The 144,179-nt window shown below is 41.6% G+C and overlaps 2 pseudogenes; both read right to left on the bottom strand.

The window, feature by feature from the left end:
* Positions 1-31,699: 31,699 nt before the first annotated feature.
* Positions 31,700-39,930, bottom strand: LOC102531780 (cyclin-dependent kinase 16 pseudogene; annotated as a pseudogene).
* Positions 39,931-40,061: 131 nt separating this feature from the next.
* Positions 40,062-121,410, bottom strand: LOC102537635 (cyclic AMP-dependent transcription factor ATF-5 pseudogene; annotated as a pseudogene).
* Positions 121,411-144,179: the final 22,769 nt, after the last annotated feature.

The raw sequence follows: 144,179 nt of genomic DNA, 5'->3' as shown, positions 1-144,179 counted from the left end.
TATGCTAATTGAATAAATAAATAATAAAAAAAAGCTCCCCCCAGGAACATGTCTGTTGGATTTGAGAGAATTTGAGTAACAAATTATTTACTAAAAAATGTAAGAATTCTCCATCTATATATAAGTTGTAATTTACATAATTAGTGGTTGCCTGTATATTTCTTTCAACTCCTAGGTAGACAATTACAGCGTGCCTCATTCTTAGATCGAGTGATGATGCATCTATAAGCTTACCCACTGCTTATCTCAAGTGGGCTGTTGGACTAAGCCAGGCTAGACTGTGAAATAAGCAAAATCTAGCTCTGCCGCCCCTCCTTCCTCTGGCTGTGCACACCCTCCTAAAGTATCCCCTGTCCCCACTCTCCATCTTCTTCCTAACTAGTAGCCAACCAATTAATTTGCTGTAAAGAGCTAACGTATTACCCCTGTATAGGACTATTTGTCTTTTAGAAAAGTCATTAAGAGCTAGCTTTTAGAATCTAAGAAGAATTATCTCTAATTGTACACTTTCATATATGGAAAAGCCAGTGGGAGAGAGATTTAGGGATCAGGTTCCTTAAATCTCCCCTTCTAGGAAGAACCCCATTTTACCTGTGCATGAAGAAGCACCCATTTCTTTTTCTTTTTTTTTCTTTGGTTCTCCATTGTAAAATTTCCTTTTTTTTTTAATTGAAGTATAATCAGTTACAATGTGTCAATTTTTGTTGTACAGCACAGTGTCCCAGTCATGCATATACATACATATATTTGTTTTCGTATTATTTTTCATTAAATTTTATTACATGATATTGAATATAGTTCCCTGTTCTATGCAGAAGTTTGTTCTTTATTTTTACATATAGTGGTTAATATCTGCAATCCTCAAACTCCCAAATTTATCTCCTCCCACCTTCTTTACCCCAGTAAGCCATAAGATTGTTCACTATGTCTGCGACTCTGTTTTGTAGATGAGTTCATTAGTGTCTTCTTTACTTTCTTTCTTTTTTTTTCAGATTCCACATATGAGTGATATCACATGGCATTTTTCTTTCTCTTTCTGGCTTACTTCACTTAAAATGAAAATCTCCAGGTCCATGCATGTTGCTGCAAATGGCATTATTTTGTTTTATTTTACTTACTTAGTTTCTAATGGAGGCACTGGAGATTGAACACAGGACCTCGTGCATGTTAAGCACACACTATCACTGAGCTTTACGCTCCCCTGAGGTGTACTTCTTTTAGTGGTGGGTCCTGCTCTTCCTGGGCCCTTCTGTAAAGATACCTGTTTTACTGGGATGATCCCTGGTAGAGCAACCTGGACCGGGGAAGGGATGCTAGAGGGTCGGCAGTAAACAGGAGGCAGGCTCCGAGCCCCCTGCTGCCCAGGCCTGTGTCCGTGAGACAGTCATGCTCTGCCGGCACCTGCTGGGCCGGCACTGTGTGCCCTTTGCTCTACTAGGTGTGGATGCTGCCAGGACCCCCTGCTGACTTACCCAGAGGAGCTGGATGGGCAGGAGAGGGGGCCACAGCTAGAAAGCTTCCTGCACTCGCCTGAGGCTGTCTGTACCCGTGTGAGAAAGGTCACCACCAGGAATAACCTTGGACAGGGCTGCAAGTTAGCCTTGCCTGGGAGGGACAAACCAGCAGTGCACTGCCCCTGAGGACCACCGCCCACCATGGGCCTCGCCTCCAAGCCAGCGATGGTCCACCAGCCCCTTTCCTGGGAGCTCCAGCTGGCGTCATTGGTGGTTGATTTGGAAATGGATGCCAGGCTTGCCTGTGCTGGGGGTATGTTTGAATCAGGCAGGAGGCAGTGGCCGCCTGACAGATTTTTGGCTTGATTCACTCATCACCCCCAGTCCTAATCCCAGAGGCCATGTCAGAAAGGGGCATGGGCACTGCTGTCTCGTTTTGGAAGGAATCTTAGCAGAGATTGTGTGTTGCCTCCTTAGGCACCAGGATATAATTCACCCCTTGATATCATTGTCTCACTGTTTGCCTCGATTGTTGTGTTTATTTTCATAGGAAAGATCAAGGGTGTCTGTGGCTCAGGAGTTGTCAGGTCAGAACATCAGGCCCAAGTGGGGTGGGCTCCTTGGCACCACCTAGTGTCAGGCACAGCCGTCGGTGAGGAGAATGCTCACAAAATGGGATTCGCCCACCTCCTACTTAAATTCTTGGGTCCTGGCACAATGGGAGTAGAGAGAGCACTTTTCTTTCTTCCTAAAGATAATAGTCAAGTGGCAGTGACTGAGCTGGCATGAGTGAAATAATGCTACATGGTAGTGAGCACAAAGAGCTCATGCGGAACACACTGGATCATCCTGAGAGTTCAGAGCAGAGGCCATGGGTGTGAAGGGATGACCAAGACATGGACAGATGGAGGAGGAAATGCAGAGTGAGGGGGTGAGTGCAAGTGGGGCGATCAGTTTACAGCAGTGGCTGAAGGGGAAACCAAGATAAAACTGGAAAGGAAGATGGGAGCCTCCAATGCTGGAAGATATAGTTTGAAGCTCACCTTAAAGTTCCGGGGATACTTGAAAACTTTCAGCAGGGAAGTGACAGGTTGAAAAGGGTGGGTTGGAATATTGATATGGTCAGATCCCACCTGTGACAACCATGCAGGGCCAGCAGTGCTCTAAGGAATGCAGAACAAACCAGGAGCGGAGACATATGAAACAGGCAGACCAGGGAGCTGTTGAGCGCATTTCCAAGGCTGGATGAGTTCAACCTAAAACCCACCTCTCTGATTTTGGCAGCCAGCTCTCCTCCCTGGGGCCTGAAGGTTTCAACATCAGAGTTCTGCAGCCACACAGCCAGCCCTGTGTGGGGGTAAACTTCTTCAGAAGCTGGAGTTATTAGGCTGAGAATGGAACCAGGAGGCTGACTCCTGGATTTCTGGCTTGCCCTGGGGTGCTTTTGACCCTCCATCCCCAGAGGCAGCCTTCCAGGCCACAAGAGAGGTACCCACAGCTTCCAGCCATCTCTAGTCTGGCAGGAGCTGCCCCAGGCTCTTGGCTTTACCCTTCCTCCCACAGGGCTTAGCTGGGTGCTGAGTTTGTGGAAAATGTGCTTCCTGAATCTGGGGCTTCCCCGTGGAGCTTGACAGTAATGGGCATCCCTGGTCTCAGCCTGAGGGGTGACTGTGAGGGGGCGGCCACATGTCTCAGGAACTCATGGCAGCTGCTCCCTCCTCAGGTGGGCAGTGAGGGGGCAGCTGTGTGGCCCCTTCCACTCCTTCAAGCATCACTCAGAGGAAGATGATTCTTCTCCAGTGGAAGGCAGGATAAAGAAGGGACTGCAGAGGGGGTCATGCACGCCTCAGTACCCTCTGGGCGCTGAAGTCCTGGCCTAGCTCTGGGCATGGGCCTGCCACAGTCAGGGAGGCAGAAGGCAAAACGGAGGGCAGCATGTGGCCCCTGCCAAGGGGGATCCCAATCCCCTCACTGGAGGTCTCTGCCATATCTGCACAGGGAGCGGGTAGTGGCCCAGAGGGGAGTGTGGGGGTGTGTGTGTGTGTGTGGTTTGAGCCTACATGGAGCCTCACGCTGCAACACTGCATTTCTGCTGGCAGAGTTTCCTGCTCCAGATGACTTCCTGCCCCAGATTCACCATGGAGACTGCTTGAAATTTGGTCCCACACTTTCCAAATTCAGGACAAAATCTGGCAAAGTTTCCCTCCCTTTACCTCCCACCCTCTCACTTTGCAGGGAGGAAGCCACCTGAGCAGCCAGCCCTCCTCCCCTTCTCTCTAGGGAGACCCAGGCTGGGATCTGCATGACTGTCAGATTTGAATTAAAGCAGTTTCCCCTCTGTACCTGGGAGAGGGGGATGGGGGCAGCTGCTGCCCAGGAGGATAGGGTTGGGAAGGCGCAACCCAGAGGACTGGTGGCTGGCAGGGAAGGGTTTGGCCTGAAAATCAAGGTCTTAAAAATGGCTGGTAATTCAGGCACTTGGCTCATTCTTCCCATGGCTTGGCTGCAGGCCTCAGTTTCCCCAACTTAGAAAGTTAGAATCTTGCAATTCATGACTGACTGATGAGGTCTCCTGAGTTGGCTGTTGGAGGAAGGGTAGGAGGGAGCAGGAGATGGGCAGACTGCCTCCTCCCTCCCAGTTAATAGCCACTTGCTCCTCAGGCCTCCAGCTCCAGCCCCTCCCCCAGAGGCTCAGGTGCAAGTTTGCATGTCCACCAGCTCCCTTGTCTCCTCTAGGGAAGTTGGGTCCTGCTGGGATTTTTCCAGCCAGCTCACCTTAGAGGCCACCAACCCATCTGGTCACCAGGCTGCCTCCCTTTTAGCAGCTGTCAGGGCTCCCTTTCAGGGTCAGGGGTGGTGGTATCCCAGGGACCAAAAGACGGTGGGGGTGGGGACAGGGAAGCCTCTGGGCTGCTCCCCTGACCCCCCTACCCTCGGCTCACTTCCTCAGATCCTGAAGCCCCCCCCCCCCCAGCTTTAGGGTACCTGAGTGAGGAAGAGATTTGGGCCGAGGTGGGATTTAGATCGGGCCCAGGACACAAGGCTCTCCGCAGTTGTTGGAAAGGGTTTCCCTGTGCTGAGGTTCACTTCCCTCTCCGATCTCACCAGGTTTCTGAGAGGCTGAGTGACTTGCCTCACGGGACACAGCTGGGAGCGCAGGGACGCCAACGCCCAGGTCACCGCGGTTCCCACCACCAGCACGTGCGGCTGCGCTTCCTTCCGCGCTCCCATCTGGTCGCTGTCGCCCCCCACCCCCCGCTCGGTTTCGTTTTGGCGTCAGGAGGGCAGACCGGCTGCTGGGCCGAGGGCGGGACCTCCCCAGGCGGGGGTCCCCGCTCCTAGGCTGGGGGCGCGCAGGACAGCAGAGCGGGGCCTGTTCCTGGTCGGCACTGGGGGCCCCCCCAGCCCCCCGCCCCCCTGCGCACCGCGCCCCCGACCCCCCCAGCCCCTCCCCGACTCCGGCTCGGGGTGTCCCGGGGCCGCGCCCAGCCGCCCGCCCGCTTGCCCGGGAGCGGCGCGGCCGAGGCGGCGTGGAGGGGCCGTCCCGGGGCCACGCGGGGCCGGCGGGGCGTCTTCGCCGTGGAGCCGCTCGGCGGCCGGGGTGAGTCGCCCACCCCGGGCCCACCGGGGCCTCTGCCCCGGCGCCGACTCCCGCGCCCCGGCCCGGGTCTGCGCTCCCCGCCCCCCCCCCCGCAACAGCCCGCCCGAGGCCCCAGACCTCCCGGCGCCCCCCTCACCACCTCCCTTCGAAAGGGCCGAGGGGTCGCGCCTTGCACGTTGGGCACTCTTGGCGTTAAACCGGTCATCGCCGCTGTCCCCCTTCCTCTGGGTCCACGTCCCTCTAATCCCTAGTCTGGATGCTCCCCGCCCCGCCCGCCCCGCCCCTGCCCCTGCCCCTGCCCCAGCCTGCAGTCCCGAAAAGTTCCCCCGGCGGCGGCGGCGGCGGCGGACCCCTTGCCAAAGGAGCCGCGCAGGGCTGGGCTTCCTGGCCCACTTTCTTGCCCAGACGGGCCTGGTCTGGCACCCAGCCCTCCTCCCGCTGGCCGGCTGGGAGACGAAGGCAGCCCTCCATCCTCTCCAGGTTCAGTTTCTGCATGTTTACAATCAGGGCATCCAGATAGTAGCAGAGCCCGGCCAGGGGGCTTGTACTATTTTATTCTTTTTTATCGCAGTTTAGGAACCCCCCCCTTTTTTCCCTCCATTTCACGTAAATATAATCATGCTTTGGAGAATGGATGTGGGATAATGAAACTTACAAATCACAGGTTTATAAGTCAGAAAGTCATTAATTCACTTGTTTATGCTTTCTTGTTAGAATAGCCATGTATTCCACTTAAGACATAGATGTCAAACACCTGGTAGAAGCGCCAACAAGTTCTCCTAACATGCTCATCGCAGATGTTGCCAATCGAGCATGGCACGCCTTTCCTTCTCCACACCAGGCTCCAGGCAGCCGTCGCCATCGCCCGGTGCTGGCATGCAAGATCAAACCCTCCTGCCACTGCTGTTCTTCCTAATAACAAAATACCTATGAAGCAACAATTTGTCAGAATATTATTTGAAGTCAGAGCAAATGACCCGTTACCAAAAAATACAAGGAGGAAATAAAATAACGCAAGTGAAAATAAATTAGAAGGAAGGACTTATAAAAAGAAGTGGGAAGTCAAGGGGAGAGGATGGACAGGGTTCCATGTAGTTAATGTCAGAACTTAATTACATCAACCGCATTCAGAAGTTTAAATAAAAGAAAAAAGAAAGAAAAGAGGAGGGAAGGGAGGAAGGAATGGGAGACGTTTTTGGAGGGAGTGTCACATGAGGGAGGGATGAATGATGTTAGACAGTGTCCTTATTTCTGTGACAGATGCAGCAATGAAATTCATAAGGCTGCCCTTCAGTAAATGCCGAGGGCGTAAGCCTTAGGCATAATTCAACGAAGGCAGTTTTATAGTGGGTCAAGATAATGTGTTCTAATTTGATACCAAAAAAAGAACCTAGACGACTGAGACACATGAGTGGGTAATCCCAAAGGGAATTGAGTGGTTTTGCAGAATATTTCCTACATTTGGGATATTACTGCCAACCCATTACACAGTACATACAACTCTGCCAACTCACTACAGAATATAACTTTCTAATGACTATAATACCCCAAACTAGTATCATCCTTGGGTAAGCCCTGATAAAACATTACCCTTCCTCTCTCCCTTTTAAGTCACTTTTAGAGTGCACCAGAAACTTCTGTCACTGCCTTCCCTCACAACATTGCTATGTCCTACAATAAGGCATTTCTGAACTGGTTATATTTGAGAAGAACTGTTTCTTGCAAACATGTGAAACATATTAAACTGACAATGTCTTTCTTCGCCGTGGTGTGAAACATGCTGGTGCTGTGTCCTCCGACATGGCAGCGGTACTTCCAGTTGCTTCCCAGTCAAGAACGGTTTCTGACATAACTCAATAGATGGTGCTGCATGAATATGCCTTGAATAAATAAATATCAAAGACCTTCTTATGTTTTTTTTAAATTTATTTTTATTGAGTTATAGAGAGTTTACAATGCTGTGTCAATTTCTGGCATACAGCACAATTTTTCAGTCATACATGAATATATACATATATATTATTTTCATATTCTATTTCCCTGTGAACTACTACAAGATCTTGAATTAATTTCCCTGTGCTATACAGTATTACCTTGTTTATCTATTCTATATATACCTGTCAGTATCTACAAATCTTGAACTCATAGTCTGTCCCGTCCCACCCTTCTCCCTCCTGGCAAATGCAAGTTTGTATTCTATGTCTGTGAGTCTGTTTCTGTTTTACATTTAAGTTCATTTATCTTCTTTTGTTTTTTGTGTTTTTTTTAGATGCCACAAACGAATGATTATCATATGGCATTTTTCTTTCCCTTTCTGGCTTACGTCACTTAGAATGACATTCTCCAGGGACACCCATGTTGCTGTAAGTGGCATTGTGTTTTCATTTTTATGGCTGAGTAGTATTTCATTGTATAAGCATACCACTGCTTCTTTATACAGTCATCTGTCAATGGACATTTAGGCTGTTTCCATGTCTTGGCTATTGTAAATGCTGCTGCTGTGAACATGGGGGTGCAGGTGTCATTTTGAATTAGGGTTCCCTCTGGATATATGCTCAGGAGCGGGATTCCTGGGTTACATGGTAAGTGTATTCCTAGTCTTTTGAGGAATCGCCATACTGTTTTCCACAGTGGCTGCACCAAACTGCATTCCCACCAGCAGTGTAGGAGGGCTCCCCTTTCTCAACAGCCTCCCCAGCATGTCATTTGTGAACTTTTGAATGATGGCCATTCTGACTGGTGTGAGGATACCTCATTGTAGTTTTGATTTGCATTTCTCTGATAAATAGCATTGAGCATTTTTTCATATGCCTACTAGTCATTTGTATGTCTTCATTGGAGAATTGCTTGTTTAGGTCTTCTGCCCATTTTTGGATTTTTTTTTCATATTAACTTATGTGAGCTTTTTATATATTCTGGAGATCAAGCCTTTGTCAAGTTTCATCTTTTGCAGAACGTTTCTCCCTTTCTGTAGATTGTTTTTGTTTTGCTTGTGGTTTCCTTTGCTGTGTAAAATCTTTTAAGTTCAATTAGGTCTCATTTTTTATTTTTGGTTTTATTTCTATTTCTTGAATAGACTGCCCTAGGAGATCATTGCTGACATGTATGTGAGATAATGTTTTGCCTATGTTTTCTTCTAGGAGGTTTATTGTTTCTTATGTTTATGTCTTTAATCCATTTTGAGTTTATTTTAGTGTATGGTATGAAGAAGTGATCTAGCTTCACTGATTTATATTCTGCTGTCCAGTTTTCCCAACACCATTTTTTGAAGAGACTGTCTTTATTCCATTGTGTATGTTTTTGCCTCCTTTGTCAAATACTAATTGGCCAAATTTTGTGGGTTCATTTCTGGGCTCTCTGTCTTGATCCATTGATCCATATGTCTGTTTTTGTACCAGTCCCATGCTGTTTTGATGACTGTAGCTCTGTAGTATAGTCTGAAGTCTGGAAGGGTTATTCCTCCAGCCTCATTCTTTTTCTTCAGTAATGCTTTGGCAATTCTAGGTCTTTTGTGATTCCATATAAATTTCATTATGATTTGTTCTAGTTCTGTGAAATATGCCCTGGGTAATTTGACAGAGATTGCATTAAATCTGTAGATTGCCTTGGGCAGTATGACCATTTTATCAATATTGATTCTTCCAATCCAGGAGCAGGGGATATCTTTCCATTTTTGAAGTCTTCCTTAACTTCCTTAATCAATGTTTTGTAGTTCTCTGTGTATAAGTCTTTCGCCTTCTTGGTTAGATTTATTCTTAGGTATTTTATTACTTTGGGTGCTATTTTAAAAGGGATTGTTTCTTTACTTTCTTTTCCCATTGATTCATCATTAACATAAAGAAATGCAACTGATTTTTGTACATTAGTCTTGTATCCTGCTACCTTGCCGAATTCTTTTGTTAATTCTAGTAGTTTTTGTGTGGAATTTTTAGGGTTTTCTATATATAGTATCATGCCATCTGCATATAGACACTATTTTAATTCTTCTTTTCCAATTTGGATCCCCTTTATTTCTTTTTCTTCCCTGAATGCTGTGGCTAGGACCTCCAAGAGTAAGTTGAATAGAAGTGGTGAGAGTGGACAACCTTGTCTTATCCCAGATTTTAGTGGGAAGGTTTTCAGTTTTTCACCATTGAGTACTGTGCTGGCTGTACTTTGTCATAAATAGCTTTTATTATGTTGAGATACGTTCCCTCTATACCCACGTTGGTGAGAGTTTTTACCATGAATCGGTGTTGAATTTTATCAAATGCTTTTTCTGCATCTATTGAGATGATCACATGGTTTTTGTCCTTTCTCTTGTTGAAGTGGTGTATTACATTGATTGATTTGTGTATGTTGAGCCATCCTTGTGCTCCTAGGTTGAACCCAACTTAAATGGATAAAGCACATTTACAAGAAACCTACAATTAAAACCATTTCTTATGATCAAAGACTGAAAGCTTTCTCCCTAAGACTGGGAGCAAGGCAAGGATGTTTACTCTCATAATGCTTATTCTTTATAGTACTGGAAATTATCGATGCTGCAAAAGGCAAGGAAAAGTCACACCAGTTCTAATGGAAGAAGTAAAATAAAATTATTGCTATTACAGGTGACATGAGTATCTATGTAGATGGAGATAATCCAAAAAAAATCTACAAAAAACTTCTAGAACTGATAAGTGAGTTCAGTAACATTGCAATAATAACATTCAAAAATCAACTGCAATTGTAAATAATAAAAACAAATATTCATAACACATAGTTTAAAAATGAAACACCAGTTGTAATTACTGAACCAAATGAAGTACTTAGGTGTAAATCTAATAAAATACTTATAGAATTTGTATGCTAAAAACTATTAAGTGCTGATAAAAGAGACCAAGAGGTTCTAAAGAAATGAAAGTCACTGTTTTTATGATTTGGAAGACTCAACAGAGTAAAGATGCCTGTTTTCCTTAAACTAATCATAGATTCAAAGCAATTCTTATGGAAATCTCAGCAAGCTTTCTCATTTTGTTTTGTTTTGTTTATATGTATATTACTAATAGGATTTACTTTTTTAGAGCAGTTTCAATTTCACACCAGAATTGAGCAGAAAATACAGAGAGTTCCCACATAACCCTCCCCACCCACACGTGTATACTCCCCTACCCTCAAGATCCCTCATCAGTGTGGCATATTCGGTGCAATCAATGAACCAACATGCACACATTATTATCAACCAAAGTCCACAGTTTACATTAGGGCTCACTCTTGATGGGGTACGTTTTATGGATTTTGACAGATGCATAATGACATGTAGCCACCACTGTAGTATCACACAGAATAATTCCATTGCCCTAGAAATCCCTTGTGCTCCATCTGTTCATCCCTCCCTCCCTCTCCCCAAACCCCTGGAAACCACCATCTTTTTATTGTTTCTGTATCTGTGCCTTTTCCAGAATGTCATTTGGTTGGAATCGTACAGTTGGTAGCCTTTTCAGACTGGCTTCTTTCATTTAGTAATATGTCTTTTAAGTTTCTTCCATGTCTTCCATGGCTTGATAGCTCATTTCTTTTTTTTTTTTTCCCTGCACATATATTTCTTTAATTTACATGTATGTACTGTTCATTGTTTCTAAGAATGTGTAAAGCATTAGCTTTTTTAACTTCCATAGTTATTAGAGGAATAAAGCCAATGAGAAAATAAGAATTAATTCAGAAAGATACATACACCCTACCATTAACAGCAGCATTATTTATAGTTGCCAAGATGAGGAAGCATCTTAAGTGCACACCAATATTTGAACAGATAATGAAGATGCAGCATATATATATGTAATGGAATACAGCTCACCCATAAGGAAGAAGGATATTTTGCCATTTGTGGCCCTTCATTCCCTTTTTTTTTTTTGGTTCAAAAACCAGAATTTTATGACTGGCATAAACATTTCCATTACATCACAAACAATAAAATACCTAGAAATAAACTTAACCAAGGGGGTTACCTATACTCCAAAAACTGAAATGACACAAGGAAATGTAAAGATTTCTTGTGCTCTTGGATTGGAAGAATCAACACTATCTAAATGGCCACACTGCCCAAAGCAACCCACAGATTCAACGCAACCCCCATCAAAATACTCGTGACATTCCTCACAGAACTAGAACAAATAATTCCAAAATTTTTATGGAACCGCAAAATCCCTGAACAGACAAAGCAATCTTTTGTAGGTCAGTTTTTTTTTCTCTTTCTTTTTGTTCTCTTTTCTTATGGTTTAATGTCTAGAGAAGGTCCTTTAACATTTTTTTGTAAAGTTGGTTTAGTGATGCTGAAATGTTTTAGCTTTTACTTATCTGTGAAGCTTGTGATTTCTCCATCAATGTACACTTAAACTTTAAAAAATTAAAAAAAAGAGAGAGAAAGAATGGATTTCAGATAATAATGTGTCACTATTGGTCACCAGTTGTGACAAATGGGCCATAGTAATATAAGGTCTTAATATTAGGGGAAACTGGTTGAAGGGGATAGGGGACCTCTTTGCATTGTCTTTGCAACTTTTTCATAAATGTAAAATGATTCTAAAATAAAAATTTTATTTAAATAAAAACAAAGAAATAAAATGTACTGAAAATCATTGTATTGTCCCTTGTAGTAAGTGAACTTCATAGTATATAAATCATACCTCAATAAGCTGTTTAAAAAGTTAATAAAGTCAGAATGGGATCAGGGCTGGGCTCAGGCAGGGTCAAAGCCAGGGTCAGGGAAGGGTCAGGGCCCAGGCTCAGGGGCCAGACTCAGGGCTGGGTCAGGCCAGGGTCAGGTGGGGGTCAGCAGCCTTGGAAATGGGCACGGAAGCGTGGATCCCCAAAGGCTGAGGCCAGCTTGGGGCCCTCCTCTGGCTGCTGCTGCTGCCGCCCACGGCCGCCCTGGAGCTGTGGGGGCCCACCCCCAGGGGTCCGGGGCGCAGCCCTGCCCTCCCAAGTGGGGGTCCTAGAGCCAGGGCTGTCTTCATTAGCCCTCTCCCACTTTTAGAAATGGAGGGTCCTGAGTCAGAGAGGGGGAGTGACTTTCCTCAGGCCACACAGAAACACAGACTTCTGCCTGTGAGCCTATTTCCCTGAGATACTGGGATGACATGGAGGGGGCATGAGCCCTTAGCAGCCATGACCTTGAGCAAGAAATACTGGCAACCTATGAGGCCTGTAGTTCATTGACCTGCAGAGCAGGCCCTGAGGTGTGCTGAGTGAGGGATGCAATGGTTGTGATGGTCCAGCCCTTGGCAGGCTCCCTCAGGGATGTCTGTCACCCTGGATATGCTGCTGTCACCTGCTGTGGCTGCCCTTGGTCCCCCTGCCCTGCCCACCGGGCCACTGAGCCCTCATCCCCACAGGGCTTGCTCAGTTGTACTCTGCTGTCCAGTTCTCAGTGGCACCCTGGCATTGTGGCCAGGCCTCTGGATGCTTGGCCTTGGTTTCCCATCGATGAAGCGGACAGGGCCTCCCCTGTAGTGGTACCTGGGGCACTACCAGTGTCTCTGTCATAGGAGACAGGGGCATCCCCACAGTGTGCGGGAAGCCCAAGGTGACAGGGAGGATGCACGGCGGCCGGGTCACAGCGGTGGGCCCGAGGCCGTGGCAAGCCCACCTGCTGGGCCCAGTCTCGCGTGTCTGTGGGGCCGCCCCCATCGGCTCCCACTGGCTGGTTGCTGCCGCCCACTGCCTCCTCAAGTGTGTCCTCCTGCGGTGCTAGCGGAGGTGCTGGCAGGGGAGGGGTGTGCGGGGGAAGGGGAGGAAGGGGGTGATGGTCACCCCATAGCAGTCCTCTGGGGCAGTCTGTGGCCTTCACATGCACGTCATCCCTGCCTTTGCCCTGTGTGCCCTCCACCTGGACTATCCACGCCGCTCACTCGTCTGATCCTCCTCATGCTGTGCCCTCAGCCCTCGTGCCTGTCCCCCCACACAGATGTGCCCGAGGAGAGTGGCAGTGTCGGTCCTGGCTGCCATGTGGTGTGGACCAACCTCAGACCACAGCTTCTTCTCAGTGTCCCCACATTCCTGGCTGTCAGCCTCTAGGCGGGGGACTGGAACTGCGTGTATGGCCAGCAGCTGGGCCACTCTTCTTACTTGTGCAAAGTGACTTCCCAGGAGGAGCTGTGGTCACTGGTGTGAGTGGGGGGACCCCTGCTGCCAGGCTGCATAGGCGGGAGATGGGGCTCCCTGGAGAGTGACAGGAGTCTAACTCACTGCCCCTCCTGGGCCTGGCTCCGTGCTCAGCTTCTGAATGGATGAGGAGCGGTCTCCAGGGAGCAGGGGCATCATAGCCTAGGGCCAGGTGCTGGAGCTTTGACAACCCAGAGTCCTGTCATGCCTAGTCTGTGCCACGCTCCATACACACCTCTCTGTGGCATCAGGGGCAGCAAGACCCCACCTCACCCTGTCCCCACCCTGTCCCCACCCTGTCAGAAGGGAAAGCCCAACATGGGTGAGAAGGGCAGACCGCACGGTGGGTGGGGAGGTCAGGAAAAGCCCTGCACACCAGTGGAGAGGGAGGGGCTTGCTGGAGGGGGCACGGGCAAGGGTGTCCGGGTGGATGAGCCACGCATGCAAGCTCAGGGAGGTGGGAAGTTTCACCACCTGTGTTCAGGGAACAAGGCAAGGTTCCATTTCCTGTCCTCATTGGCTCATTTAACAAATCTTTTGTGAGTGCTTATAACTAGTGAACAAGCAGCGCTTGGGCAAGAAGATGTTTAAAGAAAGGAGGAGTCGGGAAAAGTGTGGGGCCAGAAGGTGGAATGTAGGGAGCCCTGGGAAGGGTGAAGTCAGAGCTGAGAGTGAACCAGAACTCCTCCTGCATACAAGCACAAGGCCTTCATTTGATGACCCCCCTACCCCCCATCCAGCCCTAAGATTAAATGCTCCTCCAATTCTAGGGTGTGATGGAGAAGCCATATGCTGAGGTTGTAAGTAGAGTATCAATTAGCCTCAAGAAAGAAGGGCTCCTGACCATTAAAAATGGGGAGGCAAAAGCTGCCTGGCATCATGTGGGTTAGAGGGGTCCAGAGGGATGTGGGCAGTTAGATGAGGATTCAGGGAAAGAGAACTAGCTCACACTCAGACATGACGGTGACAATGTGCCTTTCCTCCTCAAGAAAATCTCACATCCTGGAGAAATACCAGGTTTTGTTAGGAAACCCCCAGCTGTACCAGCACACCAGGTGCACCCAGAAGATATCTGTGAGCCGTATTATCATATACCCAGACTCTGATAAATGTCATCCCTCTGGGAATGAAAAAGCCATGTTGCAGCTGCTCTTTCCTGTGAACTTCACCTCCTACGTCATACTAGTACTGGAAGTCCTAGCCACAGCAATCAGACAAGAAAAGGAAAACACATAGAAATTGAAAGGGAAGAAGTAAAACTGTCCTTATTTTCAAATGACATCAAAATATATAGAGAAAGCCCTAAAGTATCTATCAAAATATCAGAACTAATAAACAAATTCAGTAAAGTTTTCAGGATACAAGATTAATATACAGAAATCTGTTGCTTTTCTATACACTAATAATGAGCTCTCAGGAAGAGAAATTAAGGAAAATGTCTGATTACAGTTGCATCAAAAATAATAAAATACATAAGAATAAACTAGAAAAGTGAAAGACCTATGCTCTCAAAACTATAAAATATTGATGAAGGAATTTGAAAATGATAACAGAGAAATGGAAAGATATCCTATGTTCTTGAAATGGATGAATTAGTATTGTTAAAATATCCATTCTACCCAAAGCAATCTACAGTTTGAATGTAATCTCTATTAAAACACCCATGATATTTTTCACATAACTAGAACAAATAATTCTAAAATGTATACAGAACCATAAAAGGTCACAAATTGCCAAAGCACTTTTGAAAAACAGAAAGTGCAAAGCTGGGGCTATCATTCTCCCTGACTTCAGACTATAATACAAAGCTACAGTAATCAAAAGAACATGGTACTGGCACAAAAACAGACACAAATCAATGAAACAGAAATAAATCCAGGCAGTGATGATCAATTAATTTACAACAAAGGAAGCAAGAATGTACAATGGAGAAAAGATAGTTTCTTCAATAAGTAGTGCTGGGCAAACGGGAAGGGGGCATATAAAGGACTGAGATTAGGCCACTGCCCCCACACCATGTACAAAAAACAAACTCAAAATGGATTAAAGTCCTAAATGTAAGAACTGAAATAATAAAATTCCTAAAAGAAAACATATGCAGCACATACTCTGTAATAAATTTGGAGCAATAATTTTTTGGATCTGTCTCCTAAGGCAAAATAAATAAAAGCAAAATAAACAAATGGGATCTAATCAAACTTAAAAGTTTTTGCACAGTAAAGAAAAATGTTAACAAAACAAAAGAGACAACCTATTGAATGAGAGAAAATATACAAACAATTTGACTGTTAAGGGGTTAATATCTAACATATATAAACAGCTCATAAAACCCAACATAAAAAAAAAAACCAACTTAAAAAAATGAGCAAAAGATTTGAATATACTTTTTCCAAGGAAGAAATGCAGATGGCCAACAGGCACATGAAAAGATTCTCAGCATCACAGAGCATCAATCATCTGTCAGAATGGCTATCATCAAAAATAAAAAATGAATGCTGGTGAAGACGTGAAGAAAAGGGAACGTATACACTCTTAGAAGAAATGTAAACTGGTGCAGCAACTGTGGAAAACAGCATGGAGTTTCCTCAAAAAACTGAAAGTAGAAGTAATACATGGTGCAGCAATTCCACTCCTGGGTATGTGTCCAAAGAAAACAAAACAGCTAATTCCAGAAGACACTTGCACCTCCATGTTTATAGCAGCATTACTTATGGGAGCCAAGACACAGAAGCTCTACAAACACCCCTCTACTCGTGACTGTGTGGAGAAGCCGTAACAGCAATGCAGTTCTGCCGTTTGCAGCAACATGAACGGACCTAGGGAGTGTTACGCTTAGGGAGGTAAGTCAGTCAGAGAAACACAAATGCCCTATGTTATCACATACGTGTGGCATCTAAAAACCAAATGAATACATATAACAAAACAGAAACGGACTCAGATACATGAAGAATACACTAGTGGTCACCACTGGGGTGAAGGAAGGCAGGTGAGGCAAGGTTGGAATATGAGATAAAGAGATACTGATTACTATGTATAAAATACATAAATAACAAGGTTATATTGATCACCACATGGAAATATATTCATTATTTTGTAATAATTCTTAATGGATATAATATGTAAAATATTGGATCACTATGCTGTACACTTTAATATAATATTGCAAATCAACTATATTTCAATTAAAAAATAAAATAAAGTTCACCTTAAAAAGGCAGGAAAACACAGGTTCTCTATTAGTTTCCTAGGGTTGCTGTAGTAAAGTACCATCAACTAGGTGACTTTCAACAACAGAAATTTATTTTTTCACATTTCTGAAGGCTAGAAATCTGAAATTAGGATGTGCACATGGCCATGTTCTTGCTTTGAGGGCTCCGGGGGAGAGTTTGTTGCATCCTTTCTCACATTCTGAGGTTCTGAGGACATGAACTGTGGCAGGATATTAAGAACAAGTTGTATCTCTCAACCGGTTCCTTGACTCAAAATCATTGAGAAAAGCAGGTACCACAAATTTAGTGGCTTAAAACAATACAATTCTACTGATCAGAAGTCAGCATGGGCTCAACAGGGTTTACTGCTTAGGGTCTCACAAGACCAAATTCAAGCTGTCATCCAGTCCGGGCTATTATCTGGAGGGTCTGCGAAAGAATCTGCTTTCAAGTCATTCATGTTGTTAGCAAATACTGCAGAGTAGTGGAAAGGAAATTCTCTCCTGGAATTAAAAAGGAAGAGTAAACTTAATTTCACTTGGGGTATTGTCAAAAGCAGAGATTGAGTAAGAACACGTATATAGGCAATTTGCTGGAAAAAAATCCCAGATAGTGGAAAGGAGGCCTCTGGGAGATCTGCTATGGAATGAATCTTTGTGTCCCCCCGAAATTCATACTCTAAAGCCAAATATCCAATGTGATACTATTTGCAGTTAGGTCCCCTGGGAGATGATTATGTCATAGGGCAGAACTCTCATGAGTGGGACCAGGGCCCTCTTTAAAGAGACCCATGTTATCTCTCTGGTCCTTTCCACCACGTGAGGGCACAAGAGAAGATGATTATCTATGAAGCAGGAAGTGGGTCCTTACCAAACATAAAATCTTTGAGTGCCTTGATTTTGGTCTTCCCAGCCTCCAGAGCTGTGAGAAATAAATGTTTGTCATATAAGCTACCCAGCCTATGGCTGTTTGTTATCCCGGCCGAATCAGACTTATGACAAGAATGATGGAAGGAGTAAAGACTGAGGGCAACAAAAACTTGATCCCACGGGAACCTTCAGAGGAACATATAGAGTGTCTCTTCCAGTTATCTGTGTGAGAGCCACCAGGAGAGGTGTTTACCCATTGGCTCTGATAGGGCTGCTGTCCAGGGGAGTAAATCTCCCCACTACTGCTTCCAGATCGTGGCAGTGCTTCTGTGCTTGACCATGGGCTGCGGTCTCTGATATCAGTCTTTCTTTGCAATCTATTTTGCATCTATCTTTGTTTCTAGCAATCTATCAATGTTTCTAGAAACATACAGTTTTATTAACCTATAAAATATTTAACCTTGGCTTTGTTATATTTTCTAATTTTATTTTTAAAATTATGAATTCATGTCTTTAGAACAGTTTTAGGTCCATACAGGGAAAATGAGGAGAATATACAGATACTGCCCATATACCCCCATAGATGCAAAACATATTCTGTTATCAGTATTCTCCACCAGGCTGGTACAATTGTTACTGTTGATGAACCTGCACTGAAACCTTAAAACCACTCAAAGTTCATAGTTCACATTACCATTTACACTTGGTGCTATATATTCTATGGCTTTGCACAAATGTATAGTTAAATATGTCATACAGAGTATTTTCAATGTCCTAAAAATCCTCTGTTCTCCACCTAGTCATCCCTTCCTTCTGCCGAGCCCTGGAGCCCACTGGCATTTTTACTGTCTCCATAGTTTTGCCTTTTCCAAAATGTCATATAGTTGGAATTGTGGGGTAAGTAGCCTTTTTAGATTGGCTTTTTTTCACTTAGTAATATGCATTTAAGGTCCTTCCATGGCTTGACATCCCCATTTGTTTAGTGTTGAATAATATTCCACTGCCTGGATATACCATGATTTATTATTTATTCACCTATTAGAAGACATCTTGGTTGCTTCCAAGTTTTGGCAGTTATGAATAAAGCTGCTTTAAATGTCTGCGTGTAAGTTTTTGTGTAGAAATAAGTTTTCAAATTCTTTGGGTAAATACAATTTCTGGATTGGATAAGAGTGTTTAGTTTTATAAGAAATTGTCAGACTATCTTTCAAAGTGGCTACAGCATTTTACACTCCCACCAGAAATGGATGAGATTTCCTGTTATTCTGCATCATCTTTGTTAGTATTTAATACTGTCAGTGTTACAGATTTTGGCCATTTTAATAGCTGTGTAGTGTCTCTAACTGATGTTTTAATTTGCATTTTCATGATGACTTATGATGTGGAGCATCTTTTCATGTGTTTATTTGTCATCTGTTCATTTTCTTTAGTGAGTTATCTGTTCAGGTCTTTGGCCCATTTTAAAAATTGTGTTGTTTGTTTTTGTATTTTAGGATTTTAAGAGTTCTTTGTATATTTTGGATAACAGTCCTTTATCAGATGTGTCTTTTACAAATATTTTCTCCCAATCTGTGGCTTGTATCCTCGTTTTCTTGACCTTGTCTATTGCAAAACAGAAGTCACTCAGCAATAGAAATTTAATACAAGTAGTTATGCAATTGAAACAAATATGCTTGTTGTTAAAATGAGGGATTTCTTCCCAATTCCTGATGCTTCTTTCTATGCAGTCTCCTGTAGTTGTAACACATTTCTTTCTTTCAACCTCATTCACTGCTCTCCCACAGAGGTGTGGGCTGGGGATGACCTATGTTATTGGTGAGTTTTGAAGGAAAAGCTGAGCAGGTATGTCCCAGTTCCTCTCTTTCCGCTTCCTCTTAGAAGCAATCTGCCCCACAGTTCTTCTCTATTTCTCCAGTGGCAGGCTCCCCCATGGGGTCATTTTTGCCCCCAAATTCAAAGCAGTGCATTATAGGGCCCATTTTTCTGCACCCTCATCAGTACTGGATACTAGTGCACATCAGGGACTTTGCCATTGTATAGGCAACATCTGGATCTTGCTCTTTTAAATGATTTAGAATGAATTGGATTTATCATGTGTATTTTTGATTGAAATTCTACTTTCGTCCTTATCTAGTCCTATCTTTGACCATATTTCTTTCAGTGTTTATATTTTACTTGTTGATGTGGATGATCTATTTGACATATTAATAATATTATTTTTTCTCTCATATACTCCCAATAGTTTTTGATATACGGAAGTTTAACATTTTACATAGTTAAATCTATTATCTCACTATTTCTTCCTCTCCTTCACTTCCTTCTTCTTCTTCTTTTTTGTATTCAAGTTATTTACCATTAAAAGATGAGTTAGTCATCATACTTTTCTGGGATTTTATTGTACATATTTAACTTTTTAATTCAAGTAGAATTTATTTTATAATCTATTGTGAGCTGAGTAGGTATTTTTGTAAACACTTTAAATAACAACACTTGTTTGTAAAGCTATATTTACTACATGTTAATTTATTACATATTTAGAGTTTATTTCAAACCTGTTTTTTCTGTTCTGTTAAATAATAATACTTTTATTTGAAAATGTTAGCCAGATGATAAAGCCCAGCATATCAGCTTTTAAAATCATAGCCTTTATTTCAAAGGTAAAGGGAACAAACATGTGCTAGGCTCCTCTGTGGTTTCAAGCCACTTCACATGAGACAGACTTCAGAGGCAAAGCCAGTGAACACAGTGACACAAATGCAAAAAGTGATAGAAAGTTGTCCTCAGTTGTCCTACTCCATACCCACTGTGTCTCTCTGCCTCTCTGTACAGACACAGGGTCTCATAAAATTCACTCCAGCTCAGTTCATTTTATCTCATCTCATCTCACTAACTTCATAGCATTTTCTCTGTCTTCCAGTTTTTCAAAGGGCCATGTTATCCTAATAGCCAGAGAAGTGGTGGAGAGAGATGGGAGATGGAGTAAGATGAATAAATGTTATATGAGAGTTGAGGAAGAAGGCCCTATAAACTCAAAAGATCCCCAATTAATCAACAACATGTACTCTAAGTCTGCAGACCAGCCTCTTGCAAAAGCCTGCTCACTAACCTAGGGCATCATTAGCACAAAGGCATATAATTCCTCGAGTGGACAGTCCCTCTGGGGCCTCCACTTCCCCAGGCACACCCTCACTCAGCCTGCAGATTTTCCTCTTAGTTATCATAATTCCCTTGGAGCCCATCTGTCTCTGACCTACTATGGGAAGTTACAAAGGCTCCTAGAATAATCTATGGCCAGAAGTGTTTCCTGAAAACTTGTTCCTGATCCTTCAAGCTCCCTAGAAGCACTCACTGAGAGACCTGCTTCCATGAGATAAAAAGCCCATAGAGACAGGTGGGTAATGGCCAAAGCCCAGGATCCCTGAGGATGTTTCCAGGGCTCGGTCTCCATCTCCAAGTTCCAGAACCTTCTTTTTGTTTTTACCACAGACTTTCTGGGAGTAATTAATACACAGGAGCAATATCAGAAAATTACTGAGCCAGAGTTCCAGGAGGTAGCCCTCCAGGGTGACTCCATTCTGGGCTGAGGAAGCACAGGCCCCTCCCCTTGACTGTCACATCTGTCTCTGCTGTTTCCCTTGCTCCTCCTGCTGAGTGCTGGGCTGTGACAAACACCAAGTGCAGAGGATGACGTGTGAGGAATCAGGGTAGTCAATCTGAAGTCCTCTTTTGGAAATCTTAGTGTTTCCACATTGCCATGTGTTTTAATATTGATAACTAATTGGCAAAATGAATTTCTTATATATTAGCTTTCATCCCCACAATGGCCTCAGGAAATACACATCATGATCAACAATTTACTAGTGTGGATGCTGTGTCTGGGACACAAATCTTTGCACATAGATTCCTATGTACTGGGCCTTACGTTCTGTAGGAAGCATCTCCCAGGTGCGATTGCTCAATCAAAGGCTATGCCTGCTTTAAATGTCACTGGGTACTGTGCCAAGGTCTACTCTACTCTTACTTAGTGCAGACAACAATAAAACAGGGAGAGGACAACATGCGTGTGATGTCTTCCCTCCAGTGAGTAATCTCAGCAACACCCCTCCTCACCTCTCAGATGCAAGAGCATTCCAAAGGTTCTGACAGTATTGTTATATAGAGTCATCCTCAGTAGATCATAGACTCCATGGCTCTGGCCTTGAGAGCCGCTAGAGTCACAGAAGGAAATACTGCTGGACAATGACAGGCCCACCGGTTTGGCTGCATCCCTTACCACTTTGCCTTTACCTCTTTCCTGTAGGAAATTCGCATCCCAATTCTGGGTTTGCACTCAGCTGTGGCAGATCTTTCCCATATATGTTTCCCACCTCAAGCATGTGTATCTCTTTCCTTCTCTACCCAAAGTCTTTCTCTGGCATTCTAGGAACTTGCTCATCCCAATGTCAGGAGAAGTCTGTGAATGATTTAACACATCACCACCCCACCACGCCCCATGTCCAGGAAGTAACCCTCAATCAAGGAGGAATTGGAGTCAATCGATAAATATCGTATATCTAAGATCTCTCTGCCTAACCCTAAGAATTTAAGAATTTCTCCTTGGTTTTCCTCTAAAAGATTTATAGCTTTGCATTTACATTTCGATCAATAATCCATTTTGACTGATTTGAATTAGGTTTAAGGTTTTTTTTTCTTTTTCATATGGATACCCAGTTGCCTCAGTTCCATTTGTGGAAAGTTTATCGTTTCTGCATTGAACTGTCTTTGCAGCTTTTCACAAAATCGATAGACCATATTTGAATGAGTCCATCTCTGGACTCACTATTCTGTTCCATTGATGTATGTCTATATCTTTACCAATACCATGATGTCTTTATTGCTCTGGTTTTTTAGTAATTCTTATAATCAAGTAGTATGTCCAATTTTATTTTCCTTTTTCAAAAGTGTTTAAAGTGTTCTAACCCTTTGCATTATAATGTTTTGCATTGTAGAATCAGTCTATATCTAGTATAAATCTTGCTGAGGTTTTTATTCAAATTGAATTAAATTTTAAGAATTGACACCTTTACAGTATTGATTCTTCCAATCCATGGACACAGTATTTATTTAGGTCTTCTTTTCTGTCTTCATCAATTTGTGATTTTCAACAAACAAACCCTGCACATTTTATGTTGTATTTATTCCTGGGTATTTGATAATTTAAAATAATGTAAATGGCATTTTAAAAAAAATCTGCTTCCAAATACATGTTGCTAGTATGTAGAAATATGAGTGATTTTTGTGTGTTGAACTTGTACCCTGTGGCTTGTTGAACTTATCAGTTCTAGGAAGCTTTCAGTAGTGTAGGTTCCTCGGGTTTTGTATGATTACATCATGTCATCTGCTCATAGGCATAGTTTTATTTTTCCCTTTACAATCTGTGTGCCTTTCATTTATCTTTCTAACATTATTAATACTGGTGGCTCCTTATAGTATGATATTGAATAAGGTTGGTGAGAGAAGACATCCTTGATTTGTTGAACTCAATGAAAATATACTCAGCCTTTCACCATTAAATATGTCAAGTGAAAGTATTTTAAAATACCCTTTTTTTCAGGTTGAGGAAGATTACTAAGAAATGTTCATCATGAATGGATGTCGAGTTCTATCATACCCTTGTTCTGCAGCAATTGGTGTTACGATGTGGCTTTTCTTTTGTCTGCTAATATTGTGCATTATCTTTACTGGTTTTCAAAATTGAACTGTCTGTGAATTTCTTAGATAAACCCTGGTTTAATAGTCTTAATATAGTCTTGGATTTAATTTGCTAATATTTTATTGAAGTTTTTGTATTTATATTCATGAAAGATACACATCTGTAGTTGTTTTAACACCTTTATTGTGGCATGATTCCTGTAGAGGAAACTACACATATTTCAGATGTACAATTTGATGAATTTTGGTAGAGGCAAACATCAATGAAACCACTACCACAGTCAAGATAGCTAACATTTCCATCACTCCCCAAGAGGGGCAAATTTTGAATTCCCAATATATCCCTTCCCGAGAGCTATATCCTCTGATAACCATAAATTTGTTCTCTATGTCTGTGAGTCTGTTTCTGTTTTGTAGATGAGTTCATTTGGGTCTTTTAATATTCCACATATAAGTGATATCATATGGCATTTTTCTTTCTGTTTCTGGCATACTTCACTTAGAGTGATGTTCTCCAGGTCCAGCCATGCTGCTACACATGGCGTTATTTTATTCTTTATTATGGCTGAGTAGTATTCCATTGTGTGTATGTATGTATGTATGTATATATGTATAAATACATACCACATCTTCTTTATCCAGTCATCTGTCAATGGGTATTTGGGTTGGCTACTGTAAATAGTGCTGCTGTGAACACTGGGGGTGCTTGCATCTTTTCAACATATGTTTTTCTCCAGATGTATGTCTGTGAGTGGGATTGCTTGATCATATGGCAAGTCTATTTATAGTTTTTGGACTACCCCCAATACTGTCCTCCATAATGGCTGCACCAATTTACATTCCCACCAACAGTATAAGAGGGCTCCTTTTTTCTCCACATCCTCTCCAGCATTTATCACTGGTGGAATTTTTAAAGGTGGTCATTCTGACTGATGTGAGGTGATATCTCATCGTAGTTTTGATTTGCATTTCTCTAACAATTAGTGATATTGAACATCTTTTCATGGGACTGTTGGCCATCTGGATGTCTTCTTTGGAGAAATGATTACTTAGGTCCTCTGTCCATTTTTTGATGGGATTGCTTATTTTTTTATATTAAGCTGTATGTGTTGGTTGTATGTTTTGGAAATTAGTCCCTTGTCAGTCACATCATTTGCAATTTATTTTCTTCCATTCTGTAGGTTGTCTTTTCATTTTATTTATGGTATCCTTAGCTGTACAAAAGATTTTAAGTCTAATTAGATCTCATTTATTTATTTTTTGCTTTTATTTCCATTACTCTAGGAGCTGGTCATAAAAAATATTGCTGTGATTTATGTCAAAGAGTATTCTGCCTATGTTTTCCTCTAGAAATGTTATAGTATATGGTGTTACATTCAGGTCTGTAATCCATTTTCAGTTTACTTTTGTACATGGTGAAGAGATGTTCTAATTTCAGTCTTTTACAGGTAGCTGCCCAGTTTTCCCAGTACCACTTTTGAAGAGACTGTCTTTTCTCCATTGTATATTGTTGCCCCCTATGTCATAGATTAATTGACTGTCGGTGCAAGGGTTTATTTCTGGACTTTATATTCTGTTTCATTGATCTAGGTGTCTGTTTTTGTGCCAGTAACATACTGTTTTGATTTCTGTAGCTTTGTATTATAGCCTGAAGCCAAGGAGGGTGATTCGTCCAGCTCCATTCTCCTCTTTTAAGACTGTTTTGGCTATTTGAGGATTTTTGTGTTTCCATACAATTTATAACAATTTTTTTCTTCAACTTTGTGAAAAATGTCATTCATAAGTTGATAGGGATTGCATTGAATCTGTATATTGCTTTGGGTATTATGGCCATTTTAACAATATTGATTTTTCCAATCCAAGAACATGCTATATCTTTCCATCACTTATGTGTCTTCAAATTCTTTCCTCAGTGTCTTATAGTTTTAAGAATACAAGTGCTTTGTCTACTTGGTTTGGTTTAGTCCTAGGTATTTTATATGTTTTGATGGAATGGTAAATGGTATTATGTCCTTAATTTCTTTTTTCCCATTTTTCAGTATTATTAGGTAGAATTTCTACAATTTGACTGCACATATACAATGTATTGCATGTAAATACATATACCCAATATACTGTACATTGTTTTAAAATTTACATATATGTATTTTTCATTGTTTCTAAGAAGTTTTAGAGCTTTAGCTATTTAAACTTACATTGTTATCAAAGGAAGAAAGCCAACAACAAAATAAAAATTAATTGAAAAAGATAAATACACCTGCTATCGACAGCAACATTATTTTTATAATTGCCAGATATAAGTACCAAGGTATGGAAGCGTTATAAATGCACATCAATAGATGAATGGATAAGGAAGATGCAGCATGTATATGTAATGGAATAAAACTCACCCATAAGAAAGAAGGGTATTTCGCCATTTGCAGCACTTCATTCACTTTTTTTCCACTTCAAAAACCAGAATTTTATAACTGGCATAAACATTTCCATTGCATCAAAAGTACCTAGAAATAAACTTAACCAAGGAGGTTGCCTATACTTTGAAAATTATAAAACATTGACAAAGGAAATTGAAGATGATACAAAGAAATGGCAAGATATCTTATGCTCCTGGATTGGAAGAATCAACATTATCAAGATGGCTGTACTACCCCAAACAATCTACAGATTCAATGCAACCCCTGTCAAAGTACTCACAATATTTTTCACAGAACTCGAGCAACAATTCCAAAATGTATATGAAACTATAAGAGACTCTAAACTGCCAAAGTAATCTTTTGAAGGTCTTTTTTCCCCCTCTTTCTTCTTTTTGTTCTTTTCTTATAGTTTGATTACTAGAGAAGTTTCTTTAACATTTGTGGTAAAGCTTGTTTGGTGGTTTGGTGGTTTGGTGGTGCTGAATTCTTTTAGCTTTTGCTTATCTGTGAAGCTTTTGTATTTGCCATCAAATCTGAATGAGAGCCTTGCTGGGCAGAGTATTCTTGGTTGTAGGTTTTTCTCTTTCATCACTTTACTATATCTTGCCACTCTCTCCTGGCCTGTAGAGTTTCGGCCAAAAAATCAGCTGATGGCCTTATGGGAGTTCCCTTGTATGTGATTTGTTGCTTTTCTCTGGTTAATTTTAATACTTTCTCCTTATCCTTAATTTTTGTCAGCTTGCTGACTATGTGCCTTGGTGTGTTCCTCTTTGGGTTTAGTATCTCTTCAAAAAATATCTCAAGTTCTTTCTCTCTCTCTTCTCTTTCTGGTACCCCTATAATGAGAATATTAGTAAGCTTCATATTGTTCCAGATTTCTCTTAAATAATTTCTTTTTCTGCTATTTGCTTATTAGTGGATAGAAATGCCACTGATTTCTGTATATTAATTTTGTATCCTGCAACATTACCAGATTCATTGATAAGCTCTAGTAGTTTTCTGGTTGCTTCTTTAGGGTTGTCCATGTATAGTACCATGTCATCCACAAACAATGACACTTTTACTTCTTCTTTACTGATTTGGATTCCCTTTTTCTGCTCTGATTGCTGTGGCTAGGGCTTCCAAAACTATATTGAATATAATGGTGAGAGTGGCATCCTTGTCCTGTTTCTGATGTTACAGGAAATGCTTTCAGATTTTCATCATTAAGTATGATGTTAGCTGTGTGTTTGTCATACATGGCCTTTATTATGTTGAGGTATGTTTCATCTGCATCCCATTTCTGGATAGTTTTTTTTTTATCATAAATGGATTTGACTTTTATCAAAAGCTTTTCCTGCATCTATTGAGATGATCATATAGCTGTTACTCTTCAGTTTGTTAATGTGGTGTATTCACATTGAAAAATCTTTGTATCCCAGGGATAAATCTCACTTGATCATGGCGTATGATCCTTTTAGTGCATTGTTGGAGTCCATTTGCTAGTTTTTTGTTGAGGATTTTTGCATCAATACTCGTCAGTTATATTGGCCTGTGATTTTCTTGTTTTTTGATATCTGTCTTGTTTTGGTATCAGGGTGAGTGTGGCCTCATAGAATGAATTTGGAATTGTTCCTTCGTCTTCAATTTTTTGAAATGGTTTCAGAAAAATAGATGTTAACTCTTCAGTAAATGTATGGTAGAATTCACCTTGTGAAGCCAACTAGTCCTGGACGTTTGCTTGTGGATACTTTAAAATTACTGACTTAATTCAGTACTGGTAATTGGTCTACTTATATTTTCTATTTCTTTCTGATTCAGCCTTGGCAAATGGTACCTTTCTAAGAAATTGTCCATTTCTTCTAGGTTGTCCTTTTTGTTGGCATATAGTTGATCATAGTAGCCTCTTATGAGCCCTTGTATTTCTGTGATATTGATTGTGATTTCTCCTTTTTTATTTTATTAATTTGGGCCCTCTCCCTTTTTTCTTGATGAGTCTAACTAAAGGTTTATCAATTTTATTTATCTTTTCAAAGAACCCACTTTTAGTTTCACTGATTTTTTTTCTGTTTGTTTTTTTTCTTTATTTCATTCATTTCTGCTCTGAATTTTATGATTTCTTTTCTTCTGCCAACTTTGGGTTTTCTTTGCTCCTTTTTCTCTAGCTGCTTTACATTTAAGTTTAGGTTGTTTAATTGAGATTTTTCTTGTTTCCTGAGATAGACTTGTATTGCTATAATCTTGCCTCTTAGAGCTGCCTTTGCTGCATCTCAAAACTTGTGGACTGTTGAGTTTTCATTTTCATTGATCTCAAAGTGTTTTCCAATTTTCTCTTTGATTTCTTCAGTGAGTCATTGATTGTGTAGTGGCATTTTGTTTAGCCTCCACGTATCTGCAGTTTTTGCAGTCTTTTTTTTCTTTTCTTGTAGTTGATTTCTGACCTTATAGCCTGTGGTAAGAAAAGATGCTTGGTATGACTTCAAGTTTCTTAAATTTACTGAGGCTGCTTTGTGATCCAATATGTGATTGATTCTGGAGTTTACTTCATGTACATTTAAGAAGAATGTGTATTCTGTTGCTTTCAGTTAGAATGCTCTTAGATATTAATTAAGTCCATCTGGTCTAATGTGTCATTTGGGGTCTGTATTTCCTTATTGGCTTTCTGTCTGGATGTCCATTGATGTAAGTAGGTGTTAAGGTTCCTCACAATTATTGTGTTATTGTTGATTTCTCCTATTATGTTTGTTAAAAATTCCCTTATATATTGAGGTGCTCATTTGTTGGGTACATATATATTTACAGTTGTTATATCTTCTTGGATTGGTACCTTGAGTATTATGTAGAATCCTTTTGTGACTCTCATAACAGTCTTTATTTTAAGATCAATACTGTTAGATAGAAGTATTGCTACTCCAGCTTTTTTTTGGTTTCTGTTTGTATGGAGTTTTTTTTCCCCATCCCCATCCCCAACTTTCAGGTTGCATGTGCCTCTAGGTCTGAAGTGGGTCTCTTGTAGACAGCATACATATGGGTCTTCTTTTTGTATCCAGTCAGTCTGTATCTTTTGTTCAGAGCAGTTAATCCCTTTATATTTAATGTAATTATCAATACATATATTCTTATTGCCATTTTGTTAATTGTGTTGGGTTAATCTAACAGATTCCACTCATATCAAAGTTTCTTAGGTCTTTTTCCCTTCAGGGATGTTTTGCATAGCTTTGAATATAATTAGATTATTTAGTCACATTCTATATTCTATTCTGGGGTACGCTGATCTCCTAGCTATTTTTAACTTTTATACATCAATATTTATTTTTTATGCTGTGAAGTTCTGTGAGTTTTGACACACATATAACATGTACCTGTTTTTAAAATATACAGATGGTTTCACCAAGCTAAAAAATCCTCTAAGCTTCACCTAGGAAACTGATCCTTTCCTCTTGTCCCCTGAACTCCTTGCAACCACTGATCTGTTTATAATATATATAGTTTTGCTTTATTCAGAATGCTATATAACTAGAATAGTACAATATGTAGCCTTTTCCGATAGGTTTCTTTAACTTAGTGATATTCATTTAAGATTTATTTGTATATTTTCGTGTCTTGATGGCTCATTCTCTTATTCAGTAATATTCCATTGTACGGATGTACCACTGTTTGCTTACCCATTCATGTACTCAGGGACATCCTGGTTGCTTTTAGTTTTTGGTAGTATTGAGTAAAGCTGTTCTAAACATTTATGTGTTGAATTTTATATGGATATAGCTTTGAAATAATTAAATCCCTATGAGTGTAGCTCCTGGATTTTATGGTAATACTATGAACTTTGCAAAATACTGCTAAATTGTCTTCCAAAGTGGCTCTACTATTTTCCATTCCCAGCAGGATTGCATGAGAGTTCCTGTTACTCTGCATCCTCACCAGCAACTGGTACTGTCAGTTTATGGTTTAACCTTTTAGAAAGCTGTGTAGAGATAACACGTTGCTCTGTTAATTTTCATTCTCCTAATAACAAATGGTGTTGAACATCTTTTTATATGCTTATTTACTGTCTGAAAATCTTCAGTAGTGGTCTCTTCAGATCTCTTGTTCATATTTAATCAGATTATGATCTTATTGTTGAATGTTAAAAGTTCTTTGTATATTCTGAATACAACATATATAATGTATATTCTTCTATTGTTCAGTAAAGCATTCTGAAATTGTAAATTTTACCTTTTTAGTTAATGGTGATGTTCAGTTCTTCCACATACCTGCTGACTTTCTTTTTCCTAGTTGAATCCAGTACTAATAGAGGGGAATTGAAGTCTCTAATCATATTTGTAGGTTTGTTTATTTCTCCTTAACTCTGCCCTCTTTGTTCTGTGCATTTTGAAACTCTTTTGTTAGGTATATGTACATTTAGGAATCTATATTTTCTTGGTAAATTGATTAAGTTTATTATGTAATGTTCTTATTCTTGGTAATTTTCATTCCTTTGAAGTATACTTCTTTGTATTAATATAGTCACTTCAGTATTATTTTGATTAGTGTTTGTATGCTATATCATTTATCATTCTTTTACTTATAACCAATGATATTATATTTGACATTGGTTTCTTATAAACCACATATAGTTTGACTATGTTTTATTTATTTGTTGGATGTTTGTTTTATTCTGACAACTACAGTATGTTTTATTGTGTTATAAATACATAAAGTTTATCCTCTTAATCATTTTAAGTGTACAGTACAAAAGTGTTAACTAAATGCACATTGTCATGTAACAGATCTCTAGAACTTTTTCATACTACAAAATTCAAATTCTATATCCATTAGGAAGGTAACTTTCATCTGCTGACAACCACCATTCTACATCCTTTTTCTAAGAGTTTGGCTGCTCTAGATAACTCTTATAAGTAGAATCTTACCATATTTATTGTGAGAGTCTGTCTTTTAAATGATGAGTTTAGGTCATTTAAAATTAATGTAATTATTGATATGTTTAGATTTAGATCTACCATTCTATTATGTGTTTTTCCTCTGTTTTTCCTTTGTTTCCCCAAGTCCTGCCTTCATTTGAGTTATCTGAATACTTTTATTATTCAACTTCATTGACTAAGTGTGTTTTTTAGTATGTCTTTGTATAAATAGTTTTTCATGGTTTCTCTGAAAATTACTGTTTACAGATTTTTTTAACAGTCACATTGAAATGAATACTTTTCTCCTTAAGTGGAATTTTGTCTTACAACCATATGAATCTCTTTAACCCCTTTATATTGTGGTTGTATTATATATTACATCTGTACACATTAAAAAACCTACAGATAGTGCTATTATTATTTTTTCTGCTTTCAACCATCAAATGTATTTTAAAGAATTTAAGAGATTAGTCTATTATATGTACCATGACAATTAACCATTTCTCTTGCTTACTATCCCTAAGATACTATTATCTTCTGATATCATTTCCCTTCTATCTGAAGAACTTCCCTTTAGCAATTCCTTTACAGCAAGTCTGCTGGCAACAAATTCTCTCAGTTTTCCTTCATCTGAGAACACTTTAATTTCACCTTGTTGCCTGAGGTCTTTTTTACTAAACATAGATTTTCAAGCTCTGTTTTTTCAGCAATTGAAAAATATCATGCACTTCCTTCTGTAGTTTCTGGTTAGTCATTCGAAGTGTTCTCCTACAGGTAATGTGCCATTTTTTCTGATTGATTTCAATATTTTTCTTTGACTTTAGTTTCAACAATTTGACTATGATTTGTCTAAGCATGGAATTTCTTTGAGTTTATCCTGTTTAGGGTTTGTTCAGCTTCCTGAATCTATAGGTTTATGTGGTTTGCCACACGAATGAATTTTAGAGATGTTATATGTTGAAATATATTTTTTCAGTACTGAACTTGTTCTGCTGTCCTTCTGGGACTCTGGTGGCAAGAATGTTATGCCTTTTGCTATTTTCTCACCGGTTCCTCTGGCTCTGTTAACTTGTCTTAAATATCTTTTTCCAGGTTAAATAATTTCTATTGATCTATTTTTCAGTTCCACTGACAATTTCATCTGTTATGCACTTTGTGCTTTTGAGCTCATTTAGTGAGTTTTATACTTCAGTTATTTTATTTTTCAGTTCAAATATTTCCTTTTGATTTTTTTTTAAGGAGCGATGAGAGCTTTGTTAGCACCCAGCAGACAGGCCAATGGGTGGGCTGAAAGGCCAATGGTCAGGTGTTCGCACAGGCAGCAGGGGACAAGTGGGAAGGTGAGCATGCGTCAGGTAGGTAGGCAGGCAGCAAGCAGGAAGGATGCAGCTGGGGGCTGCCCTGTGAGGGGTGTGGCATCCCTCCAGCTGCTGCCTGCTGGGGCCTCAGTCTGTGGCTTAGAACTCGGTGTCCACCACCTGGAAAGCTGGCCTGCCTTAGGCATTGATGAAGACCGAAGCCTGGCCTCCTTTTGTAGCTGGATCTCCTCTCGTGCAAACATGGAAGTAGTTTCAGGAGGTTTGTGGATGCGCTTCCACAGACTGAGGAAGAACAGAAGTTTCATGGCATCCTCTGCGGAGAACCAATTGGGAACTTCAAGCTGCAGCAGCTTGGTGAGGAGGTCAGCCCCGTCGCTGTCAAGTCTACAGCAAGGACAAGGGGACTGGGGATAGCAGTAAGTCTTGAACTCTTCACTGAACAGGATGCCTGGCCACCTCCCCTCAGTTGGGTTCCCAAGACGCGGAAGATGAAGTGCAGCTGTTCCTCCACCGTGGAGCCCGGGAAGAGGGGCCGGCCCGTGGCCATCTCATAGAAGTTGCAGCCCACACCCCACATGCCAATCTGAGAGGGGTAGTCCGTGGACCCAAGCAGGATGTTGGGGGCCGGTACACAGCGTTACAACCTAATTGGAGTAGGTCCTCATTGGAACTGACTCCAACTGGGCCAGGCCGAAGACGGCCAGCTTGAGCTCTCCTCTCTCGTTGATGAGCAGGTTCTGGGGCTTGACGTCTCGGTGTAACACCTACTGCCGGTGGCAGCAGACCAGGCCGCGGAGCAGCTGGAACAGGAAGAGTTTCGCATTGTGCATGTTGATGACGTTCCCACAGCCATCCGGGTGCTGCGTCAGGTCCTTGTCCAGGTACTCAAAGACAAGGGTGAGCGACTTCTCTGAGGATAATGTCGTTTAGTGGGATGATGCTGGCGTGTTTGAAGTCCTTGAGCAGGGACGCTTCCCAGATGGCGGTGCAGGGCGCCCCCTCTTCGTGTTCAGTCTGATCTCCCTGGGCGCCACAAGGTTGTCTGTGAGCTTGCTTTTGCCTTTGCAGAGGGTGGCATATGTACCCTTTCCCAGCTTGTCCAACTTGATGTAGGTCTCCAGTTTCCCAAAGTCGATCTCAGGCAGGCTGACACGGCGGGGGGGGGGGGCAGCCGAGGGGCTTGTCAAAGACGGGGATATTGGGGTCAACTTCTCAAGGGAGCCATCGGGCAGCCGGATGGGGGCTGCTAGTGATGGGCGCTTGTTGACGTCCTCCGTGGAGATCTTGCACGGGGGTGAGGGGGTGAGGGGGGTGAGGGGTGGGGGGGTTGCGCATGCGCACCCTCCCTGGTGCCTGCCCCTCCCGCGAGGGCGCGGCGGAAGCCTGCCCCCTCTCCCCGGCGACCCCACCTTCCAGTCCCCGTGTACAACCTCTGGTGCGGAGCTGGGCGGGCCGCGTCCAGAGCGGGGCTCCCCAGGGGCAGCACGTGTGGGGGTCTCTCCACGGTCACCGCCGCCGCTCTCACCCAGGCCTGTCTGTTCAGGGGCACCACTGGTCTTGTCTACACCTCGGCCCCCTCGGAGTGTCACTGACAGCCGCCTTTTGATCTTCTTCAGCCGATCCGCGGCGCCCGGCGGGGGCGCGCGAGCCACCTCAGCGCCGCGGGGCCGGCAGGGAGGGCTGAGGCCGCGCGACCTCCTTCCCCTCCTGTTCGCCGCAGGCGCCCGTCCCAGGGGTCTTAGGCGTGGCTGCCGGGCCGGGCCGCCGCCCGCTGAGGAGGAGGCGGCGGTGGCGGCGGCGTCCCGCTCAGCCGGCCCTGAGCTCGGCCGCAGGAGTCCGGGAGCTCGCTGGCGGCGCGCGCTTCAGGGCCGACCGCTGGCGGAGACGCGGCGGACCCCCTTCTGATCCTTCTTTATACCTCATTTCTCAGTCCTCCAACCTATCTATTAATTTGAGGAGTGCTTGCAATTTCTCGTTAGAATATTTTAAATAACTTTCTATTTTAAAATCTTTTTCAGGTAATTCTATTAACTTTGTCATATCAATGTTGATGTTTGTTGATCGTCTTTTCCCGTAAGAATTGAGAGTCTCCTGTTTCCTCATATGCTGAGGAATTTTGGACTGCTATATTCATGCTTTCATACACTGAGGTTTTTTTTTTTTTAATCCTTTGAATATGTTGGTATATTTGTTTTGGCAAGAAATTTACCTGGTTAAATTCAGGCCACAGGTTTCAGCCCGTCTTCTTTGGCTCTGGGTTGAATGTTAATTCAATTTCAACGCTTTTGCAGAACTATTCAGATGTCTCCCACAAGTGCACGTCCAGCGGCCGGCTGGGTCTGACCAGAAGTCTTTCTGATAATCAGGTTTTACAAGTCTTTATTATACTGATTAGTATCAGGTCCAGACATGCACACAAAGTTTGGGATTAAATTTTCTAAGATTATTTAAAAATTTACTGAGATTTCTTTCATGAGGGCTCCCCTCATCGTAACCTCCCCAGTACACTTCATGTCCCTGGAGTACCTCTTTCAGGTTCTGTATTCAGAAACACAGGGCCGTAGTTATTCTGTGCTGCTTACTTTTGTGACCAAGAGGTGACAGGACCAGAGGATAAAAAACAGGGTAACTTTACCAGAGATTTGGTGGTACTTTAAATTCTGGTCTTCTTTCCAGTTGTCCTGCTGTTACTCAGTTTGCAGAGTCTTCTAACAGCTGCTCTGTGCATTCTGTCTCAGAGCTGCACTCAGTGGTACAGACAGGGTGGAACATGTTTTCTCCAGCTTACCTGAAACTGACTCCCAGAATTATTTATTTACTTTTTATTTCTGCATATTACCTGCACCCAATCTTGGCCTTCTAGTTTCTGAATACTTCTGGTCTTGACTCATTTTCCTTCTTCCCCATTCAATGCCTAATACTCAGTCACTGTGTTATTAAATGACATTAATTCCTTTTATTTGGTAACTGCTTTGCCTAGCCTCACTCCAAGTTCAAAGGGCAGACTCACTGAGATTTGGGGGAAATGCCTGGTAACTACTGTCCTGCGTTGGTTAATTAGAACATCAACAAGATTACAAAGCAATATTTTATGATTTCCCATTGGCATGTTTCACAGAAAACATTTTCAAGTTGAAGTAAATAATGGAAAGAAGTACTCGCTAACAAATTAATTACCTGTTAGTTTATCACTAGAGGGACTGGCAAGGTAGAAAATAAATTTATTACTTTTTATCTTAAGCTTAAGTAGACAGAGAATTTCTGTGTGCAGCTCCTTACATGTGGTGTTCAAGGACGACAAGTTCCCTATGAAGAAGCCCTGGGAAATTCTCTGAAAATGTTCCATCACAGTTTCCACTAGCTAGTTCTGCTCGTGGCCCTCAGAGCCAGCTACACACAAAGTAGGGAAATGTGAATAAACTTCCTCTTTCCTCTCTCTTCTGCCTCTTCAGACTTTCTATCTCCACCTCCTACAAACGTCTCAATTCTAACAAGCCCTTCTCTTGAGCCTACTTCCTGCTAGATTTATTTAATTATATTCCACTTCATTTCTGGATGTAAAACAGCCTATTATTTCCTCAGCTTCTTTTCCCTCACTGCTAATCTTCTTGAAAGACTGACATACTCTTCCCAGAAGAGAACTGGAATGATGTCAAAGGAATGAAATATTACGTTGGTTCTCGAAGTGTGGTCCCTTTACCAGTAGCAATACAGCACCTAGTAACTTGTTATAAAGGCAAATTCTTGAGTCCCACCTATAGAATCAGAAACTCTTCAGGTGCAGTCCCACAATCTGTGTTTTAACAAGCCCCCTAGGTGATACTGATGTACACAAAATTTGGGAACCATTGTAAATAGGGAGTTAATAATGGCCTGGTACTGGTAGAATGAAGGGGAAGGGTGTGGTCCGCATGTGGGTTGCTTGTCAAATTGTGAGGACTTATTGAATTGGTTATTCCATGCTTGAAATAAGTCTTGTCACTAGCACCCTGAGTGGCTGTGCGAAGTGCAGGAAGGGAAAGCAAAGTATAAATGGTGGGTGCGAAGGGCTGACAGCACCCAAAGTGTCTTTCATCTCTTCCTTCTCCATCTGGTGGCCTGCAGACTGTTCTCCCCAGCTACTGTGAACATTTTGGCAATTATTCCAAGGGGCATTTTTGTAATAAAAACCCACTCATTGTTCCTCCAGGGTTTTTCTCCTTCAGTGGCCCTGGTAGCACTAGGCAAACACATTTTTAATGACCAGAATTCACAGATATGGTATTATCCTCCTCTCCATGTATGATGTCAGTAATCCACTGAGACATCCTGGCTGGCTTTTTACAGTCCTTAACATCACATAAATTTTGATTCAGCCAAATAGGTTTCCTTAACATAATACAGTTATTTCAGTATTATAAGATAATCATAAATCTGAATCATTATGTCTTGTGATGGACACAGAACTATATGTTGCACCATAATTTATAATTGAACAAAGTTGGTTCTTCTTAACAAAGCATTCTTTGATATCACTGAATCATCAAGAGAAATAAGGAAATGGTGATTGGCTAAACAAAACTTCTATTGTAAGAAAAAATCTTTCTTCAGAGAAATATTGAGCAAATGGAATATATGTTCATGACAGTACTGAAATTGATCCCAGTTATCCTACATTGGCGTTTCCATCTAAACATCATGAAAATACAGGATAAAAAAGTGTGTGTGTGTGTGTGTGTATATAAATATATACACACACACACACACACATACATATAAATAAATACACTACAATTCACTATCAATAGAAACACCAACCCCTGGAAAACACTCAATATTTTCTGGAAGTTTCCTCACTGTTATCAAACAAGAGATAAATTTATTTGAACATTAGTGTCAGGGAGAAATTTCTGTAGTTAGCTTGTAAGTATCTATGCACTGTGCACTCTTCTTCCCATTAGAGTAGCAGGAAGAGTTTTACAATGGGTAATTTTTTTCACAAATATATGCTCACAACTCAAAAGTTGATTATAATTGACCCTTGAATAATGCAGGAGTTAGGGGCACTAATCCTCCTTGCAGCCAAAAGTCTGTGTGTAACTCAGAGTTGGCCCTCCATATACCTGGTTCCTCCACATATGTGGTCCCCCTTTGGTAGACTCAAGCAACCTCAGGTCATTTGGTAATGTAGTATTTAATACTGAAAGAAATCCCTGAATAAGTGGACTCATGCAGTTAAAATCCACAGTGTTCAAGGACTGACTGAATAATGCTTTGTTTTAGAAGATTGTCTTTATAAATAACAAACTTTGATTTCAGTTTTTGTAAGTACTTTATATTTTGAGAAAAATTATGTATTTGCTCATAATTTATATTAACATTTTCAGCTTGTTTTATCCTTTATTTTTTCCATTTCTCTTTTTTGGGGGCTGTGATTTACCTTTACTGAAAAGACACAGTTGGTAAGTTTAAAGTTTGATGGGTTTGACAAATGTATACACCTATGTAACCACCACCTTAATTAAGATACACAGCATTTCTACAACAAAAACTGTTCGCTTCTCTCTTTTCCCAGTTACTGCCTTGCACCCAGAGAGAAAAACCACTGTTCTGGTTTTCATTATCACATATTAATCTTGTCTTTCAAATTTTATATAACTGGAATTATATAATACGTACTCTTTGTGTCTGGCTTGTTTAACTCTGCACTTTTTGAGATTCCTCTATGTTATTGTATGTGTCAGTAGTTGATTTCATTTTATTACTAAGTAGCAATTAATTTCCACGACTAATGATTTTACCCACCTTTTCATACATATTTTGACAGTCATTTATTTTCAATGTTGAAGTATTGATAGAAATATATCCCCCATCTCTGTATTGGGCTGAGTGGTTTCTTACTGAATTATCAGTGTTCTTTATATGTTTCAGATGTAAGTTCTATATCAGATATGTGTTTTGGAAATATTCTCACGAAATCTCTGGCTTATCTTTATTTTCTTAAGAAGTTTTTGCAACAGGCTTAAAATAACAAAGATTTACTACTTCTCTATCCTGTGGTTTTGAAATCTTGGTGATTTTCCTCCTGGTCTTGCCTAGGGTCACTTCTGTGGCTTAAATGGAAATGAAACACCCAAAAGAACCTACTTGTGAACCTAGAAGTTGACGCCATCACCGTGTGTGCCCCAAGGAGGCCTCTCCTCTTCTAGAAAGCTAGTGTGAATTTCTGCAAAACTTGGAGGCCTCAAGATCCTAAGAGAGTGAAAGCAGAAGGTGTGATGCTTCTGAAGTCCCAGTATCAGAAGAAATGTAATATTAGTTGTGTTGCATTCCATATTTACTCCTTTTATGATTCCTTCTTCACTCCTGGTATTTCAAGTTTCCTTCTGGTGTCACTTCCCTTCTGCCTGAAGAACTGCTTTTGGGAATTTTTATGAGCAGCTCTACTGGCAACAAAATTTCTTACTTTTCATTCATCTGAGAATGTCTTGACTTCACCTTTATTCTGGAAGGACAGCTTTGCTAAATGCAGAAATCTGGAGTAATATATTTTTTTTCTTTCATTGCTTTAAAAGTGTGCCACTTCCTTCTGGGTTCCGTGGTTTCAATTGAGATAGCTACTGTTCTTCCTTGTAACTAGTTCACCTTTTCTCTTTTACTACTTTTGAGAGTTTCCCTTTATCTGTAGTTCTCAGAAGTTTATTTCTGGTGTGTCTTGATATGTATTTCTGTTTGGGGTTCACACAGCTCCTTGTACCTATAAATTTATGTCTATTATTTCTTTGAAAACTATTTCAGTCCCACATTTTTCTCTTTTCCTTTTGGGACTCTGCTGATACAAATGTTAAATTTTTTGTTATTTTTCTACAGGTGATTCCCTGTGATTCTATTAACTTCTTTCAGTCTATTTTCTCTCTGTTGTTCAGTTTGGGTTATTTTCACTGTTCTGTCCTGTCTTCAAGTTCCATTATTATTTGCCCTGTGATAGTAATTCTGAATATTGATCATTGGCCTCTCTGGTGGATTTTTTATTTTGGTTAATGTAATTTTTAGTTCTATAATTTCTATTTGATTTTTTTATATCCTCCATTTCTTTGCTTAGATTTTCTATGATAGATTAGAAAATCAGTATTTATATTAATTGATTCAGGAAAGATCATCAGGAGATGCTAAAATTAATGGATAAATGCTTGAGGAAACAGGGTTTATACATAGTGTCAAAGTTTTGCCCCAGAAAACAATGACTAATTACTTATTAATTGATAAAGTACTTACACATATCAGTTAATAAATAAAAATACTTATTAACTAACTTTAAAGTGGAGTAACCTCACTGACATCATCTTAGCCAAGTGACAAAAGTTAACATCATCAGTCAGAGACACATGAATATCATGGGTCTTTGTTATGTTGCACTGAAAAGACCACAGGTTGACTTCTTTAATATTCTGGCCCAAAATGCATACGCTTAATCTGATCATACAAAAATATAAAACAAATCTAAATCAAAGGAAATTATATGAGATGAATGACCAGAACTCTAAAAATGTTAAGATCATAAAAGATAATCAAATATTAGGGAAATCATTCCAAATTAAAGGTAACTAAAAATATATGACAAATAGATCAATGTATGATCCTGAATTGGATCCTGGAATGGAGACAGAAGGGTGAAAAAGAAGTCCATTTTTATTTATTTGTTTTGTTTCTTTGTTTTGTTTTTGCTATAAAGAACATGGTTGGGAAATCAGAAAACCTGAATGGGTCTGTGGATTAGATGGTGGTACTGTATGAATACTAATAATGTCCTGATGTTAATGGCTGTGCTGTAATAGGGGAGTGTGTTCGTCTCCTAGTACAGTCATAATTTACTGTCAAAATATTACAGATTGAGTTCCTTAAACAATAGATTTTTTTTCCAGAGGAAATGCTTCATTTTATTTCCACTCACAATTCCCCAAAAATGATCAGTCCCTACCCCTCCCTCACCTTGATGTGGCCCTCTCCCCAACAACTTCACACAACACTGATTTTCTCCCAGAGCTAAAATGAACACCCAGTCACCAATTACGGCTGTTCTCCACCCAGCCCACCTCCCCATCTGCCTGTATATCCACCTGCTCTGCGAACTTGGCCACCTTTTGGTTCCATCCCCCAAATGTAGTTCCCCAAGGTCACCTGGCTTGTTTGGCTTACATTCTATGGGCACCATTCTTAGAACTTTTCTTGGCTTAGTCCCCAGATGGTTCCCCTGTCCTCCTATGCATCGTCATTCTGCAGAGCTTCCTGGCCTCATTTCCCTATTTGGGAGACTAAGTTTCCAAGATCTCCCCTGCTCCCCAAGTTCCCTGTGGGGCTCTGTTCCTCAGCTGTTACATATGGATGTACATGTTGACTGAGGCCAAACATGCCTTGATTCTGGGGAGAGAAGAAGGGGGCCAATTCAGAATGGACAGGAGAGGAGACAAGGATCAAAGGGGAGAGAGAAAGGGGGGGTGGGAGGAGGGAGGGAGGGGTTTGACGGGAAGCTGGATGGAGGGGGATGGCAGCGGGATGGACCCTCCCACCTCAGCCCCAGAAAGACAAGGGAGCCAGAGCGGAAGACAAGCTCCCCCTACCGCACAAAGCCCCTGCCTGGCTAGCTGTTCCGAGTCCCCTTGCTTCAAGCCTTGTACACATAGATGAGCAGCCCCTTGACATACTGGATTTCCCTCTCCGCCTACTCAGCCGTCTCCCTCAGCTCCTGGTTCCGCGCCTCCAGCCCCTGGCACCCGCCCTCCAGGGCCTCGCCCTCTGGGCGCTTTCTCTGCAGGTACTTCAGAGTCGCTGACGTGTTCTGGTCCCTCTCCTTTTGCTCATGGTCCCCGTGAGCGGTGGCAGGATTGGGGTAGGGGGCTGGGCGAGAGGGTGGACGTGGACAAAGGGGTTGCTGGGATGGGGGCCGGGTTGCCAACCCAGAGTCCCCTGGCCCAGCCTCCCTGCAACAGTAGATGGCTAGCAAGTCAAGGGTATCCAGGGCAGGGGCCTGGGGGAGGTCAAAGGTGAGAAGGGGAGGGGCGGTGGCAGCAGCGGTTTCGGACTTGGGGATGATGGTGGGAGGAGGGAGCATCAAGGAAGGAGTCTTCCATCTGCTCAAGTTCCTTTATAGGAGGGAGACCATAGCTTCCAGATCTGGAAAGATGAGGGGAGGGCACCTGAGGGCAAGGGGGCTCCAAAGGGGGAAGGGCTGTGAAGTCGACCAGCTCGGTCATCCAATCAGTGAAGCCATCATCTACCAGGGGATCTCCCCAAACCGGAAGCCCGCCCACCAGGGCTCCCCCAAGGACCTCATAGGGGCCCAGGGGGGCAGGGGCCGGGGGGGGGTTCCCATAGTCCATGAGCCAGCCCAGCCCGCTAGCTGGGACCAGGGTCCTGTCCAGGTCCAGCCTCAGGGTCGCCAGGAGTGACATGGCTGTGGTGCGGGTGCTGGGCACGGATGGCAATGAAGGAGGCTACGCCAACAGCTGGGAGGAGATTCTGGAAGTTGCTCAGCTGGGCGAAAACAGGCACCAAGGCAAAAGTGGAGGACTCCATGGCTGCAGAAAAGAGAGGCAGCGGCGGTCTCAGGTGAAGAAAGAAGGCAGGATCCGCGAGCACAGGCACGCAAGCGTGGAGACTGGCCTGGGGCGCAGAGGGGCCGCAGCCGCAGAGCCATGGCCGGGGCTGTGAGGCGGAGGTGTTGTCGTGGTAGCAGGAGGAGAGACCTTCATCTGAGGATGGGGAACGAGGCAGCCCCAGGGACTGGGAACAGATATAAACAACAGAAATTTAATTACTCACTGTTCTAGGGGCCAGAAGTCCAAGATTAAGTTGCCAGCAAGGCTGATTTCTCATTAGACTTCTCTTCCTATTTTGCATCCATCTTATTGTGGCCCCAACAAGCCCTTTCCTCAGTGAGCATGGACGCTCCTGCTCTCTCTTCCTCCTCTTATAAGGTGTCAGTCCTTTTGGATTACGGTCCCACATTTATGACCTCCTTTAATCTTAATCGCCTTCTTAATGGCTGTGTTATCAAATGCAGTCACGCTGAGGGTTAGGGATTCAACATATGGACTTGGGGGAAACACAGTTGAACCCATTACAAAGTGTCCTTGGTTTTAGGAAATAAATACACACTAAAATATTTATAAGTAAGAAGACAGCATGTTTGCTATATAACTTAGGGAAAAACTGGAGAGAATATAAAAATAAAAAGTGATAATATCTTAACAATTGGGGAACTGAGATGAACTGTATATACTTCTTTGTACAATACTTTCAACTTTACTGAAAGGTTTCAATTATTTCAACATAAAAAGGTAATGGAAAATGACACATAGATTTCTCTCCATCCATTGCTTCTACCAAAAGTGATCCAATGCATTCAGATTCTCAAGCTTTTAGCTTTATTTTCATATACAAGCCATGAGCTTATAGAAGACAAGCCAGTCTTACCAGTTTACCCCAGGTTGCTGAGCAGAGAGTATAAAGCCAAGAGGATGGACTTAGTCATTGAACTCCTCCCAGAGTTACTTTTCTATCACAAATCAAATGGCTTCCTGAAGCTGGATCCAACTAAAATGATATGTTTTTCCATTGGGCTATTTATCTGTTCTTGCACAAACTGCCTAATTGTTTACCTTTGTAAGTATTGACTCTTGTATATTCTCTAATTCTATTGTCTCTATTCTCTTTATGGTAATTTGTCAAGATTGTCTTGGCCATTCTTGGTACTTAAACTTCTGTACAAATTTTAGAGTCAGCTTATTAATTTCCATTAAAAAAATACCTGCTGGGATTTTTATTGCAACTGCATTGAAACTGTAGATCAATTTAAGAAGAACTGACATTTTTACAATACGGAATCTTTTTAATATGTGATTATAGGATGCTCTGCCACGCTAACTGAGATAGTCTTTTATTTCAATAATGTGCTGTAGTGTTCTCTGTAGAGGCTTCACGTGTCTTTTACAGATTTATCCCAAGCTATTTGTTGTATTCTGATGAGACTATGACTACTATTATTTAAAATTGTTATTCTGTAATTTTTTTGTTGCTACATATAGAAATACAATTGGTTTCTGTATGTTATGTATCAGGCAACTTTAGTAAATTCACTCTTGGATTTTCTTTATAAACAATATCATCTGTGGGGTTGAGAGTTTTATTTATTTCTGGTTTTATATATTTTTCTTTACTTGATTTATTACAGTGAGTAAGACCTTCATTATAAATTATAGAAGTGGTACTTGTCTCAGTCCTAATCTCAGGGGGAAGAATTCAGTATCTCATCATCAGATATGATGATTCCTTGAGATTGTTTTATTGTTGCTGTTACTATAGTTCAGATTAAGGAAATTCACTTTTGTCCATATTTTACTAAGTATTTCTTAAAGAAATTTTTTTTGAGTTATAGTCAGTTTACACTGTTGTGTCGATTTCCAGTGCAGAGCACAATTTTCAGTTATACATGAACATACATATAATCACTGTCACATTCTTTTTCACTGTGAGCTACCACAAGATCTTGTATATATTTCCCTGTGCTATACAGTATAATGTGGTATCTATTCTACATATGCCTGTCAGTATCTACAAATTTCAAACTACCAGTCTCTCCCTTCCCACCCCCCACCCACCGGTAACCACAAGTTTGTATTCTATGTCTATGAGTCTGTTTCTGCTTTGTATTTTATGTTCATTTGTCTTTTTCTTTCTTTTTTCTTCATCTTTTTTTTTTAGATTCCACACACAAGCGATCTCATATGGTATTTTTCTTACTTTTTCTGGCTTACTTTACTTAGAATGACATTCTCTAGGGACATCCATGTTGCTGCAAATGGTGTTATGTTGTCATTTTTATGGCTGAATAGTCTTTCATTGTAGAAATATACCACATCTTCTTTATCCAGTCATCTGCTGATAGATATTTAGTCCATTTCCATGTCTTGGCTATTCTAAACAGTGCTGCTGTGAACATTGGGGTGCAGATGTCTTTTTGAAGTAGGGTTCCTTCTGGATATATGCCCAGGAGTGGGGTTCCTGGGTCATATGGTAAGTCTATGCCTAGTCTTTTGAGGAATCTCCATACTGTTTTCCACAGTGGCTGCACCAAACTGCATTCCCACCAGCAGTGTAGGAGGTTAGGATTAGGGTTAGTTTTTTTATTAATGAAAAGGTGCTAAATTTTATGAGATTCTTCCCCCACATTTGCTATAATTATGTAGTTTTCTGCTCTTCTTTCTTAATATGGTAAATTATATTGATTGACTTTGAATCTTAAATCTACCTTTTATTCCTTGGACAAAGCTAACTTGTATTATTTGAAATATGCCTTATTTGATATGCCAATATTTTGTTTGAGGCTTTATGTTTCTATATTTACCAGGTGTATTATTCCATAATTTTCCTTTTTCTGGTAATATTCCTGTCAAGTGTGTTATTAAGACTATGATAAGACTTTTTTAAGGTCAGCATGTGATCAACTGTGGTAGATGTTCCATGTGCACTAGAAGATAAAACTACTCTATGACTGTTGGATGCAGTGTTCTATGTGTAAATGTTTAAATATATGGAATATTTATACCATAAATATTCTATAGCATTACTGATATTTTTGTTCTGTCAATTACTGAGAGAGTTTTTTAAATCTCCATTTATGATTTTAGATTTAATTTTAACTTTGAGAGCTGTTGCTCAGTATATTTTTAGGCAAATTTAGAATTTTATATCTTCCTGTTAAATAAAATCAATAAATGTATTCACTAAGGTTGCAGGATACAAAATCAATATATGGAAATCTTCTGCATTGCATTACTATAGGCTAATGACAAACTCAGATTGAGCAAAATTAAGAAAACAATCCCATTTACAATTTTATCAAAAAGAATAAAATACCTAGACTAAAATTAGCCAAGGAGGTAAAAGACACTTTAAACTTAAAACAATAAGACATTGATGAAAGAAACTGAAGAAGACACAAGTAAATGAAAATATATTTTGTGTCCATGGATTAGAAAATTATATTATTAAAATGTCCATAGTACTGAAAGCAACCTACATATTTAATGCAAACTTGATCAAAATCCCAATGGCATTTTTCACAGAAATAGAACAAACAATTCTAAACTTGGTGTGGAGATATGAAAGACCTCAAATAACCAAAGCAGTCTTGACAAAGAAGAACAAAGCTGAAGGATCATGAGACTTGATTTCAAATATACTATAAAGCTCTACTAATCAAAACAGTATGGAAAAGCAGCCTACAGAATGAGAGAAAATAATTGCAAATCATGTATCTGATAAGGCGTTATATCCAAAATATATGAAGACCTCCTACAACTCAGTAACAACAACAACAAGCCCCCCAAATAATTGAATTTAAAGTGGGCAGAGGATCTGAACAGATATTTTGCCGAAGAATATGTACAATTAAACAACATGTACATGAAAATATCCTCAACAGCACTAACCATCAGGGAAATGCAAATCATAACCACAGTGAGATGCCACTCACACCTGTCAGAGTGGCTTTTACCAAAAAGACAGGAACTAGTACTGGCAACGATGTGGAAAAAAGGGAACACTATGCGCTGTTGGTGGGGATGTACATTGATACAACTATTACAAAAAACAGAATGGGGGTTCCTTAAAAATTAAAACTAAAATCACCATATGATCCAGCAATCCTACTTGTGGGTACATTTTCCAAAGAATTAAAATCAGGATCTGGAAGAGGTATCTGCAGCCCATGCTCACAGCAGCAGAATTCATTACAGCCCAGATGTAGAAACCTCCTAAATGCCCATCCACAGAGGAAGGAATAAAGAATGGGAGATATGTAGGTATGTGTAAATATACATGTAAATATGTGTATGTGTGCATATATATATATATATACATAATGTGTATCTAATTGTGTATGTATGTGTATGTATGTATGTGTAATATATAAAGTGTATATGTGTATGTATATATATATATTTGTTATATTATATATATATATAATTATGTGTGTGTGTATATATATATATATATATATATATAATTAAGCCATGAAAAAGAATGAAATCTTGCCATTTGCAACAACATGAATGGACCTTAAGGAAATTATCCTAAGAAAAATTATTCAGATAGAGAAAAAAAATCATATGATCACACTTAAATGTATAATCTAAAATTTTAAAAAGAAAAAAAAACAAGCTTATAAATACAGAGTGGTGGTTGCCAGAAGCAGAGGGTAGGGGTGTGAGTGAAATGGCTTAAGGGAGTCAAAAGGTACAAACTTTCAATACCTCCTACACTGTTGATGGGAATGCAGTTTGGTGCAACCACTGTGGAAACCAGTATGGAGATTCCTCAAAAGACTCAAATAGACTTACCATATGACCCAGCAAGGCAAGGCAATTTAAGACAAGACAAGACAAAAGACAAACATCAACTGTAATGGCCAAGGTCAGTTCTGAGAAGTTGGACTTGCTTCCTTTGTTTGAGATTTCAATGCAAAATAATAAATCATTTCTGCCTGGTTGGAACAACTTACTTCAAAGTAAGAGTTTTGTTACAAAGTTCTGCTTCTCCTAAAGGAAGTAGGAGGGCTGACAAATGAAATGGAGGTAGAAGCTGCCACTCGCACCTTCACCAAACACCCCCTCCCCATGGTAAGTGTAACAAAAGCAGCAAAGTTGAATATTAAATAGTAAAGAAGAGCAGGGGCAGAGGTGGTCAATACGCACAGCCTCACTCGGGGAAGGTGCCTGGTTCAACACCAGCCAAGATGCAGCAGCATGCTCTTCTTGGTCCAAATTTCTCATGTCCATCCTTGCCATACAGTGCAGCTGTCACTCACACTGCAGCTCATGAATCTTGACCTAACAGCTCTGACAACCGGTCCTCGAATGCTGATCCTGCTGATGGAGAACCATCCTGTCTTCTGGTTACAATCCTACTCCACAGAGTTCCTGCTGAACTGCTGACAATAACATGATGACAGCATTCCCAAGGTCCAGGCTCCCACGGACTCCCAGGGTAGTCTCCATTCCTGAAGCATCTTCAGCCACTGTCTATGTGCACTCATCCTGCAGGTCTCCAAAGATTCAGTTTTCCCCTAACCACTGAGGTCTCCTGGAGTACCTCCAAAATAAACCCACAAGACAGCACATCTGGGCCTAGGAAAGCATCTCCAACATATCCTCCAGAATAATGGCTCCTCCTGGGCTGAAAGCTCACTGAGGAAGTACACTTGGGACCTCTGGCCCCACTGACAGGATTTCCAACTTTGTAATTTTTTGAGCCTTTACTACACTTAACTTCATGTTAATATACAAAGTAAAGCAAAGCAAAACACAGCACCCTTCATTAATTCAAATGCATTTTGCTTTGTGGGTGTGCTAACATGAACCCTCACGTCTCTGACACTTATTGACATACCAGACTGTGAAACCAATGTTTAGCGGTACACACTGTGGGAAATGCCGGTCTGACGGCAAGACGGTGGTCAAGAGGTCAAAGACCTAGGTCTGGCTCTATGTCTGTGTGTGTGACTTAGGGCAACTTTTATATGCTGTGTATCTCTTGTCTATAAAGTGGGGAAAATAACACTTGTCCTAACTGCCTCATAGAGGAATTGTAATGGATACAATTGCTTCAAAAAGCATAGAGTACATGTGTGAGATTCTATGATGGTGCCCAGGGTAGAAGGCACGCTATCTGAGAGCTGCAGGCTGCCCAAGCTTCCTAGCGTAGGCCACAGCTGTCCCCGGTACCTTGGGAAGCCCAGGTGCTCTGTGAACCATGAAACATGCCCTATTCTTCTCTGAAGGACGAAGGAGACGCAGGCTCTCCAAGCCAGGCTGGGCTACTCAGGACAAAGCAGGGCCTGCACGGGCCCCTCTCCCGACATCTCACAGCAACAGCCCACATCAGTATCTTCAAAAATACACACGGCAGAGTTACCAGGGGAGAAGGGGCCCACTCAAATTTCATTTCCAGACCTCTTCCACCTCCTAAATGCTTCTGTGAGAGGAAGGCAGGCAAGCAATGTACAGGAGGAGGGAGAGAAGGGGAGGAGAAGGTAGGAGAGTGTGGTAGGTTGATTTGCTCACAAAACAGCAGAATGAAAAAAATGACTATGATTCCTGAGACGCTGGTCAGGAAAACACTCCAGCCCTGGCCGTGACAGCACACACTGTGTCAACTGTGCTGGAAACAGAGACTGGAGGACAGGAACCTGCACTCGGGCTCTCCACATCAGCACATTGTGCAGCAGAACTAGTGCAGAACCAGACTGGGCAAAAATAGCATCGAGGACTGGACAGTTTATTTATATACCACATGTGACAATGAATGTCAATTATGATGGCCCTGAAACCTCTGGTTCATGCTATTTGTAGCTAAAATAAATAGTGACCTTTATTACCAGTTATGTGAGATCTTTATGGTCAATTATTTCTTTTACAAGACAGTCTCAATGAATATAATGATGTCTCTTGATGGTGAAGGCACTGGGGGTTTTTATTTTTATTTTCTAGCTATATGTGTCTTGTTTGCTGCTGCTAAAAGAAAGAGCGTGTATAACTTATAAAATCAGAATGAAGCTACTTCCTTGATGGGGGGAGACCTATACTTAATACTTTTTGATGCATTCATTCAAAACATTGATTTCCTCCCAAGTGTGTGTATGACACACACACATACACACATATAGATACTTACATAATCAAATAAGATGAAGTCACAAACTATATCCTAAGATTTTTGTTTTTCCAGGAAACAATAGTTCTTTTTCTTAAGCAGGAAATGGAAAAAAACAATCATTTGATGGTAGTTTTACACAAAACCAGTAGATCATAGTGGCTGAGGAACACAAGCCTGTTGTCAGACAAACCTGGATTCTAACCCACTGCTGGCACCTAGTGAACATGTGACCTTGGCTGCATCACAAACTCTCCATGCTTTAATCACCTCCTCTGCAAAATGAGGATAATCATCATCACTTCCAAGGTGTTTTATAAGGATTAAAATGAGATAAACACACAAAGCACCTATAAATATAAAATGTGAAGCCCACATCTAGCCTCTGACTCCAGGCAAGTCAAATGCCATGTGACCTCATGTTCCCACCCAGCACCAATTTGAAGAGAACCCAGTTGTGGTATGTTTTTTAGGCAAAACACATCCAGGGCACTGGGTCTTAATGTTTATCCAACCATTATTAGCAGTAGCAACAAGAGATGCTGTCACTTGAAGGTGAAAGTCATCCAGGGCACAATCAAGCAAAATAAGTTCATCCAGAAGCTCAAGGACCAGAGCAGGACTCAGCCGTCACCTACACACACACGCACGCACACACACACACACATAGGGTGCTTTAGTTAGGCAAGACAGGGGCCTTGCTGGGATATTGCCTGGGCACCAACATTTTGAAGTCCATCAGGAGAGGGTGTTGGGAAAAATAAGAAAAAGATACAAAATATAATCAAATGTTTGGGCACTTCCCTGAAGAAAGCAGAAAGGGAGCTGGGCTTTCCCAGGGTGTAGTAAGTGGCTGGAGTGGACTGAGCACCACTGAAAACCTTAGCCGGGTTTTGTGACCCCCCCTTCCTTTATCTTGGGTAAACCCAGAAGACATAATGTTTGAAGGCAAAAAGGTGAACAAATATAGAGTGCAACAGCACACTTGTTGCTGAAACACATTCCTTCACCTTTCAAAAACAATCATGAGAACTTGCGGAGGGCTGTCCTCGTATAATAGGACAAATTGTGTTTAAATTGGGAAGCCAGCTGCTCCTTGATCAGTCATCCTTTTATCATCAACAGAACTTTAATTAGCCCCCCTCTGCTTCCTATTTTATGCCACAGATCTTAACTTTCACTTGTCTGGAACCAAACTGCAATAACTACACCCATAGTAATTAAAACAATGAACTTTTCAGACAACATGCAACTAATTCTCATTAAGTTGACTCTGGGCTATTCAAAATAGTGCCTAATTCACATCAACTATTTTCCCATAAATGACAATGTTCTATAGTAAAATTTCAACAGAAACTGTCTCCCACCCACATCTTCTTGCATGTTTTCCACTAAGAAGGTTTTCAATCTGTCTGGCTTCCATTTCCTGATTTTACTCATAAGTATGGGACCATGTCAGGTCACATGGTAACAATGGACAAATTTCAAAAACATGTTGACTTAAAAAAAAAGTTGCTGAATTATACCCATTAACAGCATTTATATAAATGTAAAGGGGATGTGACTATGTAGGATTTATGGACCCACACAGTAAGCCAAGCAGAGGGCAGGCTCCTCTAAGAAAAGGAGCCCCCAACACCCCACCGCTGGATCAGTGACTCTGAGGAGGCAGGAAGGTTTCCAGCAAGATGGGGGATATTTGTTAAAACCATGTGGAGGCACGTGCTCACTAATTATATTCGCCTCTGTGATTTTCTAGATGTTGGGGCTATTTCATCAAGTTGTTAAGAGAAAACCAAATGGAGGGTGACAGCAGCCAACAGGGAAGGAGAGTAGGCGCCCTATGCTTTCTGACCCCACCCAGGCACACACCCACCTGAGAGCTGGGGTAGCAGGGCACATGCCACCCCCAAACTCATCCTTTGAGAAAGGCTGATAACCATACATGTTCCTCAAGGGCAGGGGCCCTGCTCCCTCATCTTGAATCTCCCCATGCTAAGGACCTGAAATGTGAATATTATTTGAGTCGATCAATATCTGTCAGAAGAGGATTTCTTGTGCTGCTATTTTCTAGCCCTATAACCAAGCACGTTGAGTCAAGTTCCCTTTCCTGAAGGAATCTGAAAAGATGAGTGGGTTACCGCTCCAGACTAATGACCAGCCTGTTGAAAACTAAAGCCCTAAAGCCCCTGGCACAGAGGTTGGGATCAAACAGGTAAGGAGTGGGGCCCAGACTCCCTGTATTAGGTCATAACAGTGAGAGTCACCAGGCTTGGGAACACCGGGACTAGCTCCATGCCCCACATTTCTTTCTGTTCTCAGATTCTAAGAAAATCACTCACCTGTGTTATTCCATACAGATTCTGGTTCCATACGAGGGCAAAGTCCCAGAATATTCTTAACAAGTACCTCATCTGACAGGCAAGTTTGAGAAACGCTGTGTTAGGGTGCTTTGGGGTCATTAACATCAAATAATAAAAGGCAACTTATTAGTATGATTTTATTTAATAAGTAGTTAAGAAAGGATGTTTATAAAGTTATGGATAAGAGCCAGTTTGTTCTAAGATCAAACTTTAAATCACCACTGTTTTTCAGAAAGAAAAGCAGAAGCATCATTAGTGAATGAGGACGTGTCAACCTCATCTTTCAATTTCCTGGAAATTTCCACCCCTGCTTTCCTATTTAATATGTAGTATTTCCTTTGGACACACACACAACCAACTTCACAATGCAGGCTTTACAAGATCACTGCCCCAGATACCAAAAAGCCAGCCAGGGACTCAGTGGGGGGAGCCCTGCTGCAGCCTGACTGCACCCACTTCCATGGCTCCTGCTTTGGCAGAGAAAGGGTAATCATGTCTTGTCAATCACTGATGTCACCTCAAATTCCTTTACATTTCTGACAAGCCTTCTGACACAGGGTGGAGATGGACTTCACATTTGCTTGAGGAAATTAACAGTGCAAGGTACTTTCATGGGATCCAAGGCTCTGCACACAGTGGAGCTGACAGGAGGTCAAGTGAGCCTGACTCAGGTTAATGCAGAAGGAAAGGAGCATGAAATCCCATCCGGCAACTCCCATGGGCTGAAGGCAAAATCTGTATGACAGAGGTGCCTAGGTAAGTGCGAAACTATCCTGGCTGGTCCGTCACATCAAGGTTCACACCACATCAAACATCTTTTGGAGGTGTTTAGTGCACACGTTTAATAAGTTCCATGTTTGAGATGAGGCCAATCCAAAAAGGGGCTCCTTTCAGAGTGTGCCCAAGTGATCTGTGAACCCTCCTCCCCATCCCACAGCCAAGGGCCAGTCCTCCACATATGTTGCATCTGCTTTTCCCCTAAACCCAAGGCTGCTGTGATGTGAAGTTCTTTAAAGAATAAAAGTGGGAAAGCCCTCAGGCTAAAAACTCGATTACAATCCATAAAGTAGTGAAATCAATCAATGAGGCCAGCTTTTTTTTTTTATTAATGAAATAGGAAACTTGTCTATTTTGTAAAACTGTCGCACCTTGTGTGTGCACATGTACACGGAGTCATACTGGAAAATGGATTTCTTACTAAGTATCAGACTGGGGGAAAAATGAGAAAGCCACAAAAACAGAAAGAAAAGTAGTACTTCCCAGAGGACACGCTTCCCTCTCTAGGAAAGTCCTAGTGATGAATCCTGAGACAACGGAGCATGGCTCCACCCCCAGGTTCTCTGGAGATCTCCCAGCCTGTCGGTGAGCCCCCACTCTGCAGGCAACAGAGGGGCCTTCTTCCCTGCTCCTCGCAAGGCGGAATGACTCACCGTCCAGACAGGGAAGACTACGGGCTGGGAAAGCATGGTGTAGTAGCGTGTTTTTTGACCAAGTAACTTCTGGGCGAGTTACTTTCTTATCAAGAGAACAAACATGGTATGCCAAGCCTTCGCAGAAAATCACAGTATGATTTTAAAGAAATATTACTCAAGTCTCCATCTTTCCTTTGTGTGGGTGCAGAGTCAGCACAAGGAAACTGTGGCTCAGGCAAGTGAGAAAAAATGAATTTAAATTATGTTTACAAGTCAAGGAAAGGAGAAAAGAAGACATGCTGAACAAATCCTCTACTGGAAACATTGCTAAAGTGTTTTGGAACTGAAGATTATGCCACCACTTAAGATATTTTTGTCTACTATTTTGCCCAGCAGATTACAAAACTGCATCTAGGATTGAAAGAGCAGATTGCCTCAAGAGCAAATGACAATATTTGTACCAGGAGTGTTGGCAGCCAGCGGCACAGCTGGGTTTCTGCACAGCAATCTTCAAACTGGGGGCTCCAAGAATAACCTCACCTACTGCACCAATGCTAAAGTGCTGAATCCAAAGTCAGAAGAGCTCATTAGTCCATATTTTTTCACCACCTCCTTCCCAAATGCACGTGTACCTGCCTGACCTCCTCTGCCTGCAGAAGGCTCAGAATGAAGAAGAAAAAGAGAGTGAGAGCAGGCCAGAGTGACAAGGTCCCCAGGCATCAACAGGAGTGAATGGTCCATTATCCACAGGATGCAGGAACACAAAAAAGATGGAAAACTCCAGATGAGCCAGTTACTTACATGAATGGTTTTAATCTGCCCCTGCAAATACAAATTGAAAAATATTTATCCAAATTTCATCTCCTCTCCAAGGCTGGGTACCTTCATAAAATAACATTTTTATTAAAAGAAAGACTCGAGAATGGAGGGAGGAACTTGTACTAACCATAATAATTACTAGAATGATCCCAAAGGCAGTCCTTCTGCACCTATAGCACAACTCACTAGACAAAAACCAAATCTCTTTTAAGTGCTTAAAGAAAACAGCCACCTTTAAATAAAGGAGCCAGCACTTCCTTGTCTGTACTCACTGACTGCCAATGACGATGCGCTGGTCTTCCCCGTGCCTCTGCAATTTCTACCAAATGGTCTGGAAAGGCAAATTAAACAGAAGTCTTTGCTTAAGGAGACATTAATTATGAAACCCATCCAACTAAAGTGCTGTAGCTGGCATTCATGGCATCCTTTCCCTGTCTTTGAAAATAGCCAGGGCTTTGGCAGTGGAAATGGGTCTCTTTTTTTTTTTTAATTTTTTACTGAATTATAATAATTTTACAACGTTGTGTCAAATTCCAGTGTAGAGCACAATTTTTCAGTTATACATGAACATACATATATTCATTACCACTTTTTTCTTTTGCTGTGAGCTACCACAAAATCTTGTGTATATTTCCCTGTGCTGTACAGTGTAATCTTGTTTATCTATGCTGCATACGCCTGTCAGTATCTACAGATTTTGAACTCCCAGTCTCTGTCTTTTCTACGTAGGCTGACCTCCAAGCAAATCATAGGGTCTTCCACGCCAAAGAGAACAACAAATGGACAAACTTTTTTAGATTAGGACATTGCTTTTCAAACTACATAATGCAGAGTACAGAATACTGTATCATGTTCCATATCTCCACATCTCCCACAGTGCAGAAGGTCCAGAGTCTCACAAACTAAATTCAATTAATAAAAGGCCAGGGGTTCAGGTAAACAGAAGCCTACATTTACATAAATGTTAATTTAATCCTAGAGAAACCAAAAGTGGAGGATTAAGGGAGAGCTAAAACTCCCACCCTTCCTCTCCAAACCATCAGTGTGCTCCTAAGACAGGCTCTGCTTATGACTCCCTGAACTATACTTCTCAGGAAGGTCAGGTGTGCCTGGAGAAAGGACCTCTACCTTCATTACCATGCCTTGACTCAGCTGAATCTGGGTAAGCCAAGTGATGTCAGGAGTAAAACAAAGCTCTCTGCTTTCCTTTTCATTTTTCACTGAGTTAGCTAAAATCCCAGTGAAAAATGAGCATGTTAAACCCTCCACAATCCTCACTAGCAGAAGCAAACAATGGTCACAGAATCCCAAAATCCAGGGGGTAAAATACTTTTAAGCTTTGGAATACATTTTCATCCTTATATTTGACTGAATGTACAAGATTTGGGGGGAAATTTACTCCAAGCCAGAAAGTCACACCAAGACCCTACTCAAAAACAGCTGGGATGCTCCCTGGTGGTCTAGTGGTTAGGATTTGTTGCTCTCAAAAACAGCTGGGAGGCAGTACGATTATTCCCATTAGTCATCAAATCTCCTCAACCCCCACTGGTAGAAGGCACCAGCCTAATAAGAGCGGCCTTCAGCCAAACCCTCTCTGGAGAACTCAGAATGAGCAAAGGAGCCTTCCTCAGTAAAACACAGGGCAGGTCCCTCATAGTCAATGAGACAGTGGTTTGGAAATCCTGCTGATGCAAACAGCCCATGAGTCAGTCAGGGGAGATCATCAAGAAATGACTGCAAGAGTATCTGGCACTAAAAGGAGCCTCAGACACTCCCATCCATTCTCATACAGTTCCAGACAAATCTCATTAACTCTACACAAGAGACTGGCATGAAATTTACATTTTCTTCCCAGTCAAGGCCTTTCTCACCAACAATGACGTGGAATTTTTTTTAAAAAGTTACATAAGCACGGTTAGTATTATTTTTAGAAACAACTATCATTTCCATTTTAATTTACTTAAAATTCAAAACTTTCTAATAATAGAAAGTATTTCACTATCACTTAAACCGGAAGTTGCTGCAAAATAAAATACTGTATTTCAGAGTCAAACTCAAGGATCTGCTTTGTAAAAACAGTCAAACTCAAGGGTCTGTGTTGTAAAATATTTGGTCTTCGTTATTCTCTCAGCGTTCAATTTGTAAAAAGAAACATGTTCCAGTCTGGTTAATTAACAAGTAACATAAGTCACATAATAACACTGTTGCCTCCTAAATAAATCAGAATGATTAACAGAATCCTTTGAGTTTATTCTGTTTCAGAACACATTTCAAACCCACCAAGGTGACTCTAACTCGAAGTTAAGAAAGAAGGAACGTGCTTCCCTGTGTCAGCAACAGAGGTTTGCAGGGCAGCCACTGTTCCCAGGCAAGGGGCCCGGCTGTATAAAGCAATGTGTATTGTAAGATTTAAAACAAACACAAAACTCAAGAATAGTTGAAGTGGAGTGGTGGTGTAAAAAGAGGTATCCTAACATTAGCAACTGTGTTTGGTTTTAATCATGTGGTTAACTCTTTAACACAATATAAACAATTTTTAATGGCATTTAACATCCTAATAAATACAACAGATGATGGAGAAAATTCAAGGAACAAGTTTATCATCATGTTATTTAAGAGCAAATGCCTGGAAAGAATCTAAATGTTCAACAATATGGGAGATAAAATATTAATAAAGGTATATTTATTCAATTATGCAGCAAATAAAAATTATAGGCTCAAAAAGTCTGTTAGAGCACTAAAAATTAATATGTGTAAAAATGTTCAAATAAATAACTTTTAAAAGTAAAATATATTTTTAAAATAGCATACAGAGAGTTTGGTGAGGGAGAAGCATTGCTTCTCTACAATCTGAGCACTTTTCTAGTTTTAGTAACTGAGAGTACTGAGTACATGCCAACTTTGTATCCTGCCTTTTAATGGTGACTCACCTTCCCCCTGAAGCCCATTCTACCTGAATCTATTCCCTACTTTACCTTAACTAAGCACGGCAATAACCCTGTCATATGTGGCTAACACAAGGAATTCTGCAACTTTTGAGGCAAATCCTGCAGTCTTCAGTTTTGTGGGCAGGAGAAAAACCAATGCTTATATAGTTTAGATGTTGGAAATATATGAAAGTTGGGAATATATAAATATTTTTTTAAATGACAAGACCACTTATCTTCTACTGGCCTATTAATCTTTAGGACAAGATTTAAAGAAGCCAGAAGAAAGTAGAACTAAAATCAACCAAAAGCAACATAGTCCTCTTAATGTGGGGAGTTGCACTGAGCATAAGGGTAGCCACAGCCATGATCCCAGGGTAAGAGACATTGCTCCAGAGAATGGCAGCTGCCTAGGAATCTTCCTTCTGGGTCTTGATCTCTTGCAGTGGTTAATCAGACATCCTGAGATACTCTGGAATAAGTGAATGCTCATTGAAAATGGCTTTTGAAAATCCCTTGAATCTTTATCCCTGAAACCTACAAAGAGTAAGAATTCAGATTCCTACTAGCCTCAATGTACTTACATTAAAAACAAACAAACAAACAAACAAACAAGGGAAGAGGATTAGGCAAAATGCAATAAAAATTGTTACCGAGAAAAAAAAATCTAAATACTGATGGACCAGTTTGGGAGTATCAGGCAAAGAACAGAATTACGTTGAGCAATACCTCAGAAGAGTCTGCTAATTATAAACCAAGAGGTTAAATGATTTGTCCAAAGCCACATGGCAACGGTGACTAAAAACTTCCTGAAAGTAATTTTCCTTTTATAATGGAATGAAGGAACCCATCATTATATTTTCTAGGTCAAGGTGCTTGTCGTGTACAGTTTCACAGAGCCTTCACATTTTTCTTTAATTTTATTCATGTCTTTTTCATTCAGCAGCTTAGCTGAAGAAGCATCTTGCTCCAGTTCTAAATGTCAGATCATTAGATCTAGGCTAGCTCTATCAAGATCCATGTTCAAAAGGCACCTACTCAGTAAGTACATGAAGGCAGCTGCACAAAGGGACATATTCTTCAATGGACAAAAAAAAAGTCAGCAATTATTGGTAATTTCAGGAGATATGATCATTTTGAAATTTGTTCATATTTTAGAAACCTTGAAAATGTTTTACTCAGTAAAACCTCCCTCTTTAAATATTCTAGGGAAATGTGAATTTGATAAACGCATAAATAGAGGACCGTTGCTTAAAATTTTCCTTTCTTCAGAACTTCCCTACATAAATGCTTTAGCTTTGGGGCATTTATGTGGAATTACATGTTTTGGGGGCCATTCTGTGCTAAATGAGTTTACAAAATATTTTTTCAGCTATATATAATCCTATGTTAAAATACCCTTCACTCTGTGTTCTTTATGATAGAGTAACATCAAATTTCAGTTTTAAATCAATAACTAAATAAAATAGTAAAAATGTAAAATCTACATCAGAAACAGCTATTTTTTATGTAAAATAAACACAGCTGAGTTTGTGTCAATATATAAAACTAGGACAGCTCAAATCAGCATATTCAGACTCATTTCTTTACAATAAACTTATCAGGTCTGGCTGAAGCAAGTAATTTTTAGAAAACCATTAATATAATGTCCTCTCAAAATCTTTCAGATCAGGTAGAGTTAGGACCCTCTGCTTATAATAAAATCTACACGTATTGAAGGTGATGTAGGTAAGCATTAATATAACAAAAAGGTCTGTGTTGCGATATTCTAACATATGGGATATTCTGTACTCAACACTTCAATGCAGAGAAACAGAATTAACTATCAAAAGATTTAAGCTTTGAATCCTCAACATTCGACTAGGTAACTAAATTTACAGAGCAAAATATTTTGGGAAATTAAAATGCAGTAGGCCTTGGGAGATTTCCTTGAACAAAAATATAATAAAGCCACATCAAAATACCACTACTGACCATGATTAGTAATGATTTTTTTTCATTCCAAAAATGTTAAACCCAACTTTTATATGTATGCTTTACTTTTAAGAGAATGTGTCAAAATCATAATGAAAATGAGGAATTGATTTTTTTCATAATGGGCTATATCCTATATTCAACATCCAGACAGATGTTAAAAAAATTTTTTAGTATCTTTTTATTTTTTTTCTATGTTATTAATACCAAAAGCTAGTAAAACATTTTTTCCAGTATTTTTTCATTAGAGAAAATCAATACTTACAGAGTTAAATTTCTGGTATGGTATGTTAGCTATGATAACTAAGTAGTATTTTAATAGTATAAACTGACCAGTTAAGGGAAAAAAGGTCATGAGAAAAAAACCTTACAAAATTTATTAAGAAAAAACTTCTGGAATTAAGCTCTGAATATTTAGCAAATAAGACTAACTCAACCCATAATTAGGAAATACTTCTAGATGAATGATTTTTTTTAAATATCCAAATAAAGAAGGATTTTAAAATAATGCTTCTCAATCCCAGGAACTTCAATACCTGATGATGCTGTGACTCATCCAAGGTTTTAAAGAACACAGCTAGCATTCCATGTGCTCTTGAATACATTAGAAAACTGGGCATGGCACATTTAGTAGACAAGCTCATAACACTAGAAGAAAAGAGACTAGGTTAGGGGACTGAAAATACCTAGTGCATTAGTTTTTTGTTTGCATAGTACCAAAACAAGCAAAAGGACATGCGGTGGGGTGGGGGTGGGTGGTATCAAAGCATTGCCCATACAGATCACAATAAAAGAAAAAAAAATGGGAAAACCAAAATATTAGAAATTTATTGATGCATAGTATGTGATTAGGCACATTATATTTAAAAAAAATAAACAAAACATGATCACCTTCAGTGTATTCCTTACATTATTACTACCATTAAATTAAAAGCAAAAATAATCTTAGCTACCTTTCATAATGCTTCTGATTCATAAAGATTATAAATAATATCTAATTGGACATATTCCAAATGTCTAGATAATTCAATCAAATCAAGATATTAAATCCATTATATTATGTAAAAGATGATTCAAATCAAATCAAATACTACAATTAAATTTATCATTTGTACATGTAAAATTTGGAGTAAGAAAGAGCTGAAAAGATTCTTTACATAACACTACTTTTAAGCATCTGGAAGCTGAATCCTATTCCATCCTTTTAAAAGGCTGTATCATCCAACTTCCCTTCATCCATGTAGAATCAGGTCCCTTAAAAAAAAATCAATCACATTTTAACTTATCACTGGCTATAACTTACACTTATGACAACAAAATCACAAATGTTTGGCTCTGCCCAGTTAGAATTTTTTACTGAGAAAGAGCATGCATACAATTACCAAATACAAAAATAAGATATTATCTAAGGCAACATGTGTTTAGAGGCTGAGGGCTCTTTAAGACACTTAACAAGTACTCAATGTCATCAGTGAACTCTTGATTTTTACTTAATTCACCACATCACTGAAGTGCTTCACATCCTGAACAACAGTATATAACTGCCAAGAAAACATAAGTCCACTTCTTTTGTAATTTAAATCTATGGGCTTCCTGGGCTCTATTTAAAAGTGCACAGTTTATTAGATGGCGACCAAAAGAAATGTTGTAAAACATTGGTAGTAGTAGGTAAGTTCATGGTTCAAAACTGAGGACCAGGGTTCTAATATGTGTTCAAGACATTAAAAGGCTCGATAACACACAAAATTCTATCCACATGCAGTAAAGCTGTACATGGCTGCTTACTTCCTTGTCTCCTTTTCCGCATTTCAGTGCAGCAACCATATCTTGGTAGGGCTGAGTAGGTACTGTCACAATGTTTATCACTTTGGATGGTGGTGCAGGAGCCTTAAAAATTCCATTACCTTTTTGATTTGGTTCCTTCGAAGATTGCCTCATCTATTAACAAAGATATTAAATTAGTTGTTCTAAATAAATGTATAAAAATAGCAATATCTCATCTAATTGGCAAATTTAGCTTAAGAATAATAACCCCCACTCCCCCTGCCAAAGGTAGGAGGAGGTCGCTGAAAGGTCATTAGGGATACTTTAAAAATTCCATGTACTACAAGGTAAGCCTCATGCATGTTTCATTCACAAAAGAACCACTCAGGAATTCCTTCTGGTCTTTTTAAACTTATACTTCATACAACTTGTTCTTTGTCCCCAGGACCACTAGGAGGAATAAACAACCACAATTACACACATAAATAGCACTTAGAAGCAGCTCAGGGTGGACAGGGAAACTACAACAGATGGACAAAAGAATTTTTAAATAGAGGCAGGAAAACAGCCTTCATATACACAGTGATGGTCCTATACTAGTAACAGGAGTTTAATATATCAACTTAAGAAGACAAGGAACTGTACATTGTATTTTAGAATGATTTCTACCCCTATTTTTTTGTTAAAAAGAACTCATTCTTTGACAGCTCCAGATGGCAGAGGTGTTACCATTAATGAGAAGTATTAATGTATGATCTTATCAGTCATTCTGAAGAAAATAATTTGATAAGAATCTTTTAAAATGTGTTTTGAATTGAAAGGTATTACTGGAATGCAGGGGAAAGTTCTACTTTGAAAAGTAAAATAATCACTCAAGGCCACTTTAAGTTCAATGTAATTTATAATATAGCTCTTAATGTCAACATGAAATACACAATACTGCATTTCCATAAAGTGTGGGTCAGGAGTAAATAAAGTCATTTAATATTTTTAAGGCTTTCATTTATAACATAGTAATACTAGAATTTCTGTTACTCTGTCCATAATCTTTACTTTTCCAATGAATTGAACTAAAGCCACTAAATTTTAGAGAGGAAGTCAAAAATAAACTGTTAGAAAAGCCAGAGGCTCTCAAATTATGTGTGAAGAGAGCAACTGATTAATTTATAATTCATTACACAAACATGAAAGTGTAAAGTACAGCTCACTACTGTGACACTCTGAGGTTTTATTCCCGGTGGCCCAGGTAGTTCTGAGTCTGGATGGTTCCAATGTCTGGCATTATATACAGTGTTTGCAGGAGACTGGAGAAATGAGAAGATCAACTGTTTACACCTTACTTTGCTTCCATATGAAATTACCTCATTTTAAAAACTAAAAATCATAAAGAATAGTTGAAATACAGAAATATGTATCCTAGACAGAGCACAGACAGTACCTGGCCCTGCACCAGACATGGAGTCACTGGGCTTTTCTCCCACAAAATCAACATGAGCACTTGAGTAAAGGGTCCCAGGTCCTAGCCTGTCTCCTAATGGCTTTATGTTCTCAGAATGTAGAAATGGTACAAACAAAACAGGGGGAAGGGGGAGGAGAGAACTGATATGTGATAAAGTTTTAACTTTTCAGAAGTCACAGCTACATCTATATTATATTTATCTTAGGATACTGTAGCTTTTTTTTTTTTGAGGTATACTTCGCACACAACATTAGGTTAGTTTCAAATGTGCACCATAATGATTCCATACTTGTACATACTGTGAAATAATCACCACAACAAGTCAGTTGAAGAGTCCAAGCTGGTACTGTTGCCACATAACAGGCCAATAAATCAAGAGAGGAGTTGCTGGGACAAGGAATAGTGACTTTATTCAGAAAGCCAGCAGATGGAGATAATAGCAGACTGGTGTCCCAAAAAATCTTCTTACCGAAGTTTGAATTCAGGTTTCTTTTATACTGAAAGGGGAGGGGTTGTGGTTGGTTGGGGCAAACCTCCTGGTGCCTGAATCCTTTGCTCGTTGCTGTAGATCTGATCACAATATTCCTATACATCTCCACAAGACAAATGTTATTCTCTCTTTTGCAGTTTTTTTTCTTTACATGAGAGGGAAGTTGTTCTTTAAAGGTCAGAGCCTTCAGAATAGACTCTCCTGTATATTTCAGGCTAGAGGCAACATTCTTTCAGTGATTACTTTGTAGCAAAAGCAATAGAACACAAAGGTTAAAACCAAAGGAACAGATCAATATTGAGTCAGGTTTGTTCTTTCTTATTTCAAATCTAGATGACACCTATCACCATACTTACATAAACAATGTTTTTCTCTGATGAGAATTCTGAAGGTCAACTCTCAGCAAGTTTCAAATATGCAATCTATTATTATTAAGCATGGTCACCATGCTGCTTCTTACACTTCCATGCATCATATATATTAAAACTGGAAGTTAGCACTCCTCTTCACCTTCATCCATTTCACCACACCCATCTCCTGCCTCTGGAACCACCAATCTGTCCTCTGTATCTATAAGCTTGGATCTTTTCTTAAATTCCTCATATAAGTGAGATCCCCTAGTATTTGCCTTTCTATAAGTTTTTTTTTTGTTTAGCATAATGCTCTCGAGGTCCTTCCTGTTGTCACATGGCAAGACTTCATCCTTTTATTTAGCTGAATAATATTCCATTGTACACCTATATCACCATTTCTTTATCCACTTATCTGTCATTGTACACTTGGACAGTTTCTCTATCTTAGCTGTTGTAAATAATGCTGCAGTGAGCATAGGGGTGCATCTATCTTTTCAAGTTAGTGCTTTCCTTATATGCAGACTGGGATATTGCATGGTACACCAACAATTGACACACTGTAACTGACTGTCATTCAGTTTAAAAAAATGTTAATGTTTTACTTTTCTTTCGATAAACCCCAGAAGTGGATAGCTGCTTTGTATGGTAGTACTGTTTTTAATTTTTTGAGAAAACTTCATTCTGTATTCCATAGTGACTGCATCAATTTACATTCCCATCAATAGTGCACAAGGCTTTCTTAATCTCAACATCCTCTCCAATATTTGTTTATTTTTTATATATCTAATAGCCATTGTATTTGGTGTGAGGTTATGTCTCATTGCGGTTTTCATTAGCATTTCCCTGATGATTAGTGATATGGAGCTTCTTTTCACGTACCTATTGGCTACAGATATATCTTAATAATTTTTTTTATAACACAGGGAACTAGATTCAAGATCTTGTAGTAGCTCATGGTGAAAAAGAATATGAAAATGAATATATATATATATATACACACAAGTATGACTGAAAAATTCTGTACACCAGAAATTGACACAACATTGTAAACTGACTATAACTCAATAAAAAATTATTTAGCCACTCTGCCCATTTTTCATCATAGCACTTGTTTATTTTTTGTTTCCTATTGACTTCTATGATTTCCCATATATTTTGGATATTATCTGCATGTCAGTTATGATTTTCAAGCATTTTCTCCCATTTGGAGTGAGCTTTATTTATTTATTTATTTATTTGATGATTTCCTTGACTGTGCATAAGATTTTGAGTTTTATGTAGTCCCATTTGTTTATTTTTGCTTTTGTTTCCTTTGCTCTGAAGGCAGATCCAAAAAAAATATTACCAATGCTGAGGTCAAGAAGCTGACTGCCTTTGTCTTTCCCTAGGAGCTTTATACTTTCAGATCTTATATTAAAAGCTTTAATCCATTTTCAGTAATTTTTGTGGATGGTGTAAGATGGTGGCCCTGTTTCCATTTTTTTTTTTTTTTTGCTTCTGGCTGTCTTGTTTTCCCATCAGCATTTACTGAAGAGATTGCCCTTTCCCTATTGTATATTCTTAGCCATTATTTTGTAAATTGACTTGGGTAACTGATAATACATGCATAGGTTTATTCCTGAGCTCTGTATTCAGTTCCATTCACCTGTGGGTTTGTGTTTATGCCAATGCCATACTGTTTTGATCACTATAGCTTTGTAATATAGCTTGACATGAGGGAATGTGATGCCTCCAGCTTTGTTCTTCTTTCTGAAGATTGCTTTGGCTATTGGGTGTCCTTTGTGGTTCCATACAAGTTTTAGGATGGTTTGTTCTATTTTTGTGAAGAATGCCATTGGATTTTATTAAAGATGGCATTAATTCTATAGGTTGCTTTGGGTATATGGGCATTTTTAAAATATTAACTCTTCCAATCCATGTAGATGGAATATCTTCCCATTTATTCCAATTATTTTCAATTTCTCTCATTGATGACTTACAAGTATTATGGATATTGTTCATCTGAACTCAAGTGTGGATCAGTTGAGATGAAACAAATGACTACTTGGATATTTTAATTCAATGATTCCCTGTGTCCTTGAGAGCCAGCTTTCCCAGTGAGGAAGAAAGGAGATAAAGCTGTAAGAAAAGAGATTCAGTAAAAATCTTAGAGTTCACCAATTGAATTGATTGTACCTCCATCAACTACTGAGTATTTTACCACATAGGTAATACCTGACTTTTCCCACTGAAAATATCTACAATGATCAAGCAAAAAGCAGGGGGGATTCCAATGTTCAGTAGTAAATACTCAATATCACTTCCCACTTTAAAAGAAACCAACATTTCTAGAGAAATGATTGATTCTAATCATGGACAGGAAATATACAAGATAAGCTGGAAACATCTTAGCAAACCAGATATCAAGGAAGCATTCTGACATCTAGGGTCACATTAAAAGGACTTAAGAGTGAACCTGAAGAGGCCCCACCTGGTTGAAGATGAGTCAGTTTGAACATCAACAGACATAATAACTCAATGTATTAAACTCCATCAAATGTACTTTAATCCTTGATTTCATCATGTTTTAAAAATTATTTCATCTCTTTGGAGAATCACAGGAATCATCATTATCATGATGATGGATAAATAAGTGAAAATAAAGAACCATCTGACCTGCCTTTCCTCTATGAACTGTTTCAACGGGTGACCCAACAGTAGATGAAGGGAAATGTCTTTATAAAATTAAAGATGCTGACAAATGAAAAATAACTGGTGTAATCATTTTTCAGTTCCAAATGGATTAATGAATGTAAGCATAGAATATCATCCCTGCTTACACCTCAAAAAAGGCAAACAACCAGACATTATGTGGCCCTTGATGAAGATGAAAGAGCACATCATTACCTAGAGTCTCATCAAATATCTTTATTCTGAGTCTGATCAAGCCTTGAATACAGCTGAAAATCTGCAGGAAATGGAGAGAAGAGAGGGATGTGTTGACCTGTTTCATGAGTACACAGCCTGCAAAGTCCATCCTAGACAAAAAAACTACAGAAGGAAGGGATTAGGATTTCCCATGGATACAGTTTAAGAAAGAGAAAGGAATGGAGAAGGCACATACAGACTAAAAGTGATTTAAAGACATCAACACAATGAGCAAGCCTCATCTATATGGTCTAGAGAGGCACATTTGGGTGGTAAGAGTAAAGAAACTCAAGGAGATTAATGACTGTAAAAATCAGGACAGTGAGTACTTTTGGAAATAGTGAGCTGGTTGAGATTGGGAAGGGGCAGAGGCAGGGTATTTGGGGTTGGCTGTAAAAGGAAATTTTCTTGGCCTGGATGGAGGTTAAAAGAGTGTTCTTTTTTTGTGGCATACTTGATTTAATATATTACACTGGTTTCATGTGTACAAGATACTGTTTCAAAATTTTACAGATTATACTGCATTTAATGTTATTTAAAATATGGGCCATATTCCCTGTAGTATATAATGTATCTCTGTAGTTTGCATATTTGTTAATTTATCTATCTGAAAATATTAATACTGAGTCAAAGCAGCCAGTTACAGAAATATGTCCTTCATATAAAATGCCATATTTTCTTAAGATGAACACTGTCAGGTTCCTATTGGACCATGTGTTGCAGAACAGAAATGATATGAATTCCTGGGCTAGAACCTAGGCATTGACCACATATTGTCTATCATCTTATCTGAATGCCTTTAGGCATGAAATGCATAATTTGGGGGAACTTGATTTTCTTATTTATCAAAATGAGGATATCTATCTCAGCTTATTTCAAAAAATGAGAATTTGATGAGATAACTAACATCAATGCCAGACAAAGGGTAGACAGTAAATGCTTAGGAAAAATTTTTTAGACACAATATATGGAAAAAAACTAAAAGCAACACAGAAAAATCACTAGAGCTGATAAAAGAATATGGCTAGGTTGCAGGATACAGGAGTAACATACAGATACCAGTAACATTTCTTTACACTAACAATGAATTATTGGAAAAAGAATGTAAACAAACAATGCCTTTTAAAATCACATCCCAAAACATAAAATACAAATAAATTTGACCAAGGAGGTGAAAGACTTACATGCAGAGAACTAAAAAACATTGATTAAGGAAATTAAAGATGACTTAAGAAATGGGAAAAACATCTCATGTTCTTGGATTGTAAGAAGCATTATTGTGAAAATGCCCAAAGCACCCAAAGCAATCTACAGATTTAATGCAATCCCTATCAAATTACCCATGACATTTTTCACAGAACTAGAACAAGTCATCCTAAAACTTACATGGAATCACAAAAGACCCAGAATCACCAAAGCAATACTGAAGAAACAAAACAAAGCTCAACAAATAACTCTCCCTGACTTTAGACAATACTACAGAGCTATAGTAATCAAAAGAGCTGAGTATTGGGAGAAAACACAAATGGATCAATAAACAAAATAGAGAGCCAGAAATAAACCCACAGAACTTTGGTCAATGAATCATTGGCAAAAGAGGCAAGAATACACAATGGAGGGAAGCAATCTCTTCAGCAAGTGGTGCTGGGAAAACTGAGTAGCAGAATGTAAATGAATGAAGTTAGAACACTTCCTTACACCATACACAAAAATAAACTTAAAATGGCCTAAAGACTTCAATGTAAGACAAGACACACTAAACATCTTAGAAGAAAACATAGGCAAAACATTATCTGATGTACAGAATCTCAGTAATGTTCTGCTAGGGCAGTCTACCCAATCAATAGAAATAAACACAAAAATAAACAAATGGGACCTAATTAAACTTACAAGCTTTTGCACAGCAAAGGAAACAATAAACAAAACTAAGAGACAATCTATAGAATGGGAGAAAATATTTGCAAGAGATGAGACTGACAAGGGCTTAATTTCCAGAATATATAAACAGCTCAAAAAACTTAATAATCAAAAACCAATAACCCAAACCCCAAATGGACAGAATTCTTAAACAAGCAGTTCTCCAATGAAGACGTACAAATGGCCAATAGGCACATGAAAAAATGACAATGTTGCTAATTACCAGAGAAATGCAAATCAAAACTACAGTGAGGTATCACCACACAGCAGTCAGAATGATCATCATCCAAAAGTACACAAATGATAAATGCTGGAGAGGGTGTGTAGAAAATGGAACCTTCAAACCCTGCTGGTGTAGATGTAGTTAGGTGCAGCCATTGTGGAGAACAGTATGGAGATTCCTCAAAAACTAAAAATAGACTTACCGTACGATCCAGTAATCCCACTCCTGTGCCTATATATCTGGAGGGAATTATAATTTGCAAAGATATGTACCTCAATATTCATAACAGCACTATATACAATAGCCAAGACATGGAAGCAATGTAAATGTCCATGGACACATGATTGGATAAAGAAGTTGTGGTATTTATACAATGGAATACTACTCAACCATAAAAAATAATGAAATAACGTCATTTACAGCAACATGGATAGACCTGGAAATTGTCATTCTAAGTGAAGTAAGCCACAAAGAAAGAGAAAAATACTGTAGGATATCATTTATATGTGGAATGTAAAAAAAAGACAAATGAACTTATTTACAAAATAGAAACTGACTGACAGACATAGAAAACAACAAGGTTACCAGGGAGAGAATGGGATAGGCAGGGATAAATTAGGAGATTGAGATTTACAGATACTAACTAATATATATAAAATAGATAAATAACAAGTTCATACTGTATAGCACAGAAAACTATATTCAATATCTTGGGAGTAACTTATGGTTGAAAAGAATATGAAAATGAATATATGTATGTCCATGAATGACTGAAGTACTATGCTGTACACCAGAAACTGACACAACTTTGTAAACTGACTATATTTCAATTATATATATATATATCACACACACACATACATACATACATACACACATACAAAAAATACACAAATAGGACCTAATTAAACTTAGAAGCTTTTGCACAGCAAAGGAAACCATAAACAAAACAGAACAACCACCTATGGAATGGGAGAAAATATTTCCAAATAATACAACTGACAAAGGTTTAGTTCAAGAATATATAAACCACTCATACAACTTAATAATAATAAAAAAAATAACTCACTCCAAAAATGGGCAGAAGACCTAAAGAAGCAATTCTTCAGTGAAGACATAGAAATAAACAATAGGCACATAAAAATGCTCAGTAACACTAATTATCAGAGAAATACAAATCAAGACTACAATGAGGTATCACCTCACACCAGCCAGAGTGGCCATCATTCAAAAGTCCACAAACCATTAATTCTGGAGGGGGTGGGGAGAAAAGGGTAACCTCCTACAGTGTTGGTGGGAATAGAGTTTGGGGCAGCCATTATGGAAAATAGTATGGAGATTCCTCAGAAAACTAAAAATAGACTTACCATATGGAGGGAATACTAATTCAAAAAGATGCATGCACCCCAATTCATAACAGCACTACTTACAATAGCCAAGACATGGGAGCAACCTAAATGTCCATCCACAGATGATTGGATTAAGAAACTGTGGTATATTTATGCAATGCAATATGACTCAGCCATAGAAAGAATGCAATGCCATTTGCAGCAACACGGATGGACCTGAAAACTGTCACTGTAAGTAAACTGGAAAGAGAAAGAAAAATACCATAGGATATCATGCATATGTGGAATCTAAAAAAAGAAAAAGGAAGACACCAGTGAACACAGCTGTGAAACAAAAACAGACTCACAGATGTAGTAAACAATCCAATGGTTACCAGGTGGAAACTGGGTGGGAAGGGGTAAATGGGGAGTTGGAGATATGCAAATGTTAACTACTACATATAGAAATAGATTTAAGAAAAAATCTTCTGTATGGCACAGGGAACTATACTCAATATCTTGTAGTTAAGTTTTATTGAAATGAATATGGAAACAAATAAATATATATATAACTGAAACATTATGCTTTATAACAAAAATGGATACATTGTAATTAACTATATTTGAATTAAATACATAAATAAATGAATAAAATGCCATGTTATATACAGTGGAAGAAAGCAGATTGACTGAGGACAGGAGGAGGGAGATATGGATTACAAATGGGCACAGAGAAACTTTGTAAGGAGATGGTCTGTATTTTTCTCTTAATCAGCCTGATGCTTTTATAGGTATATACATATGTCAAAACTCAGTGAAATGTACAGTTTAAGTTTGTGCTGTGTTTTGTATCTCATCTGTCTATCCATTAAGCTGTGAATAAAGAATCACAGACTGAATGATTTGAAGCAGTATTTCTCCCACCTTTGCTGGTGTTAAGCAGCCCCTGCTGCTGTGGAAAGTCCATATTCCTGGTCCTACTACTGAGCCCTCTGGAAAGCACCAGGTGAACTGTGCTTTCCACAAGGGTCCCAGGAACTCTCATGCTCAGAGAAGTCAGGAAACACCGGTGGAAACTAAGTGATAGCAGAAAAGGAGCCTTCCTTTATCTTGACCAAACTGTCATCAGGTGAAGCCAAATGAAGCTTTACCAGCAACAGCCAGGGAGAAACAGATCTTTGATTTCCTAGTGTTCCCCACAAGTACATGATCATTAACTACCATGTAACCAAGATTTGTCACCAGTCTCTCCTTGAAGGAAATTTCAAAGCCCCCAGCATCTTATATCATTGGAGTAACTGGGAGAAAGCTAAGCCAATGGGGGAAGTGGCTCCCCCTGAGAACCAGGTTACTGCAATTATCCAATCAGGATCCCGCCTCCTATAAAAGAACATAAAGAGCCGTGCTTAACTTCTCATCTTGAAGGGTATTTGCTGGTTTCTGTTGTGAAAAAAAGGTGACTTTAATGCCAAGCAAGGCATACTAGAATTTAATATTTATATAAATGTAGTGGTGTGATTGGAAGTCATTAAATATTTTTTCTTAAAACTAGGTAAATTCAGGTATTTCTTTTGATATTCATTTGATTATTACAGTTCCTCAAATGTGTTATGCCCTGTGTCAGTTTTTCTTTACATTTTAAATTAATTTGTGGTATTCTTTATATGAGATTGAGTTTAACTCCTTGTTTTATCGATGCTGAAAATGTATTCTTCTCTGTATCACTCAGTATAACTTTGTTTCTTATGTCTGTTTGCCTTTATGGCAGCTGTGCTTCCATTTTCTAAGAAAAAATATAAACAGTTTTCTTTACTTAACAAGACTGAAATTACACAAAGCATGCATTCAACATAGGAATTGAAGTCAAATTTATAAACTTTGGAAATGGAGGAGAAATTTAATACACAAAACTTAAAATTACCAATTGGAAACAAACCAATTTGCTTGATGGGTACAAATAGATGTTGGTTTCTGAAAAAGGAATATATTGTTTTTCTAACTGAAAATAGATGAACCCTGTAAAGGCAATTTTTAGAAGTTAGTTTATTATGACTAAGACAAGGAATCCTGCAACCAAAAAAAAAAAATCTAAAAAAGACACCATATAACAATTTCATAGCTAGAATTGGCCATGTTAGGCTATGAGAATAATTTTCTGGAAAACAAAAGTTACCAAAATTAAATCTAGAAAACACAAAAACTCTGTTAACATTTCCCTTTCTTGAAAGAATTGTAAAAGTTGTCACACATTCACCTCAAGGTGGCCTGAGGAGCTGATGCCTTTGAGTTGTTTGGAAGCTTGGCAACCATTTTACAAAGGTAGCTTCTCCCCACCCCAGCATCCACCAGCTTCCCCAGGATGAAACTGGGGCTTGTTTAAGTTTAAAACATACAAGCAGAAATTCCTATAGACACAGAGCTCATTTAATTTATATTTAGTAGTTTGTGTCCCTTAATACTTCACCCCTTCTTGTCCCACCCCCTTCCCTCTCACCACTAGTAACTAGTTGGTTCACTGTATCTGTGAGGCCATTTTGGTTTTACTATATATGTTCATTTGTTTTATATATCAGATTCCACATATAAGTGATAACATCCAGTATTTATCTTCTCTGTCTGATCTATTTCTCTAAGCACAATATCATCTAGGTCATTCCATATCATTTCAAGTGGAAAAATGTCATGCTTTTTTATGACTGAGTAGTACTCAATCATTCATACACACACACACACACACACACACAAATAAAATACATTATATATATGGTTTATTTATTCATCTATTGCTGGACACTTAGGTTGCTTCCATTTTGGGGCTATTGTAAATAATGCTGTTATAAATTTTGGGTTGCAACTATCTTTCTGAATTGGTGCTTTACTAGTCTTCAAATATATATCCAGGTGTGGAATTTCTGGATCAAATGATTGTTACATATTTTGTTTTGAGGAACCTCCATATTGTTTTGCATACGGGCTACAACAATTTACATTCCCATCAACGCTGTACCAGGGCTCCCTTTACTCCACATCCTCATGAACATGTGTTCCTTGTGATCTTTTTAATGATGGCCATTCTAGCCAGTGTGAAGTGATACCTCTTTGGGGTTTTGATGTGCATTTCTCAGATGATTAACAAAGTTGGGCATCTTTCCATGTGCCTGTGGGCCATCTGTATGGCATGTTTGAAAAAAATGTCTATTCAGACCTTGTGCCCATTTTTTAATGAGACTGATATGTTTGTTTGGAATTGAGTTCTGTGAGTTCTTTACACATTTTGGATATTAACCCCAATCAGATGTGAACTGCAGTTATGCTCTCCCATTTGATACCCTACCTTTTCTATTTGTGCATGGTTTCCTTTGCTGTGTAGATGCATTCCAGTTTGATGTAGTCTCAGTTGTTAATTTTTACTTTAATTTCTCCTGCTTTTTGGACTCGGAGTCAACCATTAAAAACCAAATCTGATGTTAAGGAGCTCACTACCTAGTCTTTCTTGTTGTTATATGGTTTCAGGCCTTCTGTTCAAGGCTTTAACCCATTCTGACTTCCGTTCTGTGGATGATGTAAGAGAGCAGTCAAGTGGGAGTCTTGTGCCTGTAGCCGTCCAGCTTTCCCCACGCTATTTGTTGTAGAGACTGTCCTTTCAACTACTGTGCATTTTAGGCTTCTTTATTGTAAATCTCTTGAACATACATGTGTGGGTTTACTTCTGGGCTCTGTATTCTGTTCCATTGATCTGTGCATCTGTTTCTATGCCAATATCATAACAGTTGAGTCACTACACTTTTGGTTCACTTTCTCCTTCTCTAAATTCCACCTGGAAAGCCAGCACTGGGGCAGGTCTCCTGAGCGCTTCAGGGGCCTTTTCCCATGGAGTCAACAGCAGGCTCTAGAGCCCTCTGGGCTCACCTACAAGCCAGCTGCAGGATGAGTCATGGGACTCGGGGCCTGAGGGCCTAGAGCCCCAGCTTCCTGCCACCTCCCAGGCAAGTACTGGGGCCCATGAGGCCTGATCTCCTGGGGCTATGAAAAGGACCCTGGGGGAGGAACTGAGGGCCCAGGGCTGAGCAATCTCCAGCATTTGAGGGAAAACTGAAGGAGGGGACATCCAGGTAAAGAGCTCAATTGGTTCGGAGACTATAGCTTTTGAAGGCTGGGCAGGGGTTGGTCCTTGGAAGAACAAACAGAGGCCAGTGTGGTTGACTGAGGGGCCAGGTGGGCTGCTGCCAGGAGGTGGGGTTTCAGGTCTGGCTGAGGATCAGGGCTTTTCTCCAAAGTGTCCCTGAGAGACTTCCTCTGTGTTAGCAGAGTGAGAGGAAGGGATATACTTTTTAAATACCCCTCCCTTGGATCAGAGGGTGTGACAAAGGGAAGTAAAGAGCATGAATCTGGGACAGAGTCAGTGGTGGTCTGAACAGGGAGAGGGAGGGACATACAGAGGGGTGATGCATGCAGTTGGTGTTGGGACCCAGGGAGGGGGGAGGAGCTGACTGCATGTGGGGTAAGGAAGACCGAGGGGGCAGACACAGCCCTGGGTTCTGGTTTGAGCAGGTGGGGAGATGGAGCTCCTGCATGGATGGGGGAAGAGTGGGAAGAGAGTTCCAGAAGGCAGCTTGGGGCCACTTAAACCTTGGACACATGAGATTCAATCAGTTCTGATGCACTTTATTTACTTCATGGAAGTGTATTTGATTTACAGTGTTGTAGAATAGCATAATGCTTCAGTTACACACATATATGTGCTTTCTCACATTCTTTTCCACTATAGGTTATTACAAGTTACTGGATATAGTTCCCTGTGCTCTGCAGTAGGTTCTTGTTGTTGATCAGTTTTGTATGTACTACTGTTTATCTGTAATCCCACACTCCCGATTTCTCCCTCCCCACCACCACTCCCCCCCCCCCAGTAACCACAGAGTGTTTTCTATGTCTGTGAGTCTGTTTCTGTTTCATAAATAAGGGCATTTGTATCACTTTTTTATATATTCCATATATAAGTTATATATTTGCCTTTCACTATCTGACTTACTTCCCTTAGTACGATAGCATCTACCTCTATTCCATTTAGTTGGAAATAACATTCTTCCATTCCCTGTTACGGCTGAGTAGCGTTCCATGGTGTACGTATACCACATCTTCCTCATCCATGCATCTGTCGGTAGACATTTACTTTGTTTCCACATCTTGGCTGTTGTAAATAGAGCTGCTATGAACATTGAGGTCTATGTCTGGGAAACCTAGAGATTATCATACTATGTGAAGTAAGTCAGATAAAGACAAATATTATATGATATAATTAGTATGAGTAATCTAAAAAAATGACAAAAGTGATACCATTTTATAACAAAGTCACTGGGAGAAACTGCTTCCCAGGGGGTTTCAAGGAAGCGGCGGTACACGGCTGATGAAAAATATTCTGCACCTGATGACCTGGACTCTGTTTATATTGGGTTTGGACCTGGATAAAAGCTGACAGCCAGCCTAAGTCTTGGGGAGAGTCATTTAAGGACAGGAACATAAAGGAAGCAGCAAATGACACTGACAAGCCTGTCTGGCAATGGCAGCCATCATCTGCCTGTCTGTCTCTGAGCCACTGTGCATCCAGCCAGAGAAGCCCAGGCTGCCGGGCTGTGTGCCCCATGAAGGGGACAGTCTCCCTGCCCCCAGCACTGTGGTACTGAGTGTGGGCAGTGGAGCCTGTCTTTGAGTCTGTGATTCCATCTCCAGCCCCTGATACTTGGATGGCCTTGACCTCTGAGCCAAGGGACGCAACACCTCTTATGGGGTTTGCTTTGGAAATTAAAAACTCAGACCTCAGGATGCTCTTGCCCACCCCTCCCATGTGCAGGCAGTTTTATCATGGCCACATAGAGAGTGAGCACTGGCTTAAAAGGCTGCACACACACACATGAACACTGACATTAAATATGAGCTATGAGGTGGAACAAGAGAAAAACATGCACAGGGGAGTTAGTAAAAGGAAGAAAAGGGTGTTGGAGGCATCACCCACATGAGACACCACTCCCCCATTCTTCAGGCCTTAGTCCACACACGCCTGAGGATGTCCCTGGAAGTACCTGCTAGAATCACCCCCACTGTGCAGGGGGGCAGACAGACAGGCCTGGACAGACACCATGACTTATCCAGGATGGAGAACAGGTAAGAACGAAGAGCTGAGTCTGGAAGACAGGTGATCTCCTCACAGCTGTACACAGAGCTGCCCCGAGAACCATGGAGAGGGCAGGGCTGCTGTAACTGTGGAAGACGTGGGTTTGTGTGGAGAAGGGGGTGAGCAGGCAGCAGCCCAGAGGGCTGTGTGTGGAAGTGTTGTCTGAGGAGGGGGGTCAAGGAAGTGGACCCCAGGAAGTGAAGTCACCTCTGTGACAAGAGACCCCCAAGAGAAATGGAACCTGGTTACCAGGCACCCAGATTCTAGTGATGGCCTCAGAGCCACCTCACTTGGCTGCAGATAGTTGACAGAGAAAGATGTTCTCTGTGTTCTGATTTCCTGGGGTTTCTGTTTTAGGAAAGCCTGGAGTGAGAGGTTTTTCAGATGCTGTAGACATTGGTTCAGTCCTCAACCCAGATGCCTTTGTTTTTTAACCAGGAGGTCACCTAAGGTAACACAATGTGGCCTGGAGCAGGCCAGTCCTGGCCCGGCCACCTCTGGGAGCCCTCCCTGGGCAGGCCCACTTTCCCTCGTATCCATGTCAGGGAAGTGGGACTTGAGGGGAGGTGACCCCTCTGGGCTGAAACTGGTTGTTAAAACCACTTGGAAACCTGGTGCTCCTGTCATGGCCACACCCAAGAACAGGGCTGGTGGGGGTGAAAGAGGACTCCTGAGTGGCCTGTTATGTGTGCCAATGGGAGTCCAAGGGCCTCAGTTCTCAGCTTTTTTGTCCTCGATAGAGGTCTGTGCAGAGAGTGGTGTGTGTCTGTCTGGAGTGGAGATGCCCTGTGGGTCTGAAAACCAGCCAAGAGAGCCAGACAGGGCTCTGAGGTTTCTGCCTGGCTGCTGGGCACTGTGTTTGCAGGACTCCACAGAGGAGATGGGACAGGACCTGGTGCATGGTGTCCCCTGCTCCATCTCCATGCAGGAGGGGCAGGTGCCTGAGGACACCAACAAAGCCCAAGATGGGGTCAGGGTGAGTGTGAGGGAGCAGAGCTGCCCTGCTCCTCCCCTGGGCTCCCTCTTAGATACCTTTCAGCAAAGAAATCTGATTCCTAGTCTCTCGCACCTGCCCTCCAGCCCAGGCCCTGCCTTGGCCAGATGTGATGTCAATGTCCAAACATTAGTAGCAATCTCAAGAAGACATTCTAATAGAATTTCAGTTCATGTTAAGTCAACGTTGTTGCTACATTTTTCTACAGAATTTCCTGTTTTTACTTCATCCTCTCATGCCATGTTGGGCTGACAATCCTGATCCCTCCCACCCCAGGATCTGCATCTGTGTTCTCGTCTCTACAATGGGATGTTTTCATAGTGGTCACAGGGATGATGTAGATCATGCAGGGAGGTGCTGTCACTACTGTGCTGACATAATGTGAGAAACTGATGAATTTAACCATCACCCAATGGCACTTGGCCTGTTGATGCTGAGAACCTTTATTCTGCTGAGGGCTCTCCTCTCCCACCTCTTGGTACAAGTTCCTGAGGCTTGGGAATTCAGTCTGAGCTGCAACCCTACCCCCTCTGAAGGTCCATGGAGCTGCCCTGACTCATGTCTCTCATCTTCTCCACATGAGAAGGAAGATACATCATCCAGGAGCAGGAATTTGTCCTGTACGGCATGGAGCAGCCACAGAGACAGGCTGGAAAAGCTTGTGGCAAACCTGGTGCCTGCTGTCCTGGGCGGTGACCTCTTCTACCTGCACACGTTCCTGGGCACCTATAGAGCTTTGGCCACAACCCAGGAGGTTCTGGACCTTCTGTTCCAAAGGTGAGCATTGGGAAAATTGGGTGAGCAATGACCATGGGACATTGGTGACTCAAGCACCTACTAGCAGTGAAATGGGGTAATGTCACTCTACCAATCTGAGCCTGTTTGCCCCTATGTACACTGGGGTCAAGAGAGGATCAGGCCCTAGGAGAGTAGGAATAGAGGGGCTCCTTAATGGAATGTGCTTTTGGTGGACCGGGCCCCTGGACAGGTCAGCTGGAGGGGCTGTGGTTGTGCTCATTGGTCATTTTCTGCTCCCCATGAGGACGCCTCTGCCTCCTGTGTCACTGGGTCTTTGGCTTAGGGTTGAAATGCTTTCCCATTTCAAAGATGACTTGTGATTCCATTGCTGTCCCTGTCCTAGGGGAGTGAGAGCAGGGATCCCTGGGAGGAAGAAGTGGGATCCCAGACCCACTCAGGTGTGTGTGATGTGGCTAGTTGGGGGTCGTTAATTCCTCAAATAAATAGCAAGGTCCACTAGGGACAGGAATTTTTCTAGGAACAACCATCATTTAATGGATCAAGTACATAAGAGCCCTGCCTCCAGGGCTTCCGTTCTCCCAGGAGTCACATGTCACACTAGACATCACATTTGGGTATTGTTCTCAGTACAGTCCTTGTGGTGTCTTTCTGGCCTTGTCTAGATATGGATGTGTTCTACCTTATAGTGATGAGGACGGTGGACCCCTGCACCAGCTGAAACAGTGAGTTTATCTGAATGAAGAAGGAGGGTCTCCCTTCCCGAAAACAATGTGGAGCTTTGGACGGTGTGGATGGGCAGGGCAGGCAGAACCTTGGATCCCACACATTCTCTGATTCTGACTTGAGAGCAGAAGTCTTAGGGCTTCTCCTAGCAAAGAGGAAAGGAGACCCAGAGACCTGTGGATGGGGCTGTAGTGCTATGAGGGACACCTGAGAGGTCAGAGGTCAGAGTCAGCCCCTAAGTGAACCCACAGCCATCCCTTCTCCATCCCAGCCCTGCCCCCACCCCCATCCTGGGACCAAGAACACAAGGGGTGGAGAGCATCCTGCCAACCATCTGCTGGAGCCTCAATGGTGAGGACTCAGTTGGTGTTCAGGGTACCCAGTGAGCCTCAGGGGACAGCTGAGCCCACCCTGTGGGAGGTGAGTGGCAGGGGCAGGAGGGGACCCAGGCAGAGTCCCTGGAAGATTAGGCAGCAGGCAGGTGCAGGAGCTAAAGTCTGGGGTGTGAGAAGGCCCATGGGAAGCCTGGGTGGCAGACACAGCCTGTCTGTTCCCTCCTGGGTCAGACACTCATGGAGCAGCTCCCATGTTCTCGAGACGGCAGTGCCCAGAGCAGACAGCCTGCCTGTCCTCACAGAGGTGCCATCCAGTGGGGAGGGGCTGGGAGATGGACAGAGCAGTGTGACAGGCATCCTTGAAGAGGTAGAGAGATAGTCATACCATTGAGCAAAGGCTGTTCCTTCAGAAGGATTGTAGAAGCCCCTCCTCTGTGTCCAAGCCCACCTCTGCCCAGACTGCCAAGTAAGATAGGACATGGAGAAGAACTGCCTCTGGATGGGCAGGAGCTGAAGGCAAAGAGGCCCAGGTCCCCAGAGGTCTTCCCTGGGAGTGCAGCCTGGAAGTAAAGGCCAAGCCTCTGACTCTGGTGCCCTCATGACTACCCCCAGGGCCATGTCCTCCATCCTGGGCACCTGGCTGCTTCAGTACCCAGAGGATTTCCACCAGCCTCCAGAATTTCCCTGCCTGAAGATGATACTAGCTTACCTAGAGCTCAGCATGCCTGGCTCAGATCTGGAGCACCAGGCCCACCTTCTCCTGGCACAGCTGAAGCTCCCAGAGACAGAGGGTGATGGTGAGGAGGATGCAGGGTGAGTGATGTGGTGAGTGGAGAGGGGAAGGCTTTGGACCACATAGGGCAGAGCCTCCCCAGGCTGAAACTGGCCCAGGAGCGATGTGGAGGCTCAGATCACTTTTCCCATGGATTTCAGTCTGGGAAGTCTTCCTGGGAGTGGGACCTTGGTCTGAGACTTCACTGATTGGCAGTGAGAACTTTTCTAACTTTTGGGATACAAGTGAGAAAGCAGTCCTATTGATGAGAGTTTCCCTTCTTGGAGCTACAGCAGCAGCTCAGAGCAAGCTCTGGAAACACCTGGAGACCTAAAGCCTGCTGCACCTCTCCTGCCCAGGACAGCTCCAGAGCCAGAGCAAGCTCAAGCCACAGCCCTTGCTCAGGTTCAAGGGCCAGATGAAGGGATATACCAACTCCAAAACCAGAGCCAGAGCCTGCTCCCGCCCCAGCTCTCACTTAAGTTCAACGCCAGGAAAAGCACCTGCACAGGCTCCAATTCTAGAGGAGGTTCAGGCAACAGCTGTCCTCCATCTCAGATCCTGAAACATCAGGAACAGCTGCTCTAGCACTTCCTCTACCACCTCAGCCAGCCGCCTGCCCTGCCTCACATCCAGAGCCTCAGCCAACCTCAGCCAGAGCTCCCCCACTGGCCCTGGGGCACCACTGTGCTTTGGCCCAGCTGTGACCCCACAGGGTTATCCAGTTCTAGATCAGAGACCACAACACACCCAGTTCTTCTAGTTACTCAGGTGCTAGAGCCAGGTCCTCCCCGGATACACCTAGAGCTGCTACCCGACAAGCAAGGAGCTCCAGCAAGTGCAGTGCCTTCAGGACCGGGGGCTGAGCTGCCCCGGGTGCCAGCAGCAGCACTGGAGATGTCCTTCCCCTTCCCTGTAATTCCTTCTTTTTTAAAAAATAAATTTGTTCTTATCTTATATACACTAAATTATTTTGTGATATAAAGTTACCTTAAACTTTAAATCTTTTAAATATTTTAAATTCTACTTGTACATGGCATTAAGCATATTCACAATTTTATATAACCATGTTTAATATCTATTCCAGAACATTCTTATCAAAGAAAGTGCTGTAAGTATCAGTCTCTCCTGATTTCCCTCACCTTCAGTGCTGTAACAACCAATGTTCCTGATGTGTCTGTGAATTTACAATCCCTGATTATTCTTATTGGTGATAACATATTGTTGTGGCCTGTTGTGTCTGACTGAGCAATATATGAGGAACCTGATTATCATCATTTTTTGCTTTAAATACAAATTTTAAATATTAAAAATAAGGCTGGTCACCAAATTAAAGACAAGGCCTTGGAGGGGTTCCCCCCAGTGGAATTTCCTAGCTGCAGCAGCGGCTCCCACTTGAGCTCATATGAGCAGAAAGAGTTGTAACAAAACATATCAGGTGTTCAAGGAAACTGCAGGAAGGTCAGAGTTTCAGGCTAGGCGATTGGGAGCTGAGCACAGGCCCTCTCACCCCTCAGGCTTCTCTAGCAGTGACTCTGCCCCATCCCTGGTCCAGCCCCTTCAAGGCTGCCATTCAGATTCTGCAGGGGAAGGAACTCTGCCTTTTGCCCCAAACCACAAATGGAATGGAAGGTGGGCCAACATGTCCATCAAAGTAAGTTCAGGGGATCCCATGGTCTGAGTGAGAAGACGGTCAGCGACCTCCCTCCTCTCCGCCCAGAGACAGAGCCCCCCAAGCAGAGGACATAGGTCCTCACAAAAAGGAAATTCCAAGCTCTCCCTGGAGGAGGAAAGACAGAAGCCCCTGAAAACTGGGAGCAGATGAAGTAGAGATCCAAGGGCCCAGGGGAAGGCCTCCTTAGGCTGAGGCTCTACCCTGAGGCTTAGGAGCACAGGCTCTGTGTTGGTTTGTAGGAAGTGACAATGAATCATCACATCAGAGTCTCTTTGCAAAACCAAATCTGCCTCCAGAAAACTCCTTCAGTACAGATCCCCAAACATCCCTTTTCCACTTGGAGGCTGTGGACATTTGAGATGTTGTGTACCTCATCAATAGGGAGAAGGATAGGGGATGGGGTATCCACAGAGTCAGATCAGGGCAGCTCAGGTTGTCTGACTTCGCAGGAGGGGACCAGTATAATTGGATGCCAATATTTCCATAATAGAGCAGAAAACCGAGACTACCAGGGGCAATTGGGAGTTTTTTTCCTCTCTCATGGAAAAGAACTACGAGTGTAGAGCATTCATACTGTCAATAGCACACCACTGTAGCCAGCCATTATCTGTCTTTCTGCCTCTTTCAGCATTTCTAGCTGGTGTCCATCCTTAAGGCTGTCTCTTGGTCTGAAATGGCTGCTGGAGCACGGGACTTGACCCGCCACCATGCCTTCACCTCTGAGGCAGGAAGGAGGAAAGATGAAGGGCCAAACGACCAACTCAGCTGCATCTACTCTATCTAACAGCCTCCCCAAAATCCACACAGTCCACATGATCCTCTTGCTTACTTATAATCTGCCTGACATTCGTCTGGCCACTTTCAGCTACAAGAGACCTTAGGAAGTCAATCACAGAATTGGGGAAATTCTGTCCTCATTTAGACCATTTTTCTCTTCTTAAGTAAAAAATGAAAGCCATGTGGTGATGACCTGGGCTGTTTGCCTACACTAAACAGCAAGAAGAATGGGAGGAGATGGAGTGATTTTCAGATGAGTTGGGTTTTGTTTACCCACCATACAGGCCCTCTGCTTGGTGTCTCTTCATTCCCAGGGGAATTAGAGATGCAGATTCTAACCAGGATTTTCTAGAGGCAAAGGTGCTTTCATTTCCCAGGCAGGTGGCTGGAACCACAATGGGGCTTTCATCTGCCTGTTCCCTGGAAGCAGCTCAGAGAAGATCCTCTTTTGTTCCCTGATGAGGTGGGCAGAGGTGAAGGATGGGAACTTCGGGGGAAGCAGTATGTCCAAATCGCTGGATCAAAATTGAGATCTGTCCAAAAAAATCTGTATCATCAAAAGTGGACCTATTTGACACCAACACTTTCAGCCAAGGGATCTGTGGGCCATCAGGGTGATTATTAGTAAAAGTACTTCACACCCAATAAAACTCCACATGGTCAAATGTATTATTCACTGATAATTTATGCAAGAAAAATATACTACTGAACAATTTTGATATCTGCTATTTGACTCAGGTCAGTAGCCAGGGTCCAAATAATGATCACTAAGGAAATCTTACAAAGACAGACTCTATAGTCACTAAATTATGTTTTGGACAAGAAATCTTGTCACTTATTTCCTTTACATTTGATCCCAGGTGAAATACTTTCAGTAAATGAAAAATAAACATGGCTACCCCTGCGGCATTCCTGAGGCTGGGAGCCGCCCCCAGCACCCCCAACCCAGGAGCCTGTGCGCAGGCGTGAGCAGAGGCAGGTGTGAGGGCTGCGGGGAAGGGGATCAGCCGCTGAACTGTGCGGGTTCCTGGGAGGCCCTGGGTCTTGAGAAGGGAAGATGAAGTCTGAGTGGGTCACCAACTATGTGACCCTCCCTGCGAGGGAGAAGCTCTGAGACTTGTAAGTGCAGCTCTGCCTGTTGCTTCTCCCCACCTGCCTGCGCACCAGCAAGGGGCCTGACTCTCCAGCTACCAGGCTGTGATCCTACCCGGATTCTCAGTTCCGGGGCCGCTACCAGTCACAGCCCCTCCATCATCGGCAGGGTAAGGACCCCGGGCTGGGGCCACAAAGTCAGGCATTGAGTGGAGGGCGCCCCGCGCGCTCACAGCCCTCCCTCCAGGGCGCCCCTGGGGCATCCTGGGCGGCGGGACTGTCCTTGAGTGCGCCTGCGGTGGACGTGCGGCGGGACCTGGCCCTGGTCTGCGACTGCCTGGGCCTGTATTCAGAGAGAATTTCTCAAAAGACTTAAGGAGTAAGATCAGCTCCAGAAGTCTCCAGGTTACCTTTGAGCATTTTCCCTCCTTATTGACTGAAATGATAATTAACTGACTCTCAGAGCGCCCCCTGGAGGGCAATTGGTGGTGACATACTAACATCTAACAATAATTAGAAAGACATTGCCAGCTTTTGATATTTTTGCATCTGGAGGGCCTCTTGAACTTTGTGTGTGTGTGTGTGTGTGTGCTTCCTGTTGGTGGTACTCTTTTCCAGCAACAGGCCGTTTTTTGGTGAAGCAGGGTTGCTCTAAGTTCAATCAACATTTAAAAATTCATTTTGAGTAGTTATCATAGACACTCAAATATTTGAAAATTTTATTAAAATGCTCTGTGGCTTTTTGTTTTGAGGGGTCCTGTGGTAAATTATGTATGAGGAAGGGAAGCTTACGGAAGCAGGAGAAATGCTTATTTCATGACATTCTGCTGTGCACTGTTGCAATTTTGAATAACTAATTACAGGTGAATCTCAGATTGGCTCCAGAAAATGCATATTTTCTTTTGAGAATACTTTGCTATTTGTCCTCTGGATTTGTATGTACTATTTTGTTGGTATAAATATGCCCAGTTAGCAGACTTCAAATCATAATAGCAGGTTGTTAAAACTAGGGATCTGTGTAATTTACAATGCTTTGTAAGACAGAGATTGGATGTCTTTCTCTATTAAATTTTTTTCTTGAGGTACCAAACTTTCCACACAAAACACTCAGAAATGACTTTAAAAAAGAAAAAAAAAATGCACTGTCCTTTGTCTCTGGTAGTGAGGAAGCCAGCACACCATCTCACTGTTGAAGACAATGACCTGCGATTGAAAGATGGGGATGGAGTACAGAAGAGTCTTCTGACCTAGAAGTGGCTGTGGCCTGTATTCACCAAGAGGTCACTCCCAGTCAATGAGTCTTTCCCAGGCAGCATGGGATTTTAATTACTGTCATCTGGGTTTAGTGAAGTTTCAACAGAGGCACTTGCCAGTGATTGTGTTTTAGAAAGAGCCCTGCCTGTGGGAACCTAAGAGAGGCAGAGACATGTTTATCAGGCATTGACCACAGCAAAGGTGAGGCAAGAAGAACAAAACAGAGCAAGTGAGAGAAAGAGGAGAGAGAGAAGAACAGAGAGACACTGTGACAAACACAGAGACTGACAGGGAGCAAAAGAGAGACTTACAAAGACAGGTGTAAGGAGAGACTCAGTGATCAAGACAAAAAGACCAGCAAGGAAACTGCCAGGGTTGACAGTGAGAGGAAGGTGGAGAGGGAGTGTTAGCCAGCTCAATCTGGCCTTGGGAAGGCTAGCATTGTCTCCCCAGTCCTGGGTACAGGGTAGATGCCTGCAGGAGAAATGATTCCTTTCTTTGACTGCAGATGGTGTGTTTTCAAGAATTCTGTGTCCTTACTGAGAGAGAGAAGTATTATTCTTCAGATAGTCTAGAACCACCACCAGGGGACAGCTGGAGACTACCCCAAACTGGAGCATGGTACCAGCACAGGTCTTTCTAACCTCACCTGCTTCTTTGTCTTTCTAGGTGCTTTGGTGAGTTCTCCTGATATCAAGATGTCATTGCTTTAAATAATATCCTGAATTGTACTGGAACTGTTTTTGTTGGGACTTGGAGTCCTAAGAGGGTACTTGTATATTTCCTATGCAGGGACCTAGGGGGAAATTTGGAAGTGGGTTGGCTGTCCTTTTTCAGTATTAGGCTTAAACTGGAAAGATTATGTACATTTGGTCTGAACAAACTGTTTGCTAGTGACATGAGTGATTGAGACTGCTCATCTCTGAAGAAAAGGGACATTTGCTTTTTCCAGCCACAAGGCGTTCTCAGCCAACTGAGAACCTAGTGGAATGTCTGAGGGTTCATCCACTTAACGGTTAGTGGTCCTGCAGAGGATTTTGCTATAGCAATTATGTCAAATCTGCCAGACATAAGGTAGATCACTTCGTCCTCCAAATACCCCCAGCAGTTCCTGCCAGAGGGAGACAGATGAGAGAGTCCAACAGGCCCAAGTGAAACCTTGGGGAGCGAGACTCCAAAGCAGCACACTTTGGATCCATCACTCGACCCTCAGAAGGTTGTTCAGATCATAGCTGATTTAGGATACCAAGTTAATGACAGGAAACTGTAGCTCAAAAGCTGAACAGCTCCTGGAGAGGCAGCCACTTGCTGGATCTCTGGCTGACTGCTTGTGTGATTGGAATGAAGCCAATGCTGGCTAAAACTCAACTCTGAAATGCCAGGATGAGTTGTTTTGACATCCCAAAACTGTTGAGAAAGCTGACGTGGTAAGACATCTTTTCAAAATGCTGACCCTGAGAGAAGAAAAGTATTCCTAAGGAGAAAAATTGAAGTTATAGCTCTTATTATGTCCTTGAAATTTATACACAGCCCCCATCACCTGAGATAATGGACTTGGCTTAATTAGCAGAACTTGGAAGGGGAAAGCAAAAACAAAAAACAAAAGAAAGAGGCTTTTTAATTTTTTTCTTTTTATTGAGTTATAGTCAATTTACAATGTTGTGTCAATTTCTGGTGTACAGCATAATTTTTCAGTTATAAATTAATATACATATATCCATTTTCATATTCTTTTTCACCAAGAGCTACTAGAAGATCTTGAATATATTTCCCTGTGCTACACAGTATAAGCTTGTTTATCTATTTTATATATACCTCTTAGTATCTGCACACCTCAAACTCCCAGTCTATCCCTCCCACACCCCTCCCCCATGGCAACCACAAGTTTGTATCTATGTCTGTGAGTCTTTTTCTGTTTTATATTTATTTGTCTTTTTTTTTTTTAGATTCCATTTATGAGTGATATTATATGGTATTTTTCTTTCCCTGTCTGGCTTACTTCACTTAGAATGACATTCTCCAGAGACATCCATGTTGCCACAAATGGCATTATGTCATCATTTTTTATAACTGAATAGTATTCCATTATTTAAATATACCACAGTTTCTTTATCCAGTTATCTGTAGATGGACATTTAGGTTGTTTCCATGTCTTGGCTATTGTAAATAGTGCTTCTATGGACATTGGGTTGCAGATATCTCTTTGAACTAGGATTCCTTCAGAATATATGCCCAGGAGTGGGATTGCTGGGTCATATGGTAAGTCTATTTTTAATCTTTTCAGGAATCCCCATACTTTTTTCCCACAGTGGCCGCACCAAACTGCATTCTCAACAGTGTAGGAGGGTTCCCTTTTCTCCAGACTTTCTCCAGCATTTATCATTTGTGGACTATTTAAAGATGGCCATTCTGACTGGTGTGAGGTGATATCTCATTCTAGTTTTGATTTGCATTTCTCTGATAATTATTGATATTGAGCATTTTTTCATGTGCCTATTGATCATTCATATGCCTTCATTGGAGAATTGCTTGTTTGGTTCTTCTGTCCATTTTTGAATTGGGTTGTTTGTTTTTTTTTTCTTATTAAATCATATGAGCTTTTTATATATTCTGGAGATCAAGCCTTTTTCATTTTCATCTTTTTCAAATATTTTCTCCCATTCTGGTTATCATTTTGTTTTGTTTATGGTTTCCTTTGCTGTGCAAAAGTTTGTAAGTTTAATTAGGTCCCATTTGTTTATTTTTGCTTTTATTTCTTTTGCTTGGGTAGAGTGCCCTAGGAGAACATTGCTGAGATAAATGTGAGATAATGTTTTGCCTAAGTTTTCTTCTAGGAAGTTTATTGTGTCTTGTCTTATGTTTAAGTCTTTAATCTCTTTTGAGTTTATTTTTGTGAATGGTGTTTTCCCAACACCATTTGCTGAAGAGACTGTCTTAATTCCACTAAATGTTCTTGCCTCCTTTGTCAAACATTATTTGACCAAAAGTTTGTGTGTTCATTTCTGGGCTCTCTATTCTGTTCCATTGATCCATATGTTTGTTTCTCAGGAGTGCCAAAAGGACTCTTCTCCCCTGAACAGGAATTAGACTTGTGAGAAGAGGGGCAAATCATGTGAGATTTCACACCACCTGATTAGGATGATGGGTGATCACCTATGGGAGCCTGTGCTACTGCTGGCCTGAGAAGGGAAGCCACACAGACAGTAAAGAACAGCTTTTATTCTCAGGAATGCCATAGGAATTTTTCTTCCCTGAACCAGGGACTTAGTCTTGTGAGAAAAGGTGCAAATCTTGCAAGATTTGACTCCAACTAAAGAGGATTCAGGGTGATCACCTGAGAGAAACTGGGCTACAGCTGGCCTGAGAAGTGAAGGCATACAGACAGAAAAGAAAAGCTTTTACATTCAGGAGAGCCAAAGGGCTTCCTCTTGCTTGAATAGGGTACTCAGGCTCTCGAGAAAAGGGGCAACTCTCCTGAGACAGCTGGGGCTTCTGTGAGAGGATGTGTGCTCACTGAGATGAGTCGGACTGGATTCACGATCATGTAAGAAGAAAATGCATCCTTACAAAGATAGGTGTTGTCTCCGGAGCTATGAGTAACACCATCTGGGGATGGAGCCCTTTCATCCCTTCAAAAAAAGAACCGACCTGATTTTCAATAAGGGAAATGACTTTACACCAGAGGAGAGGCCTGAATTTGGCAAGTAAAGGGGAAAATCTCACGAGACATGGTTCAACCTTAAGAAGTTTCAGGATGACCACCTGAGAGGCTGGGCTACAGCTCGCACAAGAAGGGAAGATATACAGACAGTAAAGAAAAGTTTTATTCTCTGGAGGGCCAAGCGATTACTTCCCCCTGAACAGGGGACTAGGTCTAGCAAGCAAAGGGGCAAACCTCGTGAAATTGCTGAGGCTTCTGTGAGGAGATATGTACTTACTGAGCCAAGGGAAGCTGGATTCATGCTCCTCTGAGTGCAAAGCTCATCCTTATAGAGGATAGGACTTGGTCTTGGGAGTGAAAAAGGGCACCATCTGAAGATGGAGTCCGTTCTTCCCTTCAAATAAAGGACAGGACTCATTTCCAATAAGGGACGTGACTTTCCCATATAGGAGTAGCAAGAATCTGTGTAAAAAGTGGCAACTCTCATGAGACTTGTCTCCACCTAAAGAGGATTCTTGTGATCACCTGAGAGAGGCTGGGGTACTCCTCGCCTGAGTAGGTAAGGAATACAGACAGTAAACAAAAGCTTTCATTCTAAGAGTGCCAAAGGGAGTTATCTCCCATGGTCTGGAGACTTAGTCTCATGAGAAAACTGGGGCCTCTCTCAAGATTTGGCTCCATGTGATTAGGATTATTGGGGATCACCTGTCACAGACTGGGCTACTGCTCGCCTGAGAGGGCCAGCCACACAGAATGTAAAGAAATGCTATTATTCTCAAAAGGGCAGAAGGGATTCCTCTCCCCTGATCAGGGGACATATTCTCAGAAGAAAACGGGGCAAATCTCAGGAGGTTTAGCTCCACCTGAAGAGGATTTGGGGTCATAAACTAAGAGGCTGGGCTACTGCTCTGCTGAGACTTTCCACCGCCACTGCCACCACTGAACCCTATGACTGCTCTCCACAAAAGAGGCACATCAGTGTCACCCAGGGCTCTGTGACTTTTCTTCTGTCTGCCAGATTCTGTCAACCTGCCAGGCCTTGAGAGAATGCAGTACACCAACCCTGCCCTATTTCTTAAAATGTAGAAAGCTCTTGGTTTCCTCTACATAAAACCTCTTTTTTAATGCCTTGATTTAGAAAATGCCACAAAATGTGGAGAAGACAATGACGATCGCTTTTGACACCACCTCCATGTTCTCCCCCGCCCTCCTGCAGCTAAAAGCTGCCACGTGGCCCTCTCTGCACAACTACATTGGCTGAAGCTCTGATTCTGGATGATAAAAAGGTAAAGACCCCAGGAGAAAGACTTTTCCCTTCCGCCTTCCCCATTCTTCTTTCAGACCTGGAATGTGGACAGCAGATTCAAAAGAGGCTGCCATGTGACCTTGCAAAGCCAAGCAGAGACTGACAGCCTCACCCTAGATGGCAGTGCTGCCAGATGACAGCAGTCAGCATTTTCAGCCCTGGACACATGACACATGAGACAGTTCAACCCTCTACTGGTTCAGCTCCTGCAGTAAACTTTTCAGTTATTAGTAACACAAATGCTAACTGTTAACCACCAACATGAAATGACTGTTTATCTTATGATGTTTCTCTTCCTGTCATTTTCTCTATTCAGTTGTAATTTTGACATACAAGCAGACAACAGGATCATACATGAAATTTTTTTTTCATTTTTTTATTATCTGTCTCCCCATAGAGGGATAAGACTCATGAAAAGAAAGATAGGGTTTTTCTCATTTATGATTTTACTTCCTGTATCCAGAACAATGCCTGACAAATCTCAGTGTTCAATAAATGTTAGTTAAATTAATGAATTAATTAGTAAATAAATGAACATTTTAATGTGAGCCCTTTCCTGGCTATGAATTTATTTTCTGAAATCTTTTTTTTTTTTCCTCTGATGACACTTCTCTCCTATACACATGAAATTATATATTTAACCAGTCACTGGCTGGTGGACTTTTTATGCTACTATAAAAGTACTCATATGTGCATTTTGGGTCTTATGCAATTATTTTTATGATAAAATGATTAGAAAGGTATGCATAATTTAAATATTTTAATACATATTTCCAAAATGGTCTTTGAAAGCAGTTTTTTAGAACCAATACTTCCAAGAGAAAATCATGACTGTTTCTTTCTCTGCATCTCCACCAACATTAGGCATTATTAATTTCTAAAGTTTTTCATTTTGGTAAGTGGACAATTATGTCTCAAAGTTGTTTTAATGTGTGTTTCCTGATCGCTGGAGTCACAGAGTGTTCTTTTGCCAGTCTATGGCAATTTGGCAGGGTTTTTCAGGTCCTAAGCTTCTAAAGGAGGGTGGACCTGCATCTGTCATGGTCTATTGGACATATGTGACCACAGATGGTTAAAGTGGGGTTGGCCAGTGTTCAGGGCCCTAAAGGAATTATAGGGGAGGAAGCCAAGAGCTAGACCCCTGAAGTCCCTGAGATTCCAGGACTAGAACCACTGAGCTGGGACTCCTCTTTACTGGAAGCTGGACCACGTCCCTGGTCCCTTGCTAAGGGCCATGGTGGGACAGATACTTCTTCTGGTGTGAGGTTCAGGCCATGATGGCAGGAATTTGGGTAGCCCCAGATGGGGCTAAGACTGCTGTTGGGGGCTGAAATGGGCCAGGAGAAGTTGATGTCAGGCCCTGAGCTACCTAGAAGTCTGTTAAGAACTTCTGAGAAGCCCAAGCAGGGTTAGAAGATGATGAAGGAGAAAGGGAGGGCCATTCCAGGACACAGAGGAAAAGGCACTGAGCCTCTTCAAGAATGAGGTGCGCTCATGTCCAGATCAGCCCTGTCTTCAGGACCACACAGCCAGCCACAGCCTGGAGCCACACTCTACATCAGTTGGTTACATGTCCAGAAATACAACCCCCTACTCCCAATTTCCCCATTCCCTTAACACACCCCCATACCCTAACCAAATGACATCACCTCCCAGCCCAGCCCACTCCCTAAAGAAGGCCATGGTGGAAGTTGTTAAAACATCTCCTGCCCCCACCCTACAACCCTAAGCCAAGCCCTGCAACACAGCACAGTTGTTCCCATTTTACAGATGAGGAGATTGTGCACCATGTCAAGACCATCTTCTAGTGCCTCCAGGCTGCACAAAGGGCAGAGAAAGAGCTACAGGAGTCCCGCAGGGTTGGGAGCCTCCTGAAGGAGGATGCCAGGAGCTGTACTGGCAGAGACAACAGCCACCCATGCCCAGCATGCCAGGCCAGAGGTGATCCTGCCAGGGACACAGACCTAGACTTCTCAGGCTGGACCTACTGCTCTGAGTAGGGACAGCATGGTGCAATGCTGGCCTATGCTGGCAGCCTGGGATCAGGCCCTGTTATGACGGCCATAAGAACCCCAGGAGACAGGACCTGGCTGGGAGATACAGGCACCTTGACCTGGATGGGGATTGCTGTGGGAAGCTGGGCAGTAGTTAGATCAGAAGCTGGGTAGGTCCTGATCTCAGTGAAAATGACAATACTGGCCATAATTTTCTATGAACTAGGCATGGCTCTAATGCTTTCCATACATTATTAACTCATTTACTCTTAATTCTTAATAGGGGAAACATGCTAATTATTCTCATTTGACAGAGGAGGAAACTGAGGTAATAGAAGGTTATGTAAGTTGCCCACCTAGGAAGTGACCAAGTAGGATTTGAACTCAGGCAGTGTGACTCTACAACACTTTGAGCTATCTGCTTGTCAAAAACAGGAATAGGAGAGTCTGCTTTTATGTGTCCCAACATGGTGTCACTTTCTGTGATTTCAAGAGCCTACCTCACCCCCCGGCCACTGCTGCAGAAGAGCAGACATCCTATCGCCCTGATTATAAACCATTCTCTGCCTGGGTCACTTGGAAGGACCAAAACCCTGGATTTCATATGGGCCTGGGACTACTTTGAGACTTCCATTGAAGTTAACAAGGCGAGGATCTTGGCAGAGCCCAGACTTTAAGGGAATGACCTAGATCTTCCTTGTCCAAGGCGACCCAAGATCCAGAGAAGGAGAACCAGGTGGGCCTTTGTGTAGAACACCTGGATGTGCAGTGTGCATCTTCTCAGCTGCAGACAGGTCTGCTCCTCCTCTATTCTTGCCCTGGTTACTACAAAAGTTTCAAGCTCAGTCCACTCCAAACCATAGGTCAAATGAGAACATCCAGCTTAAAGTCTTTACTGCAACTCAACAACACAAAAAATAAGTGAATTAAAAATGGATGAAGAATATGATCCAGCAATCCCACTCCTGGGCATATATCCAGAGAAAACTCTAACACAAAAAGACACATGCACACCAGTGTTCACAGTAGCACTATTTACAATAACCAAGACATGAAAGCAACTCAAATTCCCATCAAAAGATGAATGGATAAAGGTGTGGTACGTATATACAATGGATACTACTCAGCCATAAAATATGAATGAAATGTTGAAATTTGCAGCAACATGGATGGATCTAGCGGTAATCACACTAAGTGCAGTAAGTCAAGCAGAGAAAGATAAATATACAATTTCACTTACATGTGGGATCTTTAAAATTAAAACAAGAAAGAAAGAGACTCAGACATGGAAAACCAATGTAGAGTTACAAAGGGGAAGGGGAAGAAGGATAATTTAGGAGTTTGGAATTCATAGATACAAACAACTATATATAAAATAAACAACAAGTTTCTACTGTAGAGCACAGGAAACTGCATTCAGTATCTTGAAATAACAAAAAATAATCAAAAATAATATACATTTATATGTATGTATAATTGAATCACCATGCTGTACACCAGGACACAACATTGTAAATTAACTAAACTTCAATTAAAACAAATGGGTGAAGGATTTTAAAAGATATTTCTCCAAAAAAGATACAAAAATACCCAAAAAACATAAATAAAAGCTCAGCATCTTTAGTTATAAGGGAAATGCAAATTAAAGCCATCATGTGAGATAACACCTCACACCTATTAGGATCTAAAAAAAATTTTTTAACACAAGTGTTGGCAAATATGTGTAAAAATTGGAACTTTTGTGTACTGTTGGTAGGCATATACAACGGTGAAGATGCTATGGAAAACAACATATCAATTCCTCAAAAAACTAAAAATAGTATTACCAAAAAAATAAATTGGGTCACTACCTATGGTGGTGAATGTTAACTACACTTATTACTGTGATCATCTCACAATGTATACAGATACTGAATCATGATGATGTACACCTGAAACTAATATAATGCTATTTGTGAATTCTATCACAATAAAAAAAAAACTAGTAATATACAGACTAAAAATTACATATGCTCTAGCAATTCCACCTCTGGGTATATACCCAATATAACTGAAAGCAGGATCTCAAAGAAATATTAGTACACCCATATTCAGAACATTCACAATAACCAAAAGGCAGAAGCTACCCAAACGTCCAACAAAAAGATGACTAGACAAACAAAATGTGGTATATATGTACAATCTGACCTCATAATGGAAGGAAATTCTGACCTGCTACAACATGGATGAATCTTAAGGACATAAGTCTTTGAGGATTAATAGGTCAAAAAAGATAAACACTCTATGATTCCATGCATATGCGGTCCCTAGAGTAGTCAGATTCATAGGGATGGAAAGTAGAATGGAGGCTGTAAAGAGCTAGGGTTGGGAGGGAAGGGAAAATGGGGTGTGGTGGTTTAATGCATACAGAGATTCAGTTAAGGAAGTTTATAAAAGTTCTGGGTCAATGTATAATTCTATGTCTTAAGTTTTATTCAAAAGTTATTCAAAAATTAATTTTGTTTAACCTTTTTATATTTAATTATATAAAATGCTGTTTAATGTACATAAATACGAAACAACTAACAGAATCATCTAAATAGTATTTCAGTAGCTAGTATGTTTAGGTAACACAGATGTTTTGAATTAAAACTCATGCTGACGGCCTCCTGGAATACCAGTTAGAATACAGATATAAGGACTGCACTTACTTTGCTTTATCTCTTCACAGGAACACACTATGTATTATTAGATTAAGTAATTGTACAACTAAGGTTGAAAGTGACAGCAACATTATTCACTGAAGCAGTGTGTATTTTATCACTAATTAATCAAACTATGAAAATTATACATGCCAGATAAATATCAATTTTACCAGTTTCGTACCTTTCAGGGCATAGGTGGCCTTCCAAAAATTTTCCATGAGTAGTTCCCTCCATATTCATATGCAACACAGCAAGTTCTTAGTCTAGTCCATCGTTATATATTCCCTGGGAATCCCCTCAGAGATTGACAAAAATGATAAATTAGCAGTTGATTCAAGATCTGTTCTTTTTCTTTTATGTAATTTCATAAGAAATTTCAAAGACAAAATTCTGCCATATAACTTGTAATAGAAAATATCCAAATGTGCTCACAAACTGGTGCAGAGGGTGTGTAACTAAATAAGTGGAAGAATTGATAAAGAATAAAAAAAATCATGCTGAGTAACATATCATTTACCACAAATAAGTCAAATAGAAACTTGCTTTTACAGCTCTGGAGATGGATGGTTGAACATCTGTGTGACTATACTTAAGGGCCGTTGAGTCGTTCACTTAAAAAATGGTTAAAATGACAAATTTTATGTTATGTGTATTTTATCACAATTAAAAATTTAATTAAAATTAATTAAATTAAATCAATCCTATACTGGCTCCTCTGACTGCCAAAGGTCAGACTGCTCAAGCTGCAATGAACACCTTCCAGACTGGCACCCAGTAACACCTCCTCCCCTGGGAACTACACTAACACTCAGGGCTGCAGCAGTAACGGAGGTCTTGTAAGAGCCTGTCCCAGGCTACACACGATTGGTCTAGAGATGGCCACTCATCCAAACTAAGCCAATCAGCACCCTTCCGAAAGGCTTCCCCTCTCCCATCTAAACAATTCAGTACCACTAAAGAGCCATGCTCTTTCCTACCTTTCAGCCCTGGCTCATGCACTTCTCCTACAAATGGCTTCTCTCCTGAGTTGTCCAGTGAAAATTTACTCAACCTCTAAGATAAATTCAAGCCCCACCAACCAGAAAGTCTTTGTGACCCACACCCCGGACAGCTCATAGAACCCACCATCCTGTACTGCCTTTGGCTGTAATGCTCCCCTCTGCACATGTCTGTTAACAAGTCTACCGGAACTCAACTTGCTGGAAGAGTCTCACAAACAGAGGCTCATCTTTGTGTTCATACTCCCCAGGTTAGTATCTGGCACCTAGTGGACACTCCGAGTTTACAGAATAAACACATAAATTCCAAGTAAATATCACCAAACCTCTTTCACAGAACCAACATCTGAGGCTCAAAGATGTGGAAATCCCAGTTTAAATTTCTACAAATTCTATGCATCTCTGTGCCTCATCCAATCCCCCAGGCCTCTGCAACTGCAAAAACCCATCACTAAGCACTTGGAACTTCTGGTCAATCACATAGTCAATGAAAAGCCCACATATTGATATAGTAGAGAAACAATAGAAAACTAAGACAGAGAAAATTCTTTAAAGAAGACGGAGAAGATAACAGACTCCTTAGACTGACAGTTGACTTCAGTGTGATGCATGTGTGCGTACACACACACACACACAGGGCAGGAAATAGTGGTATGAAACTTTGATGTACTAAAGAACATTTCTGACCCAGAATTCCAGACTGGGGGAAAAATATCTTTTGAGAAAGACGGTGAAATATTGATTTTCAGGCAATCAAAACTCAAAGAATTTATTGAGAAGCAGGTTTGCACTAAAGGAAATGCTAAAGGAGGTATTTCATGCAAAAGGAAAGTGATCCCAGGAGGAAGGACTGAGACACAAGAAGGAATGGAAAGGAAAGGGCATTTAATAGGTTGGTAGATATAAATCAGCACTGTCCACAACAGTGATGCCTGTGAAGTAAAGTAAAAGTAAAAGAATGAAAATACAAGGCAGCGTATGTGTTGTCCAGGAACATAGTAAAAATATCGGTTAATTGTAGAATTGGTAAATTAAGAATGCAGATTGTAATTTAGGTGAAAACAACTGACAGACACAAAGAGGGGCAGTGAGGAAAATTCAGGGAGGAAAATGTAGAGATAGATATAAACAAACCCAAGGGAGCAGGAAAGGAAAGGAAAGTAAAGAAAAAGAAAGATGAAAGAGGATGATGAATAGAAAGAACAAAATAAGATGTTACTTTTAACATGAACACATTAATAACTATATCAAATGTAAAATAATTAAATGCTTTAGTTATATGGCAAATAGTAGTAAATTGGACTTTTAAAAAATTCAACTGTTTCTTTACAAAGGTAACATCTAAAACATAAAGATACAGAAAGACTGTAAGTAAAAGGAATAAAAGTAATATGCTGTGTGAACACTAACCCAAAAAGAGCTAGTGTGGCTATGTTAATATCAGACAAAATATATTTTAAAGTAAAAAACTATTACTAGAGATTAAGAGGGTTATTACAAGATAATACAAAGTTCAACTTACCAAGGAGATGTAACAATTTAAGGTTGATATGTACTAAAGAAAGTAATCTCAAAATATATAAAACTCAAAACTACAGATATGCAAAAACCAAAATATCAATGGAAGGATTTAACACAAGTCTCTCAGGAATAGATAGAAAAAGCAGTCAAAAGCAGTTAAATTCAGTGAAGAAATAGATAATTTGATCAATATAGCTATTAACACATTTGACCTAATGACACACCTACAACTTGCACCCAATGAGTACAGAATACACATTCTTTTCAGGCCTATTTGAAACATTTACAAAAAGACCATGCTTAATTGAAATAGTAGTAAACATGATTTACAACAATGCAAATCAATAATGGCAAGACATGATGAAAAGATAATGAGAAAATCCCTATATATTTGAAAATGGAGAAATACATTCTTAAACAACCCAGTGGACAAAAAGGAAATACCAAATGGAAATTAGTAACTCTTTAGAACATAATAATAACAAAATTCCATAAATAAAATTGGTGCAACCACTATGAAGAACAGTATGGAGCTTCTTTTAAAAACTAAAAATAGCGTTACCATATGATTGAGGAATCCCACTCCTGGGCACATATCTAGAGTAAACTCTCACTCAAAAAGACACATATAGCAGCATTATTTACAACAGCCAAGACATGGAAGCAACCTAAATGTCCATTGACAGATGAATGTATAAAGAAGATGTGGTAAGTAGGTGTGGAATACTGTATGAATTAATGCCATTTGAAGCTACACGGATGGGCCTAGAGATGACTATCCTACGTGAAGTAAGCCAGACAGAGAAAAAGTAATATCACGTGATACCACTTACATGCGGAATCTAAAAAAGTGACACAAGTGAATGTATTTATAAAACAGAAATAGACCCACAGACATAGAAAACAAAATTAAAGTCACCAAAGAGGAAAGCGGAGTGAGGAGGGATGAATCTGGTATTTGGGATTAACAGATACACACTACTATATATAAAATAGATAAATAATAGGAACCTACTGTATGGCACGAGGAACTACATTCAATAACTTGTAATAACCTATAATGAAAAACAATCTAAAATATATGTTTATATATGTATAACGGTGTCACTTTGCTACATACCTGAACCATTATAAATCAACTATCTGTCAATAAAGAAAATTTCAATGTTACATGTCAAAGTTTGTGCTTCAAAGTAGACTAATAGTCTTGAAGTAAGAAATGCAGCAAACTAATGAGAAAGCATCCATTTTAGACATTAGAAAAACAAAAGTAAAATAACCCAAAAACATAGAATAAAGAAAATAATATGAGTGGAAATTAATAACATATGAAATAATGTAATACACACAATGGAGAGATCAAAAGAAAAGAAAAAACAAGGTTCTTTGACATGACTAATAAAGTTGTAAATCCCTGGGTGGCAAGACTGATCAAAAAACTGAGAAAGAGAGAAAGAAAACAAAAAAAAAAACCCAAGATTTTAAAAAAGAGAAATTAATTAAGAATCCTATAGATATGGAAAATAATGAGAAAATACTATGAACAGTATTTAAAAATTCAGATGACATTTCTCTCAAAATTACAATTACAAAAATTTATATGAAAAGAAATGTAGAATCTAAATAGTCCTATAATCATTAAAGAAATACACATCTTCCAGGTCCAATGGCTTCACTGATGAAGTTTACCAAACATTTAAGGAAGAAATAATATCAACAGTACAGGAACTCCTGCAGAGCAGAAAAAGAGGAAGCAAACCCCAGCTTGGTCACAAAGCCAGCGTAGCCTTAATACTAAAACTTCACAAAGACAGAGAAATAAAAATTACAAGCCAATAGTCTTCAAGGAAGTAAATGCCAAAACTGTAAACCTAACAGCGGCCAACCAAATCCAATAATATGTAAAGAGAATAATACACTATGAGCAAATCAGTCTATTCTAGGCACAAAAGTAGTTTAACACTGGAAAATCAATCAGTGATATTCCTCACATTGTAATGGGTTGAAAGAGAAAAAGAAATAGCATTTACACTGGTGTCAAAAACTATGAACAATGTATGGACTGTATGGATTGAAAGTGTGCAGGAAGAAAATCTTACATTAGCCTTTATTGGCAAGTATCAAAGAACACCTAAGTAGATGGAAAGATATGTGATGAATAATCACTGGAAAAGTAAGTATAGTATAGATATCAATCCCAGTCAAAATCCAAACAGAGATTTTGGTAGAAGGTATCAAAAGATTCTAAAATTTGTAGGGAGAGTAGTGCCAAGATGGCCAAGACACTCTTAAAGAATGAGATGGGAAAACCTAATCTACTAGATAGTAACACCTATTATAATGCAATGGACATTCAGACAGCATGCTGTTGATCTAAGGATAGAAAGACAGAATCGAACAGAACAGAGAGATCAGAAAGGACAGTTACATACACCAACATTTGTTATCTGACAGAAATGCCACAGCAGGACAGTAGGGAAACAGCATTCTTCTTAATAAATAGTACTTAAATATTCACACAGGAAAAAGACTACTTCTTCACACCACACACCAAAGTAAATTCCAGGCAGATTAAAGACCTAAATAGGAAAGAAGCTAGAAAGCTTTCAGAATTAAAAAAACAAAACAATACTAGAGAATTTTTTATATGGATAATTTTTATTCCAGTCATCACTATTAAGAGTAGGAAGCTCAATTCAGTTTAAATTTTAATATTGGAATCTACATTTTTCTACACAATTATCTTGGCAAAGGAAGTAGTCAAATGACACTTCAAAAGAAAGAAAACTCTTGCTTATTGACACCTGAACACTGCTAAATGTTGGGATTTTTTTTTTGGTTGGTTTTTGCCCCTTTATTTTTAAAAATTGGTTTTTCCTGAAGGCTATTTGAAGTGACTATTCTAGCCTGTAGGAGAATCTCAGGCCCAGAGCCCCACAAGGCCTCTAGTTACAGGCTGCACTAATCTTCCTGGTGCAGTTTTTTATTTCCCCTTCAAGGACTTCAGACTTAAATAGTCTCAGCATTCCTTTAATCCTATAGAACTGTCCTTCCCAAGTTTTTCAAGTTACTATTATTGCAATTACATTAGTGCCTTGTATGTGGCCTTCAAAAAAGACAAGGTCAAAGTAATGAATACTGTGTGCAAATTAATCAAATTTTGTGAAAGGAGATTCTCAAACCTTAAAGGCACTTTTGTTTTTAATCCAGAGATTTTTGTGGGTTTAAATGTAAAAGTAAAATAAATGCTGCAGCTGCCTTAGTTCAGATCAGGAAAAAAAGCCTCCAAAGTAGAAGTTTGAAGAAGTTTGCATCACTGATTCAGCAGATAACCAAGCAGCAACATTATGTAAATAACACTTCAAGCTGCGACTAATATTTCTTAGGATGAAGACAAGTTAACATCAGTGATACTGGAAGGTACTGAATGTACACCAAATGGCAATAATGAAATGGCTTCCCAGGTTCCAGACAAAATACTTTATAACTCAGCTATCTGAAAAACATCAGCCCAGGCTTTATCAAAGGACAGCCATCACTTTAAGTTGCTGTCTAGTTTGAGCCATGGCTATTCATGACACAAAGCTCTCATTTCACCAGAACCACTCCTGGATTTCCTTTTGCAGACCTCTGCATACCAGCAGGCCCGCCTCTCTTCATTCACTGCTCACAAACTGGGGGCGGGGTGGGGGAGGCCACAGATGTCTGGAAGATACAAAGGAGGAGGCAATGCTCCCTCCCAGAGGGAACAGGAAACAAAGGACACCACTACACCCGACAGCCAAAGCTTTCAAGCTTTGCCAATTCAGAAGCTGGCTGTGAGCACTTGACTTTGAAAGTCTGTTCCCAGTCTCCCCAGACAAAACACAGACCGAAGTTGCAACACCGGAATCTCATTTGGGCAATTTCACAGCGAAGGGGTAGGAATCACCCTGCTGAAAAATGCTCTAAAATCAAGTTTAGCCGCCACTAAACTATCTGAATAATCCCTATGAATAGCATTCTCAAAGTAGTCAGAGCCCAAGGGTCACTTGATAAGGAACACTAAGCCAGTCGCCCTCGCCCTTATTTTTACTAGGATCTAACACCCACCATCAGAAATCCAAAAGAACTCTCACAGGACTTTGCACGCCGCTTTCACTCACCTGCAAGGTGCAAAAAAATACAGGGGCAAGATACGGCTTTTATATGTGCAAACCTCCCTGGCACATCGCACTGTCTGTACTAATAGTTTGGATCCCTTAAGATTTAAAGTTGCTTGGATTTAGACAAGCGCCAGTGCCTAAATCACAGGCATGACATTAAAAAAGACAGTAACAATTCTCCTAAAAATTCATCCTTAAGAAGGAAGGAGGGGAGCTGGAGGAAAAGTCCACTGGCCCCATCCCCAAGGCGGACAGGACCTAGGGTGGCATCCCGTCCCAAGCCCAGCGCCCGTTTCCCAACGGCCCGCGGAGGCTGGGAAGGCAGAGTCCCGCATTCCCACCCGGCCCACACCCTGGCCTGGGCGCATCCCGAGGCACAGGGTCCCTCCTCCCTCAGACTCGGCCGCGCCGGAGCCCCGGATGGAAACCACAGGGCCCGGAACCCCAACATCCTGCCGGCCAGCCAGCTCCCCGACGAACCCTCACAGTGCCCCCTCCCCAAAAGTGGAGCCCCAGGGCCCCCAAGGAGCGGAGCCTCCGGAACCCGGGCCTGGCCACCGCCCTCCGTTCCCCGGGCACGGCCAGCCCCTGCTGCCTCCTCGGAGCCCCCAGCCCGCATCCCGAGGTCCCCACCCCAGGCCTCCGGGCTGCACCAGGCAGGCTACCCGCCGCCAGGGCCAGGCGCCCGCGATGAAGTTTGGGTCCGAAGAGGGAGCGGGAGGAGCTCCGAAAGGGTAAGGAAAGGAGCGCCCCACTACGTCGGGGGATCGAGCTCCTCCCGCCGCGGGAGTCTGACCGCCCTCGGCCTGCAGCGGCGGCTCGGCGGGGGCGCAGCTGCCCCTCGGACCCTCCTCCGTCTCTGCTTCCTCTCGCTCTCCACTCCCCGAGCTGGGCTAACGCGGCTGCCACAGACCCAGAGGCTTAAAAAACTAGAAAGTTTTTAAGAGAATATTTTCATGACCTTGAGGGAGAGAAAACCTTCTTCAACAAGACTCAAAAAGCACTAGTCACTAAGGGGGAAAAGACATGAAGAGAGAGAAAGCCACGATGGGCGATGTCATTCCAAACCATGGAACTGAGATTAGATTAACACAGATTATACAAATTCTGTAAATCAATAAGGATAAAGTGGACAAGCGCAGGAGATGAAAAATGACTACAAATTGCTTGCTGGTCCTCTCACTGGAGGGTGGACTCTAATTTCCCTTCCCTTAAATCTCGGTTGGCCTCACAGACTTGCTTGATGAATAGACAAGGCTGGAACATGCATGATTAGATCAGAAGAAGCCTTGCAGCTCCCCTGCCCCACACACAAAGATAACTGGCAGTGCTCCCTGGGGGGGGCACCGGCTGCTATGTAAGAAGTCCGACCATCCTGAGACCACCATGCTGTAGGCAGCCATGCTCCAGCTAGTTCAGATCCCAACCCTGAAGCATCCCAGCTGAGGCCAAGTCCTGCTCCAACTGAAGACTCATGAGCAAAGGACATCTTTGTTGCTGTTTAAGCCACTAAGTCTTGGGGTGGACTTTATGCAACGATAATGAATTGCAATAACAACCCATAAAAAAAAAGTGAACAGGAGACTTGAACAGTGGGTTCCAGGGGCATAGGGAGAGATTGGTAAAAGAGTACAAGCCTTCAGTTATAAGGTGAATAAGGTCCCAGAATCTAATGAATAACATGATGACTACAGTTGATTACACAGTAGAAGCAGATCTCAATTTATTTTAATTTCCTGTACTGTTCTTTGAAGATACTGTGTTGTTTTACAAATTAAACGTTTGTGACAACCATGTCAAACAAGTCTGTGAACACCATTTTTTCCAACAGTATTTGCTCCCTTTACGTCTCTGTTTCACATTTGTGTGATTCTCACAATATTTCAAACTCTTACAACATTATTGTAATTGTCATGGTGATCTGTGATCAGTGAACTTTGATGTTACTATGGTAATTGTTTTGGCATTTTAAGCAATAAAGTATTTTTTAATTAGGGTAAGTATATTGATTCTTTAAGACATAATGTTATTCTAGTTTGAGCAGGTGGGGAGACGGCGCTGTTGCATGGACAGGGGAATGGGTGGGAAAAGAGTTCCAGAAGGCAGCTTAGGGCCGACGGAACTTTGGACACTTATGAGATTAGATCAAATCTGATACACTTTCCTCATGAAATCACTGGGAGAAACTGATTACCAGGGAATTTCCACTGAGACTGAGGGTCTTCTTACTCCAGCGGATAAAAAACCTGTTGTTCCTGGGGAAAGTGACTGTTTATACTGGGGTTGGAACTTGGGGAGAGGCATGTGAGGACAGGAACCTAGAGGCAGCAACAAATGAGACTGTCAGATCTCTCTGGTGACAGCAACCCTTCAACTGCCCGTCTGTCCCTGGACCACTGTGTGTCCAGCCAGAGATGACCCTGCCAGGCTGTGTGCCCATGAAGAGGACAGTCTCCCTGCCCCCAGCACTGTGGTGCTGAGTGTGGACAGTGGAACCAGACTGTGTGAGTCTGTGATCCCAGCTCCAGCCCCTGCTGCCTTAATGGCCTGGGGTCACGGTGCTCTGACCTGCTGGCCAAGGCTTGAACGCCTTTCACAAGGTTTGCTTTGGAAATTAGAAACCCTCAGACCTCAGGAAGCTCTTGCTCAACCCTCCCATGTGAGGGCAGTTTTCTGCTGGCCACACAGAGAGTGAGCTATGGCTTACACGTGTGCACAGGCGCACACACACACACACACACACACACACACACAGACACACATGCACAGTGACATTAAATAAGGACTATGGGGTGGGATCAGGAGAAGAACAGATGTGCAGGTGGTAATAAGACAAAAAATCATGGGGTCAGAGGCATCACCTACAAGTGACACCACTCCCACACTTCTCAGGTCTTATCCCACATGCGCCTGAGGACATCCTTATAAGTATGAGCTAGAATCAGCCCCACTGTGCAGGTGGGGAGACTGTCCTGGAGAAACACCAGGATAAATACAAGATGGACAACAGGTAAGAATGAGGAGTTGAGCCTGGAAGCCAGGTCATCTCCTCGCAGCTGCACACAGAGCCTCCCCGGGAGCCGTGGAGAGGGCACGGCTGCTGTAACTGTGGAAGAGGTGGGTCTGAGTGGAGAAGGGGGTGAGCAGGCAGCAGCCCAGAGGTCTGTGTGTGGATGTGTTGTCTGAGGAGAGGGTTCAAGGAAGCGGACCCCAGGAAGTGATGTCACTTCCTTGACAACAGACCCCAACAGAAATGGAACCTGGTTACCAGGCACCCACATTCTAGTGACGGCCCCTGAGCCAACTCACTTCACTGGAGACAGTTCATAGAGAAACATGTTCTCTTTCTGTTTCACAAACTCCCAGGGCTTCTCCTCCAGGAAACCCTAGAGTGAGAGGTTTCTGAGAGGCCGTAGGCATTGTTTGAACCCTCAACCCCAACACTTCAGGTCTATTATGAGGAGGACACCTAAGGTAACACAGGGCGGCCTGGAGCAGGCTGGTCCTAGCCCAGCCTCCTCTGGGATCCCTCCCTGGGCAGGCCCACATCCCTTCATCTCCATGTGGGGAAAGGAGGACTTGAGGGGAGATGTCCCCTCTGGGAAGGAATGGGTCATTGAACATGTAGTAACCTGGTGGTCCTGTCATGGCCACATCTGAGGACAGGGCTGGCAGAGGGGAAAGAGGAATCCTGATGGGCCTCTAATCTGTGCCAATGGGAATCCAAGACCCTCAGGTTGTCAGCTTTTTGTCCCTGATGGAGGTCTGTGCGGAGAGTGGTGTGTGCGTGTCGAGTCTGGAGATGTCTTATGGGTCTGAGAACCAGTCAGGACAACCAGACAGGGCTCTGAGGTTTCTGCCTGGCTGCTGGTCACTGTGTTTGCAGGACTCCACACAGGAGATGGGACAGGACCTGGTCCATGAAGGCCCCCACTCCATCTCCTTGCAGGAAGGGCAGGTGCCCCACAACACCAACAGAGCCCAGAACAGGCTCAGGGTGAGTGCCAGCGAGGAGACTCCACATCCAGGAAGCCCAGGGTCCCAGAGCTGCCCTGCTCCTCCCCTGGGCTCCCTCTAACAGACCTGATGGCAAAGGAATCTGATTCCCCATCTCTCCCACCTGCCCTCACAGCCCAGGCCCTGCCTTGTCCAGATGCAAAGTCAATGCCCACATATAAGTCAGAATCTCAAAAAGAGACTTGGACAGAATTTCAGTTCATGTTAAGTCAAGGGTGTTTCTGCATTTTTCTACAGACTGTCCTGTTTCTCCTCCATCCCCACATGTCCAGTTGGCCTGACGATCCTGATTCCTCACACCCCTGGATCAGCCTCTGTCTTCTCATCTCTAGAATGGGATATGTGACAGCAGTCTCAGAGGTGAGGTAGTTCATGCAGAGAGGTGCTGTCACCGCTGTGCTAACACAATGATCTGAGACACTAATGTATCTAATCATCACCCTCCACCCTTGTACTGGTGATGCCAAGAACCCTGAATCTGCTCAGGGCTTCCCTCTTCTACCTCTGGCACAAGACCTTGAGGCTTGAGCATTTGGTCTGAGCTCCAGCCCAACCCCCTTGGGGTCCTCAGTGCTGCCTGACTCATATCTCTCCTCTTTCCACCCAAGAGGGGAGATGGACCATCAGGGAGCAGGGATGAGACCTACAGGGTGTAGAGCCTCCAGAAACAGGCTGGAGAAGCTGGTGATGAACCTGGTGCCTGCCATCCTGGGCGGCAACCCCTCCTACCTGCACACATTCCTGGGCAACTATAGAGCTTTCACCACTCCCAGCAGGTGCTGGACCTTCTGTTCCAAAGGTGAGCACTCTGTCCTCATGGGACATTGGTGACTTAGCAACTTACTAGCAGTCACATGTGGGATTGTCACTCTACCTCTCTGAGCCTCAGTTTGCCCATCTGCACACTGGGGTCAAGGGAGGATCAGGCCCTAGGAGGGTAGGAACAGAGGGGGCCCTTCATGGAAAGTGCTTTCTGGGGACCTGGCCCCTGGAAAGGTCAGCTGGAGGGGCTGTGGTTGCGCTAACTGGTCACTGTCCTCCTGCCCATGATGAAGCCTCTACTTCCTGTGTCACTGGGACTTTGGCCTTGGGTGGAACTGTCTTCCCATTTGAAAGGGGACTTATGATTCCATTAGTGGTCCCTGTCCTAAGAGAGTGAGAGCAGGGACTCCTGGGAGGGAGAAGTGGGGTCCCAGGCCCACTCAGATCTGTGTGCTGGGGCTTGCTGGGCTCATTCATTCCTAAAATAGGAAGGTCCTCTAGGGACAGGTGCTTTCCCAGTAACAACCATCATTTAATGTATCCAGCAGACAACAGCCCTGCCCTCCAGGGCTCCCATTTTCCCAGGAGTCACAGTCACACAAGATGTCACATCCAGGTAGTGTTCTTAGTACAATCCATGTGACTCCATCCTGGTCTCCTCTGCAGGCCTTCCATGCAGGCCCATTTCAATTCAGCGACCTGGGTGTATGCTACCTAAAACCATCCAGTGCTGGGAGGCAGGGGTGGCCCCAGACCTGGTATCTGCCCCAGGAGCAGCTCCCTGCTGGGGAAAGTACCTCACAGGCCTTTATTGTCCCCAGCACCACCTCTTCTGATGCCTCCATCTCTGCTCCCTTGGTGGGCTCCAGAGCCCAGGCCTTTTTCTCAGCATGGCCTGAGCCTCCCTCACCCTTCAGGTTCATGGAGTTTGAGGTGAAGGAGGAGATGCAGGTTCAGGAGGTGCAGTGGATAAATGGGGTGAAGGCCTGTCTCCTCCAGCCCCACCAAAGTTGGAACCTCGGGGGCCCCAGCCCCAAAAGTTGGCCCTCAGCCAGGTACCCAAGTGCACAATGGAGCTGAATGCAAAGGTAACAGGGGCTTAGGGACAGCCACTGTCCCCACATCAGTATTTTTCCCTCAAGGGGGTTACTGGTCTTTCACCCTCAACAGCCATTGAGGGGTCTCAGCTGTCCTTTGTCACCCTAGGGTACTGATTTGGTCAGTTACAAAACTCCCACCTCCCTGTCTAAGGCCACCACATACAGCCTGCCTGAGAAGCAGGCTGGATGAGGAGACAATTGGAAAATTGGAGGTTCCACACTTCCTCACATGTGACTCTCTTAGAACCTCCCCCTTACCTCTCCCTCCTCATTCCCCATCACTGTTGGTGAAGATACAGTTGGCCTTGACTTGAACGACACCCACGCCCATGTTGTTCAAACACTGTCTGAACCAGCATGTGCGCTGCATGGTCAGAAGCTGGACGCAGGAGCCCCTCACCTTTATTTCCTCCTCCCGCTCTGCCCCAGTGTGTGTGCCCAGGAAGCTACACAGATCCCAGTGTCCCTGGGAGAACATGGCACCTAAGGAGATTCCCCCTGAGGCTGTGAAAGAGCATGTGGACACCATGGAGGGGCTGGTGGGGCCTGTCCCCTCAGCCACTGGGGAGGAAGATGCAGAATTTCAAGAGGACAGAAATGAACTGAAGCAGGAAGAGAATGGGACTTACAGGGACCCGGATCTCCTGAGCTACACTGACAAGCTGTGCTCCCAGGAAGCCTGCGTCACCAAGGTGGGCTGGGCCTGGAGCCTGGGGGCTGCAAGATTCCAGGGACTGGCACTCTCAGCACCAGGACAGGGGTTCTGCCCGGGCCTTTGGGGCTTAAGTTCTGATCCTTGTCCCTGAGTGCTCTCGCTTGCTTTCTTGCTCTCTCTCTCTCTGTGTCTAGATGACTGCCTAGGTGGTTTAAAACAGGCTACCTTGTGGAGGACAATGGGGTGGGTCTGTTTTTCACTTTCCCTCCAGGTATTCATGACTCAAAAGTTACTCCAGGCCTCTTCCTTCCTTCTTACGGAGAGGCAGTCATTCACCCTCGATTCCTGGCAGAACTGCTTTCCACAGAAACACAGCTGGACCTCCTGGCCCTAGCTGAACAGTTAGAACAGAAGGAAGGACTCACCCTTGAAGACGTGAGCCAGAGGAGGCAGGGACACTCAGGGAGACAAGGGAGGGATGGACCCCAGGTAGAAGAGGGAAGGCATAAGACACCCAGGTAACCCAGGGAGGCAAGGACCCAGGACAGCCAGGGGAGGGATGGGACCACAGAACAGGAGGCCCTCATGGCTCTGTTCATTCCCCCCTGCCTGGAAGGCCAGGCCTTGTGGAGGGCCTGCTAGGGACTGGGTGAGATGCAGGACCATAGGAAGGAGAGGATGGGGGCCCAGAGGGACAGGAAGGACACACAGCTGGGAATAAGGCCCAGGAGGACAGAAGGAGTGCTCTAGTGTCTGTACTTTGACTGGAGTCCTGGTGACACCCCCTCTCTCGCTTCCCAATGCCATCATTCCCCTGCCCAGCCCTCGTTATCCCCTCACCCATGTATGCAAGGCCAGTCACTGTCCACATCTCTCCTACCAGCTGGTGCAGAAACAATTCCTGGACCTGAAAGAGGAGTTGGGTGTGCAGGCACCCACCAGTCACAGTGCACCCCATTTGGACTCAAGTCCTTGTGAGTCTAATGTTAGCCAAGATGCCCAGACGAGTGACCAAGGCCCCCAGCTAGGAGTCAGTGATAAAGACAGCCCAACAGATGTTGATTTTGAGGAACTTCTAAGGCACTACTGAGCAGACAGTAGCCTGTTCAGGACCAAACACTTTATTCTCTATCCAGGACGTCAGGGTTTGCCTTCCTTCCAGGCTGGACAGCCCCTCTCCTCCCCGGGGTCAAAAGTGCACTGCACGGAGCCTGGGACCCAGTGATGCCTCAGTTCTCAGAGAGACGTCTCCTATTAGGGAGGCCCCAGGGCCAGGGAATGGGTCCAGTGAGGACAAGGGGCAGCTCCCCAGCCTGGCCTTCCTCTTGGCCTCTCAGTAGATCCTGTGGCCCTGGGGGAAGTCCCAGAGCTCTGCCCCAGGGCCCTTGAGATTTGTCTGTCCTGGAGGTCAGGGGGCTCCCCAGACCCCCTCCCCTCAGAGAGTTGGCCTCAGCCCAGCTTCTCCGCCAGCTGCCAAGTCGAGGAAGCGGCTGCTAGTGGAGGCTCAGTGTCTGCTGCGAAGCTGTCCCTGCCCAGGCCTGACCTTGGGGTGTCTGGGAGGCCAGCCTTGACTCTGGGGCTGGTTCACCCCTCACAGGTGAAAAAAAGGTGTTACCTGTTTGTCTCAGGGAGGAAGAGGAGGAGGAAGAGGCACTGCAGCCAGTAGGGAACAGCGGGCCAGCCCTCCACTGCCAGCCCCCAGGGGGACCCCAGAGGACCTTAGGGGCTCCTCCTCATTCAGTGCTGACCCCAGGGCCAGGGTGGAGTGGGGTGGGGGACTTAGAGGCTGGGGGAGGTGGGTCTGGGTGGCTGTGGGTGGGAGCAGCACCTTGGGGTGATGTATGTAAAATATGAATAATGATAATTTTGTTTGGAAATGATCTCAGACCACTGTAGTCTTATTCGTGTCTGCGCTGCTCTACAGAGAGGGGTCCTGAGAAGGAGGCTGAGGAGGTCCCAGGAGCTACGGATCCACAGGGGGCTAACTAGACCTTCTTCCGCATTGACACGGGGTCCTCACACTGCTCCTGGGAGCCTGCGGCTCTCTTTCCCCAGGGGCCCCTGCATTGTCATTTTCCCTCGAGCCTGATTGGCCACGGGCCTGTGGGGCATCCCATCATCATCTGCATCCCTGAGCAAACTAGGGACGGAGAGCTACTTTCATTCCTTTCAGCCCTCTGGACACGAACCAGCTCTGTAGAATGGAGCCTGGAGACAGCCCTTGTCCTTGGGGAGCTTCAGTCTGCTTCTCTGAGGCGGCCAGACGACAAGCCAGGGTGTCCTGTCTGGGTGTCCTGATCAGAGGGGAAGACTGGGCCTGAGAGACAGGGCTTTTTGCCTCTCTGCACCATTGCAGAGGGAGCCTCTTCTAGCCTCCTGGGATTACTGCAATGTGGGGAGTGGTGGAGGCAGCTCCCTGTTAATCCCAAGGACACAAGGGGAATGGGCTGAGAGGAAGTTCACGGGGTGCCTGTTAAAGGTGTGTAAAAGGGGAATGACAGTCAGCATCGCTGTGGGATTTGTGGGATTTCTGTGCAGGAGCATCTTGTCCAGCTGAGGGAGGACAACTCATCTTGCTGTGGCCTTAGGGGCTACTGAATTTGTTAAGGTGCCCCACAATTACGATTTGTTCCCTTCCCATCCACGGCTGAACCCGTGTGTGGACTAGTGTCGACACAGATTTGTATTTGCATATGAAACAGTTCCTCCTGTAATGGAACCCCCCTACACTGTTGGTGGGAATGTAGTTTGGTGCAGCCATTATGGAAAATAGTGTGGAGAGTCCTAAAAAGATTTACCCTATGATCCAGCAATTCCATTCTTGTGCATATATCCAGAGAAAACTCTAATTGGAAAAGTTACATGCACCCCAACATTCATAGCAGCACTATTTACAATAGCCAAGACATGGAAACAACCTAAATGTCTATCGACAGATGACTGGATAAGTAAGTTGTGGTACATTTACACAATGGAATATGTTCAAGCCATAAACAAGTATAAAATAATGCCATTTGCAACAACATGGATAGACTTGGAGATGGACACTCTAAGTTCACCAGAAAGTGAAACATAAATACCATATGATATCACTTAAATGTGGAATCTAAAGGAAAAGACACAAATGGACTTATTTACAAAACAGAAACAGACTCACAGACAGAGCAAACAAACATATGGTTATCAGAGGGGAAAGGAGTGGGAAGGGATAAATTGGGAGTTTGAGATTTGCAGATACTAGCTACAATCTATAAAATAGATAAACAACAGGTTTATACTGTATAGCATAGGAAACTATATTGAACATCTTGCAGTAACCTTTAATGAAATAGAATATGAAAGCAAATATATGTATCTTCACTTATGACTAAAGCATTACACTGTACCCCAGAAACTGACACAACACTATAAACTGGCTACACTTCAAAAAAAAATTACACACACACACACACATACACACAGAAAAGAAACATGAAATGGGTAAATTCCTTGAAAACTACAAACATTTATAAAGAATAATATGAATTCCACAAAATCTGTTTCCGCAAGTAGAAGCAAAGTGATTATGTTCCAACTTATTTTACGAGGCCAGCCAACATAACACCAAAACCCGACGATGACAGCTTAAAAAAGAAAATTTCTGACAGATGTCCCCAGGAATATGGATACACACCTACACAAATTCTCAACAAAATAGAAGTGTGTTCATTTTCTCTGGCTGTTATGACAAATTATTATAAAGTATTACAAATTACAAACTGTATCATTAAATTACAAATTACTATTTAGTAGCTAAAATATCTCAAATTTATTACAGTAATGTTTTGCAGGTCAATATTCTGATATCAGTCAAGGTGTCAGCAGGGCTGCTTCCTTTTAAGGCCTTACAGGAGAATCTGTTTCCCTTTCCCTTTCTGGCTTCCAGAAAACGCCTGCCTTCCTTGCAGTTGGTCCCTTATTTCATCTTCAAAGTGCATCACATTAGTCTCTGCCTTCTATCATCTCATGGTCTCTCTGACTCAGTTCCCGTGTCCTTCCTTTTATATTAAGCAAACCCAGAAAATTTATAATAACCATATCTCAAGATTTTTAACTTAGTTACTTCTGCAAAATCCCTTCTGCCATACAAGTTAACATTCACACATTGCCATAGAAGTGATTAGACATGGACCCCTTCAGGGATTCATAATTTAGCCTACAGCAAGAAATCCACAAGAATACCTGCCATAAGAATCCACATGAATAGATGATCACCAAGTGGAATTTATTCAAGGAATGCAAGCCTGGTTCAATAGTCAAAAACCAACAGTATAATCTACCCAATGAAGAATCTAAAGAAGAGAACCCATGCAGTCACATCAATTAATACAGAAAAAGTATTAAACAAAATTTAACACCCATTTCTATAAAAAATGCTCAGAAACTAGGAGTAGAAGGTCACTACCTCAACCTAATAAAGAACATCTGCAAAACACCCACATCCCACATCATAATGGTGAAAGAATGAACTCTTTTCCCGAGTTCAAAAACAATGTTAGGATGTCTGCTCTCTTCTGTCAGTTTGCAACTTAGCACTACAGGTTCTAGGTAGCGCAGTGCAGCAAGAAAGGAAATAAAGGCACATCGACTAGAAAAGAAGAAATATAATCATCATTATTTACAGATGACATTATTGTCTATGGAGAAAACTCCAAGGAATCTATAAGAAAACTCATAATAAATTATAATAAACGGCGTTAGCAAGATCCCAGGATAGAAGATCCATACATAAACATGAACACACAGCATTAATCATACTTCCATATACTAGCAGTGACCTGAGCAATTGAAAGCCAAATATTAAAACATATACAATAGGTTTCAGTTCAAGGTGGTGCCATGGAAACATACTGAACTCACCTCTTCCCACAACACACCAAATCTGCAGCTACATGTGGAACAATTTCCTCTGGAAAAGCCTAACAAATGGTGGAGCAACCCCTTCACATCAGGCAAACAAGAGGGAAACCACATCAAAGCAGGTGGGAAAGGCTGAGGCACGGTTTCACCAGAAACCCCACCCCTGGTGGGCACAGGCACACTCAGGAGGGAACTCAGAACATGGAACTTTGGAACTTCTCCCTGAGGTGTGAACAGTTTGTACCCCCACAGTGGGAACTCAAACTTTGAACACTGACAACTGACAGATACCCCCAAAGCAACGAACTTGGAAGACCCTCAGGGTACATGCCTGTGAGACCCACTGGGCTGTGGTAAATTCAGGAACCACTCTTAAAGGGACTGTGCTCTTGTTCCCAGGGCCAAGTGCAGAAGCAGCCCTTTGCAAAGCACCCAGACTTCATGTGAAAGAGACTCATTTCCTAACTTTGAAGCACTGGTCTGAGAGGCAGGGGCTGCTGGGCTCCTCCCCAGGGACTGAGGTTGATGGGTACCATCCTCCTGCTCTCCCTCTGCCTTAATAAAACCGGCAGGTCCCATCTATTTTTTTCTTCCCTTCCCTTTTGGTGCCAACTTTATGCTCCAGCCAGCAGATGCCATCTTCCCCGCTCTCCCTCTGTCTTGCTATATTTCATTCTTCTTTTTTTTCTTCCGCTACCCTTTATTCAGGAGGTGTCATCTTTGTACTCTCTCACTGCCTCACTCCAGCCATCTTCGCACTCTCCCTCTGAGGGGCTCCAGAAAGCCAGTATCTCCAAGCAGGGAATGTCTACACACTGGTGACCCAGTTTTCATGGCTTCCACTCAGGGGTTGCTCCTAGATCAACTGGCTCTGGAGGCCAGGACCGACTGCATGTCTGGGTCCCATGGGACTGTAACAGTTGGAGAGACACTTCCTGGTGGGCTACCGCTTTCAGGGCCCTGCACATTAGACTGAGACACACCCCCAGCCTTTATGTGAAAAAAGGCCTACTTCCTAGCCTTACAGTTTTGGACTTGGAGGCAGGCTTCAGGTTTGGCACACATCAGGAGGCTACTGAGGTGCTCTCAGGGAAGGTAGGCTGGTGGTGCCATCATTACACTCTCAGTCTGTCTTGCTACAGCTCACTGACATTTCCCAGAAAGGAGCTTGTACACTTATCTGAAGCCCTGTTGTTTGTGACTGTTCTTGAGGGGACACCTCCAGACTTCCTAGCTCTGGGAGCCAGCAGGACCTGAATGAAATCAAATTAGCAATAAAAAACCTCCTTACAAATAAAGTCCAGACCAGATGGCTTCACTGGGGAATTCTACCAAACATACAAAGAAGAACTCATATCAGTCATTCTCAAACTCTTCCAGAAGACTGAAAAAGAGAGAGTACTTTTTCTATGAGTTTCTACAAACTCATTCTATGAAGCCACCATCACCCTGATACCAAAACCAGGCAAAGAAACTATCAAAAAAGAAAATCACAGACCAATATCAATGAACATAGATGCAAAAATCCTCAACAAAATATTAGCAAACAGAATCTAACAGCCCATAAAAAAGATCATACACCATGAGCGAGTTGGACTCATCCCAGGAACTCAAGGATGGCTCAACATAAGCAAATACATCAATATAATACACCACATCAACAAGAGACAGGACAAAAACCACATGATCATCTCAATAGGTGCAGGAAAAGCATTTGATAAAATTCAACACCCATTTATGATAAAAACTCTCAACACAGTGGGTATAGAGGGAACAGATATGAATATAATAAAAACTATTTATGACAAACCTACAGTCAGCTTAGTACTCAATGGTAAAAAACTAAAAACTTTCCCACTAAAATCTGGGACCATCAAAGTTGTCCACTCTCACCATTCCTATTCAACATAGTCTTGGAAGTCCTAGCCACAGTAATCAGGCAAGAAAAAAGAAATAAAAGGGATCCAAATTGGAAAAGAAGAGGTAAAATTGTCACTATATGCAGATGACATGATACTATATATAGAAAAACCTAAAAGTGCCACACAAAACTACCAGAACTAATCAAAGAATTTAGCAAGGTAGCAGGATACAACATTAATGTACAAAAATCAGTTGCACTTATTTACACTAACAATGAATCAACAGGAAAAGAAAGTAAAGAAACAGTGCCTTTTTAAACAGCACCCAAAGTAATACAATACCTAGGAAGAAATCTAACCAAGGAGGTGAAAGACTTATACGTGGAGAACTAGAAAACATTGATTAAGGAAATTAAAGAATACTTTAAAAAATAGAAAGATATCCCATGTTCCTGGATTGGAAGAATCAATATTGTTAAAGTGGTCATACTGCCTGAGGCAACATACAGATTTAATGCAACCTCAATCAAATTACCCAGGGCATATTTTACAGAACTAGAACAAATCATAATAAAATTTATATGGAATCACAAAAGACCCAGAATTGCCACAGCAGTACTGAAGAAAAAGAAAGAGGCTGGAGAATAACCCTCCCTGACTTCAGACAATACTATAGAGCTACAGTCATCAAAACAGCATGGCATTGGTACAAAAACAGACCTTCCGACCAATGGAACAGAATGGAGAGCCCAGAAATGAACCCACAAACTTTTGGTGAATTAATCTTTGACAAAGGAGGCAAGAACATACAATGGAATAAAGCCAGTCTCTTCAGCAAATGCTGTTGGGAAAACTGAACAGCAGCATGTAAATCAGTGAAGTGGGAATACTTCCTCACACCATATACAAAAGTAAACTCAAAATTGATTAAAGATTTAAACATAAGACAAGACATAGTAAATCTCCTAGAAGAAAACAAGGCAAAACATTATCTAACATATATCTCGGCAATGTTCTCCTAGGGCAGTCTACTCAAGAAATAGAAATAAAAGCAAAAACAAACTAATGGGACCTAATTAAACTTACAAGCTTTTGCACAGTAAAGGAAAATATAAGCAAAACCAAACAACAACCTATGGAATGGGCTCACCCTAAGCCAGGCATCCACTGTCCATGAGCTGCCTGGAGACTAGGTGTTCTATTCACTGAAGTAGCTGAACAACTAGTATGTGTCCTAGTGCATACCGACACCACTTGCGGAATTAATTACAAACTGGGAAGCCCAGGAGGAGTTAGTGGTTCTGTTCAGAATTCTCTCATATCAGAGTTTTCACCAAGTGACACAGTAATCTATTTCCTTATCAGTCTGTCTCCTACACCACCGGCAGCATTCCTAAGGGTGGGTGGGAACCTGGACCAGGGCCAGGCAGAGAAGATGCTCTAACTGATAAATCTCACCAGGAGAGGATGTTGCCCAAGACCATACAACCCTGTGACCCAAGTCTAACAGTCTCACTTCCACAGACTCTGCTTCACACTCCAGGATGATGTCCAAGAGACTGAGGGGAGGGAGGACACTGGTCTCACCAGGCCTGCTCACTTCCAGGGAGTAACAACTAGAGCACTAACCTGAGGCCAAGGGCTCAGTGCTCACCTATGTGTTTTATTCAATCCTCCCAACCGTGAGGTGGGTATCGCTACCCCTTCTCTACAGGAGAAAAAAACAATCTCAGGTCACATACAGGTGCCCAGAGCCCACACTCTTTCCCACTCTACCGTACAGACTCCCAGCCAGAGATCAGGACATGGGCCTCTAACAATCTGGTGTGAAGTCAGTCAGTGGGTGGTGGGCTCTTGGGTGTTTACTGTTAGGCTGTATAACTCACATGTTAGATATGTATCAAATATTAAATATGTTGTAAAGAATGCCACCCAGTTTGGCTGCCAACCCATACTGCCAGAGACAGGAAAGCAGAAGCATCCAAAAAGTAGCCTAAAGCCACTCTCCTGCCTGAATGACATTGTCCTCCCCTCTTCTCCTCCCCACCAGCTCCCATCAGCAGGCCTCAGCCAAGCACAAGAAGAGCCAGGGAAGCAACACCAAGAGCTACCCTGGTCAGTGTCAGAGGTCAGTGGGAGACACCACAATACCATCCCCACGTCACTGTGCCACTTTAGAGAGGCTAAGTCTTATCAGATGACTCCACCTGGGCCTCACTGCCCAGACCAGTGGTGGACACTAGCCCAAGCTGGATCAGATTCTCTCCCCCAGGAGTCAGAGTGCTCTGAAGACACATAACTCTGGGAAGCGAGGGTCAGCTCTCTTCTGCCAAGTGCATGGGGATGTGGTAAAAGTGAAAAGAGAAGAAACAAAAAAAAACAGCTGTGCAGAGATGCAGGGTGCAAGAAGATTCTGTAAATGTATAGAGGGTGGGGAATTGCTGCCTTGATCTAGTTTTTAATTCCTATCTTCCTACCATCTTTTAGTTCCTATGATCTAGTTTTACATCCATACCTGAAGCTTTAACTGCTCCTTCTGTCTATGCAACACCATGAGAAATATTCCTGGATCTTAATCACAAACTCCCCAATTTCTACAACCTATTTGCCACAAGAAATGCCTGAAACACTTTAGCATCCTCCCCTATCTTTCACCCAGCTAGCTCTAAGTCATTCTCCAGGTCCCAGCTTAGACAGCACTTCCTCCAGGAAACCAGCCCAGACTAGTCCTCAAAGCTTTGCTCCACTTTTTAGGGGTATAAAGGGTAGCACTCTGCACCTCATCACTCAATAAATGTGATTACTTTCCTGTTAGACTGTAAACACTAAAAAGGAAAAAACCACTTCAATCCTACTGCTTAGCACACAGGTCAGGTACACGCTCAGTAACATTACTAAATGAATGAAAATCAAGAAACTGGTGGAGGTACGTAGGAAGAGCGAGAAGGATCAACACTGATAAACTCCCTTCTGATAAAAATGAAGCTGCTTTGACCCTACCTTCCTCACCCCTTCCAAGTTTCTGCTTCCTCCCTCTTCCAACCCCACAACAGGCCCAAGTTTGCCATGACAATCATCATGTTATACTTTGGTGCCAGTACATTCAGGAACCCAGGCTGGAAAAAGCATGTTTCCAGGTAACTTGTGACAAGAGAGGAAAGTCTACAGTACTTTAGGGAAAAAAAGAATAATGACAGGTTTTGAGGTCCAGACAAATCCCAGTTCTACTATGCAGTTATTGTCTATGAACCCTGGACAAGTCACCTGACGCCTGGTTTCCTCATCTGTACGGTGAAAAAAAAAATAATACCTCAAAGGTGAGGATGAAAATGACTCTGAAACCATAGCACCGAAGGCAAGCTTGCAACAAATGTTACCTGGTCATGGTGAAGTCCACGCAGACCTCACCTCTACACCCCAGCCCCAGCTCCTACCAGTGACGGATGGGTTCAGAGCCCAGAGCCTGCCCTAAGACCGAGCATCTGAGAGACCCTGGAGACCATCTATCCTGTTGGCTTTCCAATGTATAGGAGCCTCAAGAAGTGAAAGAGAAAAGACAAGCAAAAAGGAAGAAACAGTATCTCAAGGTCAGGCAGGTGGGTGGGCAGAGTAGGCTGGATGTGTGGTGGGGTAGCTTGAGATGTTTTTGGGGGAATCGTGTGATTTTTACTTAACAGCTACATAACTGTGAGCAAGGTGAGGAATAAACTATACATAGTTCCTGGAAACCTCAACTAGGATGCTTTTCATTAAAGCACTTTTATTAATAATTGAGAATTGAAAACATACAAATTAAATTCTTCAGAATAGCATATACATTATCGCTAACCACCAGGAGCACATTATTAGGGATGTTACTAATATCAAAATGAATTTTCTTTGCATTTTACTTGCACTCAAAACTGTTCAGAAACTCTGGGTTTTCTGTTGCTCATGTAAGATGGTCTCCTCCCATCTTTGAGCTCCAAAAACCATAAAAGAGACTTCTTTATTAAAAGTCAAATTAACAGCTAAACCAGCACAACTAGGAATCTGGTCAGGAGCCTCTGTAGATGATTTATATCACTGCTGGTCCTGCTTTTGAAACAAGTCCCAGGGAGGGATGGAGGGAGGGCTAGAGCTGAAAGTAGTAAGGACAAGCTGATGGAGGAGATGAATCTCAGAGGAAGGCAGGACCTGACTAGGACCCAGCCCTTCTTCATGATGGGCTGGAGGGAAACAGCACTGGCATCTAAACAGGATGCTCCTCTGGTGTAGGGACTGAATGTGCTGCGTGCAAACTGCATGCAGGTCATTTGGCACGTCCGCCTCCACCACATACACACCAGAGGCCAATAAGACCTCCAATCAATGCAACAACAAAAAGCAAACCAAAGCTCACATACATTTCAATGCCCCTGGAGACTGGATAAAAATCACACACGCTGAGTAGTAGCCCTAAATAGGTAGAAAGAAGAGACAAGTACAGCGGGTAGAAAGTCAAAGAGAGACAAAGAGGGAAACACAAAATCTGATGAGGAACCAGCAGAAAAAGGGCATCCTTCAGGGACCTTCCCCTACCATTTCAAGTCCCAACTGCTTAGGAAACAAAGCCCTTCAGAACTCGGCCCCACCCACCCACAGCCTCACTTCTCAGACAACTCCTGGTTTTCCTGACCGGCTGTGACCTGTTCAGACTTCTGTGCCTCAGCGTGCGCACTCTCCTCTACCCGGAGTGCACATCTCATGGCAAACTCCCAGTCAGACACCAACACCCAGCACGAAGGTTTGCGAAGCCAGACATGGACATCCACATGCCACTCAGGCCTTTCTCGCCCATGGCACTCTACAGGGGCTTCTGTGTTCCCGCCCAACTGCACCCCATTGTCTGGAACAAGAGCTACTGAAGGGCAGGTGCCACGTGTGTCCTTGCAGAGAACTTGTGCTGAATGAATTCTAAGTGAATGACCTTGCATGAAAGGTTTTTAAAAGGCTAAAAAGCAAACCATGGGAAAAGCAGACGATAGATATTTTCTGCTACTGAAAGCATGCATTTTCTCAACTCTACTCTTTGGCTGAGTATCACTTAGGAAGCAGACACAGATGCTCTACCACTTCCTAGTTGGGTATCTGTGGGCAAATTAAGTAACCTCGCTGTGTCTCAGACTCCCACTTAAGGAAAGGAACCACCCCTGCAGTGTGGCTAAGAGGACTAATGAATATATGCTTAAAAAATAACAGAAAACATTGACTAAATGGTACTTCTTACCAGCCTGCTGTGATCACAGAAACATTAACAGGACCAGATACTGCACCATCAGGAATATGAGCACAACAAAATTTTTGTTAAAACTATGTTTTTTTGAGGAGAGCTGAAAGTTAACAAATCCAACAGCTTGTCTTCCAGCTGCACCCTGCTCTCTACAGTCCTCTGTACTGATCCCTACTAACCAGTTTGTCCCCGGCTCCTCAGACAATGTGGACTCCCAGGTCTCTGGCCTCTGACCACACCACCTCCTCCTCTTCTGTAGCTGCCCACTAAGGACACCTAAAGTCAGGCATTCCTTCGGCTCAGCTCACAGATTTTTTCTCATCTTATCCCCTCTCAAGCCTTCAATTATCATCTCTATGGAGATGGCCCCACGGCCTCTCAGTCACATTCAGAAAATGTTTCAAGCTGAATTTATCCAACACAGATGGTTATCTTAATTAGATGATGAAACATACAGCTTCAACTTCTCTCTTTCATATCAATTTTTTCCTTTTCTCCTGAGTCTTATACATCTCACCAGTCCTAAGATTCCTCTTCCTTTGCCCACCTCTTAAAACTACTTGCTTGCCAAGGCTTCTTTGGTTTTTCTGTTCTGTCTCACTGGTTCCTAACTTCTCTGGGATAATGAACCCTTTGAAAATATACTGAATGATATGGATTGTTTACTAAAAAGATAAACACAGAATGTAGGTAAGCAATTTCACCTAACCAATGATCTCAAATAACAATGTGTTCCTGTACACCAGACTGCCACTTACACAAACTTCCATCTCCAGATTCTACATCCCTCTTATTTTCAGGATGCCTTGTGGATACAACCTAAAGGGCCTACTTGCATCATAAACTTAAGAAGTCCAAACCAGAACTATTTCTCCTTAACAAACCTCCTCTGCCTACAGTATTCCTCCCCTAATAACGGCACCACCATGTCCCTAAGCCAGAAGCCTTGCAAATAATAACCTTCCCCATACCACATCACCAGGCCCTGTCTCAGAATCTCTCCCAAATCCAAATCCCAACTCTTAAGCCTCTTACTCTGTAAGACCTCATCATCCTTTACCTCCCATATCGGCCATGATGAAAAGTCCACCACTCCTCTGACAAGAGCCCATTATTGACCCTAACATCTCCATTTTCCACACCGCTACATCACTTCACCTTTAGAAGTTCACGAGCCAAGCTGATTCCCAGCCTCAGTTTTCTCCTGTCATTTCCACTAGTGTTGATCTACAGTCTCCCAAAATTTCAAAACTGATCATGTGCCTGCCTCTTTTCAAAAACTCTGATGCTCCTCCATTACACAAATATAAAATCAAACTCCATTCTGCCTACAGAGTCCTCCACAATTTGCTACCTAAGTTCTTTTCCAGGATTGGATTCCATAGCTTAGACTGTCACTTGCACCTATTATCTTTCTATCAAAATCACACCACTCAGAAAGGCTCAATTCAAACTCCACTCTTTATATATCCCCTATGTAATGTTTACGAAAGGACTTTTCATGGAAAAGGCAAAATTCCTAATGAACAGATTCAGAAAATTAAACAAAATTGTTTTCTTCCTTAAAATTTTAAGTCCTTCTGGAAACATTAAGCTTTTCAAAATATCAGTTCTTCAAATATTATTATTTCAATCAAGAAATCCTTCAAAAACCCAGCATTGTTAACCAACATTTACTAAATACTAATAATGCACAATGTAGATTCAACTCTCATATGAAGTATCATCAACCTGAAGATTAAAAGCTATAATCTAGACGCAGGATTCTAATTCCAATATTTGTACTTGGATTTTACTTAAGAAAGGAAAAAAAAAATACAGTAAGTGGACTTGACATTTGAGACTTAAGTCACTTAAGCCCACAGCCGAAATAGAAAGTTACCATATCTAAATCATCTTCAGGCTAGGAAAAATTCTCATCAGTTAAAAAAAAAACTTTTGACTGAGATGTCATAAAATCAGGCTTTTTCAGTACACATTAAAGCGTTAATTTTTTCTAAGGGCCCAAGGATTGACGGGCAATTCCAAGTCCATCACAATGAGACCTGGTGACTAGCACACATACCAGCAGGTGCACAGCAATCAGACCTACTCCAGGTAAGTGATGTTGTGGGCAGTACTGTCTTTCTGTTACATTCTAGGACCTTGTTTCTTTTAGGCCTGACCTAATTTAATTCCTTATAGCTCCTAACCTACTGAGTTCACGAGAATCTTCACAACTGTGTACTGTGAAGCACTCTGCTCCTGAAGAGAATGCAAATATTCAAGGGTTTTTTTTTAAACAATTTTAACTAGTCTTTGTACCTAGCTAACATACATGATAAAATATTCCCTCTATGTATTTCTAAAATTATTACCGTTCAAATTTGAATGTTTCTTAAATAAACTTGCTTGTAAGAGTAAAATATGCTAAAATTTCAAAATTATTAATAACACTAATTAAGGAAAATAGGGAGTAATGAAAAGAGCTCTGGCAACTGAAACAGGATCTCAGGCTACAATCTCAAGTCTGACTCTTCAGTTGTGGGACCTTCAGAACTGGCTTCACCTCAAAACACTTTCTCATCTGAAATAGAGCTAGCACTGCCCTTCCCTCTCTGATGGTGGCTGTTCAGGTAACATGAGATAAGGTATATAGCACAATACCTGACATGAAGTGATCATAAATAGTCTGCTTCCTTCATACAACACAAAAGACACACATGAAGGTTTAGACATAAGGAAGCCTACACCACAAATCTGCATGAGCACAAAATATCACAGGTAGTTGGTTCTAACAACAAAAAACAAACAAACAAACAAAAACCACCATCAACCCCATCCCACGAACACTTCTGAAGGATCTGGAGCCAGACAAGGGCGCCTGCATGTGGTTCTGCAATAACTCCGTCAGGGCGGCATACACACAGACCACTAAAGCTTTAACAGAGAAAGTCCACAGTCATTATGCTAAAACCTCTGAAAGCCTTTATGCCAGTATGAGAGCTCACGCCCGGTAAAAGGGGGGAAAAGTCAAATTAGGGCCAACTCCAAGAGACTCCTTAAATAATACACAACAGCGATGCTGACTTACCCTTCCTGAAACGCGAACAGTACCATGCCCAAACCCATTTAAACACTTGAAGATGGAGACATTCCACACCCACACTGGTGCCACTACATGCCTTTTAGAAAGCCTGCGCAGGGGAGCACCACTGGCACCATGGAAGGTGCTGAACCAAAGCCGTCTACAGAAAAGGCAGGGGAGGGGGTAAAACAAGACGATGAATTCGGGGTTGTGCACTCGCGCCGCTGAGAACCGCTGTCCAGACCGCAGCCGCCTCCTCAAGCATCTGAAGAACTTCGCGGCTTCACTGTGGGGACGTCAAGAGAAGGTCGCTAGTCAAGTACCCTGGGGCTGGGGGCCGTTCCCGTCCGGGGGTTCCGGGTCCCGGCCTCCGACCCCCGCGCCGCTCCCCTACTCCGCGCGCCATCGAGGACCGCCCGGGAAGCGCCGCGAGTAACGACCCGGCCCGAGCGGCCCGGCCCCGCCCGAGACCCCCGGCGCGCGGACGGCGGGCAGCCCGGCTGCGGTCCGGCCAGGGTCGGGGTCGCGGGTCGGGCACGACGCCACTGCCGCAGCCAACGAGGCGGAGCGGGAGGCCTGGCGGGCGCGGCCGGCACGCGGGGCGCGGACACTCACCACACCGCGCGGTAGGATCCCTCGAGGAGGAGACTGTTGGAGCGCGGCCCCACGTCGAACACCTGCCCGCGGACCACCTCGGGGCCGCCGCCCGCCGCCGCCGCCGCCGCCGCCGCCGCCGCCGCCGCCGCCGCCGCCGCCGCCGCCGCCGCCGCGCTGGGCTTAACGCTCCGCGGCCGCCGCTCGGCCCACGCCGCTCCTCCCGGAGGGACCGCGCCGCCGCCGCCGCCGCCGCCGCCGCCGCCGCCGCCGCCGCCGCCGCCGCCGCCGCCGCCGCCGCCGCCGCTGCCTCGCGGGAGCCGCGGAGCTTCTGAAACAACAGCCGCTCACAGCAACTGCCGACTGCCAACTGGCGAGCCGGTAGGCGGAAGGAGGGGCGCGGCCGAGGAGGGCTCTGGGGCGGGGTCTGTCCTGGAAGCGAGCGCGCGGATTGGCTCCTGTGGTCTGGGGGCGGGGCTGCGACTCAGGTTGGAGACAGGATACCTGAACTGGTGTCCACACAATTTGTATTTTTTTTCTATTAGGAATAATTTTGCTGTGAATATTTGTAAACCAGTTTTTGGGGGATCTAGGTTTTATTTCTCACAGCTGCATGCCTTAGATTGTCATGGCTGGGTTATAAGGAAACTCAATGGTTGGCCTTTTTAGAAACTCCAGACTGCTTCCAAAGTGGCTGCACCGTTTTACATATTTCCACTAGCAGACTCTGAGGATTCCAATTTATCTCTACATTATAGCAAACACCTGTCATCATTTGTCTTTTTGATGTTAGTAGTCCTCAAGTTTCTGAAGTGGCATCTCCTTGTGGTTTTGGATTGTGCTTCCCTGATATTGAGCTTCTTTCATATGCTTGTTGGCCATTTGTATATCTTCTTTTGGAGAAATATGTATTAGCAATTATGTATTCTAGATAAAAGGCTCTTTTCAGAAATATGATTTGTAAAAAATAGTCTCTCATTCTGTGGCTTCTCCCTTACTTTCTTGAGAATATGCTGCCCCAGAGCCTGACGTTAGCTCTTACCTCGCATTGAATCCTCCCTGGACACATATGTGGTGGTCTTCCTCCTTCCTTCAGGTCTTGGCTCAAATGCCTGCTTGTCAGTAAGATCTTCTTGGATCCCTTGTAGTGATTACCCAGTAAGAACAATGATGACAGCCCCATGCATCACCATCCGTCCCACCTCCGCTGCTTTATTTCCCTTCAAGCTTTTATCACCATGTCCATGTAAAGTAGTCTTTTGTGAATTGTCTAATTCTTAACTGAATTGGAAATTTCATAAAGGATTTTTTTAATCAGTTTGTTACTACTTTATCCCAAATGTAATTCACTTTACGTAATCCAGTATGAATGCAAATGGAAGAATGAATGAATTGCATGAGAAACAATAATATATTTCACTTTATTTTAATAAACCTATGACTTTTTCCAAATCTGCATGTGAATGTATATGCCAGCATAGTTCAGTCATTCTTTAGTCGTCTGATAGAAAATTAATTTCTTCATTTTTCTTGGGAAGTAACCTTTGGCTTTGGAAGATTTAATAGAAAATAATAGACGAAAAGCTAAAATAAATAAATAACTACTTCATAAAGACTTAAATGTGGTTACCGGTGGTGCAAATTGAGCTGATTGAAGCTTGAGGATGGGTAGATACTGGGAAGGGTCATCATCTGCCACTGTGTCTCCCCTCTGAGTGTGAGGGAGTTTGCATGTCCATGGATGCATGTGTGACCAGCCTGGGAGGTCACACGTCAGGAAGGCTTTTCAGTACCAGCTTATGCTGTTTCCTGGCCTGGCCTTGTGTAGATTGACAATCAGGTTCAGTCCCTAGGAGTTTTCTGGGAGTGTTTGTATTTCCCTGGGACACAACTAAATAATTACAGCCTAATGTGGTAAGTGCTAGGATAGAGTTCTATGTAAAGAACAGGATAGTTGCTGAAGAGGCCACGATTTCTTGATCTTGGGGGACCTGGGGTATTCCTCATGGTGAGGCAATATTTGGGGCTGTTCTTATAAAATGTATTTGGGGTGAGGAATTCTGAGTTGGAGGAAGGTAATATATAGGGGAATTGGAATGGGATTTGGGTAGGGGTTGAGATTGACAGAGATGGATGTGGCCATAGCATACTGGAGTGGCAGTGAGATTGGAGAGGGAGAAATCTGCTTTTGAGATTTTTTTTCAGGGCTGACCTACATAGGAAGTGTTGCCTAACTGGATGTGGAGGGGAGAGACTGGAAGAAGACTTCTTGCTTGGGTGTTTGGACCAGATGGCCATAAACCAACGTTGGCTATTCAGAGGATGGACACTGGGGACATAAAGGAACAGATGATCAATTGGCCACATTGATCTCTTTTCTTTTAAGTTTTTATTTTGAAATAATTATAGCATAACTAGTACACTGAGATCCTAGGTAGCCTTCACCCAGTTTTCCTGAATGATAACACTTACAAAAGTGTAGTACAGTGTTAAAATCTGGAAATTGACATTGGCGTGATCCATAGAGCTTTTTGTGATTTTGCCGGTTTCCCGTGCACCCGTGTGTGAGCATGCACATGTATACCTGTATGTATCTGTGCAGTTTTATTAAATGTTGATTTGTGTAACCATCACTATAGTCAAGATATAGAATTGTTCCTCCTCTGCAAAATCTCTCACACTCTTTCCCTTTTCCTTTTCCTGACTCCTTGCAGTCACGAATGTGTTTTCCATCTCTGTAATTCTTGTCATTTTTGAGAGTGTTAAATAGTATGTAATAGAGTATGTAACCTTTTGATATTGGCTTTTTATCACTCAGTAGAATTAATTCCCTTGATATCCATCCAATTGTTGAGTGTATCAAAAGTTCACTTCTTTCCATTGTTGAGTAGTAGTATTCCGTGGTATGAAAGCACCAAAATTTGTTCCATACATTGAGGGACATTTCGGTTGTGTTGAAGTTTTAGCTATCCCAAATCAAACTGTTACAAATATTCATATGTATTAACTTTTGTGTGTGGATACATTTTCATATCTTTGTGATAAGTGACCAGCATTGCATCTGCTGTGTTGTATATTAAATGTATATTTAGAATGTATTTTTAAGAAGCTGCCAAACTATTTTCCATAATGGCTGTACCATTTTAACATTCTCAGAAGCACTATATGAGTATCTAATTTTGCCACATCATTGGTATTGTCACCATTTTAAAAACTTTTCACTGTTCTAATAGATAGGTATAGAGTAATATCTCATTGTGATTTTAATTTGCAGTTTTCTAATGGCAAATGACCATCTTTTCATGTGTTTGTCTTCTGTGTATTCTCTTTGATAAAAACATCAATGTCTTTGCCCATGTCCTAGTTGTATTGCAGGGCTCCGTATCACCACTCTAAGACACCTCATTCTGCCTCGTTGCTGCTCAGAGGGTGGGGAGGAAGCACCTGCTGGCCCCCTAGACCCTGTGGGGTGGAGGTTGGGGGAGGCAGATTGCTGAGTAGCACTCCTCCCACTCACCACCTTTACCTCAGCGCTGCCAGGTCAGGCTGCAGCTCCAGTTCTGAATGAGGCCACACTGATTCCACAAGGGGCCAGTTTTCTTTTGGTCTTGGCTGGAGTAGAGCCAGTATTAAGAACAAGGTTTTTCTGCCAGACGTCCCTTTCCCTGTCCCTGGGCTAGAGGGAGGGAGAGGCTATATTTACAACCCTTATCTTCTGGTGGTTCTAGGTCCAGGCTTCTCTAGCATCTGATCAGGGGTGAAGGGGGAAGAAAACCCGGGGAGCTTCACCACTCTTCACATTGTCAGCTTCCTGGCCAGTCAGCCTTCCTTCCATTATTCATAGCTTTCCTGTGTTTGTTCGTGGTCTTAGTGCCAGGATTTTTAGTCACAAGAATGACTGGCAGCAATGGAGTGACTTCATCTTGGTCCCATGTTCATTTTTAAGGACCTGGGCCACTTCAGGAGGCGGTCTAGACTCAGTAGAGCTTTGTGAAGGGACCTCAGTGTAGGGCCATTGACACCAGGAGATGATAGAAGAGGGCTTGGGGCCACTCCAACTTTGTCTGAACCTTGGCACCTGTGCTTACTAGTTGGGACTTAAGACTCAGCTTCCTCATCGTTCAAATGGGGATGATGCTGTTGCTGCTAATAATGCCCGTGTCTGTGACATTATGCATGTAGAGTAAGTTGTAGGATACCTGATTGTTACTAAGGGCCCAGTAAAATTGAGCTCTTGCTTCATCTATAGATGTGATTCTTGGCTCTAAGAAGATCATTTTTTGGGCTTGGTGAGAGTGATCTAAGTGAGAACAAAAGCCAGATTACAGGGATTCATAAACCAAGCAAAAGATGAGAAAAGAAGTCAGTGTACCTTCAAGATATTTTGCTGGACAAGTAGAGAGAGGGTTGTGAAGGGATTCAGGGAAGTGACTGGGGGAGAAAGGAGTGTGAAGTTTAGATAGGAAAGAATAAAGGACTGAAGAGGGAGAAATAAACAGGTAAATTACAGAAAGAGCCAGGTTGCTGCTGATACTGCATTTAACACCCAGTATAAAGAAAAGAAAACTATTCCTTGAGACCAGGCACACTCTCCCGTGAACCCCATCCAGCACAGAACCTAGTTCTTGGCTGTCATCACTGATGTCACCAAGTATGTTAAACTTTACCACTTCCAAATCAGACACCCATTGGAACTGTAACCCACCACTTCAGCTCCTGGTAGGTGCAGCTCCTGTTGCAGAAAGGAGAGAAACAGAGGAAAGGTGGGACTGAATGAGGAGCTGGGACATCAGAAATTTTTATATAATAAGCTCCAGTCATTTATTATTATGCCATCAGACATTTACTAAGCATCTGCTTTATTTCAGGCATGTGCTCCGGTTGTGATGATGACAAAATAGACATTATCCTTGTGCTTATGGAGCTTTCCTTCGAATGTGGGAGTCAAGCCTTACGTATCCATGCACCGCTGTGACACGTGCTGTGAGGGGAAGGAAATTTGTACAGTGGGGTTATATTACCAGGGTAATTCTGCATGGATGTGGAGGGTAAGGAAGGCCTCCCCAAGGTAGAGAGATTGGAGCTGAAATGAGGTAGTGGGTACTGTGGAAGCTGAGAAGCGTGGGGAATGTTCTAGACACAGGGCACAGCATTTATGAATGAGGAATGTGAAATGTTTGTGGAACTGAATGAAAGCCACCAAGACCAATGTGTTCAGCACGTGGGAGCAAGACCTGAGATGGGAGGCGGAGGAAGGTGAGCCATGCGGTCATCGTAGACACCCAAGGTCTAGGGTGTTATTCTAAGAATGTCAGTTAGTTATTACAGAGTCATAAGTAGAGTGACATAGAGTACATGCTCTGGTCCACATTTTTTACAAATGACACTGTGTGCCCTGCAGGACTTATATTAGAGAGAGCCTCGGATGGCTATGAGGAGACTAAGCCCAGTATCAAAGGAGGCAAATTGAGAGAGGAAGGAGTTTGGACAAGGGTTACGGCTGTGGAAATGGAGGGAAGTAAGTGAACTGGAGACTTAGTGATGCGTCAGATGCGGAGGCAAAGTAGAGACAGGTGTTTAGATGACTTTCAGCTTTGTGGCTGGGTGACTAGTTTCCAGTTTCCAGTAATCAGGATCACTGAACATTTGGGGGAAGAAAACTGAGTTTATTTTTAGACTTTTATTTGGTCCAAGATGCATCTTGGAAATGATGAGAAACTGGTTGCCTGTGTGGATATGAAGGGAAAACAAAGGCTTATGATGGACACAAGGGCTTCAGCCTGGGCAGTGAAGACTGAGGAGGTCTGCAGAGGGGTGGGAGGAATTCCAGGACAGAGGGTATTGTACTGTCATCAAAGGGGACAGTATTAGGAGGCAAGCCTAAGAGTGAGAGGCATGGTGGTGTCTGAGGAGAGAGGCAAAGATTTAAAGATTAGATTTAGAATAGAAATAGTATGATCATTGTAGAAACTGAATTAAGGAACTGGTAAAAGGCTGGCCTGGCACAGTGTTTTTACCCGTATCCCTTAGAGCACTGGGTACTTGGGAGTGTTTCTGTCATGTTCTCTCTCTGTCTCTGTCTTTCTCTTTTTCTCTCTCTCACACGCAATCATGTTTCATGATGGAGTAAGTATGGGGATCGCTGTTAAGATGAAACAGTTTGTCAACTACATAACTTCTAAGAATATTTGTCTAGCACTGTGAGTCTCAAGGTTGACAGCCCATGCAGCAGTACTTACTGACTCTCAGGGATCCAAGTCCGCATTCTCTGGAACAGCAATGGAGAGACACCTGCTGGGTGTCATTAACAGACTCAGCCACAGAGCTGTGCATCAGTCCCTCTCAACATCCTCCCCTCCCTCACCATCCCTGCTCCCCAACCCCCTCTCTGGGAAAGGTACAGTTTTTCTCAGGCGTTGAAATAGCAGGGTTCAGTGTCAGGGTGCTGTGGGTTTAGGGCAGTGGAGGTCAAAATACTTGGTGAAACCAGAGATGACAGCCAGGAATCTGGATCCATTCCAGCCAGTGGTTGGGTGAATAGCGTGTCTGGGTGTTGGGTGGGATGAATCTTTGGTAACCAGTGAAAGCCTCCGACTTAGCAGCAGGGCTCTAGTTCATTTACAGGCAAACAGGAAACCCTGAGAAAAGGATGTTCTGGAAGAAACCTTCTGCAGATAATTGGGGTGGGGGTGGGAAGGGGTGAAGATTTAAAGAAAGGAAGTAACCAAAAGATAAGCCCTGCCCTGGAGCCTGAAATGATTTAATCTTAGAAGGTATGTGCCTGGGATTTGGAGATGGAAGGTATGTTATTTAAATGTTTAGAACTTGGAAGTTCCATTATGTTGGTAATGGATGTGTTAGTGTGTAGCTACTTTGCACATAGCTTTGGCCATAAGGGAAAATGAACCTATTTCAATAAGTAACTCTCATCACCACTGGTATGGCAGTGAGATCACCAACATCCTCTTCATAGAGGGTTATATACAGTTTTAAAAAGCAGAGGAAGAATATCACTATAGAAGGTTTGAGCAAATAAGAGTGATATTATGAGTAACTGGGTATTTTGTGAGGTGGGATTTTGCTGGAATCTGAAGCCCAGCATTTATCTTGCTATCTCCAGTGCCTAGTGTAATGCCTGGTAAACAGTCAGCTTTTGATTGAATGGGTGGATGAATAAATAATCCCTAAAATTCATTTTTTTAAAACAAGAACCAGAGGGGAACACTTGAGACTATATTAACTTTGGAGGTCAAACAAAGCCAAAAGTATCCAGATGACCTCTAAGTTCTGGCATGAATTTATAGCACTAGTTTTACATAGTTGATAGTTGCTGATAAGAGTGAGAAATGGGTTTTTAACAGGTAGAAAATTACTGACTTTTGCTTGATCCCACATGTCTTGCAAGGAGAAAGCCAAGATGTCAGGGAAGAAGAAACAGTTGGTCTTGCGGTAGCAATGAATATCGGGATATTGCAGATTTGATTAACATTAAGTTTTAGTTCTAATTTTTGTAACTTCCTACACATACGTATTCCCGCATTAGAGATGAATGATATGTACATGAGAGCGTTTTGTTGAGTGAATGTATAGATGAGTGAATTCACATGTACCTTTGCTGGACGCAGCCTTCTTATTTCTTAATCTATCTATTTGTATCCTAGTGTTTGACATGACCAGCTCTGTCTCAGGCATGCCTAAGTATCTATTTGGGATTCAAATTACCTCATAAGGACCCTCATTTTACTGTAGGATGATGGTAAACAGTTGGCATTATCTGTATATCATTATGTCCTCGATATTTCTTATTTTGATTGTCTTGTCATTAACTTTCCTCCTTTAACCTCTCTCTTCTCCCAGGACATGGAGGCTTTCTTTTTTCCTATTCAATTAGTGATCTAATTTTTCTGTCTTTAAAAAAATTACTGACTTCTAACTACATACAGTCATTCCTTGGTATCTGCAGGGAATTGCTACTCAAATCCCCAGATACTCAATCCCTTAAATAAAATTGTCTGTAATTTGCGTATAACCCACACACATCCTCCTGTATACTTGAAATCACCTCTTGATTACTTATAATTTCTAATACAACATAAATGCTATGTAAATTGTAGCTGGAACACAACAAATTCAAGTTTGCTTTTTGGAACTTTAAGAAATTTTTTGCCCTGAGTATTTTGGATCTGTGTTCGGTTGAATCCACAAATGCAGACCCTGCGGATACAGAGGGCTGACTGTACCATGAATCATATTGGTCACTAGGACCACAGAGATACACAGGACATAGCCCTTCTCTCCAATAAGCTCCAGTCAGTAGAAGAAGTAGACATACATGTGTAGCACCAGTAAGACATTGTAGTAAGCACAGAACAGAATATAAGGTTCTGTGTTATTGTGGACAGAGACTTGTTATAATGAGGATCAAGGTGGGCAAGGCAGGCTTTTTAGGAAGTTATACTGAAGCCAAACCATCTCGTTTAATTCTATGTATCTTTTGTTGCATTACATTCCAAAAGCCAAATGGATCAAGCCCTCAGAAGATCTATTGGTCTGTCATCAAATCTTTCCCTGCTGAAAGAAGTTTCCTTTGAGGAGCTAGTCTTTGCTGGGTAATCCCATCAACAGAAAAGCCTGCATTTCAAATCAGTCAGCGAACACAAAACACAAAATAGCTTTATTAGAAATCTCTCAGGTTCTATCATTTACAGCAGTTTATGGCTGAGCTGCCTTATGTTTAAACAACAGAAAATGTTGAAGGGATTTTAACTCTGAGGACTAGACTCAAACCCAAGATATGGTGGTTGACTCAGACATCTTAACGCACTTAGAAAATGTAGGATTTTGACTGTTTTGAAACATCTTTGTGAATTATAGAGATAAGACTGAAAATAAAAATCATCTCAATTCTGTATTAAGAATAAATTTTGTGTTTTTTGAAACCTGTAAAATATTCTGCCTTATGTTAAAATGCAGAGGATCCTCTCCTATAAAGAACCAAACTTAGAGCAACAAATTTTTAGCTTGGGTTTTAAAGGGTGAAAGAGGACAGTTAGAAAGAAAAGAAGCCTGGAGCATTTTTGTGATGAAAAAATTTGAAATAATCTAAATCTTCTATTTTTGTTCCATGACTTAATAATTAAATTGTACTTTTCTTTTCCCAAAACAAAGAGGCAGAAACAATGATTGCAATAGTTAAATACATATTTATTTCTTTAAAAAAGTTGTAACACCTTTAGGATCAAATTACTTTCAAATTTAACTTGATTACTTTCTGAGAGAAATACCACTTTAAAATAAAATTCTTGCATTCCAGAGAGCATTATAAATACCTAAAAACAAGGGAGGAAAACTGTACTGTTTTAAAGCATGCTGGAATAAATAAAAATATATTTTTTTTGGTGCATGACTAATAGCGAATAGCAATTAGGAGATTTGGAGATGATCTAGTTTGCATTAAATATATTTAAACATTTTAAAATGTGTCATGAATTAAGTCAAGCTTTACCTCAAATAGATGCTGAAAATATCAAAATACACAGAGTTTTCCTGTATTTAAGATCATGATTATCTAACAACCACTTGGCTTTTGTTTTTCCTCAGAGCACAATCAGATGAACTGGAAAAAATGGAGACGCATGGCCGGTCCTCCAAAAACAAGGAAAATGACAAGTCTCTGGACAAACCTGAGCAGTGAGCGCATCATAGGAGTCTGTAGATTGCATCCAGGCTATGCGTGGGTGCTTTCCATTCGGAAAATGCAGTATCTTCTGTGCACACGTGTCATGAATAATGTGAGGATAAGCGTGTTTTGTGCATTGTCTTTTACCTCTTAACTTGGCTTTCATCGGGCTTCTATGAAATGCCACACACTGTGCTTTCCCAAAATTGGGGAAGACATCATCCTTGCTTAGGACACCAAGAGCATGTAATTTTTGTGATTTTTTTATGGTTATATTTGTTCAAATGCTGTTTATCTGTATGATACACATTTTCATAGGAATCTCCACTTTGTCAACCTGATAAACCACATTTCTTTAAAAACAAAAACTTTCTTCTAAACATATGCTAGCTCTTGAATAGTTTTTAACAACTGATTTTTGGATTGAAACAATAGTTTTTGTAAATGTTACTCATTAAAATGGATCTGAAACAGAGTCTGAGAATCATAACTGTATATGAATAAAGGATTCTTTTGTATTGGTAAATATATCTTATTCAATCCTCCAATAAGTTAAATTTCATTAATTTAAATAATTAAGAAGTAATCTGAATAAAAAGTAATGAAGCAAGAAGCAAGATTTTTGTATAATTTCACAACAGCTATGCAAAGTCTTTCTGATTTCATTCTTTCTCTATAAAACACATGTAACTATATTTATATAGTTATATATGTATATAGTTAGTCCTATTTGTATACCCACGTGGATGGAGCTGTTACTCCAATCACTCGGAATTAATTTTTGCTCAGCGTGCCTATCAGCAGGCATTTAATACATGTTTTGCTAATTGATTCAGGTATTGCTAATCAGTTAACTGATTTACAAGTTAGGAAAGACAAAGGAAGTCAAGTCGCTTAAATCATTTTACCAACAATCCTGTTTCTTAAAAATATATCACTTTTATTACCATAGCTGTACATATATTGTATACAGATATGTTAGTAGTACAGAATATATTACTATATGGGTAATCTATCATGTCATGTCAAACAATTATAAAGCCATGTTGCTCTTTTTATCAATGGGGGAAATAGTCCTGGCTGATTGAATATTATAGAAAACAAAGCTTGTATTACAGAGGGTGTTTTAAAAATATGTATTAGGTTTCACACATCCAGATTTTCAGCAATAAAAAAAAATTAATATCTCTAAATGTGCCAGAAAGAAGGTGAACAGCTTCTTCTTTGTTAGATATGAAACAATTTTACTTTTTTCTTTAGAACTACACACATTTTGTATTATTTATAGCTACCTGGATGTTGATTTCTACATCTCAATTGCTAACATGATTTATAATATGTCTTTGCATTCTTTAAAGCTCCAGCTTACTTGAAATAATACTTAACTTTTAAATTTTCTTCATGTACATACTAATAAGCCTCAGTCAGACTCACTGTTGGAGTGGTACCTGTTGGTCCAGCTGTGCAGAAATGCTGGAGAGAGTTTGCCTTCTCAGTTTAGATGGTAGTTATACTTTTAAAAATAAAACATAAAAAATAATGAGCTAACTTCTGATCGAGGAGGGTGAAAACAGGAAAGTGGACACAGTTGAGACTCCACCCTGAAACAGCTGTGCTTCCACTTGGAGATTAGGTTGGAACAGTGGGGAACACAAGGTCTTCTGTGCTATTAAGCTAAAGTAACATGAAACACAGAATTTCACCTTTCATTCTAAATATTCTCATCTAAATATGTGGATTTACTGGAATTAATTTTATTTGACAATGTATATGTGATAATTTGCAAAATCTATTCTTACTTATTGTGGTCGTTCTGCCTAGGACAATAGCAGAAGCCTTTTGTTGTACATTGTTTCCTATTATCTGCGCAATTTTGATGAGATCAGACGGTTTTTAGAGAGTCATGTTGTGTTGCTCTTCACTGGTTAGCGATTTGACAGTGTATGTCACTGTTTTGTCAATGCTGTTGTTGTATTCTTCTTAATTATTTGAACATCCTGTGCTTCTCGCTGATTAGGATGCTGGAAAGGAACAGTGTGTGTTTCCACTGCCTGAACCCCAGGACCTCCTTCAGACCTCACAGATGAAGTTTGAAGATTTTCCAAAAGACCTCAGAAAACTAAAGAGAGACCTGAGAGGTAATGTACAGTCTTAAAGCAACTCATGATTGATATTTATGCTTTTTCAGTGAGAGGACAGACTTCTGTCATGTCGTTGTTAAAAGATAAGTATTCCCCCAACCCCGCCCTTGGTGCACCTTCCCAGGATCTTGTGGCTTGTGAACTTGCCTGTGAAGAAAATATTTTCTTTCACATATTTGGTCAAAAAACACACACATGTGTAATGCTTTATTATTAGTTGAGAATCCTTATATCAAATCATTTTGAAGAGAGTTTGAAATTCTTTGAATTTGTAAATTCAGAGTAATATATAAAAGCAAATTGTTTATAATTTTTTTTTTTTGGTGAATAAAATCCCTTTCCTCCCCTCTCTGCTTTTGATGAAGTACAGTTGGCTTACAGTATTATATTAGTTTCAGGTGCACAACTTAATGATTCAGTTTTTTTATATTATGCACCATACAAAGTTATAATATTATTTTCTCTATTCCCTATGCTGTGCCTTACCCCCCTGTGACTTATTTATTTTATAACTGACAGCTTGTACCTCTTAATTCCATTCACTTTTCTCACTCATCCCTTTTATCTTCTTTTCATGAGGGTTCTTCTTGTTATTGAGTTGAGACACCTCACCTATCTATTTAAGCCTCTTTCTAACTTTAAGTACAGACGGGGAGTGAATAAGTTTATATGAGATTTTCATTTCATGTCTCACTAGATGAGAAGAAGAGGCATGGTTACTGCTGCCCAGAAACCAAAAGGATGATAAAAAATTTAAGACATTCACTCTCACTGCTAAAGTATTTATCCAAAGATATTGATCTATAATCAAATTTATGGAGTTGTTATATTCCAGTTACAGATGATTTTATATGGATTTAAATCAAAATAGTAACATTATATAGTTTACCTGTAGTTCTTAAACACTAAGCATTTATTATGGGCCTGATGCAGGATAGGCATCTGCTAGGTGTCTATCCTAGCACATGCCTGTAAACCTAGCAGATGCCTGTAACCCTAGCAGATCCTGTAACCCTAGCAAAGTTACAGTCAACTGTCCAGGGAGGGTGAAGACTTGTCTTTAAGATGCTCCACCTTAGAGCCTCTAATATGAGTGCTCATTGACTGAGTCCAGGGTTGATTGCCTTGTTTTTTAGAAACAATTAAAACTGTGTTTTGTTTATGTAATGCTACATTACTATGCATTTAAGTATGATTTCTTAAAGCAATACAAAACCCAGACTATTCATGTATAGTATTTATCACACTTCAAAATTTTGCCAGTTATCATGATTTGCTTCTGAAATTCCTCTCTCCCTCTCTCTCTCTTTCCCCACTGTCACCTCTGAAGTAGTGCTGGACATTTCTGGGGTATCTGAAGGATATTTAACACTTTAACCAATTCAGTCTTGCAAAGAAGGATTTCATAATTTACAAAAGATCTTATAAACAAGTGTTGAGGTGAGCTCATTAACAGGCAATTTATGTTTAATTTGGTTGATGCTTCACTTTGGAATGTAATCTCAATTACTTTTCATATCTACGTGTTTTCTTACTATAGTTACAAAAAGTCATGAAAATGCTCACATATCTAACTCTCAAGACTCAGAGCAAAAAAGGGAGAACTAACAGCCACTGGGAAAAGGATTTGGAAAGGGCGGGTAGGCAGCATCGATGAGAACTACTTCCTCCTGCATGTCTGTCTTCTTGAGCAATGACTACTTATTGAAGGAGCATCTTAGCAATTTCTGAGTGCCTCAGAGGGTTAAGAAGGTGATGATTTTAACCCCAAGAGTTTATACTTTATATTGGGATAAGAAGAACTATTCTGATTGGTCCGTTCCCTCAACTAGCACCTGCTACATGTACTCAGCACTGCATTTCTCAAGTTTGTCCATAGGCTGTTACAATTTGGTGCCCTAGAAATGGTGGATTTCATGGCTAAATGACTATGAGAACTGCTGGGCTAAGATAAGCTTGAAGGCAGTTCCAGGGCCCTCTGGACAAAGGGTAGCAGCAGTTCCCAGCCACCTTGACCACAGAGCACTTTTCCCAGTGTGTCTGGTAGGTGCTGTAGTCAGAGGAACTCACTTCAAGAAATGCAGGCCTGCTGCCCTGTGAGTAACAGAGGCACGGCATGTGCCTCAGAGGGGCTTACAGCAAAGGTGGGGAAATGAAACTAGGTCATGAAATAGTCTCATTACATGTTACCGTTCTTGTAAAATGAGATCAGCTTGAATGGCTGTTGACAAGGCTGTCAAACTCTGAGGGATCTTTTGAAAAACTGACAAAAATCAGAACAAATTATGCCTTTTATTTTTTGCTTTTCTAAAATGTTTCTGTTTTTGTTTTCATAAAAATGAGATGTTTTGTGACACAAGGAAGAAATCTTGTGATCTGGAATTTAAATTCCATTTCTAGAAAGGATCTAGCATGAAGGCAGCATTCCATATCAACAAGGCATAGAATAAAACGGCCTGGTTTCCCTTTACAGAATGAGATGGTATAAATATACACTGATTTGACTAAATAGGAGTCAAATAGGAGGTTATTTTGTACACAATTACTTTAAATCAATATCTACCTTGATAAATGTACCCTAATAATGATCCCTTTTAAGTGATCAAATTAGATAATTCATTTCAGAAGATTCAAACAGTCTGTTCACTTTTTTTCAAAAGCAAAGTTTTTAAAGAAGACAGAAAATTAGATGATATATGTAGAGAACCTGTCCCAATATTTTCCATATAATAACTATCTCAAAGACATTGGCTATTTATAATAAGGAAAATAGAATAAACAGTGTGATTAGTTTGATAAAGACAGATAAGCTGTCAGCCGTAAGTCACCCATCTTCTGGCTCTGTCACTATTTCTGATTCCAGACTTATTTTTGTTTCTAAGGAAAGGCCGAGAAATAATGTGTTATGGCTCAGGAACTTATAGTAAGACAACTGAATCTCATTTTAGCATTTTATAAGAGCATCTGCTGTGTTTGGTATGTATATTGTTCCCACGCTTTCTCCAGCTCCCCTGGGAGCTCCCTGGCTTTCCAAGCCCAGTGACGTGTAGTTGGTTTACAGCTTGGTCAGTTTGTGCCTCTTCTGACTGTGAGAAGCTCTTCTTGATGCCATCGTGCCCCACGGTGGCTTCTGTTCCCATGCCTTTCTTGGGTAGAAATGGTTCCACTTGCCACCTGACTTAGCGTGAACAGAGCACTGAGTAACTAAGTTCCTGGAACTCGGCACGCGTGTTCTCATGCACATTCTTCCCTGTACCTCCTGCCCTCCCCCACCTTCAGTGTGTGACTTGAAAGTATTTCAAATTCATTACCTACAAGTTCAAGCTGAAATAATATCTCTGTCCAGACATATACAGGAAAAATCAGCTCACAGGCTAATTTGTATTGATTTGTATTTGTTTGGAACACTTACATTTATAATTGTAGATATCTGATTTTATTTTTGTTTGAGAAATGAAAAAATGATGTTATAAACTTAATTCAAATGCAACCAGCAGTTTTTTAAAAATTACTTCTTATTATGATTTTAGAATGAGTAACATTTTAGTATGGAACATCAGACAACATTGAAAAATGTAGAGAAGAAAATATATTTATTTTTATCAATGGAAATAATCAATAAACAATTACAGTAGGAACAGAGAACAGTTTTATTTGAGCCAATCTGAGGATTGTAGCCTGGGAGACAGAGTCAGGAAGCACTTGGATTGTGTTATGCTGAACCACAAAATGGGGAAGGCTTATACAGGCAAAAACTGCAAAATTAAATATGTTGTTTGTCAAGAATTAGAATTGGAGCTGGCAGGTTGTAAGGGTGTTTGATATGTAAAGATTGGTCCAAAATGGTTGCATCGTTACAAGAGGAGACCTTGAGACCATGAGGTTACAAATAGCAACTAGTAGCAGATACTGTTCTGAGAATGACTGGTGGTGTCCTTGAGTTTGTTACAGTGTAGAAAATTCAAGTTTTTGGTAATACAGGAACGTATCTATAATGACAACACAAGCAGAGGGAAAGGTGTACATGTTCTGGGTTTGGAAGAATTAGTATTGTTAAAAAGACCATATTACCCAAGGTGGTCTACAGATTCAATGCAATCACTATCAAAATAACAAGGGCATTTTTCACAGACCTAGAATAAATTATTAAAGTTTGTGTGAAACACAGAAGAATCCAAATAGCCAAAACAATCTTAAGAAAGGGGAACAGAAGTAAGGGAATCATGCTCCTGGGCTTCAGAGTATACTACAAAGCTATAGTAATTAAAACAGTATGGTACTGATCCATTTTGATTCTTGAATGCATTCTTTTCTTTAATAGTTAAAGCAGATGTACACTGCATGTTTGAAAGCCTCAAAACAATCTGTTGCAGCTAGAATAAACTTTAAGCCAAATCATGTGTAACCCAGAATGACTTATCCATATCTCAGCATGTGAAAATTTCCTCCATCAACTGTCATCCTGTAGTCCAGTAATATAAGGTTAATATTTTGGCATGTTTTTATCTAGTGTGTGTATATGTTGCACATGCATGGATTATTCCATCGACACCATGATGCATACAATTTTTGTAATTTTTATCCATTCTTACATTCTCTGCTCTAAAATTGGATAACATATTTATGTTTACATTATGTCTTTTTTCTGGCTTTCTATTGTCTTAAAATTTTGTCAACATTCTCTCCCTGACTCCTGCAATACATTTTGAAAGCTATAGAAAGTACTACTATTAATTTGTTGGCTGATCTTAATTGTGAACATATTTTCTTAAAGTATATAGTTTTAATACCTGCCAAAAATTTACTCAATATATTTACGTTCCCAAATAAGATGAAACTTTTAGAACATTCTGACTAATAATTAACTACTCTTTTCTTTCTTCTAATGTTTTTCCAGACTTTAACTACTATCATTTTTCTTTTAAAAATTGCTGATATTTTATAATCCTTAAATAATAACATTTACCAACATATGTAATCACTCTGCCATCACTTTTGCATCCCATTTTTCCCTTCTCATTTGGTTCTTTGCTCAGTGAGGCTTGGTGGGTGTTAAGTTCTGAGTCTGGAAATAACTGCAAAAAATTTTCTTTCTTATTTTTGAATGATTAGTCTGCTCGACATAGAATTGTAGATTGACACATTTTCATCAATATTTTGAAGATACTTTTTTTCTTCTGCCATCTCTTGTCACTGATAAACCTGTTTTCAATCTGTCATTCTTTTGTAGATAATGTCTTTTATTTTTGTTGACTTTTGTAATTTTCTCATCCTTATTCATATTTGGCTTTGCTTTAATATGTGTAGTATGACTTTATTTGTTTTTGTTTGTTTGTTTATTTATTTATTTATAATCTTTCCCTGTACTTAGAACTTTTATTTTAAAGACTGATGTGTACCTAAATGTTTCAAGAATTCTTGACAATTACCTTTTCATATATTGATCAGTTTCTCCTCTTTTCCTGAAATTCCTCTTAGATGGGTATTGGAGCCATGTGGTCCAACACTCTATGTCTCCTAACTTGTCTTTTATATTTTTAAAATCTACCCTACTCCTTTTGCTATAACCTTCATGTATTTCTTGACAGTGTCTTCCAGTTCATTAACTCTCTCTATGATTCTATCCAACCTGATGTTTATATTTTCAATGTAATTATCTTAAAATCATAATAATTTTTTGCTTCTTAAGATTTATAATATTTTTTACCATATCTATGATTACTTTTAAAATAATTTCTCATTCTTATTTTGAATATTATCTTTCCTTTATCTCTGTGATGCTTATAAAAATATAATAAAATTCTGTTTGGATTTCCTATAGTTTTTGTTTCATCTTTCCTTTGTTAATAGCTGTATGCATTGTTTCTACTCATTAGTTTTCTTTAAGATATTACAATGTTGATTTAAAATAGGTGTCAGAAGATGTCAGAAGTTTACAGCCTGTAGGCTTTTTGTAAATAAAATTCAATTGGAACATAGCCTTATACATCCAATCATTTATGAATTATCTATGATTGCTTTTGTGTTACAGCTGAAGAGTTGAGGAGTTCTGACCAAAACTGTCTGTCAATCTGTTTGTCCCTTGCTCTCTCCCGTCCCCTGACCCGATACATCTGCACTCTCTTAATTTTTTCAATTATTTTGACTTAGTCTGCCTGGGAGTCCTGCCATGTGGACATGTTTAGTTATTCAAGATTCGGTCATCAAGCTAGTGAACGACTTGGCTCAGGTCACGCCTGGAAAGCTGTATCTGTCTACTGTTGCTGCCCTAGACACACAGCTGTGTATGGACCATAGCTCTTTTCACCCTCCTTTCATGAGTCTAGAGCCCAGTCACAGCTCTGGGTTTCCAGTGGTGAGACCAGTTCCATTCCCTGCTGTGTGACTTCTCTCCCCACCAGTTTCCATGTAAGCCAAGATCTTTACCTTCTCCTCCATGTGCACACTCCAGTGACCTCTCACCTCCACATTATTTATTCCCTTAGGCTTCTCTGCTATTTCTGGTCCAAAGAGATATTAACATTTTTTGTAAAGCACATTGTGTTGGTTTGATTTTCTCTTTTATGTTCCCATTCACTGCTATGTGTTTTCAGCAGAAGTAAGGCTCAGCCTATGAAGTCATCATTCCACTTGACTGGGCATCTGTATTCTTTTATATATCTTTTCCCACTGAAAGTTACACCACGAGTATTTCCTATGTCATTTACTATAATTCAAGAACTGTTTAAGATGGTTTCATAATAATCCATCTTATGATTGTGCTGTAATTTAGTAAGTCATTAGATTCTGGTAAGAAATTAGACTCCAATTTTCCCTGCTCTTAAGAAATATTTTGTTGAACATCCTTGTTGATAGCCTTTTTTCTTTCACTATATTTCTGATTATTTCCTTAATATAGATTATTATAATTACAATTACTGGATCAGATTTAATGGACATTTTGTAACATTCCTGATGCTTTTTTTACCAAAATGCTTTCTAGAAGGGCAACTTATGAATTTAAAGGGTGGTTTGTCTCCTAAAACAGAATTGAATAATAAAAAATTTATGAGATTTAGATCAGTAAGGAATCTCAGAGATATTATACTCTAATACCTATCATTCAACAACTGTTTTATTAAGTTAATAGAAAATAAAAAATAGAAACATAGACCCTTCCTTCATAGTTCATAGACTAGTAGAGAACTGATAGATATCTGAGTAACCACTGCCCAGTATAAAGGTATTTTTTTAGTTATATAAATAAGATACTATACAAACACAGAAAAGGAATGATTGAATACACTTGTAGAATTATATTTAAATTGGATTTTGAAAAGTAACCAATAAAGTGACAAGAAATGGATGGTAAAATCTGATATAGCTAGAACATAAGGTACTGAGGGAGATGGAATCAGAAGATGGCAAGCCATCTTTGCAAAGGGTCTTAAGGGCCTGCTGAAGTGTTTGGACTCCATTGGGCAGTCACTGCTTAGCCACGGGAATGCTTCTAGGCCAGGACGCAGTGCACTCAGATAGGCTTTTCTGAAAGGCCATCATGAGGCACTTGTGAATGATGGTTTAGAGGGGAGACTTGAAGCTGGAGAACTAGCTAGTCAGATATTATCATGCAAGCTAAGGACCCTGGGTTAGGATGAAGAGGAGAAAGGGATCTGGGAGTCCTTGGAGATGCAATGGAGCAGGATTTTGACCAAACACATATACAGGGTAAGGAATTGTCTTGTTATTTCACACTATGGAAAAACAGGCTTTTTTCCAAACACAGTATATCAGGGACTACAGGGCACCCGAGTCAGGCACTGGGTCCCATGATAAAAAGTCAAAGCCTGGGTAGGATGGGAAAGTTCTGGTTATACCTGACCTACATCACAGCTCTATGTCTGGTTAAAAGAAAATAGAGTATTGGGGGGGTCAAGATGGCAGAGATGTAGGACCACGAGTTCACCTCTTCTCACGACTAAAAACAAACCCACAGTTACTGCTAAACAACCATTGAGAAAAAAGACTGGAACCTAGCAAAAAAGATCTTCTTCAATTGGAAATATAGAGAGAGACCTGCAGGGGACAGTAGGAGGGCATGCTGACAATAGAATCAGGGCCAATACCGCCTGGGTGGGTGACCCACAAGCTGAAGCGTAATTAAGTCACAGAGGCCCTCCCACAGGACTGAGAGCGCTGAGCCCATGTCAGGCTCCCGAGCCCGAGGTCCAGCGTTGGGAAGAGGAGAGCCCAGGACATGTGGTTTTGAAGGCCAGGGGCCTTACCTCCAGGAGCCCCATGTGACTGGGGCAAACAGAGATTTCATTCTCTTGGGACACATAACAGAATTTCCCATGTGCCAGGTCCAAGGGTAGAGGCATTGATTTCATAGGAACTTGGGCCAGACCTGCCTGCTGGTTTTGAAAGGTGCCTGGGGATCTAGGGGATGCCTGTGCTTCACCCTGGAGACATAAAAGCTGATGGCAGATATTCCAGGAATGTTCATGTAAGTGAGCTTCCCTGGAGGCTGACACCTTTATTGGATCCTTAGGTACCAAGACCCAGCCCAACCAAACATCTTGTAGACTTAAGGGCGAGTAAGCCTCAGGCCAAACAACATACAAGATGTGAACACAGAAAGAGAATTATTGATCCAAAAATTTTTATAGAAGACAAAATAACCTGAATAGATAAAGCAATTTCAAGAAAGAAGAACAAAGCTGGATGAATCATACTTCCTCACTTCAAACTTTATACAAAGCTACAGGAGTCAAAACAATATGGTACTGACATAAAAACGGACACATAGATCAGTGGAACAGAATAGAGAGCCCAGAAATAAACTCACAAATTAATTAATTTATGACAAAGGAGCCAGGAATATACAATGGGGAAAATGCATTCTCTTCAATAAATGGCGTCTGGAAAACAGAAGAGCCATATGCAAAAGAATGAAGCTATACCACTAGCTTACACCACCCACAAAAACTAACTCAAAGTAGATTAAAGAGTTGAATGTAGATGTAAAACTTATAGAAGGAAACATAGGTGCTAAGCTCATTGATAATTGGTCTTCATACTGATTTTTAAAATTTGACACAACAAGCAAAGGCAACAAAAGCAAAAATGAAAGAAAAATGGGACTACATCAAACTAAAAAACTTTTGTACAGCAAAGGAAACCATCAACAAAATGGAAAGGCAACCTATGGAACGGGAGGAAATATTTGTAAACTCATGTATGATTAGTAGTTAATATCCAAAATACATAAAGATATTCTACAATTCAGTAGGGAAAAAAAAGGAAGAAAGAAAAAGAAAAAACAATCTGATTCAAAACAGGCAGAGGATCTGAGTAGGCATTTTTTCAAAGAAGGCACACAGAGAGTTAACAGACACATGAAAGGATCTTCAAGATGACTGACCATCGGGGAAATGCAAATCAAAGCCACAATGAGATTTCACCTCACAGCTATTGGAACAGCTATTATCAAAAAGACAGGAAAATAACAAGTGCTAGCAGGAATGTGGTAAAAAGGGAACCCTCCTGCACTGTTGGTGGGAATGTAAATTGATGCAGCCACTATGGTATATAGTATGGAGGGTCCTCAAAAAATTAAAATATAAAGAACTACTATATGATCCAGCATTCTCCCTCTAGATATTTATCCAAAGGAAGCAAAAACACTAACTGAAAAACCTATCTGCACCCCTATGTTTACTGCAGCATTATTTACTACAGCCAAAACATGGAAGTGATCTAAGTTTCCATCAATAGATGACAGATAAAGAAAATGTCATATATACATGTGACACAAATATTCCACATATAGGAAAATGTGATGTATATATATAATAAATATCCGATTGAATATATATGGGATATTTTTCAGACATAAAAAGAAAGATATGTTGCCATTTACAACAACACAGAAGGACTTGGAGGGTCTTCTGCTAACTGAAATGTCAGACAAAGAAAACAGATATCACATGATCTCACATTGTGGAACCAAAAAAGAAACCCTAAACAAACAAAAAACCCACCCAAACTGTCGAAACACCAAAACTTGACTCTGAGATACAAAGAACAGATTAGTAATTGACACAGGTGGGGGCTGGGAGCTGCCTCAGACACTATGGTTCTTCTCATTTTAAGTCAATAAGTTTTGAAACTGAAGTGGACCCGGAAGCCAAGTCTGGCAGAAAGCGCCCTCCAGCACCTAGGGCTGTGATGCCTTCTGCCCTGACCCGGGGGCTGGAGCGAATCCTAGACCAGCTCTCTTACCTGTTGCTGAGTGAAGGTGCAGTGCTGGTGACACCCGGGGATCGAGCGAATGACAAGCGGATGGCCAGCACCATCTCTGAGCAGGTCAGCGCCACCTGTTGTGTCCACAGCACTGCAGGGACATACCCTTCAAGCTCCTGTCAGTGGTCTTTGGAGAACACACTTTGCTGGTGACCATGTCAGGCCAGAGAGTGTTTGAACTGAGGCCAGGAGCCCACTGACATCTGCCCCTGCCTGTAGGGAAGAGGCCGAGGTGGAGGGGTCCTGAGCCTCTGTGATGAGGAAGACACAGACCTCCGCCACCTCTCTCTCAGCTTGCCTCTAGGACTGAGGCTGTGGGCTCACCCACCTCCCCACCCCTACCTGGACCAGCAGAGGTATGGGTACTTTGCACTATGTTAGGGAGAGTGAGGGTGAGTGCATCTCCCTCTCCCCACCCTCCCATCTAATGAACTTGAATTCGATGGTCCCAGGACAAAAGAAAGAAAAGAAAAGAAAAAAAATATATGAAAAAGATAAAAGGATCTGACTACATTGATAGTGAACTTTTCATACTCAAAGAAATGTCCCCCAAATGTTAATTCTCCCTTCTTAGTGAGATAAGTTACTTTATTTATGTAATTGAAAGTATCTCATTTTTAGAATAATTTGAATATTCTCCTTTAAACACCCAGGTATCCGATCACTGTCCCTTACTCCAGGATATATCTGATTTTCCAAGGGAGGTGAGGCTCCTGCTCCGGGTTAAGACACATGTGACACTGCTTGCATGGGCTCTAATGTTCTGGCTAAAGGATGCTCAACCCCAGCCTTGGGAAGTGGGAGGTAATGGACTCAGAGGTTA

Source organism: Vicugna pacos, chromosome 11 (assembly GCF_048564905.1).
Source record: "Vicugna pacos chromosome 11, VicPac4, whole genome shotgun sequence".
NCBI classification, from domain to species: domain Eukaryota; kingdom Metazoa; phylum Chordata; class Mammalia; order Artiodactyla; family Camelidae; genus Vicugna; species Vicugna pacos.
Note: the sequence above shows the minus strand (reverse complement) of the source record. Positions and strands in the feature narration are given on the sequence as shown.